General features: G+C 44.5%; 1 protein-coding gene across 1 annotated transcript; it reads right to left on the minus strand.

Annotated features, from left to right (window-relative positions):
* Positions 1–22462: 22462 nt before the first annotated feature.
* Positions 22463–99633, minus strand: LOC137320639 (F-box/LRR-repeat protein 20-like). The gene is made up of 8 exons (XM_067982320.1): positions 99517–99633; positions 90916–91070; positions 87396–87473; positions 52246–52435; positions 49060–49187; positions 43399–43515; positions 23995–24105; positions 22463–23238 (listed from the first exon to the last, which is right to left on the minus strand). The coding sequence occupies exons 1-8, from the start codon at positions 99631–99633 to the stop codon at positions 23112–23114; spliced, it is 1023 nt and encodes a 340-aa protein (XP_067838421.1). The 3' UTR covers positions 22463–23111.
* Between the last annotated feature and the right edge of the window lie 15358 nt (positions 99634–114991).

The following is a 114991-nucleotide window of genomic DNA, read 5'->3' on the forward strand; positions in this document are numbered from 1 at the left end:
CACCCACCCCAGTTCTCAGTTTACTCTCCTATTTTTATCCTCTGTTTTCCTTCCCTGTCCCTCATGGCTTTCCTGGGACTTTTGTTCTTCCCCCACCTACTTCCCTCAATCCTCTCTGACTGGCTTTTCCCTTTCTTGCTCCTGGCTTTTTTTTTAACCTTTTAACCCCTCTCTTATTTCCATCATCATGATCTCACTTCTGTCCCCTCTTTCAGACATACTGAAACCCTAATTTTTTGAGATGTTGAAACCAAATTAGCATAAACCAGTCTCATTCTGCTGTACGATACTGAGGATGGCTTGGAAAATAAGACTAATTGATTTCTTATGAAAGCAAGTACTTACATATTTCACTTCATGTATGCATCTGTTTGCATTTTGAAAAAATCAGATCACACTGTAACTGCAATATTCCTGTCAATGCTGATGTACATTTTGAAAATATAAGCATGTGTTAAGATGTCGAGAACTGTGCTGACATATAGGGGTATAATTCTATCTTGGTGGTAGTGCAAAATGGACGGTAGTGAATTGACTGCTCGTTTTGCACTCAACCCAATTTTGTTTTCCATTGACATCAATGGAATCACCCATTTTGTGCTACCACCCAAACTAATTTCACCCCTGTAGTGTTCTCATTAAAAATCGCTGATTGATGGGTTGTCCACTCAACAGAAATTAGAATGGGAGAAGCTCGCACTTGTTTCAACAATTAGATTGAGTGAGAAATTGGACACCTTTATGGTTGTTTTTCAGGGGGCAAAAATGACCAATTTCGCTGGGCTACATCTTTCGTTTTTATCGCCCAACTTTAAAAAAATGTCATTATTTCTATCACCCATCTTTCTTTTTTCAGTTCTGAAGAAGTGCCCTGTGCAAAAAGTTAACTTGTCAGTTCTCTCCGCAGATGTGGACTGACCTGTTCTGTGCTTCCAGCATTTTCTATTTTTGTTTAAGATTTCCAGCATTTGCAGATTGTTGTTTTTTATTTCTACAAGGAATTTGAGCCTGCAAACTGTCTCAATGTAACACTTTAAGCTCCTGCAAGCTTTTCTCCAATCTTTCTTCCATATTAAGTTCCCAAGTCTTATCTTTTCAAGTTCTGATTTTGTTTAAGGCAACTGTAGGCATAAACCCTGAACAGAGCACGTGTTGCTTTAACTGCAATAATGTTTGAGCTCTTTAGATTGTTAACCTCTTTCTAACTGCAGAACTAAAAGGATGAAAAATATAGGCAAATTTACTGAGAAGCATTCAGTGGATAAATTCAATGTGTGATGTAGCCTTAGCCATACAGGCCAGGATGGTCCCAGGCTTGAAGCTGGTCTAGTCTAATTTAGCCATTCTTACCTGGGAGGTAGAGCAATGAAGGCACTACATTTGCCCTCAGTTCTCCAGACTAGGGAGAGGAGAAATCATCCAGGATTTCAAGCAGGAAGATATTAAGGAACAGGAGGATGAAGGTGCATCAAGCTATCAGTAGGAAACCAGGCATTGCAGTCTGGGAGAGAGATGCATGTGTGTTATAATCTGGTACTTTCAATGAGCTCCACAATTGACAATATACCTGCATTATGGTCATCTTAAAATCTTTGCACTGCTCCTTATTTTACCTTTCTTTTGCTGCTAAGCAATACATGGTGTGGAAATTCCTGGGTCCCCGATATAACAGCGTTAGTGTGGCAGGGCTGGTCTTATGCCATCCTGGGGTTAGCTAATTTAAATAAAGCTAGTGGGACAAGGGCAAGAATCCTGCCAGCAGAGGGCCAGATAACACGGTGGGAGAAGCAATTTGGGAAGGGAATAAAGGGCATAAATTCTGTATTTAAAGTGCGGTATGCAATTAAAGGGCTGAGCAGGCGCTTGGAAGATAGACTGAAATGAATGGTCCAACAGAAGGAAAAAGTTGAGCATTTAACTTCTCTGAAGCTAATATAGAAGTGTCACTGACCCAAATTGGAGGAAGGAGGGATGCAATAATAGGAGTACCAGGGAAGAAGCCATCACATGCAACAGCATGGGCCAATTTGTAAGGAGGTGGGTGTGACTGTTGAGTGAGACCTCCATAATCCTAAGGACCCCCTTGCAGTGTCAAAAGAAGTTTTAATGATCTCACTAGGTCAGCAAAGATAAGATGATTTTCAGATGAATAACAGGGCAAATAACTGAGTCACAGAGAAGTACACGGGGAGTAGAATAGCCAGGCATTGCCCTTTGGAGTATCACATGGCACCATGTCCCTCCTCCCAGAAGCAAAGTCACTTGGCAGCACTCACGTCAGGTGTCTCACATCCTGGCATTTGGGGAGGGAGACGTGGGAGTCTCTGTGGCTTCTGTGGGTTTGTGAGAATGTACACCTTTTCTTATTTAACAGTTAAGTATTCTTCAATCTCTTCCTGTAATGCATGCTGCACATGGAAGTCTCATATCCTAGGTCCTTGCTCCCTTACACCTACCATTACTACCACAGGATCTGGAGACTGTAGCATCCAATTAGCACTATCCATTCCTCCTGTAGGAGAAGACAGCACACAATGCCAGGGCACTGGAGGCAAACGTGCCAACATCTGCCATTTTACAGAACACAAAGAGGAAGTAATGGCAATAATAGGCTTCAACTCTGGCCTGGCAGTTGCAGATGGAGATGTAGGCTTCTCTGTGCCTTCAATGGCTTTGTGAGAATATATACATTTTCTTATTTAATGTTTATATGTATTCTTAAATCTCTTCACCACCTCCATTTCCTCATAAAGTAGCTGATTAAGATTGAATGCTGCTGAAGCAGACCAAAGTTAACAGTACTGTTTTATCCTCAGGAGGATACAGCTGAAAGATTGTTACAGAGCAAAACCTTGCAGTGCCCCATACTTCTGGTAACATTGACAACCACTCAACCATCCTGTCATTCACCTTCTCCCTTTTACTCAGTAGCTTAGAGACATCCACTCAAGGGGGTACAGATAGTGTGAGACACAGAACACACGGAAGCCAGAGGATGCAGATGTGGATCTGGCGCCTCATGTAAAAGAAAGAACTTGCATTTATATAGCACCTTTCACAACTTCAGGATGTCCCAAAACACCTCACACTCCATGAACTACTTCTGAAGTTCAGTCACTGTTGTAATGTAGGGAAATACAGCAGCCAATTTGCAATTAGAAAGTATGGTACAGCCAGCCTGTGCCATAAGCAGATTGCCTTTCATCGTCTTCCCCAACTCCCACGAAGGGCAACATTCTATCTTCAGTATTTGTGTCTTCTGTGTGGAGGGTCCACCACCTGTTGCAATTGTGTGCCACTTTAGTCCATTAACATGTTAGTGTGCATTAACACAGTGATTTGAACCATGTTAATGTCTCCCTTGTCTTTACTATCGTGCAGTTAGCATAAGCCTGCTGTTTTCAATAGTTGTACTTCTTATATCATTCTCGGGCACTATGACCTGGAGTTTCGTCCGCACTTGTGCCCAGATACACTCATAATTTAGCTGCAAACAAATTACGTGGCTTTAAAGGTCGTGGAATTTTGGACGTGAGTGAGTTACACGCGTAACTACAATACGCCCAAATCTCCTCGATCTTTTAGGTCCATCCATCAAACCCTCCATCCGAAAGAATCTCTGCCCACAAAACTGGCCACGGCCCCAACGCTTAAATACAAGTATCCTCCAATTGTGCTTGTTTGGGGGTCTCTCAACATTACATCCAGATTTTCAGGCGCAGCAGGAAACAGTCATTTTTATGGTCTTTTAATTGCAATTTTTTGAGTGTTTTTAAAAAAATTATCAACACTGAGACCTGCTCTGTATTTTCTGTTTCTTTAGATGCATTTTTATGGCATAAGTATAAGTCACATTAAAAATTGAAAAGCTTCCCTGATTGCAGGTTCTTAAACAGCTGTGCCTGATGTGCATGATTGAAGGTTACATGAGTTGAAACTTAAATTTTAAGACTTCAAGAAGAAATATACTGGTGTGGGTTCAGCATTTCCTTGGGCTCTGATTGTTTATGCTGATTTCCACTGACTTCTGCCCATTTAAAGTTCAGGCATATTCTAATGAGATTGGGAGGACACCTGGGCATAATTTAACATCAGGAAAATGGACGCAGTTTCGGGTGCAACTTCCTGGTTGCGCCCACCGAGGAAACTCCAGGCCTATAACTTTGTATCCATAAGTAATAAATGGCTTAGTTTTCATATCAGTACATATCCTTTCAGATTATATTCGGCTGTATTGTGAGTAAGATTCACCCCGACCTTCTCCAAGTCTTGGAACTTATTTTGAATATCCTTCCACAACTTTTAAATAATTGACCCAGAGTTGAACCTGTCATTAACAACATTACATGCAGTGTGATTCCTGCGTTTATTAGTTGGCTGCTCTCTTATGGCAAAATGGTCATCCTGATTTTCAAAGAGGCTGTCTACAAGGACATCCAGACGATAATTGGTATAAAAAAGATTTATGTTTGTTGCATCTACCCTTTGCTCCATTTTTCTCACTGAACAACTCCATTATTAACTGTTCCTTCTTTTATATCATGTTGCTGCTTGCAAAGTGTGAAAATTAGCATTATTTCAGATGTATACTGATTGATTGGCTGGTCTCTGACCCTCATGACTGAAGAATTTGTGTGGCATAAAATGCCAGGAGGAAACCTGGGAGCACTGCTATTTTAATTGCAAGCCATGAGACAAGACCAGACCTATAGTTTACTAAAGCAGTTTTAGGAAAAGAAGAAATATCCACCATATTCATAATCTGTCCCAATTCTCTACTGTCCTTCTTTTAAATTAAAATGGCAATTTTTTGGATCATTCTCCCATGTGTAATGTAGTGATGCTTTTTCTTTGCTTAATGTCTGTGGCATCTTGCCAGATTTTTCCTTAACCTGATTATCACCACATCATACATTACCTATTTCCAAAGCATTGCATTTACTATAAAATTGTCTATGAACAACCAACCATAAAATTTATTCTCCGCACCCATGTTAAGGCTTGACGGTTCACCTTAGAATGTCGCCAGATCATCTGTGATCAACCATAGAAGCTACGAAACTAGTGCTGAATTTCAAAGTCAATGGCATCAAGGAATTAACAGGATACCGATCAGTGATCACTCAATGGAGCTGTTCGCTCAATGGGGCTGTTCGCTGACGCAGTTCTGTTGTTGACATCAACTGAGTGACCCTCGGGCACGTTCCCAATCTGAAATGTTTCCAGAAGACTGCAAGAAAGGTATTAGAGTTAAGAATTTTCTAACCAAAACTTTGATATGGAACACCTAAAAGAGGGAATACTTTGCATTGAAAGTACTCCCTCCCCCAGTAAAGTTTATGCTTAATCTTACAAAACTACCATATTCATTAAAAATGTTGACATTTATAATGAAATTCCATCTGATTACTAATTTGCAGTATTATTATCATTAAAACAGCATACAATCCAGTACAAGCAACATTAAATCAAAAGTTGAAAAGCAACAAAATCTTTAATCCATTAAATAAAAATTTCTACATTTTTAATTGTGATCTACAGGAATTGAATGGGAATTGGTTGTCATTATACATCCAATACTTTTAATGCAGCATCACCACCAATAAATAACTGTGGAGCAAATGGAATCTATTGACAGCATAAACCTCATTCATACAATAAAACTCTATAATCCTGCAATGCAAGTGTTGATTTAGGGTGTGAAGGAATGGGGCATAAGGATTTTTCCCCTTTCTCTCATATTGTCATCACTACTCCTGACAGACATTGCACCGTAGGCAAGGTTACATTCTTCCCTTTCTCTGTTGCTTATGTGCCTATCACTGAGCTAGGGAACACAACTGTGATTATAATCTTGAATGATGGCAGGGCTACAGGTCAGTTGTATTCTGCTGTAACAATTCTTCTTGTTCTATTCATAATGTTCCTTTAGTTGGGTACAAACAAGGCTTGCTACATTCAACAATGTATTTGTTACATAACATTCAGTGACTGAGTTTCTGGGGAGCCTGCCTGACGCTTTTCAGAATGTACTCAGTATTTTCTGTGGCTGCTGTGCAAGGATGGTATGTGGTAACACTTATATAATTGGACAAATAGTGGAAAGGGTGCAATCCTTTATGTTAATTAGCTCAGTAGTTTGGCTTAATAAAAGCTAAGTATATGAACCATTAGTGTTTCTAGAAATCTTGTCTATCAGTGTATGGAGTTTATTCTACATTTGATGACATTTCTTAGGTGAAACATTTTCTGTATTTCATGAAGATGATAACGCAATGAAATTCAAATGGCACAGTGAGAGTGACATCACCACAACCAGACCACAATCCATGCAGATTTATACTTGACAATGGGCATGATTTTATTGTGGGTGCGGCGCAGGGGCGGGGGGGGGTGGGATTTCCTGTTGGGAAACCCGGAGGAATGGGTTTTATTTTTTTTGACTGTTTCCCACCCGACAGACTGGCTTAATGGAAAGGCTGGTCTCAGTCAAACGGGAGAAAAAGGAGGAAGAGGACTTGTTGAGGTAAGTGTTAGATGGGGAGGTGGTCATCGGGCAGGGGTTGGGGGTCACCGGGGGGTATCAGTCATCAGGGGTCACCAGGGGGGTCGGGGGTCAGTCACTGTGGGAGGGGGTCAGTCATCGGGGTCACGGGGGGGTCAATCATCGGGAGGGGGGGGTCAGTCATCAGAGGGAGGGTTCAGTCATCGGGGGTCACCGGTGAGGGGGGTCAGTTCAGGGATCACCGGATGGGGGGGTCATCACAGGGGTCGGAGATCGCGGTCTGGGGTCGGAGATCATAGGGGTTGGAGTCAGCGATCATGGCGGGTGGGGTCAATTGCATTTGTAGGGTCGCTGCAGGTAGGCTTCTTGGGCCTGGGGGAAACATTCCTGCTCCTCCGGGCCCACAAGCTGTGCTATAAAGGCACTTACCTGCAGTTTCGGGCCTTCTCTCACGTGGCGTGAAGAAGAAAGCCCAGGAATCCTGGCCCCCAGGGGCTAAAAACAAAAATCCTGTCAAAATGGAGGCCCACTGCCTCCTTGGAAGCTTTCACTCACCGACCTGCCTCCTAAGAGCGGGATGGTCGCCCACCCCTCATCCCGCCTCCGTGAAAACCGAAGATGGGTGGGTTGGGGCTGGGTTTTAGATTTTTAAAATTTTTACTGCCCCCCCCCCACCCAACCCACCCATTTTTCCCATTTAAAATCATGCCCTATATTTCCATTTAATTCTGATAATCTTAATTCCTTACCTAACATGTCCCTGGGCCAACCATATCAACACAGTGACTATAAGATGACAGAGGCTGCCTGCTCTACAATGTATGGCTCCTCTCCTGACTCCTCAAAGTCTGTTTACCATCTATAAGGCTTGAGTGTGATGGAATACTCACTACTCACCTGTATGTGTGCAGCTGCAGCAATACCAAAGAAGCTTGACATTATCCAGGACAGAGCAGCTCGCTATATTGGTATTCCTGTCATCAGGTTCAATATCCACCCCTTCCATCACCTGTGCACTATGGCTGGAGTATGTACAATCTACAGGATGCACCATACCAAGAATTTGACAGCATCTCTCTTCCCTGTGACCCTTACCACTGAGGTCAAGAGCAGCAATGTTGCAGGAATACCATCACCTTCAAATTCTCCACCAAGTCACACACCATCCTAACCTGGCCATATATTACAGTTCCTTCATCATCACTGGGTCAGTATCCAGAAATTTCCAACCTAACATCATTATGGGAGCACCATCATAATAAGGACAGCAGCAATTCACAGCGACTAGGGTTGGGCATTAAATGTGGCCTGCTTTAAACCTCCAGAGTGTCATCTTTTGCTCAATGCCTCCAATACCGTATTACGCTTCAAAAGTAATTGAGTGTGCAACACTTTAGAATTTTCCGAGGACATGAAAGGCACTATATAAATGCTAGTTCTTTCTTTCTTAATATTCCCCTCATCAGGAGATCCTCTTCCCTCCATGAATTTAGTGCTCTCATCCCATCCCAGATCCATGTAATTCTCTCAGTTTCTCCATCTCCGTCGCATCTGTTCTGACGATGCCACCTTCCACACCAGTGCATCTGATATGTCTTCCTTTCTCCTCAACCGAGAATTCCCCACCACTGTAGTTGACAGGGCCCTCAACCATGTCCGTCCCATTTCCTACACTTCTGCCCTCACCCCTGTCCCTCCCTCCCAGAACCACAATAGGGTCCCCTTGGTCCTCACCTTCCACCCCACCAGCTTCCACATTCAACGGATCATCCTCCGCCATTCCCGCCACCTCCAGCGCAATGCCATCACCAAACACATCTTCCACTCCCCTTTCAGCATTCCGAAGGGACCATTCCCTCTGCGACACTGGTCCACTCTTTCATCACCCCAAACACCCGCTCTCCTTCCCACGGCACTGTCTCATGCAAACGCAGATGATGCAACACCTGCCCTTTCACCTCCTCCCTTCCCACCGTCCAGGATTCCAAACATTCCCTCCAGATGAAACAGCGATTTACTTTGCCTTCTTTCAATTTAGTATACTGTATGCGCGGTACAAGATGCGGTCTCCTCTATATTGGGGAGACCCAATGCAGATTGGACGATCACTTTGCTGAATGCCTCCAATTAGTCTGCTAGTGTGACCCTGACTTCCGGTCACTTGCCATTTTAATTCTCTGTCCCACTCCCACTCTGACCTCTCTGTCCTCGGCCTCCTCCACTGTTCGAATTAAGCTCAACGGAAGCTCGAGGAACGGCACCTCACCTTTCGATTAGGCACTTTACAACCTTCTGGACTCAACACTGATTTCAATAACTTCAGATCATAACCACTGCTCCCATTTTTTCGGACAGCAGGTGCTGGTAATGGTTCTGCTGTTGCCATTTACAGCTCTTCTAGACCCATCTTTTCTTTCTTCACTTGTCCCATTACCACCCTCCTTGCCTTGCACCATCATCCCTTTTGTCACTTATTCACTCCTGCCCTCCACCCTATCACAGACCTTCCCTTTTGTTCTTTGCTCCCTTCCCCTCCCCTCCCCCCACCCTCCATTCCCTTGCTCTGTACTTGCTTAAAAGCTGTTAAATCTTTAACCTCTTCCAGTTCTGACGAAAGGTCCTGAAATATTGTGTTTCTTTCTCCACAGATGTTGCCTGACTTGCTGAGTATTTCCAGCATTTTCTGTTTTTAATTCTCAAGATCTTTCCCAACAAAGAATGCTTCCACCTCCAATATCCCTAATATGTTACCACCTCAGATTCCTCTTCTCATACTTATGGTCCATGTCTACTTAGAACCATAGAGGTTTACAGCACAGAAGAAGGCCATTTGATCCATCATGTCTGTGCCGGCTCCTTGCTGGAACAACACAAAACCAATCCCTCTGACTTGCACTCTCCCCATAGTCCTGTGTCTTCTTCTGCTTTGAATATTTATCCAGTTTTCCAGTAAGAAATGCAATGGTCTCTGCCTCAAACACTTCCTGTGACAAAACATTTCATGCTCCAACAATCGTCTGTGTAAAGGAATTCCTCCTAATCTCTCTCAACAACAACTTGCATTTTCATAGCACCTCTAACGTAGTAAAATGTCCCAAGGCGCTTCACAGGAGAGTTATCAAATAAAATTTTACACAGAGATATTAGGACAGGTGACCAAAAACTTGGACAAGCAGGGAGGTTTTAAGGACCGCCTTAAAGGAGGAGAGAGAGGTAGAGAGGCAGAAAGGTTTAAGGAGGGAATTCCAAAGTTTAGGGCCTAGGCAGCTGAAGGCACGCCGCCACTCTCGGTGGCTATTTTAAATTTGGAACCCCCTATCACCATCTCCCCAACCAGAGCAAATAATCTTCCCCTATTCTCAACTATGCTTTGGTTGTATTTCCCCAATTAGTCTCCTACTCTCATATCAGTCATTTGCCCTACTTCATTTCTCAGAACTAAATCAAGCAATAATAATATTTTTTAAAAAACAAAGCTAAGGAAAAAGAGAAAAAAAACAAGTTCTGAATACTATAAAACTCTTCACTGAGATTATAATTTTGCTGCTGTTGTGCATTTAAAACAATCCATGAAAATTATATCAACTGAAAATGCATGTAAGCCAGATTTTATAGCATACAATGTTTGTTAATTTTTAAAAATGTAATATTTAAACCTTTGTCCACTCATTTCAGAAGACTGTTCAAGGCTATAGCAGAATTCTGTTGCTAAGAGAAACAGCCCAACACTGAGCAACAAACAGTGGTGTGAGTGGACACAACTTGTTGGGCTCTGACTGTACAGAGTGTACACTAATATTTGTGTTTGCCACTCAAATAAATTAAAGAACAAGTATACTCGTCGTTTCTTTTCTACAAAGGAAAAGAAAGATTTCACAAAAAAGCTGCACTGGAATGGAAACTATATGATAATAATATCAAATAGTTTTCAACACAGTGTGACAATCTGAAGATGTAAGTGTAAACCAGCTATTTATTTAATTTAACAATCTTTCTACACTGGAGAGTTATTGAGAAAGGTTTGTAAAACCAGGCATTTCTATCTGTGTGCATCATCTGTCCAGAACTTTAAAGGCTTTTTTGATCTGATGTTTCAAAAGTATCAGGCTGTGTGTTTTATTAACTTTTTAAATTCACAATTGTAGTAAAACACTTGCTTTTCTTACTGTGTGCCAATTCGCATGACGTATTGGTTGAGCACACAAATGTGGTTTACTGTTTAAAGTTAATATTAATAATGCCTACAGCTTCTTTGGTTTTTAAAGGGCAGAAGCTTCATGAAAAGGTGTTTGGCAAATACTTTTTTGTCTGTTTACTAAAATACAACACACTGAAATAAATTTTGCTGGATTGTATCATCACGTCACTTGCATATGACATTACCATATCAAAACAACACAAAACTCTTCTGGCTGTTTTCTCTCCCTAGATAACAAAAAGAATTCCCCAAACACCTTTCATGAAGACAGCATCGGTTTAAATTTTTTAAAAACTCTGCATTTTGTAAAGCATTAAATCAAAACTTTGTTTGAAGGTGAAGCCTGTGTTAGCCTTGCGCTGACACTTTAAAGACCTGGAATGTTTTGAATCAGTTTCAGTGCGTGACAATGTACAGGACATGCTCTTCTGTCTCAGATCTCCAGGATGTGGCTTTTGCTTTCTGTTACTATGGTTTCACTAGCTTGTTATACAGCCATTGCCATGGTACTAATGTCTTAGATACTGGGCTAGCTATAATTATTTGAATTCCATGCGATCAGAATTTTGTTAAAATTTGCTATGTGCTTTTAAAAATATCAATTTATAACTAATGTTATTACCCCTTTGCAAGTCATCAATGGAAATTAGCATAATTTTCCAATTTATTTATACATATCCTTCTCACTTTCACATTCCACTTCCCAATAGAATTTGTGTTTGCTTCTTGAAAACTGCAACGGGAACTCCACACAGAATGAGTTAAAATAAAGTGTGAGAACCAGAATATGCTAAAGTTGATGGCTATTATGAAGGCAATTCCTGTAGTTTATGACAGACATTTTTATTTTAAACGGTACAACTTATTTATTACTTATTCATGGCAATAAATACAGTTGTGAATGTCTGGCAGTGGGATGCAAGGCAGTAATTGAATCGGGATTCTGATGAAATCATTATTTTGGTGGTTCATTATATCACACACGGTTGAGTGTTTCCAACTGGCTAAAGTTGGTTCCTGTTCAAGTCACTGGTTCAAGTTATTGTGGGAAAAAGGAAATGATGTTTGTGAAGGATTTAAAGATAAGAATGACGATAGTTCTGAAGTTACAAAACATTGTGTGAAGTAAATGCCAGTCTTCTTAAGGAGAATCATGGGAAACTATAGTATGTGGAATGTATTACAAATTTAACAGGGAATTCTTTGAGGTTATAGCGTCTGTGGAACTTTTTTTTGAGTGTAAGTTAGTCTCCAGTGAGGGCATGGAATTACATGGAATTTACAACACAGAAGCAGGCTGTTCGGCCCAGCCAGTCCATATTGGCGTTTATTCTCCATACGAGCAGTAGTCCTAATCCCATGTGCCTACCATGTTCTCGTTTGCTTTATCCCCTTTTCCTTCGACCACCTATCTAATCTATTCTTATATATTGAAATGGCCTCTGCTTTAATCACTAACTTTGGTAGTGCATTCCACAGCCTCACAACCTTCCGTGTATAAAAAATCCTCCTGCTCTCTGTCCTAAATTTCTTACATTTAAACTTATACCTACATTCCCTTGTTTTAGATTCCTCAATCATTGGAAACAATCTATTTCGATCTAATCTGTCCCATCCTTTCCTAATTTTAAACATCTTTATCAAATTATTCCTTAATCTCCTCTGTTCTATCAAAACAATCCCAATTTTTCAAGTCTTTGTTTGTATTTGTATTTCCTCATACCAGATCCTAGTGAATCAGCGCTGTAATCTTTCTATTGCCTTAACATCTTTCCTAAAGTGTGAAGCCTGAAATGGCATACGTTGCGTTCCGTATCCCTTTCTTAACCTTTTTCCTTGTTAGCATTTTGATCATACCTATATGCCCTATATGCCCTTTACTTCAATTTTTTGACCTCTATTTATCCAAGGCATTCTAAAACTTAAGCAGTTGTATATATTTATTCTGGAACATTGCACCCTCCTTTTTAAAAGTTTTCCATTGTTGATCTATCCTCCTGTGTGCTGATTTCTCTTTCCACCTTACTTCCATCAACTCACTCCTTGGGCTCAATTTTAAAAGTGAAAAACGGGTGGGTCGGGGGGAGCATTGAAAATTGCCACCAATTCAGACCTGCCCCCATTCCAACTCCAAACTGCCCAGTTCCAGGGGTGGGAAGAGGGGCGGGCGACCAACCCGCTCCCAGGAGGCCGGTCAGGCCTTAAAACCTTTCAAGGAGGCTTTGGGCCTTCATTTTTCTGGACTTCCTGATTTCAACCCGGGGGGCCAGGATTCCCAGGCCTTCTGTTTTACGTGAAAGGAGGCAAGAAGGCCCGAGACTAACAGGTAGGTGCCTAGAAGGGCACAGCTTGTGGGCCTGGAGGAGCAAGAATGCTTCCCCAGGCCCAACAGGCCCACCTGCAGCGACCCCCCAACGATCGCGGACACCCGACCCCCAATTGCGGACCCCCCCCCACCGATCGCGGACCACCAATCCTTGACCCCAATCCTCCCCCCCACTCCAATCCTCCCACCCTCGACCCCCGATCCTCCCCCTCAACGGTCGTGGACCCCCCCCCCCACCCCGTGACTGACCCCCGATCCCTCCCCATGACTCATGACCCCTGTGTCAACCTATGCCCACCCATGCCAACCCATGCCCCGTGGCCCACCCTCCCCATCCATACAAACAAGGACTTACCTGAACACGTCCCCTCCCTGGCTGCTCTCCTGTCCGATTGAGACCAGCCTATCAATCAGCCAGTCAGTCGGACGGGAAACCGACAAAAAAAATAAAAGATGTCCTTACGTCAAAATCGTAAGGACATTCCCGTCCTCAATTTGACCCCCCCCCCCCCTCTCGCCCCCTTCCTGGCTCAGTTTTAAAATTGAGCCCCTTATCTTTCTAAAATCTGCCCTATTCCAATCTGGTGCCCTTGTTATTGTATTAACTTTTCCCTTTATTATTTGGATCTTAAACCTCATTTTATTTTGGTCACTATTCCTGATGTACTCACACACATTCTACTTGATCTATTTCATTACCCATAACTAGATTGAGCAATGCTTCTCCCTTATAGGCATGCATACATAATGCACGAGTGTTACATATTTCCATTTCTTGCATTGTACTCTGAGCGACAGTCAAATTTGTGCTGTAGGTGCAGGCCCATTAGGAACTGTGTTGAGACTGCCCAATCTCATTTCATGTATCATTATAACCAGCAGATAGAGGAGATGCTCATCCCATCAGTTTGGGCTGGATTCAATCCCAGCTTCCAGACATGATCACTGTCCAACCCATTATCCCACTCAGTCCCATTTTAATAAATGAAACCAGCTTTGCATATCGACCATGTGCGGCATTGGCAGTCTAAATCTTTTGCATATTGTCTCTGAGAGAGAAGATTATAAAGTGCAATTAACTACTCAAAACAAAGGGGGAGAAAATCAAAGAAAGGACGTGAGGTGGGTGGGGCAACCACAGGGAGCATAGCGCCCAGGACTTGGCTGCAATGCACAAAAAATTAAATGATCTGACCAGAGCTCCTAAGATAAGACTCCCACTCACATGTCTCTTACTCTCTGCTTAGCCCTACACCACCTGTAGCCCCAGAACTCACAAGCCTTCCCTCCCTTCCGATCTCTCTCCACCAATCACAGCAGCACACGTCATTGAATGTCCTTCTGCTGCTACCTGCTACCGTCCTCACAATTACTCCCCTCACTTCCTCACACCTGTGGCATCTCTCACGCACCATCCATACTATTCTACCCTGACACATACATCTTCACAACCTTTCAGCAGGTCATTCACTAACACACTCCCTTTCTTCTTTCAGGACAAGCTGGCACACAATACCAAGGAGCAGGCAAGGACAGGAGAAGGGCCGTCATCCCTTCAATGGAAGAGGCCACAATTGAAGTAGTGGGCAGAGAGCGGGTCAGCAGGGCAAAGTTATGGAGCGTGCAACAAAGAACGCATCTGGAGACTCTCTCAGAGCTATATGACAGGATGCCTGCAGGCCTATCCAGGAAGCAGAACCTCTAATTCAAGATGCTGATGGTTTGCCCAATCAGAGTACTGGTAGAGGCACGGCTCTAATTGTATCACTCCTCTGTGTCTGTGCTCAGGTTTCTGACAGGTGTCATGAGCCACATGCTCAGGGGATACCCCTTGTCCCCAAGCAGCCAGCCTGACACACGATGGTCTGAGTGGAAGAGACGGGGGGATTGAGGACTGGCGCAGGATAAAGGCATCACGGCAACGGCCAGGAAACCAGGCAAAGGCATGCGATTTCTGTCATCACACACTAGCTGCACATTGAGTGAGTGGAAGCCCTTCTTTATGAATATTCCGAGGTCAGGATGTGGAGCGCACAAAGCTATGTGGGTGTAGCCAATGTTGTCCTACAGCAGAGAGAAGTTGTTATCATGGTGAAGTCCCGAGCTCTGTCTTCCTGCTTTGTTGCCTCCATAGGGCAAGTGATGAATTTGTTAGCCTTAGTGAAGAGCACATTCATGACCTCCTTGATTCAGAAATGCACTGCAAACTGACTAATGTTGCTAATGTCACCTGTTTTAGCCTGAAATGACCCTGAGGTGTAGAAATTCAGGGTTACAGTCACCTTCAGAGCAAAAGGCAATGAAGTGTCTGACCTGGTGCTGAGCTTCAGTTGGTGCTGCAACAGGTGACATAGCTCTGTAACTCTCCCTGGTGAAGCAAGGCCCTGGACACACTGCTCCTCAGTTAACTGGAAGATGTTCTGTTCCTGTACACATGCATGATGTAAGGCCTCCTGCATCCTCATTTTCTTCACCTTCTCCCAGAAGCTGCAGGTTTCTCCACTGTTACTTGCTGCTCTTCCTCATCCTCCAGCCCCAAAGGCAGACCGAGCAGCACACCCATGTTGGCAGATTAACTTTGAGCAGACGTCTCTGGGAGAGACTGTCCTGCAGCCCCAAAAAATAACTTTCCATAATTTTTCTAGTCAACTACAGCAGCCAACACAGCCAGAAATAGGTATTGAAAGTTCACTAGCAGTCTAAAACAACTAACCAGATACTTACCTGAATGCAGCTGAGTATCGCTTTAAATAACGCTGATGCAGCCTCTTTCCTGATTGTTGCCTCCAAGGAGTTGTGGACGGGTTTTAGAACTTACAAATCCAGCACTCCCAAAGTTCAATTTGCAGAAGGGTCCTTAACCAGATGCAGGACGCTCATTTTCCCATATTAGGCTTTCAGGCGACCACCTTGGATGACTAAGAGCCGCCTGAGTCAATATGGCATTCCGTTAAGATCGGGGGTGGTAGATCCCAACGTGACATTCAGAGGCTTATCGCCCATTTTATGTGGGAAAAATAGGCGGCTATGTGTTGAATTTCTCTCTCAAAGTGCCTACAAATAAAACAGTGAGTGTCAGTATAAATTATCTGAACTAGCAATCTGTTAATACATCCTTCTTTAACTGAATGTACAGAGCACAGGTTTGAGCAAATTAAAAGTAATTAGATATAAAATCAAGTATCTATATCACTGAGGTTTGGTCATTATAATTAAAAGCAACACAAAGAACATTCATTTTGGTGATCCTAAATACTGAAGAGTTCATATTTGTATTTAGGAAACATTACATAACAATTTTGGAAAAACAGAAATCACCATCTTAGATAGTGCTATTGAAGAACATTAATAAAATACAATCTTAATTAAATGCTTAAGTCCTGTTACGATATTGAGACCTAAACCTGGAAACACAATTTATCAGGTTCCTAAGCCCTGAATTGAAAGAGTCGCATTGAGTGTCAAACTACACCACTAGGGCACTCCATCCGACTTAAAGGGGGGGAATTTTAACTCCCCCCCAAGATGGGCCGGACAGTGGCGGGGGGAGGAGAGTTAAATTGTTAAAAATCTGAAATCCGACCCCAACCCACCGCGAAAACGCTTACTTCTGGTTTAATCGTGGCAGGTTACAGGATGGGTGAGTAACCTGCTCTCAAGAGGTGGGTCGGTAATTATAATATGTTAATAAGGCTGTGTGCCTCAGATTTCGTCAGCCATTTGGATTTAACGGTTGCGGGCTGGGTTTCTCAGGCCTCAGGAAACCCGGCATCTAAAGGGAGGCGAGAGCTGCCGTATCCAGCAGGTAAGTGCTTTTCCAGTGCTGCTTGTGGACCGGGAGGAGCAGGAGTGCTATCTCCCAGCCCTCCAAGCTATTCTGCCGCGATCTACCGACCCCCCTCCCTGCGATCTGCCTCCCTCCCCCTCCCCCACCCACTGTGATCTCTCCTTCTCTCCCTCCAGTCTGGTCCCCGGCTGCGGCCTTGTACAGCAGGCGTTCCTGCCTGGCAGCCAGCCAGCCTCTCAATCTGGCTGGCTGCTGGGCGGGAAACTGAATTAAAAAAATTCTAATGAAGTCCTGCCGTTAAATTCGGCAGGACCTCCGCTTTTCCCATATTTCCGGGTGCTGACAAGTGCCCTCATTCCCTCCCCGCCTTCCCATAAACATCGGGGCCAAAGGCCCCAAAATTCTAATTCAGGATTCCTCCCCATGCAAGAAGCCCAGAAAACTCTGCTGGACTGGATTAACTTTAAGGACCTAAATGAATTCTTAACTTTTATCATAGATTCCTGCGAAGCGCTAAACTGTCTATAGAGCAGATTCAGGCAGTTTATGTTGCCACACCAGTGAACTAACAGATAGCTGTGTAAAGTGATAGGATGTAGATTGTCACTCATGATTCCCCAGTGAATTCACAACCTTGGTTCTGCTGTTGCAGGGAGGGCACCCGGTTTACACCCCATCTGCTTTGAAAGTAAATCGGGTGAGGTGTAAAACGGGCTGTGATTTGCTATCGCCCATTTTGCGCTACAGACAAAGATAAATTTCACCCCCATAGATCCTGAAGCTTCATTTACATCACCAATTCATCTGTACCACTTGCAGAGTACAGGGCTAACCTTATTGATGAAGGGTTATTTTAACCCATCTTTCTCTTCCAGACGCAAGTTGACCTGATTGAATGTTGTGCATTTCCAGCACTTTCTGTTTTTATTCGTGAACATAGTACATTTAGAAACACAAAAATAGGTCTAATTCATTTTGTTTGTATTTATTCAGTGGGATTAAAAAAATGTCACTCAGCTCTGTCTCAACATAATATAAAGAGTTTAAATACTGGAAGAGAAATCTGTGGCTAGCACAGTTCCTTTCAAATAGAGTCAATTTAGAATCTCTTCAGGGTTGGCATGGTGACATGTGTGGGAGTGCCTGAGCCATGGAGCGATAGGCCATAGCTTTGAATTTGTGATCCTCCACATGCTGAATTACCAATCTCAGCTGTGTGAACATGAGGAGGCAAGATACAGTCTCCTGAGGGCAAATTGGAGAAAGGGTCACTTTTGCACATTTCTTGGTGTCTGTTTCTACTGGCAGAGAGTCAAACATAGGTCATCCACTCTGGCAGCCACAAGCACAAGGAGGAAAGGAAAAAACACCTTAAAAATATTTTCATCTTTCAAAAATAATACAATCTCTTCAGATCACTTTTTTTTAATTCCACAGATTCACACCAGTGGAAAACAGTGGCTGCAGAATTGATTTTGAAACAACTCCAATGTGTTAATAAGTCATTAACTTATCCATAGCCTTTGATTTATTTTTATCAAGAACAGCTTATAGCAGGCGCATTGATGTTAACGCAGTTTCTTTGCTATAAGCGGTGGAGGGTAAAACCATAATAGGTTGTTGAAATGAAACAGCATGAAACATATCAGCACCTGATGAGTGTATCTTGTATTTCAGTTCCCAGCTTCTTTGAAACCTAACAGTGCAATTGTCGCTTCTCATTTGTTGCAGTTTATGTGGTGCACTCTGTTGCAAAACGTGATCTAAACTGTCCATTTTCAACTGGAACATTCACCACTAATGCTTTCCAAAATGAGGAAAAATAACTCAGAAACATTGCCCATATAGGTGATTACTGTGCTTTTATTGATGCTCAAATGTCATCTCTTTTATTCCAAATGAGCCATGCATAATCATTAATAGGAATCCATCAGCGCAAGCTAGTCAGTGTAAAGTTTATACAGTCCCCAGCGGTCATGAAGATTAAATTACCAGCCGAGGTAAGTGGCTGAACGCACCACTTGCGTTTGAATGTCACCGATGTAGGACTGCTTTGCTGTGATATAAAGAAAAACAGGAAATTCATTATTACATCGGTAAATACAGGGGATTAATGAGTTGCGAAGAACCTATTGAATGGCCTGAAATAGCCGGTGCACTCAATACGTTATAAGCACCGCCTTTGTAATTGGCTTCTGTGTTACTGGCAATTGGTTAATGCTATTTGCCCGATATAGGCAGCTGCCAGTGATAAGCGTGGACAGTGTAAGTGGTAGGGACTGTATCCATCTTGTGTAATATCAACAACTTACATTCATATAGCACCTTTAACATAGAAAATACCCCAACCTTCTTTATAGATGGGGGAGCAAAATAATAGATAAAAGAGTTATGATAAGCGACTCAAATCCTGGTCAAAAAAATGGTTTTAAAACTGGAGAGACAAGTGGAGAGGTGGAAGGGTTTAGGGAGGGAATTCCAGACTGTAGGACCAAGGTCGCTGAAGGTTCTCCCGCTCATGGTACAGCGAAGAAAGGGGGGGATCCACAAATGACCAGAGTCGGAAGACTAAAGAGTGTGGGAGTGAAGGGACGCAAGGATGGAGAAGGTTGCAGAAATAGGGAAGGTTGAAGCGATTTTAAGATGACGATGAGAATTTTAAATTCAATGGGGTAGATTTTGACTTTGTATGATAGTGTAAAAAAGGGTGAATTGAAGTGGAAGAAGGACAAGAATGCCAGCATGAATTGGGAAGGTTGGAGGGAAAGCACATATCTGTGATCTGGATCTGGAGAATATAGAGTGCCTCTTTGAATTGGGTGCAGTCGTAGAAGGTAGAGTCTCTGTGAACTGTTGTGGGCAAATTAAAGAGGAAGAATGCTTCTGTGAAGGCAAGAGCTTTTGTGGAAGCTGCATCTGGTTATTTTTTCAAATCGAAACCCAAACTTTATGTTCCCTAACTTTTTTACACATCAATTGTGATGTATAAAAAAGTGTTTAAAATTGTCCAGAATGCACCCCTTATAGTATAAAAACTCTAAAATTTCCAATGAAGCACATTCTCAATCCACCTAGAATCGGCATCTTTCCCAATGGTCATTTTGATTTTTGATACTTTATTTGGTGCATTTCCCAGTATTATGGACTCTACAATAAACATAGCCATTGCATTTTTTTGTCTAAAAAAAGACGGGCATTTACTTAATTTTGTTGAAAGCTACTTTCTATTTGTCATTTGCGAACTAATTATTTTCTCTATATTTTAAACGTTCTTTCTCCCTATAGCAGCAGATAACCTTTTACTGAATGAAAACAATTTTTTTTCAATAAGTTGCCTGATAGCAAACAGGAGATTTGTACTTGGTCTATTGGCTATGGGATCATTCTGGTCAGGAATGTAGGCAGCGAATTTAGAACTGTAAATACACTTCCCTAATGCTGCCCTGCCCCATCTCCTTGCAGAAAATGGTGGTACATTTCTAGGAGGATTGAGAATATGCTTCATTAATGGTGGCACTCTTCTTCCTTCCTATTCCCTTGTAGTATTGCTTTTCCCCCTTCAGTACCCCTCTGGGGCTCCTACTCCTGTTTTTGCTGCTGTAAATTATTCAAATCACTGTGCACTGTGGGTGAGAACTCCTGATCTTGCAAGGATTCCCACCTATAGTGTGCAGCGGTGGTCGACCACTTACAAAAGGATGTAGGAGCACTGGAGCAATGCAAGGAAGCAGGAGCCAAATTCTATTGATTTTTGTCTGCAAATGCAGACACATCGGGCTCGATTTTCGCACCCCCGTGCGGGTGCGTTCGTGGCGGGGGGGCTGCAAAAATCGGGGATTCCCAGGGCGGGTCTGGAGCCCGGCTCCAAACCGCCCACTTCCGGGTTCCCCAGTGACGCGCTGACATGCGCGCACAGCCCCCGCGTGTGGGACTCCCGCTGGCAATTAAAGCTGGCTGGGTGCCACTTAAGGAAATCATTAAGGTATTTCAGGTCGTTTAGAGACCTGATTAACATGACATTTTAGGAGGGGTGGGATTTTGCAAACAACTAGGACTGTTTCCCGTACTGGGGGAATCACTCTCAGTTCAAATGGACGTGTTGCAGCCATCAGCCTGTGACAGCTGCAAAGGTCCATTTGACAGGTTGCGGGGGGGGGGGGGGGGGGGAGACCCTCACTCACTGCAGGAAGCCGCTCTGTCACTTTGGACAAAGTTTGGCCTCCACCACCCTCCTCCTAACAATAAAATTCACCAACTTGCACACTTACCCCACTGTCCAAACACATTTACCTACCTTGTGGACCCCCTCAATGGATGGGGGCCGCCGTAGCTGCAGTCATGACCTCCTCAGAGGACGAACAGCATTACCAGCCTCGCCGTCCACCTCTGACACGTGGAGCCCCACAAAACAGTGCTGTGACACATCCACCTGCACAGCAGGAGGGAGGGCAACGGCAGAGAGAGATGCGTCGCAGAGGGCACTACCCTCGCCACAGCGTCTACAGACCGAGGCTCAGCTTCCTGGACCTCTCTGAGCAGCAGTGCACACGGAGGCTCAGAGTCACTCGACATGTAGTCGTGGACATCTGCAGCCTCCTTCATGCCGAGCTGCTCCCGGCTGGCCCGAGCACCATCTTCTTACCTGTCGCTGTCAAAGTCACCACTGCCCTCAACAACTTCTCCTCCGGATCCTTCCAGGGTGCCACCGGGGACATCGCCAACGTCTCTCAGTCGTCTGCACAAAAGAGCCCTGCAAATACACCCACACCCACTCTGCAGTGACACAATGGGTGGCATCAGTTGTGGGTCTTCGTAGTGATCCTCAGGAAAGGGCATTATTGCACAAACCAGACAAGATTCGCAAAGACGTGACAGTATTGGTGACAATATAATATGTTATTTGAGTTGATCGGAATTTAAATATAAGTAAAAACCATGACAAACCCTCAAACACCCTTGTGCATCCCCTTCATGCTCACGACACGTTTGCCTTACGCTTCCTACTGCACATATGTGATGCATGCCCTGTGGCTGCAGCACAGGTAGTGGCAGGTTGAGTGAGGCTGACCGTGAAAGAGATGCATGAGAGGGTGAGTATGAGATTGTATGAGGATTGGGTTGAGTGGTAGTGGCGGGATGAGTACTGGCGAGGTGAGTAAGTGCAGGTAAGTTGAGGATGAGCTTTGAGTGGGTGTGAGGAGTGATGGGATAGAGTAGTGTTGGCATTACAGAAGGAGATGTGGGGTGGGGGCGGTGATGTGGCAGACGGAGTGTAGGGGAATGAGTAAGTGTACTCACTTCGGCTGACCTACTTCGGTCATTGCAGCGCCTCCTGCATTGTATGCAGGTGCGCGATATGTTGGTGATGCAGGTGACCTCCTCTGCCACCTCGAGCCAGGCCTTTTTGGTGGCAGAGGCAGGCCGCTTCCTCCCGCCCGCCAGGGGAAGATCTCTGTCCGCCCCCTCCTCCTCACCCCATCCAATAATACCTGGAGTGAGGCATCATTAAACCTGGGAGCAGCCTTCCCCCTGGGCTGCTCGATGCTGTAATTTTTCCTATTTTCTGCAGCATCAGTCAGTGGAGGACTGCCCCTTTAAATAGGGCTCCTCCAGCTGACAGTCTATGCTGCGCAGCTTTCCAGTGCGAAACCCGGAAGCACAGGTAAGTGGCTCCAATTAGCCTGCGATTGCGTGCGGAGCACCCTGATTTCACTGGGCGCGTTACCCACGCGCCCAGTCGACACCCTGCTGCGAACCCCGCTGCCCTCCTAATATCGGGCCCATAGACATTGCCCCGAAAACACTGATGTCCTTGTCAAATGTGAATACAAAAGAAAAAATATCTCCAGTCCTAGAGCTGTAATGTCCATAGTTGAATGAAAATGAGTTATTATATATCTACAATCTAACAGTCATTAAATGCAGTTTAGTTTTTCAATATTGCTGGCAAATGGCTTATATCCAAGGAACTAAGGGGGGTAATTGGTCTTTGGCGGTAGTGCAAAACGGGTGATAGTGAATCAATCAGCAGCCTGTTTTACACCCCACCTGATTTTCAGATAAGAATCATCCACCGACATTGGTATCTCTTCAAAATGAGATTATAATAGGTCATGTTATTATAGACTGAAAGTACTTGTAAAAAGTCAAGTCAGTTTTCCTAAGTCACATGGACACAAACAATATGATGAAAAGGCTAAATGTAGCTCCCACTTTTACAAGATGAAAATGCAGTGGTAATTTCACAAACCGCAGCAAGTTAGGCACTACAACTGACAAAGGAATCACAAAGTTTTCAGCATCCTTGGTTTTTGACAGTGTTAAGTGGATGGTCATGGTGCAGCTTCACTTGCTTGTTCACATCTTGAATAGCCTTCAGATCGTGGATAGAGTGGCACCCATACAGATGAAGTAACTTTAATCTAAAAACAAATGAAAAAGCAAGTGAATAATGTAACATTAAATACATGTGTATGAACTAAGGTTTATAGTCATAAAACATAGATGGAAAGAGCGGACGTCAAGTGAATGAAAACCTGTTTTTTGTTGAGAACACTTTAGAGTTGAAATGCCCTGCGCAATATTTTAACATTCTGTTTAATGCATGTGCAATAAATTCCTGTCTCCAGGCCTGGGAGGCAGCCTGGACCCCCAAAGAGAAAGATTTGAAATTTAAAATTTTTCTTTTACATTCAACTCCATTTACAAAGGGGGTCGATGGGGCGTTCCTTCTGAGCAGGAAAATTAAAGCAATTTACCCCAAAAACAATAAACTAAATTGAGAGGTGAAACAAAGTACTATAATTTCCTTAAATTTTTAAGTTAAAGTATTGTATTTTGTCTGTCACTTTTAGGTCTCTAGATGCCACTTTCCATCCAAAAGGTTGGCAGGTGACCTAATCAGGTGAATAGGAAGTGCATGACAGCAGCCCAGGATGATTTTCCATGTGTCCCTCTGGGAAAGTTACTGACCTCTGCTAAGCACCTCCTCCTAAGGGCACAGATGATATTGGTGACTTGCCACAAAAACCTTGGCTGCAAACCTGAATTCTAGCACTCTGTAGCATTGGAACACTTATGCCCTGCACTGCCCTTATCTTGTATGAGATATTTAAATACCAACTTTATTGGACCATGAATTCAGAACAAACACATTTAATTAAAATTCCCAAACTTACCGTTTGCAGTTTTTACACAACTCTTTAATGGCATCTTCAGTCAGTTCTTTGCAGAAACTGAGTTTCACACATTCTAGGTTTTGGTTGCAGTAGACGGCTAGTAAACAAATCCTAGTTTGGGGAAAAAGGATGAAACTATAAAAGTGCAATAATTTCAATTGTCCTGCACTTACTCTTGTGCAGCAAGAATTGTGTAGAGGACAGCAGGCAGCTGGTGGGGAGATAGGAGCCAGTAACCGAACTGAAGGTTCTGACATCACAAACCACAGCAGCAATGCTCAAGCAGTTTATAATGTCCTGATTAAAACACTGTTTATTGCTGATAATATACACTATTGGTAGCACTACCTGCTTAGGTGGGTCAGGTTGAGTTTCAGTAAATGGTTGAAGTCAACCCAATAACATTTTGATAATTGAAAATATTAATAGTGTTTTTTTTATTCGTTCATGGGATGTGGCCGGCATTTATTGCCCATCCCTAATTGCCCTTGAGAAGGTGGTGGTGAGCCGCCTTCTTGAACCACTGCAGTCCGTGTGGTGAAGGTTCTCCCACAGTGCTGTTAGGAAGGGAGTTCCAAGATTTTGAACCAGCGACGATGAAGGAACGGCATTATATTTCCAAGTCGGGATGGTGTGTGACTTGGAGAGGAACGTGCAGGTGGTGTTGTTCCCATGTGCCTACTGCACATGAGTGTATATGCAATCAAAATAAAAATCTAGTATTGATACATTGTGATGTTGGAGCTAAAATTATATATTATCATGTGACATGGTATAAATTAAGAATTTATGTCACTGTCATCAATGTCACCCTTACCATCCTGAATATGCCTGCTATTGCTTAGAAAGAAATGTTAACTATTTCAAAATAAACAATTAATCGTATGATGCAAAGAATAATAAGTGTCTTGTCATAAGTTCAAGGCAGCAGTCCAGTTTCATGATTCTGTTTGTGTTCATAACCTGCTTGATCTCGAGGGCTAAATTTTCCTTGTAGTGGTGGGATAGCGATGAGGTGAGATATCCACCCATCCCTCTGATCTCAATGCAACCCTTGCCCATTTTCCTGGGTTGGGGGTCATTATGGATGCAGGATGGGCTCCCAGCAAGATCCCTCCCACCAAGCAGGAGACTGCTGCTGCAAAGCCAAGAAATTCTAGTGATGCTGCAGTGGGCCCACTGCTGCAGCACCTGAGGAGGTGGAAGTGAGTTAAAGGAGGTGGAAAACACCTGGAGAGGAAAGGTGAAAATTTGTCAAGACTTAGGCCTAAAAAGGTAAGTTGTTTGGATCTGAATGGATGGAGAGGAGCCTAATGCTGAGCCTTCTTCCTCCATCCATAAACATCGGAGTCATTACCGCCACCACCCTGCGCTTACCACAACCTTCAATGAGGCAGTCCCGGGGAGTGGCAGTAGCAGAGGCGGGCTATGACCCTCCCCCTTGCAGACATTTACATGTGGCTAGTGGTGGTCCCAGTAGGGGTTGGAAGGGAAATCGAGGTCAGGGTAGGGAGGCAGCAGTAGGTTGCCCGCCCCATTTTACTGCCATTTCTGCTGTTATGCTGCCCAATTTCAGGTGGGCTGGTGGAGGAGAATTCAGCCCCAGTCTGATGTCGTAACCTTATGAACCTCCTCATTCAATTCATTTATAAGGGTATGGTAGCATAGTGGTTATGTTACTGGACGAGTAATCCAGCGAACTGAATTAATAAGTTCAAACGAGTTCAAATCCCACCACGGCAGCTGGGGAATTTAAATTCAATTAATTAAATAAAATCTGGAATTAAAATACTAGTATCAGTAATGATGGCCATGAAACTACCGGATTGTTGTAAAAATCCATCTGGTTCACTAATGTCCTTTAGGGAAAGAAACCTGTCATCCTTACCCGGTCTAGCCTATATGTGACTCCAGACCCACAGCAATGTGGTTGATTCTTATTTGCCCTCTGAAATGGCCTAGCAAGCCACTCAGTTGTAAAATCTCGCTAAAGAAAGTCATAATAAGAATAAAACTGGACGGACCACCCGGCATCAGACACGACAAAGGCAAACCAAGCCCAGTCGACCCTGCAAAGTCCTCCTCACTAACATCTGTGGACTTGTGCCAAAATTGGGAGAGCTGTCCCAAAGACTAGTTGAGCAACAGCCTGACATAGCCATACTCACAGAATCATACCTTTCAGCCAATGTCCCAGACTCTTCCATCACCATCCCTGGGTATGTCCTGCCCCACCGGCAGGACAGACCGACCAGAGGTGGCGATACAGTGATATACAGTCAGGAGGGAGTGGCCCTGGGAGTCCTCAACATTGACTCTGGACCGCATGAAATCTCATGGCATCAGGTCAAACATGGGCAAGGAAACCTCCTGCTGATTACCACCTACCACCCTCCCTCAGCTGATGAATCAGTCCTCCTCCATGTTGAACACCACTTGGAGGAAACACTGAGAGTAGCAACTTCCATGTACAATCTGGGTGGGGGGACTTCAATGTCCATCACCAAGAGTGGCTCGGTAGCACCACTACTGATCGAGCTGGCCCGAGTCCTGAAGGACATAGCTGCCAGACTGGGCCTGCGGCAGGTGGTGAGGGAAAAATTTACTTGACCTCGTCCTCACCAATCTACCTGTTGCAAATGCATCTGTCCATGACAGTATTGGTAGGAGTGACCACCGCACAGTCCTCGTGGAGACGAAGACCCGTCTTCGCACTGAGGACACCATCCAACGTCTTGGGTGGCACTACCACTATGCTAAATGGGATAGATTCAGAACAGATCTAGCAGCTCAAAACTGGGCATTCATGAGGCGCTGTGGGCCATCAGAGGCAGCAGAATTATATTCCAGCACAATCTGTAACCTCATGGCCCGGCATATTCCTTGCTCTACCATTTCCAACAAGCCAGGGGATCAACCCTGGTTCAATGAGGAGTGTAGACGAGCATGCCAGGAGCAGCACCAGGCGTACCTAAAAATGCGTTGCCAACCTGGTGAAGCTACAACTCAGGACTGCATGCTAAACAGCGGAAGCAACATGCTATAGACAGTGCTAAGCGATTCCACAACCAACGGATCAGATCAAAGCTCTGCAGTCCTAGTACACCCAATCGTGAATGGTGGTGGACAATGAAACAACTAACGGGGGGAGGAGGCTCTGCAAACATCCCCATCCGCAATGAAGTGGAGTCCAGCAAGTGATTGCAAAAGACAAGGCTGAAGCGTTTGCAACCATCTTCAGCCAGAAGTGCCGAGTGGATGATACATCTCGGCCTCCTCCTGATATCCTCACCATCACAGAAGCCAGTCTTCAGCCAATTCGATTCACTCCACGTGATATCAAGAAATGACTGAGTGCACTGGATACAGCAAAGGCTATCGGCCCCAACAACATCCTGGCTGTAGTGCTGAAGACTTGTGCCCCAGAACTAGATGCGCCTCTAGCCAAGCTGTTCCAGTACAGCTACAACACTGGCATCCACCCGACAATGTGGAAAATTGCCCAGGTATGTCCTGTCCACAATAAGCAGCACAAATCCAATCGGGCCAATTACCGCCCCATCAGTCTATTCTCAATCATCAGCAAAGTGATAGAAGGTGTCGTCGACAGTGCTATCAAGCGACACTTACTCACCAAGAACCTGCTCACCGATGCTCAGTTTGGGTTCCGCCAGGACCACCTGGCTCCAGACCTCATTACAGCCTTGGTCCAAAGATGGACAAAACAGCTGAATTCCAGAGGTGAGGTGAGAGTGACTGCCCTTGACATCAAGGCAGCATTTGACCGAGTGTGGCACCAAGGAGCCCTAGTAAAATTGAAGTCAATGGGAATCAGGGGGAAAACTCTCCAGTGGCTGGAGTCATACCTAGCACAAAGGAAGATGGTAGTGGTTGTTGGAGGCCAATCATCTCAGCCCCAGGGCATTGCTGCAGGAGTTCCTCAGGGCAGTGTCCAAGGCCTTCCCTCCATCATAAGGTCAGAAATGGGGATGTTCGCTGATGATTGCACAGTGTTCAGTTCCATTTGCAACCCCTCAAATAATGAAGCAGTCCGAGCCCGCATGCAGCAAGACCTGGACAACATTAAGGCTTGGGCTGATAAGTGGCAAGTAACATTCGCGCCAGACAAGAGCCAGGCAATGACCATCTCCAACAAGAGAGTGTCTAACCACCTCCCCTTGACATTCAACAGCATTACCATCGCCGAATCCCCCACCATCAACATCCTGGGGGTCACCATTGACCAGAAACTTAACTGGACCAGCCATATAAATACTGTGGCTACAAAAGCAGGTCAGAGGCTGGGTATTCTGTGGCGAGTGACTCACCTCCTGACTCCCCAGAGCCTTCCCACCATCTACAAGGCACAAGTCAGGAGTGTGATGGAATACTCTCCACTTGCCTGGATGAGTGCAGCTCCAACAACACTCAAGAAGCTCGACACCATCCAGGACAAAGCAGCCCGCTTGATTGGCACCCCATCCACCACCCTAAACATTCACTCCCTTCACCACCGGCGCACAGTGGCTGCAGTGTGTACCATCCACAGGATGCACTGCAGCAACTCGCCAAGGCTTCTTCGACAGCACCTCCCAAATCCATGACCTCTACCACCTAGAAGGACAAGAGCAGCAGGTATATGGGAACAACACCACCTGCACGTTCCCCTCCAAGTCACACACCATCCCGACTTGGAAATATATCGCCGTTCCTTCATCGTCACTGGGTTAAAATCCTGAAACTCCCTTCCTAACAGCACTGTGGGAGAACCTTCACCACATGGACTGCAGTGGTTCAAGAAGGCGGCTCACCACCACCTTCTCAAGGGCAATTAGGGATGGGGAATAAATGCCGACCTCGCCAGCGACGCCCATATCCCATGAATGAATTTTTTAAAAATCCAATTCATGCAGCACTATCGAAAGAGTCAAAGGAATTTTCATCCTTTCAATGTTGTTACCTGCAACCTTTACTGCAGCAGTAATTGGCCAAACTTCAGGAAAGTGTGTCTTAGTAAATTGAAGGCTTCGATAATAAGGTAAAATGTGGAAGGGTACGAAAAACTACATATGATGTTCAATGTGCAAGTGGAGAAATGCTCACTGTTAAAACTTCTGTATTTAGTAACACATTAGGAATCTTACTTTAAGAGACACTGCAAAGCAGGCAGGGCATGTTTCCCTATCATATGACCATTACTTATAGGCAAAGCAGACAATGAGGTGGAGCTTCACCCAAACTTGTGAAATTCAGTGCGAGATCCAGTTTCCATTATTATTTTATTTAAATGAAGCTCGTACATGTCTGCAATACAACGTCCTACTGGGCACAAAAATTATGCCAAGGAAACCTCAACACATTGTGATTTGGTGCAGAAGGTTGTGGCTTGAAATTTAGTATGGAGCCGTGGAAAACTGAGGTTAATGTACCATAATAATGAATAAGCTTCTACAAAAAATATTAAATATTTATCTAAATCTAAAAAATGCCTCAAATTGGCCTAAGGAAGGCACAGAAAAATACCTTCCAATTGACTTTAGGAGTCGCAATTTTAAAAAAATAAAGCAAGTTTGACTTTTCATTGGTCTAAGGATCTGCTAAGAGCAATCGGCTTCTAATTGGCTTGAGAAAGACAATTATACCATGCGGCATTAAATGGACACACCAAGTTACTTATAGCTTTACTTAGCAGCAGAATAATATATTGTTTGTGACGTGGCATAATGCTCTTGTCCTTTTATGATGTGGAGATGCCGGTGATGGACTGGGGTTGACAATTGTAAACAATTTTACAACACCAAGTTATAGTCCAGCAATTTTATTTTAAATTCACAAGCTTTCGGAGGCTTCCCCCTTCGTCAGGTGAATGATGTGAAATGAAATCCTCGAAATGAAATCGCATTTATAATTCACAGAACAATGCTTGGTGAGTACAGACAGTTTTTTCAACTGCCCGTTGCCAAGGCAATCAGTGTGCAGACAGACAGGTGTTACCTGCCGGGTCTCACAGAATATACAAATCACCAAAAAAAAACAACAAACAAAAAAAAACAGAGATAGAGAGGTAGAAACATAGAAAAGACAGCAACTGACCCGTCCTTTTAAACAACATAGCCTTTGACCTACTGTGAACAGAGCCATGGTAGATCAACTAGTATTATTTACCGCTTTGTTAATGTATGATTGCTTAACTTGCTGATTGGTCGATGTTAATTACATGGTTAGCAGGGACCAATCAGATCGGCAACTATAAAAACAAAGTAGACACATTTGATCCTGTATAGGTTCCTTGCTTCGACCCAACTGTGCAGCTGAGCTTTCCTCTGCCCATTCCCAGCGTGACTTTGCAGTTGTGCTCCCGCTTCCTGCTCTTCGACTGACTCTGCAGCAGCTTCTCAATCACCAACCCCACATCTGGTTGCAGCTGACCCACAACCTCAATTCCTCAGCAAGTAAGTAAGCAACGCCAAAAGAGATATACAAAATGTGTGCTAGGAAAAGCATACTTGAAAGAAATCTGTGGGATATAGGCAATGGTGCAGGCAGGATCTCAGCTACATAACCAACTTACATCAATGTCAGCTAATCATGGAACATCTTGTGTATTCCAGTCTCCCATTAAAAATCCCAAACTACATAACTGAAACACCAAAATTGTATTACCAATACACTGGAGCCTCATTAAACGTACCTCACTCAATTAGACAATGGACATGTATTTAATTAACATAAAAATGAAAGAATATTTTCCTCTGGTTGCTAATGCGAGTAAAGAAAATCAGTATGAACATAAAACAAGTTCCTCTGTTTTGCATTTGCACCAACCTTTGAGCTCACATTAGTGACTACCAGAAAATGAGGTGATCAGAATTACTCCAATTTTGGAAGAGACACAGATACTTGTACTGAGGTGATCAAAATAGATTTTGCATTCTTCATTTTTTTTCCAGATGCAGTAATGTATTTATTCAAATGACCTTTGCATGCTAATATTTTCAAAAAAGAAAGTGTGTATGTGTCAATTAATAGACAAGGCCACACTATGCATTTAAAGGGTCAATGACTTCATGAAAAGGTGTTATCAACTGCAGGTGACATAGGCCTAGAATTTGCTGAAAAATTAATGTGGGAGAAAACAAAAATATTGTCTGCCATAACTTTGGTGCAAGATCTGCAGAAAAGCCCAGAGAACCCCCATGGTTATTCAAGCCCATAGTTCTTATACCTGTAACCTACTGAAAACATTAGAGCGTGTCTGCAGGGGAAAATATCTTGTTCCAATAATTGGACAGTGATTAAACTTAATGGGCTAGATTTTGTTGAAAAAATAACGGCAGTTGAACAACACATGCCGTTATTAAAGTACAAATCGGCTAGCAACTTGTAGCGAAGAAGAGATACCCCGTGAATTGCGAATCGCCACAAGTTGCTGGATGATTTGCGCCGCTCTGCCGTTAGCTTCGCGAAAACGGCATCTCGCCCTTAACCTCCCAGTGATTTTCATTAAGTTGCTGCATTTGCCCATTAATTGCTCATTAAACTCACCACAGAAAGTTAAAGAACAGATTTTTCTGCAGCAGGGCATCTCGCGGCATGCCGTTAGACATTTTCGTGCATGTTTAGGTTTCAAAATTTTTTGCCCACAATGTTGCTGGAAGTGGGAGCTGATAACAGCGCGGTGAGGGCAGCAGGGCATCTGGGACTTTGGTGAACAATGGGATAAACAATGTGGGCTCTAAATTGGGCCACGTAGCGCCATTATGTAGGTGCGATGCAGACTCCTAAGGACCCAAAATGGCATCTGGAATGCGCTCGCAAACCTCTAACTTGACATGCGCCGGATGCCATATTGGTAAAGGCATTTGTGCACGCGCAGATAACGAACGTCATAAGGAGAATATGCGTTAGTTCAGTGTGCATCGCTGATTTAAAAGGACAGATGTGATTTTGGAACTCAACGCTCCAGCCAACGAACTGTTTTAACCTCGCACAGCTGAACAGGTATTAAACAGCATGCAGGGATGCTGTTGGTAGGAGATGCCACTTGACAGTTGACTTCACTCAGCTTGACCACTCGTGTCAAAGCATTGAACTTCTTCCAGCACTGCATCCATGTTTGTAGTGCTATGCTCCTGGCATTGACTTCGTCCCCTACTGCCTCCCACTGACTCGGCAGCAAATGTCTGGAGGGCCTCTTGCTCACCCTGTGGATATAGGATGCCCCTCCTTCTATCCACCTCTTGCACCAAGGCCTTTAGCGCATCATCAGAGAACCTTGGTCCACGCACTCTCACAGGTCTGGTACAAACTCAGATCGGCAGATTGGTGGGATCTGCTGTGCAGATTGGAGGATGTGGGAGTTAGTGGTGCGCAACCTTTATTCAATGTTTTAAAATAACTCAACAGTTTGTAAACATAGGGACGGGACCTGCATCTGTGTTTTACATGTGTGATGTCTGATCTCCGTTCAGACTCCATGCGGACCCATATCTTCTATTTTGCAAATATCAGAGTCCCGCAAACATTGAGCAGCCCAGTTGTTTCTTATTAAAAATTCCAGAGGTTCCATCATCAGCATGTTACACAATATTGCAGCACAGATTCACTTCCCAATTGACTTCCACCAATTCCTGCAGCCACACTGCACCTCCCCTTTAAGAGGTGCAGGCTGCCTTTAAGTGGTGCTAGCCACTCGCAATATCTGAGCCCCCTGCTGGTGAGCAGCCACTCAACAACGCTGATTACTGAGTCCAGCCAGTGCTATCAGGTAAATGACCAGGCAGCATGAATGTTACATGTTGCCTGCATCTCAACGACCGGACACGGGAAAGGTCCCAGCAGATTGGAAAACCACAATCGTAACACCCCTATTCAAGAAAGGAGTGAGTCAGAAAGCAGGTAACTATAGACCAGTTAGCCTAACATCTGTCATTGGGAAATGCTAGAATCCATTATTAAAGAAGTAGTAGCAGGACATTTGGAGACTCATAATAAAATCAAGGAGAGTCAACATGGTTTTATGAAGGGAAAATCGTGTCTGACAAATTTATTAGAGTTCTTTGAGGAAGTAACGGGCAGGGTGGATAAAGGGGAACCAATGGATGCAGTATATTTGGATTTCCAAAAGGCATTCGATAAGATGCCACATAAAAGATTACTGCACAAGATAAGAGCTCATGGTGGTGGGGATAATATACTGGCATAGATAGAGGATTGGCTAACTAACAGAAAACAAAGAGTCGGGATAAAAGGGTCATTTTCAAAATGGCAATCTGTAACTAGTGGGGTGCTGCAGGGATCAGTGCTGGGGCCTCAACTAATTACAATATATATCAATGACTTGGATGAAGGAACAGAGTGGCCAAATTTACTGATGATACAAAGACAGGTGGAAAAGCAAGTTGCGATGAGGACACAAAGTGTCTGCAAAGGGATATTGACAGGTTAAGCGAATGGGCAAAAATTTGGCAGATGGAATATAATGTGGGAAAATGTGAAGTCATCCACTTTGGGAGGAAAAATAAAAAAGCAAAATATTATTTGAATGGAGAAATACTACAAAATGCTGCGGTACAGAGGCATCTGGGTGTCCTCATACATGAAACACAAAAAGTCAACATACAGGTGCAGCAGATAATCCGGAAGGCAAACGGAATATTGGCCTTTATTTCTAGAGGGATGGAGTATAAAAGCAGGGAGGTATTGCTGCAGTTATATAAGGTATTGGTGAGACCGCACCTGGAATACTGCATACAGTTTTGGTCTCCATACTTAAGAAAAGACATACTTGCTCTCGAGGCAGTACAAAGAAGGTTCACTCGGTTAATCCCGGGGATGAGGGGGCGGACATATGAGGAGAGGTTGCGTAGATTGGGACTCTACTCATTGGAGTTCAGAAGAATGAGAGGCGATCTTATTGAAACATATAAGATTGTGAAGGGGCTTGATCGGGTGGATGCAGTAAGGATGTTCCCAAGGATGGGTGAAACTAGAACTAGGGGGCATAACCTTAGAATAAGGGGCTGCTCTTTCAAAACTGAGATGAGGAGAAACTTCTTCACTCATAGGGTAGTAGGTCTGTGGAATTTGCTGCCCCAGGAAGCTGTGGAAGCTACATCATTAAATAAATTTAAAACAGAAATAGACAGTTTCCTAGAAGTAAAGGGAATTAGGGGTTACGGGGAGCGGGCAGGAAATTGGACATGAATTTAGATTTGAGGTTAGGATCAGATCAGCCATGATCTTATTGAATGGCGGAGCAGGCTCGAGGGGCCGATTGGCCTACTCCTGCTCCTATTTCTTATGTTTTTATGTTCTTAACTGTACAGGGTGCTGGTGAGACCACACCTGGAGTACTGCATACAGTTCCGGTGCCCTTATTTAAAGAAGGACATACTTGCATTGGAGGCAGTTCAGAGAAGGTTCACTAGGTTGATTCCGGGTATGGAAGGGTTGTCTTATGAGGAAAGATTGAACAGGTTGGGTCTATACTCATTGGAGTTTCGAAGAATGAAAGGAGATCTTATTGAAACATACAAGATTCTGAGGGGACTCGATAGGGTAGATGCTGAGAGGATGTTACCCCTCATGGGGGAATCTAAAACTAGGGGGCATAGTCTCAGAATAAGGGGTCGCCCGTTTAAGATGGAAATGAGGAGGAATTTCTTCTCCGAGGGTCGTGAATCTTTGGAATTCTTTACCCAAAAAGCTGTGGAGGCTGAGTCATTGAATACATTCAAGGCTGAGTTAAACAAATTTTTGATCAGCAAGGGAGTCAAATGATATGGAGGAAAGGCGGGAAAGTGGAGTTGAGGTAAAAATCAGATCAGCCATGATCTCATTAAATGGCGGAGCAGGGTCGAGGGGCCGAATGGCCTACTCCTGCTCCTATCTCTTATGGTCTTATGGTTAATCGCGCACCGCGACTCCCGCGCCTGGTTTCAGGGGTTATCCAATATAACCCCCATATCTCCTTAACCAATGAGATTAAAGGATTGAGAAATAAACAGAGGAAGGACTGAGAAGGAGGGTGAATTAGAGGGGGTGAATTCAATGTCAAATCAGGTACAGAAAGAGAAATAAAGAGAGGGAAAGAAAGATTGGATTAAGAGAGAGAGAAAAACTAGACAGAAAGGAAAAGAAAGAAAAAAAAATTTTAAATTTTAAATTTGACATTTTTAAACTCTCCAACGACGATTCACAACCTGAAGGAATGAGATTCCACACTTTCTGGGCAAGAGAGGTTGATTGACAGTCATTAACAATTATCACGTTGTTAAAAAGGCACTTACGCTGTTAATTATTAGACTTAACTTTCTGTGGCGAGTCTAATGGACAATTAATGTGCAAATGCAGCAACTTCATGAAAATCATGGGGAGGTCAAGGTCGAGATGCCATTTTCGTGAAGCTAACGGCAGAGCAGCACAAATCAGCCAGCAACTTGTGACAATTCGCAATTCACGGGGTATCTCTTCCTCAACACAAATTGCCGGCCGATTTGTGCATTATTAACGGCGTGCGTCCTTCACACGCCATTATTTGTTCACCAAAATCTAGGCCTAAATCTAGTAATTAATAGCGTATATACCCTTTTAACAATGTGATAACTGTTAATGACTGTCAATTAACCTCTCTTGCCCAGAAAGTGAACAATTATAAGTGTGGAGTCTCATTCCTTCAGGTTGTGAATCGTTGGAGATTTTAAAAATGTCAAATTTTTAATTTTTAATTTTTTTTTCTTACGTTTCCTTTCGGTCTCTTTTTTCTCTCTCTCTTAATCCAATCTTTCTTTACCTCTCTTTATTTTTCTTTCTGTACCTGATTTGGCACTGAATTCACCCACTCTAATTTATACTTCCTTCTCAGTCCTTCCTCTGTTTATTTCTCAATGCTTTAATCTCATTGGTTAAGGAATTACACTGTTTGTCCCGTTGTTCACCAAGGTCCCAGATGCCCTGTTGCTGTTATCAGCCCATGCTTACAGCAACTTTGTGGGCAAAAAGTTTGTATGTTGAAGGATGCAGGAACAAGACTAACTAACAGGGCATGCCCCACTCCAGCAAATTCTGGGCTAAAGTGATAGATTGTCATATAATTTGCACCATTGCATTATATGTTTGTAAGCATATATAATAAGGCCATTCAGGCTCCACTAAACCAAATCATTCCACTAAGCTATACTGAGATTGAAATAAACTAATTGAGCAAATGAGTGATGCTGCATTAGGATTATTTTCTTCCACAGTTTCAGTCACTAAACTAAAGAACAAGCTCACAATTTAATGGAAGACTTGCGTGTTCTTCACAAAATCAGAGATTATAGTAAACATTGCTGAGAGATGCTAATCAGATGCTTCTTCTATGGAGGACAAAAAGGGAGCAGTTGCCATGACAACACTGAAAATTCAGTTTCAAATTCTAATGCACTGCAATTGAGGAATAGAAAATGAAAATGGACAGAAATAGCTCTCAGGTTCTTTAGTTGTTCCCATCTGTGTATTTTAATTAGCAGGCTCTTCAGAGATTGAACAAGGACTGAATAGATGCAGTGGTGATGAAAAGAGTGCTCCCTTATTACACCCGGTAATAGTGGTGCTAGCATGTGTGATATGATGCAAATCCATTTTTTGAAAGATGCTTTCTTGTTTTAAAATACACAGAATCTACTGAATAATGAGAAACCCCCATTTTATTCCTATTCATTAGCATATATGGGTAACATTGGCAACAAATAATGGCATTTGCTACAATGTAATGAACTATGAGATTAGATTCATAGCAACAAAAGGTAAAATTGTTCTTTTCTCTTTCAGCTTCAAATACAATATACAGATTGTACAAAGTATTGGCAATAATGACATATTCCATCTTGATGTTCAATAAATCGCTGGGTCAAAATCCTGGAACTCCCTTCCTAACAGCACTATGGGAGAACCTTCACCAAACGGACTGCAGCGGTTCAAGAAGGTGGCTCACCACCACCTTCTCAAGGGCAATTAGGGATGAGCAATAAATGCTGGCCTCGCCAGGGACGCCCACATCCCATGAACGAATAAAAAAAATATACTAAAAAGTTGTTAAGCTTGAAGTTGTACACTTCTTACGTACATACACACACACACACACACACACACAAACTATTATTCATTCAATTTCTAGAGATGTTCAAGAGAAACCAACTAGAACCATACCAAATCAAACAAAACCATTCTAGTGGAGGAACCAGAGGTTTCTGTGAAAGCCACTTTCCTTAGGGTCAAGTAGCGCTTAAGCTTTAGACTGTAACAGATGCTTGTGGGAGTTCAGTCTAAGTCTGGATATAGTGATACTAGTAACATTATTACACTGAAATCAGTTCTTAGAGTGACCGATGGACAAATATTTCTGTTATAATTTCTGATACAAGATGTGAGCCCTGAATTTCCAGCACATACTTGGCATTGGAATGGCGTTACGACATTTCAAGGGCTCAAAATTGGAGCAGGACCCATTTATGTCAGGTTTCTGCCCCGTAATAGCAGCAGTGTCATTTTTAGTCGAACCTGGGGCTGCCTCGTGATTCCCTCCGCCAATTCTGCAGTCACCTAACTTAAATAAATTAAAGTAAGGGGCAATGGTGTGGGTGCCGAAATCCCATAATTTTTGCTCCCATTTCACCAAGGATGAGATGCTTCTGTTGCCAGAATCATCTGCTTCTAGATAAAGTGCTTCTGGTTTGTAGCCTGGTAAAGCCTTAAAGAATGATTTCTGGAATTTGAAATGACAGTTTGGAGCAGTTTGTTTTTTGCAGTACAGAGGTGGACTTGCCTTTCACAGCCTGACAAGAAATTTTTGCTCCTACCAAAAGTAAGAGGTTCTGAGTCAGCAACATGGGATTCCCAATAGGCATTCCCTTGTTCGTCATTTTAATGGAGGGGGAGGAAGTGGGGGAAAGGAGAGTGAGGCCGCATATAAGGAGTATGTGCCCCACAACATTTGATACTAGCTCAATTGCTAAATTTAAATCTGAGATAGATAGCTTTTTGGCAATCAAAGGTATTAAAGGATATGGGCCAAAGGCAGGTATATGGAGTTAGATCACAGATTAGCCATGATCTTATCAAATGGTGGAGCAGGCATGAGGGGCTGAATGGCCTACTCCTGTTCCTATGTTCCTATGTTCCTAGAAACCCAGGAGAAATGGCGTAAATGGCTAGGGTTTCCACTGATCTTTTGCCAAAGTTGCAGCAGGATATCGAAAGAATCCCCGCAGAAATTCCAGTCAATGATCCACCCACAAAGAGTTTATAGGCCATGCAGGTGTTATGAAGACCTCAGTAAGGAGCTCTGTATAAGAAGAGTGCAATTCATGAAAGAGGCAATAAGGAAACTGTGCCAGCTTCTGCAAGAAGACCTGCAGCCAAGATCATCTGTCTGAACAGCTCTGCCTGTGGCTGTAAAAGTAACCACTACACTCAATATTCTCCTTTCAAGCAGTCAAGGGGGATCTGTGTAACACCACCCAGTACATGCATTTGCCAATCACTGACGCCATTTTCAGCAGACCTGGGCAATTCATCTAGTCCGGCTTGACAACAAGGCTGCAGCACGATAGAGCAATACAGTTTTATCCCATTGCTAGTTTCCCTAAAGTTCCTGGTGCAATAGATGGCACACATTACATAGAAACATAGAAAATTTACGGTACAGAGGGAGGCCGTTCGGTCCATCATGTCTATTCCGGTTGAAATAGAGCTACCCAGCTGAATCCCACTTTCCAGCACTTGGCCCTTGGCCTTGTAGGTCATGGCACTTCAAGTGCATATCCAAGTAGAAGCTCCTACAGTTAACCCTTTGAATATTCTCAATAGAAAGAGCGTTTCACTCGCTGAATGTTCAACTGGTGTGTATGGTGAGCTCAAAGGAATCTACAAGTTAAAGCCAAATATTCAAGGAGTTGCCATGATATCTTTGTGCTCAGGAATTCTAACCTCCCTGATCTGTTAAAGGAACAGAGTCAAGTATCTGGATGGCTTTTGGTCAATAAAGCTCACCCCTTGCTTCCATGGATAATGATCCCTCTGTCAGTAGCAAGATCAGAAGTTGAGGAGTGCTACAACAAAACCTATGCCTCTCCTAGAGTGGTCATGGAAAAAATTATAGGGGTTTTGAAAGCTAGGTTTCACTGCTTGGACAGTTCAGGAGGTGTACCGCAATACGCTCCCTAGTGCGACCTCTGCAAAAGAAATAAAGAAAGAACTTGCACTTACATAATGAAGTACTTTTTGAAATATATTTACTGTTGAAATGTAGGCAAACATGGCAGCCAGTTTGCACACAAGGTACCACAAACATCAATGAGATAGGTGACCAGATAATGGGTTAGAATTTCTGCGGGGATTCTCCTGATCTCTGTAACTTCAGGATAAATGTTGGCCAGGATACCAGGAGAACACCCCTACCCTTCTTCAAATACTGTCATGGGATCATTTACAAATATCTGAAATTTCCTCCCTTCTCTTCCTCCTTATCATCTTCCTTCAGTTCATCTGTCGATGACTCTTGTTTCTGTAATGGGTCTGCAGGAAAAGAGGGCATGAGCTTAGAGTGGTTGAACAGAACAGATCAGTTGGAGTGCTGAGCTGCAGCCCAACAGCAGGGGCAGTCATGCAATGGGAGTAGAGCATGTTTGCCTCTCTCAGGATCTCAGCATGTCTAGACCCTCGCCATCTTCTTAACCAATGTCTGTCCTTCTTAACCAGTGCCAGAAAGCCAGCTGGGCTAGACTGCCCTGGCAACCACCAAGTTGCTGCAGTCTGTAGCCAGGCACTCTCAGGCCCAGGCTCCTAGAAGTCATTGATCATGAGCATCTCAAGAGCCTTCATCTGAATCACAGCAGCCTTCCATCTCCTGTGCTGAAGTTACCGGGGGACCAACTTAAAGGAGCACTATGGGTTCAGACATTGGTGATAATTAGTGTGTAAGTATTTCTGTAAGCCAGTAAAATGATAATCCTTTTTGAAATCTTTGGTGTGCAGAGTGTAGTAGCTGTTGACCCTGCAATATCAAGTGACATGAATATCAATATTGTTTTTGGGCAGATATAACTTGGGTCAGCCTCAAGTCTCCCGGTTTGCGCATGTGGTGTCTGCGCGCCAAAGATTATACGCCTGAAAATGGGCTATAACCAATTTCTAGGCTTTCAAATCCACTACACAATAATCCAGTATTCCTGAATACATATCATGCCAAAAATTATTAGCCTCTTTGCACATCAGCACTGATCCAACCCATCTAACTCATGCCCAAGCCTCTATTCTCATAACTGGATCTAACATCTGTTTTAGGCACCTGCCCGGGACACCCAAAAAATGGGGTTCACAAATTTAGCATTGGGACTAAAGCCTCCCCAGATTGGGCACTGGCTGTCCCACTGCTAAATTGGTGTGATTTGAGCCTGTTTTACGCCCAAAAATTGGGTAATATACATACGAATTTCTACCCCAATGCGCCACCTGGGCATATTAGGAGATGTGCTTCTAAGACTGGAGTTAAAGAACATTATAGAGGCAGAGTAGAGTGAGATTTGCTCTGCCTCTAGTACAAGCTATACCGATGAAGTCAGAGGCAGCTCACATGACTTATTGAGGTGTAGCCACATAATTAATAGCCCTCATTAGAAAGAGACTTTAAAATATCTCAATTGTTGGAGGGGGGAAAGACTAGGACAGATGTTGGACATGCAGGAGAACAGGGATTGTTCAGCTGAAGAGCTCTTCAATGAACTGCTACCAAAGAGCTCTGTCTTCAGGCAGGTGTTGGAGCTCTCCCGCTTCTTCGCCATCCTCTATGTTTTCACTGTCATCACCCTCACCTTGCTGACGGTCCTCATTGAATGGTGGCTCCATGTATTGTTCCCATTGCAGAGCAAAGTTATGCAGCTTACAACAAACCATTATCATACGGGACACTCTTTCTGGGTTGCATTGGAGGAAGCCACTAGACCTATCTAGACAGTGGAGTTATTGCCTAAGAACCTCAATGGTCTGCTCAGTGAGGGCTCTAGCTGATCCTTGCATGGAGGATTGCCATATCGCCATAGGGTCATGGCAGCTGCCAGGGAAGTGGGCACGGACCTGCATGATGCGTTGCTGGTGATCACACAACAGTTGCACATTAATAGAGTGGAAACCTTTGCAATTGATGAAAACAGTGGGCTTCTCACAGGGTGACATGGGTGCAGTCAATGATGCGCTGGACTTGGAGAAGCTTGTGTTCCGCACAAACCTCAGGTCCCTATTCCTGCTGCTGAAAGTGTTTGCTTTATCAAACATGGCATCAGTGACCTGCTTAATGAACTGTAAACTGGCTGATGTTACCGATATCCCCTTTTGCAGCCCGGAAGAAACTGCAGGCAAAGAAGTTCAGGACTGCAGCAATTTTGACTACAACAGGGAATGTAGTGCTAGCGTGGCAGTGGGTTGAAGATCTTGTTGCAATAGATGGCACAACTCTGCAACAGCCTCCCTACAGAAGTGAAGCCTCCTTATGCACTGCACCTCAGATAAGTGCAGGTATGTTCTCCTGGGCCTATACACTTTGTTAGAAGGGTAAGGATTCCTGTGAGCACATAAGAACATAAGAAATAGGAGCAGGAGTAGGCTATATGGACCCTCGAGGCTGTTCCGCCATTCAATAAGATCATGACTGATCTTCTACCTCAACTCCACCTTCCCGCCCTATCCCCATATCCCTTGATTCCCTTAGTGTCCAAATATCCATCTCCTTCTATCTGGACATCCTGTAGCTGCAGTTCTATTTGGTCCTTCCTCCTGTTGCTGTTTATTCCTCTTCCTCTAGCCAGAGTGGAATTTCCAGAAGGATTCCCATGTAAAAGAAAGTGCGCTGCCAGAAGCTGCTTAAGATTTTAGAAAGTTGTACAGCCACCTCAACCATTTTAAAATCATATAAGTAGCCAAAAACCATTATAAACTACCAGCAGAATGTCTCCCAAACCTTTGCAGTGTTTTAAATGAGAGGAAAGAAAGAAAAGAAAGACCTGCATTTATCTAGTACCTTTCATAACCTCAGGACGTCCCAAAGCATTTTCCAGCGGATTAAGTACTTTTGGAGTGCTGTAATGCATGAGGTGAGCATCCCCTTAAATAACGCTGTAAAGGCTGCCTGTATTGCCCATGGTTTATGGGATGGTTGCGGAAGTTGTGGCGGCAGTGCTGATTGACACGAAAATGGCATTCCGGAGCCTGACAATGCCAGTTGACCCAATTAGCATATTCTTATGAAGTTTCTGACTTTTTCTGATTAGGGCACTGGCCACCTAAAGTGAGGTAAGGCCAAGAATGGGCGGATTTCCAGCAGTAAGTCAGTTTACATGTACAATGGGGCAGTAGCATGATGAAAATTGGTCTCCTGAGCTCTCGTGATAGTTTAATAGCTGGTTTGGTCTTGAGCCAAACAAATCAGGAAAGTCCCAGGTAGATGAAGTGAGAGGCTGCAGTTGTCATCTTGATAAATAGTGATATCCAAGTGCCAGCATGCAACTCACAGCGTATGTGATGACATGCACATGCAACTACATTAGACGGATGATTACTGTACGCTGAATGCATGCAAAGATGTGGTATGTTGATAATGGCATTCATGTTAGTTAGTGATTGCTGCTATTTTTGTTGCCTGGGGGGTTCTGTAGCATTCAATCCTGAAGAGAGCCCCTTATGTGCTTCACTTTGTCCATTGGAGAAACAGAGAAATCTCTGCCCAATTGAACTGCTTGCAGGCATGTCTGAAATAAGGGCTTTAATTTATTACTAATGCTTCCTCGATCCCCAAAATATAATGTCCCACCCAGTAGACAAACACAGCACTGATAAGTATCAAAGGACAAAGTCTTCGTGCTCTCTAGCACCTGATATTACAGGATTATAAAACATACTGACCATCGCATTTCCTGTTTGTAATTCCTGTGCTTGAGAGTAAAGGATCACCTGGATGGAGATTAGGTACACTGCATTGCATGTGCGATCCTCCCTGCCTAATTTTCCTCTAAACACTGCACCCAAACGCAATAAGGGGAAAATCTGCCTTGTGATGTCCCAATTGATAATTCTGCAGTGTGAATATTATAAGTGTTATACACCATAACCCTGGATAAAATAGTATACACGCTTAATGTGTTTGTATGAAATTCCTTTGTTTTCTATTTTAATGCAGATGTTAACCCATTTAAAATGAACCAGTCAATGTTTCTGTTAAAATAGCAGACATGGGAATTTCATACGTATGTGTTAAGCATAATATCACACTGTAATTTCCAGGCTACTGTATTTACAGAGAAATATTTAAGGAAAACAGAGGGAGAAACATATAGCACACAGCAAAAGTCTGATCATGACCTGAGCACTTACCCCCATTTACCAGCTGCTGTGGAGCTGAGGTCGAGATATTGTAGTTTGTGGCAGCTCATGGCTAAAGCCTGCACCCCTGTATCTGTCACTTTCTTACAGCCACTGACATCAAGGTGTCTGTTGACAGGAAACAAAAGAACCTCTTAGGGAGATGAAACTGAATGTACACAGCAGAGTGACCACACAGTTTTCTAACCAGGGTCTTTTATCTCACTAAAAAATATATTGATTACTGCCCTAAGGCAGCAGGAGCTTTTTCTTCTTTTCTTTTTTAGTCAGGAATCAGACTTCAAAGTGCATTAATCAATTCTTTCCTTCATCTGCAACAATTGTGGATTTGTGACTTCAATTATTCCTGACACCTATGTATTATTACTCAGCCTTTACTTCCAAGACCCTGCAACTATAAACCGATCAAAAGTAAGTGAGTGATATAAACCCTGATCTTCAAAAAAATGACAATGATGGTGTTAAGGTGGCTCTGGAGCTAAAGCTATGTTCAATTTTCCAAAGGGAGTCTTGTCCCCTAATTTGAATAGGCTACTGACACAAGAAAAGCTTTTCCAGAGAGTTTGATCTGCAGCACACTTGAGTGAAGGGCCAATTAAGCCACTTAGGTCCCTCGTACTAGGCTCCAAACGAAGAAAACCTTTGCTGGTATCAGGATGAAGGTGCAGATAACTGTAATCTTCAACTTTGCTCACATTTCTTGTGAGGCCACACAATTCCTGATTTTGTAACTGCCGCACTCTCTATGAGGTACTGTTTGAAGCCATGTACACAACAATTGCACTTTACGCATACTCTTTTGTTGTGCATATGCTGCATGATACATTTGCCTTGAGGGTGGAGATGGAAGCCCAGGTTTAGCAAACAGATTCTGAGGCATCTAGGCTGAGCTGCTCCTTTGCCGTTTGGAGGATTCTCGGGTGGCTAAGCAGCCATGATTGCAGTAGATAACCTAGAAGATTAACTCTTCTTAGAGCTATCCATTCACTCTACCTAACAATTGTGCAACATTAATGTAGTTTTAAGAAACCTTTTTAAACAGCCCAGGCCCCAGGATCCCCGATGAACCCATTTTATATGCACCAGGTACACGCTGCAGGCAAAGCCTCCCCATAAGTTACAAAATTCTGCACGGGATCTAATTTAAAAGAAAGTGCATCCTTTAACTAGGATTGTACTTGCTACAACAACAACAATTAGCATTTACATATTGCCAGTAACATTGTAAAACGTCCCAAAGTACTTTACAGAGGCATAATCAAAATAAATAGACACCAAGCCAAAGAAGGAGATATTGTTGCAATCTCATTTTCTCCCTCCAAATTGTGCCTTGAAAAATTTGGCGAAATTTGCTTCAAGCAGGTGATGTCAGACGATCCTCGCCCACCTCAATGACACTCTGCACCCCTGCGATTGCCTTGGAAAATACTGCTTTAGGGAAATCTAAACAGCAATTCTAATATTCAGCAATAATTCAGGTCGTGCAAGTCACTTGGGATTTTTCATCAAGTTCCTTGTGGGTTTTTTTCTGTTTACTCTTAGGTTTAGTTTAAACTATATTCATATTAGTTTCCATGGCACCCACATTGTGTGTACATAACATTATCTTATGGCATTTTCAGCATTGCACAGGTATACACAGTCATTCTGTGAGTTATAGGAATTAAAAATATAGCCTAACAATAGTGCACAAAAAGCAGGAAATTTTAAATATGAGCAGAGGAAGATGACTAACAAATGCTGTGTATATATTTGCTTTTACTGTTTCAAATTTGTTGGCTTTATGTAAATAGAATCAATGGTCCAGAATTTCCTCGGAGCTGCTCCCACTCTGTCATCATGGCCCCGATATTAGCGTGGAAGCGGGATGGCAGCAGGGCGGGGGGCGATTTGGCACATGGGTAACCCGCCCAATAAAAAATTCCCATTTTGCAAGCGATCGCGAGTCAATTGGAGCCACTTAACGTGGCTTCCAGGTTTGCTGTCCGAAAGCTGCACAGCGGGCGGGCTGTGCACCCGCATCACAGGCTGTCAGCTGGAGGAGCTCTACTTAAAGGGGCAGTCCTCCAATGGCTGCTCCTGGAACAAACACCCACACACTACAATGAAGCAGAACAGGGGAAAGGCTGCTTCAAGATTCAGCGATGCCACACTCCAGGTGCTACTGGATGGGGTGAGGAGGAGGAGGGATGTGTTCTACCCGGCGGACGGGAGGAAGTGGTCTGCCTCTGCCACCAAGAAGGCCTGGCTCGAGGTAGCAGAGGATGTCACCAGCAGCAGCAACATCTCCTGCACCAGGATCCAGTGCAGGAAGCGCTTCAATAACCTAACTAGGTCAGCCAAAGTGAGTACACTTACTGATTCTCCTACATTCCATCTTCCATATCACCACCCCCACCCCCCAACTCATTCTGCACTGCCAACACTTCTCTATCACATCAGTCCCCACACCCACTTAAGGCTTATCCCCAACTTACCTGCACTTCCTACCTCCCCATTACTCACCCCACCACTACCACTCAACCCAATCCTTATACAATGTCATGGCTCTGTCTCATACTCACCTTCTGATGCATCTCTTTCACGGTCAGCCGCACCCAAACCAATGCATTCATAGGTTGGCCACGTCACCATCACTCACTCACGCTTCTGTACTTTCCCCCCTTATAGGAGAAGAGAGCCCAGAATGCATGGGAGAGGGCGAGGACCAGAGGGGGGCCGCAACAAATCGTCGTCCTCACAGACGTGGAGCAGGAGGCACTGGAGCTCAGCCAAACCCTTGAATGCCAGTCCATCGGGGACGCCGAGACTGGCATCCGACAAACATCTGGTGACATAACTTCAGCACACACAATGTGAATTCATGTTAACATGCCCCGCCATCTTCAGCACCTCAGTATGCTCATCGCAACATGACACATCTGTGATCACGCTTAATATTGCCTTCTGTTCTCTTACAGGGTCTTCAGCGACCAGTGACGGGAGAGGGCGATTCCTCAGAGGACACAGTCACATCTGAGTGAGCCATCCATCAGCGCAGATACTCACACCTCGGTGGGTCCTAGTCCTCAGTTAGTTAGGTTGGCACCTGGTGAGTTACCGCACACATGTGAGCACGAGCAGATACTGGTGGCAGAGGCAGCTGTGGAGAGTCCGCGTTGGTGGGAGCACTCCCCTCCAGGCTCTGCTCAGCTGGACGCAGATGCTGAACCCTGGGGGCCATCCTTTAAAAGGAGAATGATCAAGGGACAGCAGCGCATTTGCGAAGTGCTGGAACAGGTGCCACGCGCACTCTCCACATTAGCGCAGAGGATGGAGGAGTCCAACTCCTGCAGGAGTGGAATGGTGGCAAGGTACGGGAGGGAATCTCTGAGACAGTGTCACAGAGATATGAGCAACTCCCTGAGATACTGTCACAGGGGCTTGAGGGCATCTCTGAGATAGTGTCACAGGGATGTGAGCAACTCTCTGAGATACTGTCACAGGTAAGTGCGGGAATGTCTGCGATGGAGAGAAGGCTAGCCTCTATTGAGCGTCAAGTATAGCTCACAAATGAGTCCATTCAGGCCTCATTTGTGAGCCGTGCTTGAAGCTCATTCTGGCGTCTTTAATAGGGCCCTTTCATGAGATTCACCATGAATGGCGACACTTGATGCAACCGATTGGGTCATTCTACAGTGGGTGTATGTGTAGTTGCAGGCCTGTTTTGTGCAGGGAGGGGTGGTTGGGGTGTTGGAGTGGGCACTGCTCTATCCAGGTGGTGTGAAATGTTAGGAGAACCGTTCACATATCAGTGACTGCCTGACCTCACGAGCAGCCAGGTGACCTGCTGCTCTTGGTCCTGCTCCTCCTCCTCCTCCTCCTCTTCCTCCTCCCCATTGTGGGTGGCAGATGTCAATGGGGCCTCCTCAAGTGGTGCTCCTCTCTTTTGTTGCCCTCCGTGCTTTTGTGCAGGTGCCTGTGGTGCAGCACTGTGTTGTGGAGTTCCACGTGGTGGAGGTGGACACCGTGCCTGGCGAGGATGGTGATGTTGCTCATCCTCAGATGAAGTGGTGAATGCAGCCATGGCGCCCCCCCAATCCTGACAATGTAAGTTTGAGGGGGTCCACAAAGTAGTTAAATATGTTTGAACAGCACAATTTTGGGTGGAAAGTAAGAATTTTCAGTGCAAACACAAAGAACATGCAGCCAAAACTTTGTCTGAAATAACAGAGAGCCCTGCTGCAATAAGTGACCTTTTCTCCCCATCTGTTAAATAAGCATTTGAATCTCCCACTGGCTGCTGGCTGAAACACGTCTGTTGCAACATGGAGTGTTTCCCACAACACAGGAAACACGTTGAGGGTGCTTCAAAATCGCACCCCTACCAATATGTGGAGAATATTAAGTATTTCAAGTACTTAAACTACCTCAACAACTGTGTAAATGATTATCCCGCCGGCTTTAATTGCTGGTTGGATTTCCACATTCGGAACACTGAGGAACCCGGAAGTCTGCGGGTTGGAGCTAGGCTCCGAACCCGAACTGGATTTCCCTGTTTTTTGGAGCCCCCCCCCCCCCCCCCGCCCCCAATGCACCCGCTACTTCTATGGAAAATCGAGCCCCATAACTTCATTGGAAGTGCGGCAGAAACCCCATTTACACATGTATATTTATTGCAGCAGAGTGGGAGCAGCTCCGGGAAATTCCATGCCAATTACTCTATTTACATAAAGTCAGCTATTCTCATGAAGTTAACTTGTTTAAATCTAGTTGGCAAAATAGAAAAAGACATTAATCTAGATCATTTATATTTAATTCTCCGGCATCTGTTGGAAAAAACAAACAAGAGGATAAGAATATACAAAAGTTTAGTGACGCTTATGTAAGTCCAGAAACTACATTTGGTGATATTAGTTGATGAACCCTTACATGTTTGTACAACATTTCTTTGTCCACAATTTTATTAACCCGTTTATTTTAAATGCATTTAAAAAGTGGGCAAAGGAGCAGGCAACTTAGTAAGATCACTTCTAAGTCATTTCTAAGCTATAGCTTTTAGAAGGGAAATTGCTGAGGTATTATAAAGCAATTGATTTTTGTTAAAATTACCAATATTTTTAAAATCACTGCATGTGAGGTTGGATACATGTAAAGACATTGGGATAGTTAAGCAGTTCATTGTAGTAACAGCACAAAAAGATATGTTAACATTTCAGGTAGGATCCTTATTGAAACAGATGCTGGGTTTTGTTTTGGTTTGGCTTCCCAATTGAAGAATGGTTATTGTACATTTGCTTTTATACCAGGAAAACATATAGAAAAATGCCAACATAGTTTTTTTGTAAATTCTTTCCCAATTCTTTCTTCCCTCCCCCACCTTGCAGTATGCACCTTTCCTAGTCAAGAGTATGGGAAAACATATGATCCCACATAGTGGCCTCTAGGACATGATCAAGAGAGGTCTGTAGTCAGTGAACCTCTGATTTTCCTTCATTCCCTTTGGGCAAACATTTGGCCTCTGCTTGATATCTTCTTATGGCTGAGATCAGTAAGATGCTCAATGGAAAATCACAGTTGTGAAGCCATATCCTGCCTATCTAAGGTAAGGCGCACAAGAGCTCCAGTGGATCATAACTATTGATTATCAATAGCTTTTCTTTGGCTTCTTACCTTATGGTGGGCAAGTAGGTGCCTATTTCAAATAGGCTGACATCCGTCAGCTGAGGGCAGGAGCTGAGAGTGAGGCGGTCCATTTTTGGGCACTGTCTAACAATGTGATGCACCACACGATCATGAACCTACAAAAACAACAAAATGGCATCCCATTCAGGCCCTTATTTCCACTCATTTGGTTTGCAGGGTGTAGTGAGTACCTTACCGTGGTATTTCAAACAGCTTCAAAATAATTTTTGAAATACACATTCCAAGAATCAATGCACTAACAGTGTTTAGTACTCTTCGACGGACAACCAGTATCAAATCAAAACAGACATGTGCAGCATCATTTCAGCACAAATCTCTCTGTAAAATGGATAATTTTCAATTTTGCCCTCCTGGAACAGAGCATTCCTGCCATGAGCGCATATTGGAATATGGGGTGCAGTGGATAGTGTTGGCCAGGGGCTAAAGTAACCTGAGATTCCCAGCTGCTGACACACAGGCAAAAGCAACTTTTGAACTGAAGTAACCTGAGTTCAGTCGCTGGCCTGAGCTGGCTGGAACCGGTTTGAATTAGCTAAGTTTTGTGAAAGACAAAGGAGATGTGATAAGACACAAATCCTTATTTAGAAAAGGAGTAATGAGGTAATGCTACCTAAGTCCTTGGGACAGAGCCAATGAGGAGAAGACACAGACTAGGCAAGCAAGCCTAAACCAACGGGAGAGAGAGACAGCACAGCTTGAAGAGATAAGATTCGGAATAAGAATGAAGAATCTGGGGCGTGGAGCCAGAGCGAAGACTCCGGAGACCAACCATCGCGGAAGTGGAAGAACCTACATCAGGGACGTAGAGACGACGTCGAGAGAGAGAGAGAACGGAACGCCTGGCCAGCGTCAGCTCTCCTTTTCAGGTATTATCCTTTATATTCTGTGACCACTCAGGGAGTGTCAGAGAAACCTAGTGGGTGTGCATTTAGATCCTAGTTTGGGTATAAAACTGTATAACCTGGTGCAAACTGCATGTCTATATCTAACCAGACATACAGCATTTAGATCCTAGTTTGGGTACAAAACTGTATAACCTGGTGCAAACTGCATGTCTATATCTAACCAGACATATAAGCTATATGTATATGATCTAATGGCGTGAATAAAGCGAATTGAGAGTTAAGAGAGAATTGAATCTTCTCCTCTTTGTACTAAGCCAATAACCGTAACTGGTAGTATGCCTGATATGCAGCCCCACTTTATTTTCCATCCACAAAAACGTCCATAAGCTCCTCACACTTGGTGTTGGAAGTGAAAATGGAGGGAGGCAGGTACTCATTGTGAAGAACTGATGTGTGGGACCATTCCAACCCTCCTGGAGGACTCAGCTGTGGAGAGGAAGGCACTGTATTGCTCAAGATGGTCAAGCCAGATTTGGCTGTGGACAACCAGTCATGTGCCAGATGCACTCGAAACATACTGGCACAGATGTTAGGAAATACAAGGAGGGAAATTCGACTTCCACCTGAAATGGGCACGAAGTCGGTGGAGTGGCCGCACCTTCCGTCCAATGCCAACGTTGAGAGGCCCAGGAAATCATCCGGCTCCCACCCTGGGCCCTTTTTTGAGCGACCTCCAGCAGGCCCTTTAAGGACCATTGGTTGGTCCATTCAACACCTAGTACAACTTGGAGGAATGTGCATGCTCTGCCCATTTGCAACTGAAATTTGTAATTGGACTCCTACAATCGGCATATGGCCCTTATTTACATATCTACGCAGCCGTACGCCTGTTTCAGGTGTGTGGCTTCCTCGTCCATTTACAGGCTCACCTGAAAATTGCATCAGGCAGGCCTTGGGCCTCAATGGGGTGGCCGAGGCACCCCACCCACCCCAATTTTCAACTGCTGCCTGCCTGTTTATTAGGCAAGAAGTGGGCAGCCATGAGTTGAAAATCTCCCCCATAATGTGCTCTTGGACTCTGTCAGTCACTGCTGAAATGGAGGATGGACGGCATTCTAGAGGAGCTCTGTAAATGTGACTGCTTCAAAAAAATAATACCCAGGACTTCTATAGGGGATAAACTTACTATACATACAGAAGTACTGCAACTTTAGAGAAAAAGATGGGAGTGGGGTTTCTGATCAAAATGAGTGTCACCTATTGGAAATTCATTTATATATAACAAAATGATTATTGTATAATGCATTATGCTGAAACATCTAAATACATTTCACACAATGAATTACTTTTTTTGAAGTGCAGTCACTGTTCCTATGTAAGAAAACATATATGTTTATTTTTCAGAATGACACACATCAAAGTAGCTAAGTCAACATTGACCAGGGATTGAACCTAGTACCTTCCTAGTCTGTATGAATCAGCAGCAAATTAACCAACTATGACATGGGAAGAGCCCTGGGCATGGAAATTCAAGCACACAGGGACACAAGATTCAGTCCCTCTGACTGAATGGTGAGGCCTGAGGTGCCCCCGATATTGGGCCTTGGACCTCATTTCCATGGAGCCGGCGAGTTGCGCCTAGCTGCCAGCGAAGCATAATTGAAGTACAGGTCGTTGCAACGCTAGCAGCAGCCCTCAGGTAAGTGCAGAAAGGTGGGTGATCAGGTCTGGAAGGGTAGGCAATTGAGTCGGGGAGGGTGGGCGGTCGGGGAGTGGTGTCTGGGGGGGGAGGCAGCAGTGGCTGGGGTTGGGGGTGGAGGGGGAGTGGTGTGTGATCGGTGGTGGTGTGAGAGATGCCCGCGTTCTTTTAATGTGGGATCGGGAGGAGCACTCCTGCTCCTTCTGGCTCCACATTCAGGTAAGTATACTTAAACACTTACCTTGTTGGTTTGGCCTAACAGGCGGTCGTTTAAAGGGCTACCTGTTAGGCCGCATGTCGACCTAGTTTGCCTCAGGGCAAACCAATCTTGCTGTGAGGGCTTCAAACAGGCGTTAGGCCCCTTATTTGCATATGCAAATGCCCAACACCTGCTTCAGGCGTGGGTACTGCATGCCAATTTATTGGCCTTTACCAATGTGGCAGGTGGCACACTTCCAGCTCGTAATGAGTGTGTGCTTCCTGCCCATCATATTGGAGGCTTAGGAGGCCCTTTAGCACCCAAAAAACGGGCGCTGCGTGGCCGAATTTCTAGGCCCTGATGTCTCAATTTTCAACTTGTCTATGCACCAGATTTTTTTCTAGTCTTACCGCATTCAGTCCTGATAAGTTCAAAACAGTTAGATTTTTCAAGCAGGTCACCATCTGTATCAGACAAGCGGTTGTAATCTTCGGAAGTCTGCCAATGTTCAGGTTCTGCAGGTTTGGGCACTCCCGTGCCATGTAGCTCAAACAGTGTGCGCTTAGTGCATGACATCCAAATACTTCCAGCTCTCTCAGACTGAGTGAGAAAACAAAGATAATAATTAGGTCTTGTAGCGATAAAGGGCTTTTAATGAAAGTGATGCGAGTTTGGCCCTTCCTGCTCTTCTATAATAGCTAAGTGCTACATGCACAAAAAGGCCGAAGTCAGTGACCGGCTAACATTATTTGCGTAATATTTAAAACATGAGGAAAAGCAATCAAGAGCTGATTTTATAAAATCATGCTCCAGCAGAGAGGCTTGCCTGCCAGGAGCGCATATCTGGAAATTGCAAGTGCACTCTCCACTATTTTCCATTCATTCATTTCATAAATCTACCTTTAAATGTCAGTAGTCACGACTTTTAGTCTCTGCTGGAACTGAATTTCTAAAAGCCTTTGAGATCGATTGTTAACTTGTGGGGTAAACATGTCTTTTGTTTTGGGATTTTGTCTTCATCATAGACCTTTCCACTTAGTGTCATATTTGAAAGACGTCTTACTGTGTATCCGGTTAACTCTATCTTCTAGTCAATAGGTGACTGTCAAAGAGTGGGAATTGTCTTCTTTTCCATACTCTTAGGAACTTGTGGCACTCTGCCACCATTTTAAGTAAGACGGATCCCAACATCTATAGGATATGGAGCGGATCATAAAACTCATTTTGTTCTGAAAAAGCTAGATTATGCAGCTTTTGCAGTTATTTAAATCACTGGTGGTAGTGAAAATGATGGGGAAGGTTTGCCATGGTGCATTATTATACCTTCAGATGAAAATTAATTTTTCATAAACTTTCAGAAAAGGTGTTGGAAATTCCTAATTTTCAAGATCATATTCACCAAGGTATTACATCAATGCAACTTCTGTTGCTGAATGCAGCCATTTCTTTTTGAACCTAGAAGGCTGGCAGGCCTAGTACATAATGAAGCCTTTCTAAATTATGGGAGAGATTGAAGTAGAATTGAGAACTTTTAATATATCATGAAAGGCACTTTGAGAATTGACCTTCCATTGCAGAATTTTGTTCTATCCCCAAAATGCAAGTGTTGACAGGTCCTAGCTGCCTTTTTCAAAAATGAGGATGATACACATAACTTGGACATCTTGATTCATTTTGGGCTACAAATTATGGACCTGGTCTAAAAGGAATGAATGTCAGGGCTAGCTGATGTTTCACCAGATATACCATAAACAAAGATATTCCACATCTAGTTTAATTTGTGTACTGCAGAACAATATTTCCAAAATCATCTGATCGATTTCTCGTGATTATTTTCTCAGAACTTGAAAAATCTTCCAATTTTTCAAGAGTTAAGAGTTTATTTAACTCTAAACACAGATTGATAGGTAGCAGGCTCATTTTCTTTTGTAACAAATATTCCTACTTTTGAGTGTTTTCACAACAATGAGACTGTAATAAGACAACTTCAAAAAAATTGGAAGTAACCTATCACAAAATGTGCTACTTTTAAATATTTCAATAGCCAAACTAAATCTCCTTTGGAGTCTGGTGCACAGTTACAAATACTGGTACTTCAGATACACATTTACAATCAGCAAGTCCATTATAAAACGCATGAAGACTTCACAGAAGCATCTTGTAAAAGATATGTAACAAGACAAGAGAACACAGAAAAAGCAATACATGTGCTGGGAGATCACAAATGGTGGGAGACTACGTATAATGCCGGGGAATCACCTTGGACCCGCTTGACTTCACATGCATTTTAATTCATAGTATCATAGTAGGTACAGCACAGGAGGAGGTCATTTGGCCCATTGTGCCTGTGCCGGCTCTTTAAAAGAGCTATCCAATTATTCCCCTGCTCTTTCCCCATAACCCTGTAAATTTTTTCCCTTCAAGTATTTATCCAATTCCCTTTGGAAAGTTACGATTGAATCTGCTTCCAACACTCTTTCAGGCAATGCATTCCAGATCATTACAACTCGCTGCGTAGAAAAATGTTTCCTCATGTTGCTGCTGGCTCTTTTGCAGATCACCTTAAATCTGTGTCCTCTGGTTACTGACCCTTCCGCCACTGGAAACAGTTTCTCCTTGTTTACTCTATCAATTTACTCTATCTATTCGTGACTTTGAACACCTCTATTAAATCGTCCCTTAACCTTCTCTGTTCTAAGTAGACCAACACCAACTTCTCCAGTCTTTCCACATAACTGAAGTCCCTCATCCCTGGTACCATTCTAGTAAATCTCTTCTGCACCCTCTCTAAGGCCTTGATATCCTTCCTAAAGTGCGGTGCCCAGAATTGAACACAATACTCCAACTGAGGCCTAACCAGTGTTTTATATAGGTTTAGCATAACTTCCGTGCTTTTATATTCTATGCCTCAATTTATAAAGTCAAGGATTCCATATGCCTTTTTAACAGCCTTTTCAACTTGTCCTGCCACTTTCAAAGACTCGTGTACGTACATCCCCAGGTATCCCTGTTCCTGCACCCCCTTTAAAATTGTACCATTTAGTTTATATTGCCTCTCCTCATTTTTCCTACCAAAATGCATCACTTCGCACTTCTCTGCATTAAATTTCATCTGCTATGTGTCTGCCCATTTCACCAGTCTGTCTTTGTCCTCCTGAAGTCTGTTACTACCCTCCACATTGTTTACTACATTTCCAAGTTTTGTTTCATCTGCAAACTTTTAAATTATATCCTGTATACCTAAGTCTAATATATATCAAAGAGATATATATCCTAATACTGATGCCTGGGGAACATCACTTTATACTTCCCTCCAGTTTGAAAAACAACCATTCATCATAGATAGCTTTTTGGCAACCAAAGGTATTAAGGGATATGGGCCAAAGGCCGGTATATGGAGTTAGATCACAGATCAGCCATGATCTTATCAAATGGCGGAGCAGGCACGAGGGGCTGAATGGCCTACTCCTGTTCCTATGTTCATATCACTATTCTCTGCTTTCTGTCCCCTAGCCAATCTTGTATCCACACTTCCTCTGTCCCTTTAATCCCATGGGCTTCAATTTTGCGAACAAGTCTATTATGTGGTACTTTATCAAATGCCTTTTGAAAGTTCATATACACAACATCAACCGCACTACCCTCATCCAGCCTCTCTGTTACTTCATTAAAGAACTCAATCAAGTTAGTCAAGCACACTTTTTCTTTAACAAATCTGTGCTGATTTTCATTTATTAGCCCAAACTTTTCCAAGTGCCAATTAATTTTGGCCCAGATTATTGTCTCTAAAAGTTTCCCCACCACCAACGTTAGGCTGACGGGCCTGTAATTGCCAGGTTCATCACTCTCCCCTTTTTTGAACAGGTGTGTAACATTTGCGAACCTCCAGTCCTCTGGCACCATCCCCACATTTAAGGAGGATTGGAAGATTGTGGCCAGAGCCTCCGCAATTTCCACCTTTACTTCCCCCAATAACCTAGGATGCATCCCATCTGGACCGGGTGACTTTTCTACTTTGATTACTGCCAATCTTTTAAGTACTTCCTCTTTATCTATTTTTATCCTATCCAATAACACTACTACCTCCTCCTTAACTGCTACAATGGCACCATCCTCTTTTTTAGTGATGACGGATGCGAAGTATTCATTTAGTGCCTCAGCCATGCCCTCTGTCTCCACAAGATGATCTTTTTTGTCCCTAATCGGTCACCCTTCCTTTGACTACCCTTTCACTATTTATATGTTTATAAAAGAATTTTGAGTTCCTTTTTATGTTAGCCGCTATTCTCATGCTCTCTCTTTGCCCCTCTTATTTCCCCTTTTAGATCTCCTCTGTACTTTTTGTATTCAGTCTGGTTCTCTACTGTATCATGAACCTTACATTTGTCATAAGCCTCCTTTTTCTGTTTCATTTTAATCTCAATCTTTAGTTATCCAGGGAGCTCTAGCTTTGGATGCCCTCCCTTTCCCCCTCGTAGGGAAGTGTCTACTCTGTACACGAACCAACTCCTCCTTGAAGGCCTCCCATTGTTCAATTACTGTTTTGCCTTCCAATTTTTGATTCCAATCCACCTGGGCAAGATCCCCTTTTAACGCTCTGAAATTTGCCCTCCTCCAGTTAAGCATTTTCACATTTGATTGTTCCTTGTCCTTTTCCATAACTATTCTAAACTTAATTGTAATTAAAAAAATTAATGAAATTTAAAGCAGAGAAGTGTGAAGTGATGCATTTTGGTAGGAAGAATGAGGAGAGACAATATAAACTAAATGGTACAACTTTAAGGGGGGTGCAGGAACAGAGAGACCTGGGGGTGCACATTCACAAATCTTTGAGGGTGGCAGGACAAGTTGAGAAGGCTGTTAAAAAAGCATATGGGATCCTGGACTTTATTAATAGAGGGATAGGGTACAAAAGCAAGGAAGTTATGCTAAACCTTAATAAAACACTGGTTAGGCCTCAGCTGGAGTATTGTGTTCAATTCTGGGCACCACACTTTAGGAAGGATGTCAAGGCCTTAGCGAGGGTGCAGAGAGATTTACTAGAATGGTACCAGGGATGAGGGACTTCAGTTATGTGGAGAGACTGGAGAGGCTGGGGTTGTTCTCCTAAGAACAGTGAAGGTTAAGGGGAGATTTGATAGAGGTGTTCAAAATCATAAATGACAGAGTAAACAAGGAGAAACTGTTTCCAGCGGCAGATGGGTCGGTAACCAGAGGCAACAGATTTAAGGTGATCGGCACAAGAGCCAGAGGCGACATGAGGAATCATCTTTATCATGCAGCGAGTTGTAATGGCCTGGACTGCATTGCCTGAAAGGGTGGTGGAAGCAGATTCAATAGTAACTTTCAAAAGGGAATTGGATGAATACTTGAAGGGAAAAAAATTTACAGGGCTATGGGGAAAGAGCAGGGGAATGGGACTAATTGGATAGCTCTGTCAAAGAGCCGGCACAGGCATGATAGGCCAAATGGCCTCCTCCTGTGATGTACCTACCATGTTAATGATATTATGTTCACTGTTCCCCAAATGCTCCCCCACTGAAACATGCTCCACCTGCCCCATTTCATTCCCCAGATCTAGATCCAGCACTGTTTCCTTCCTGGTTGGGCTAGAAACACACTATTCCAGAAAGTTCTCTTTAACGCATTCAGGAATTCCTCCCCTCTTTGCCCTTTACACTTTTACTGTCCTAGTCTATATTAGGATAATTGAAGTACCCCATTATCACTACTCTACATCTTTCTGTAATTTGCCAGCAAATTTGATCCTCTATCTCCTTCCCACTATTTGGTGGCCTATAGTATACACCCAGTGGCGTAATAGCTCCTCCATTATTCCTTAATTCTAACCAAATATATTCTGTCTTTGACCTCTCACCTACATCATCCCTTTCCAGTGCTATAATAGTTTCTTTGATCAATACCGCCACCCTCCCCCCACCTTTCTTTCCTTCCCTTTCTTTCCTGAATATCTTGTAGCCAGGAATATTAAGTTCCCAATCCCCACCTTCTTTGAGCCAAGTCTCTGTTATTGCCACTATATCATAGTCCCATGTGGCGACTTGAGCCTGCAGCTCACCAACTTTATTTACCACACTACATGTGTTTACGCACATGCACTACAAACTCATTTTAGATTGCCTCACATTTATTTGCCCCCTGTCTGATCCCTCCTATTTCTGAACTGTTCTTTACTCTCGTGCTACTTGTCCCTCCCAGTCCTCTGTCCACCTTGTTTCTCCTCTCTAATGTTTCATCATGGTGTCCATTATCCAAGTATTATTAAGGTATGTGGTGTATGTTTTGGAAAATACAGAAACTGGTGAAGAAATTAACCCAGAAGGTGAAGGATAAGGAATCAATAAGTTTAATGAAAGAGGGATTTTAAATCCAAATAGAACATGAAGACCCTGAAAATGCCACAGTAAACCTGTTTTGAACAGGAATGTGATCAAACCCAGGGGAGAGTGTGGGAACAAACAAAGGCTGAAGAAAGGTGCCACGTTAGGTAGTATTAATGGGTGAACATGGGTACTAATCATTTCCCTGTGAACGCTATCGAACAAGACATGATTAAGCCACTAGCAAACTGTGATTGAAGTATATTGTGCATATCATCATTGTAACTCTGTATGTTCAAACAGTATATGCATTATGTAAGAAACGCAGGTGGAGAATGGTCAAATCAACGCAGAATTACATCGATCGAAGAATTCATCAATGCACTTGAGGAGGAAATGTGAGAATTGAGAGCCTTTGTGCACCATGGGGTTGGACATTCTTGCATGTTTGTACACTGAAGACACTGTAAGACAAGGGTTAAGACCCTTTTTGATATTGTGAATTCGTAACGTTAGACATTCGGGGAAAGGGTCAACTTTGTCCCTTAAACCTGCAGAACAAGCTTTTGGCTTGTAAAAACATTGAAACTTAGCCAGTACAATGAAGGCAGACAACTTGGCCCTAATCCACGTAGTGTCTAGAAGGGATCCAATTTTCTTCTGAGATGTGTTAATACTAGAGACTAGCCGGAACAATGGAGGGGCAGAAACTGGTAGATAGCTTTTCAAGGCTACATTTGAACATTTGGACAATCAATTTAAAAACTGCAAACAGAAACTACCAGAAGTCCGCTAACAGGTTTTTGACGTGTAAAAAACATTGATGAGATAAAGGGGCCACAGACCATAAGACTATAACATCACACCAGGCCATCAAGAGACTATGAAGGTAGTCAAGTCTCCAACACAGAATGATTAGACAATAGAACTGTGAAGCACCAACATGACACATTGAAGACCAATTGTCTGCCATATGAGATCATGGCATCTCGTTTTAATTGACTTAACTGTCAATCATCGAGGTACGCTATTGATCAAAGCCTAAACTGTCAATCATTGAGGTCTGCAGGTGGTCGAAGCCTAACAAGAGAGGCATTTGGACGAATGATACCTTCCCCTATTCTACATCACCTTGTTCTGAAACAACATAAAAAGAGACTTCACGGCAAAAGCTCAGACTCTTACTATGACTGCAATCAAAGAGTTACAACATCAAAGAAGAAGCAACAGCTTTGAGCGCAGCAGATTGATCACCCGGTAAACTCAATGACCACTCTCTACTGTGAAAAGGTTATACGAACCTGTACCAATCATTTAAATAAAATTGTGTTTAGTCTTAAAGCGATTTGTACGTGTATTTCTTTTCCAAAATTTACCGTTTACAGTTCAACAACCCTTTGACACCGGTAGAGACCGGTGTTTGGACTGTGTAGTGACAAACCCTACAGAAATCTTCAGGTGGCTGCTCCTCAATTTTTGTCTTCACTTTAGCCCGACACACCTGATCTTTGATCACCTGGTGCGAAGTGGGGCAGGCAAGTCGGAGGACCTTCATAAGGGTCTGTTCCTAGACCTGGCCAAGGTCCAGGATGGACACGGCCCATGGGGGTGGGGTTGCTCTGGCTGCCTGCCTCTCTTCTGCGGTCTTATCCATGCCCGGGTGGCCCTGGAGTGGGAGCATGAGGTGTCCACCGATAGGCTTGAGGCCTTTCACGATCGGTGGGCACTGCAAGGAATGGAGTGTCTTATCGACAGAAGCAATAAAAATGATTTAGCTTTATAAGTTTCCTTTTGTTTTGTTTCTAGTACATTTATATTAAAGTTCCTTTATTAGTTGTATCCCTTAAAAAGGGAGGCATGTGTAAATTTGTTTTTTTTGTTGACACTGGGGCAACCCAGCATCATCCTTATGGATTGTTTAAAAAAAGGCATCTGCACAAACAGTTTTTAAAAACCATTGTTGTTTGCATACTCGATTTTCTAGCTTACATCCCAAAAATTCTTGATATCAATGCCCCTTGCCTGGACTAGTGCATCAACACTCAAGAAGCTCAATAGGACAGAGCAGTTCACTTGATCTGCGCCCCTGCCACTTGACTCAAAATGCACCATCACTAATGTACTGTGGCTGCTGTTTGTATGATCTACAGCAGCAATACAGCAACTTGCTAAGATTACTTCTACAGTACATCTTTCCCTGCGACATCTACCACCAAGAAGGACAAAAGCAGCAATGTTTTGGGAACACCATCACCATCACCTCCAACTTCTCTTCCGAGTCACATACCATCTTTATTTGGACATATATTGCTGTTCTTTCATTGTAGTTTGATCAATATCCTGGAATTCCCTACTTAAAGACTGTTGTAAACAATTTTACAACACCAAGTTATAGTCCAGCAATTTTATTTTAAATTCACAAGCTTTCGGAGCCTCCGAAAGCTTGTGAATTTAAAATAAAATTGCTGGACTATAACTTGGTGTTGTAAAATTGTTTACAATTAAAGAAAGACTTGCATTTCTATAGCACCTTTCATGACCTCAGGACATCCCAAAGCGCTTCACAGACAATAAAGTACAATCACTGTTGTAATGTAGGAAACGCAGCAGCCAATATGCGTACAGCAAGCTCCCACAAACAGCAATGTGATAATGACCAGATAATCTGTTTTTTAGTGATGTTGGTTGAGGGGTAAATATTGGCCAGGACACTGGAGAGAACGCCCCTGCTCTTCTTTGAGATAGTGTTATGGGATCTTTAACATCCAGCTGAGAGGGCAGACGGGGCCTCAGTTTAACATCTCATGCACCTCTGACAGTACAGCACTCGCTCAGTACTACACTGGAGCGTCAGCCTAGACTTTGTGCTCAAGTCTCTGGAGTTGTATTTGAACCCACACTCTCGAGAGTGCTACCTACTGAGCCACAGCTGACAAGCATGGGAGTACCATCACTACAAGGACTGCAGTGGTTTAAGAAGAAGGTCTGCCAACTCCTTCTCAGAGCATGAAGGATGGAGAAAACATGTGACTTTGCTTCACCCACATCCTGAGAATTTTTTTTTAAATGCTGCTGTAACCGCCCACTCATGCCACCTTTATATTATAGCCCTGCTGCCAACAGCAGTCTATCCATGGAAAGTAGCCCTGCAATATAAATAATGCAGCACTTCTGCCTTCATCGGAGGGAAGATACACCGCAGGATGTGGCTTTCCAAGGCTCCCTGGAGGCAACATTGCTGTCAGAAACAAATGTAAATAGCTGTCACAGGTGGTGCTGCCAATGGGCAGACTAACTCCTCAGCCCAGTAATGTTTATATTTTTGATTTATATAGACCATTCCCTCCAAAACATAAAGGGGTCGATTTTCGGGTGAAGGAGCAGGTGCATTGGGGGCCGGGGAGGCAGGGGGGGGGCTCCGAAAATCACTGAACTCCTGAGCAGGTTCGGAGCCCGGCTCCAACCCACCGGCTTCCGGGGTCCCCAGTGACGCATCCTTGTGCGCGCGCCTCCCGAATGCGGCTGGGATCATTTGCATAGTTTCTCCGATAGTTAAGGTACTTGAACTACTTGATTGGCTCGACATTTTGGCAGGGGTGTGATTTTGAAACATCCTCAGCATGTTTCCCATGCTGTTGCAACAGACGTGTTTCAGCCAGCAGCCGGTGGGAGATGCAAATGCTGATTTGAGAGGTGGAGAGAATTTGAGAGGTGGCTCTGCAGTCCTGCCACATCCAGTCGTGAATGGTGGTGGACAATTAAACAATTAACGGGAGGAGGAGGCTCTGTAAACATCCCCATCCTCAATGATGGCAGAGTCCAGCACGTGAGTGCAAAAGACAAGGCTGAAGTGTTTGCAACAATCTTCAGCCAGAAGTGCCGAGTGGATGATCCATCTCAGCCTCCTCCCGATATCCCCACCATCACAGAAGCCAGTCTTCAGCCAATTCGATTCACTCCACGTGATATCAAGAAATGGCTGAGTGCACTGGATACAGTAAAGGTTATGGGCCCCAAAAACATCCCAGCTGATGTGCTGAAGACTTGTGCTCCAGAACTAGCCACACCTCTAGACAAACTGTGCCAGTACAGCTACAACACTGGCATCTACCTGACAATGTGCAAAAATTGCCCAGGTATGTCCTGTCCACAAAAAGCAGGTCAAATCCAATCCGGCCAATTATCACCCCATCAGTCTACTCTCGATCATTAGCAAAGTGATGGAAGGTGTTGTCGACAATGCTATCAAGTGGCACTTACTCACCAATAACTTGCTCACCGATGCTCAGTTTGGGTTCCGCCAGGACCACTCGGCTCCAGACCTCATTACAGCCTTGGTCCAAAGATGGACAAAAGAGCTGAATTCCAGAGGTGAGGTGAGAGTGACTGCCCTTGACATCAAGGCAGCATTTGATCGATTGTGGCACCAAGAAGCCCTAGTAAAATTGAAGTCAATGGGAATCAGGGGGTCATACCTGGCACAAAGGAAGATGGTAGTGGTTGTTAAAGGCCAATCATCTCAGCCCCAGGACATTGCTGCAGGAGTTTTTCAGGGCTGTGTCCTAGGCCCAACCATCTTAAGATGCTTCATCAATGACCTTCCCTCCATCATAAGGTCAGAAATGGGGATGTTCGCTGATGATTGCACAGTGTTTAGTTCCGTTCGCAACCCCTCAGATAATGAAGCAGTCTGTGCCTGCATGCAGCAAGACCTGGACAACATTAAGGCTTGGGCTGATACATGGCAAGTAACATTCGCGCCAGACAAATGCCAGGCAATGAACATCTCCAACAAGAGAGAGTCTAACCACCTCCCCTTGACATTTAACAGCATTACCATCGCCGAATCCCCCACCATCAACATCCTGGGGGTCACCATTGACCAGAAACTTAACTGGACCAGCCATATAAATACTGTGGCTACAAGAGCAGGTCAGACGCTGGGTAGTCTGTGGCGAGTAACTCATCTCCTGACTCCCCAAAGCCTTTCCACCATCTACAAGGCACAGGTCAGGAATGTAATGGAATACTCTCCACTTGCCTGGATGAGTGCAGATCCAACAACACTCAAAAAGCTCCACACCATCCAGGACAAAGCAGCCCACTTGATTGGCACCCTATCCACCACCCTAAGTATTCACTCCCTTCACCACCAGCGCACCGTGGCTGCAGTGTGTACCATCCACAGGATGCACTGCAGCAACTCACCAAGGCTTCTTCGACAGCACCTCCCAAACCCGCGACCTCTACCACCCAGAAGGACAAAGGCAGCATGCACATGGGAATGACACCACCTGCACATTCCCCTCCAAGTCACACACCATCCCGACTTGGAAATATATCGCCGTTCCTTCATCGCACTGGGTCAAAATCCTAGAACTCCCTACCCAACACCACTGTGGGAGAACCGTCACCACACAGACTGCAGCGGTTCAAGAAGGCGGCTCACCACCATCTTCTCAAGGGCAATTATTGATGGGCAATAAATGTTGGCCTTACCAGCGATGCCCACATCCCATGAACGAATAAAAAAAAGTCATTTATTGCAGCAGGGCACTCTGTCACTTCAGACAAATTTTTGGCTGCAAGACTATTGTGTTTTCACTCAAAATTCTCACTTTCCACCCAAAACTCTGCTATTCAAAATATTTAACTACTTTGCGGACCCCCTCAAACTCTCACCATCAGGATGGGGGGGCGCCATTAATGCATTCACCACTACATCCAAGGATGAGCAACATCACCAGCCTCGCCAGGCATGGCGTCCACCTCCACGACATGGAGCTCCACAACACAGTGCTGCACCACAGGCACCTGCACAAGAGCACAGAGGGCAACAACAGAGACAGCGACGTTGCAGGAGGCACTACCCTCGCAACAGGGTCTACAGGCCGAGGCTCAGCTTCCTGCACCTCTCTGAGGAGCAGTGCATACAGAGGCTCAGAGTCAGTTGCAAGGTAGTCGCAGACATCTGCAGCCTCCTTCATGCCGAGCTGCTCCTGGCTGGGCCGAGCAGCATTTCCTTACCTGTCACTGTCAAAGTCACCACTGCCCTCAACTTCTTCGCTTCTTAATCATTCCAGGGTGCTACCGGGGACATCGCCAAGGTCTCTCAGTGGTCTGCGAACAAGTGCATAAGGCACGTTGCCAACGGCTTGTTTCACAGGACCTCGCACTACGTCAACTTCCCCATGGACGACCTCATCCAGACGGAGAGGGCAGTGTGATTCCATGCTATGGCTGGCTTCCCATGGGTGCAGGGTGTAATCAATTGCACCCATATAGCAATATGAGCACCTCCACATGAGCCAGGACTGTTCTTCAACAGGAAAGGCTATCACTCCATCAACACTCAGCTCGTTTGTGACCACCGCAAGAGATTTCTTCACGTGTGCGCCAGATACCCTGGCAGTTGCCATGATTAAGGGGTGATCTTATAGAAGTCTATAAAATAATGAGGGGCATAGATAAGGTCGATAGTCAAAATCTTTTCCCAAAGGTAGGGGAGTCTATAACGAGGGGGCACAGATTTAAGGTGAGAGGGGAGAGATACAAAAGGATCCAGAGGGGCAATTTTTTCACTCAAAGGGTGGTGAGTGTCTGGAACGAGCTGCCAGAGGCAGTAGTAGAGGCGGGTACAATTTTGTCTTTTAAAAAGCATTTGGACAGTTACATGGGGAAGATGGGTATAGAGGGATATGGGCCAAGTGCAGGCAATTGGGACTAGCTTAGTGGTATAAACTGGGCGACATGGACATGTTGGGCCGAAGGGCCTGTTTCCATGTTGTAACTTCTATGATTCTATGATTCCTTCATCCTCTGGGAATCCAACGCATCAAACACCCGTAAGGGCTGGCTCCTCGGGGACAACATGGCACAACAGAGAGGGGTGCCGCTTGAGAAGCCCCATTCATATTTGCCACCCACATTGAGGAGGAGGAGGAGGAGCAGGAGCAACGCACGGGCAGAACAGCAGCTCATCTGGCTGCTCCTGAGGCCAGCGAGTCACTGATATGTGAATGGTTCTCCTAACATCAGTGAAGAGTCCAGTCCTCACCACCTGGATAGAGCAGTGCCCACAATAGCCCCTCCACCCCTCCCTGCACAAAACAGCAACTACACATACACCCACTGTAGAGTGACCAAATGGGTGGGATCAAGTGTCAACGTTCATGGTGAACCTCATGAAAGGGCCTTATTACAGAAGCCAGTCAAGAATGGCCAGTAGTGGTGACAATAATAATATTTAATGTGAGTTTAACAGAAAGCAAACATAAATAAAAAAACATGACCAACTGTCAAACACCCTTGTGCATCCCCTTTGTGCTTACAAAACCTTCGCCTTTCATTTCCGACTACTCCTACGTGGTGCATCCCCTGTGGCTGCAGCAGAGGTAGTGGCAGTTTGCTCTTGTTCATGCCCTGACCGATTAGATACTTTGGGCCTACGCCCTCTGGGTTTTGGTGCCCCTGAGGGCCCCTCCAAAGACTGCTCCACTTGTACCTGTGCAGGGGCAGACTCGGCCACCTGGAGAGGAGGCAGCATTGCGGGTACTGGTTGAGAGGGGGGGCAACAGGTGAGACGTGGAAGCGCTTTGAGTGGTGTCCCCACACCACTCCTACCACTCTGCTGGACGACAGTTTGGAGGACATGTGTGAAGCCTTGTAAGGCCAGTGCTAGAGTATCTGCCTGCCTGTTTAAGGCGGCAGAATGTTGTTCACCCTGAGTCCGAAAGACCGTTGTCAGGGCCTGAATGGACTCATTTGTGAGCCGTGCTTGAAGCTCCTTGAAGCTCAATGGAGGCTAGCCTTCCCTCCATAGCAGACATTCCTGCACTTACCCGCGACACTATCTCAGAGATGCTCTCAAGTCCCTGTGACACTATCTCAGAGATGCTCTCATGCCCCGGTGACAGTAATTCAGAGATTCTCTCCTGTACCTGTGCCACCATTCCACTCATGCAGGAGTTGGACTCTTCCATCCTCTGCGCGATTGTGGAGAGTGCGCGTGGCACCTGTTCCAGCACCTCGCAAATGTGTTGCTGCCTCTCGATCATTCTCCTTTTAAGGGATGACCCCCAGGGTTCAGCATCTGTGTCCAGCTGAGCAGAGCCTGGAGAGGAGTGCTCACACCGATGCGGACTCTCCACAGCTGCCCCTGCCACCAGTGTCTGCTCGTGCTCACACGTGTGTGTTAACTCACCACGTGCGACCCCAACTAACTGCGGATTGGGACCCACCGAGGTGTGTGTATCTGCGCTGGTGGATGGTTCACTCAGTTTTTATGGTGCACCCTCGTAGGCCGGCAGGTTCCTCTGAGGAATTGCCTTCTGCCGTCACAGCGGTCGCTGAAGGCCCTGTAAGAGAAGGCAATATTAAGCATCGACACAGATGTGTCATGTTGCGATGAGCATACTGAGGTGCTGAAGATGGCGGGGCATGTTAACATGAATTCATATTGTGTGTGCTGAATGTTAAAGTTCTGTCACCAGACAGGCACTCAAGAGTGCAGCTCAGCTCCAGCGCCTCTTGTTCCGCGTCTGAGAGGACGGCGATCTGTTGCGGCCCTCTCCCGTGCATTCTGGGCTCTCTTCTCCTGTAGGGGGAGAAAGTACAGACATGTGAGTGAGTGATGGTGACATGGCCAACCGATGAATGCATTGGTTTATGTGCGGCTGACCATGAAAGAGATGCATCAGAGAGTGAGTATGAGACAGAGTCATGACATTGTATGAAGATTGGGTTGAGTGGTAGTGGTGGGATGACTAATGGGGAGGTGAGGCAGTGCTGAGGAAGTGCAGGTAAGTTAAGGATGAGCGTTAAATGGGTGTGAGGAGTAATGTGCAATAGATTTGAGATTCTTGCAATCCTTGTGGACAAGTGCAGGGACTGCGAGGAGGATGAGCAAACTGACCACGGCACCATAGTACAGGACATCGTTCAAGTGGGGGGAGTAAAAAGGAAGGTGGTTGTAGTGGGCGACAGTATAGTTAGGGGGATAGACACTGTTCTCTGCAGCCAGGAGCATGTGTCCTGAAGGCTATGTTGCCTACCCGGTGCCAGGCTTAAGGACATCTCCTCCAGGCTGGAGAAGAATTTGGAGTGGAAGGGGGAGGATCCAGTTGTCATGGTCCACGTAGGTACCAACGACATAGGTAGGACTAAGAAAAAGGTTCTGCTGAGCGAGTTTGAGCATCTAGGGACTAAATTAAAAAGCAGAACCACAAAGGTAATAATTTCTGCATTATTACCTGAGCCACAAGCAAATTGGCATAGGGTAAAATAGGATCAGGGAGATGAATGCATGGCTTAAAGATTGGTGTGGGAGAAGTGGGTTTCGATTCATGGGGCACTGGCACCAGTACTGGGGAAAGAGAAAGCTGTTCCGTTGGGACGGGCCACACCTGAACCATGCTGGGACTAGAGTTCTAGCGAATCGAATAACTAGGGAGATAGATAGGGCTTTAAACTAAATAAGGGAGGGAGTGTCCTGGTGGAGAGAAATTTAGAATGCGAAAGAGAAAAGGCTAGGAAACAGTGCAGGAAAGTGATTGGGGTAAGGATAACCAGATTGTGTCAGGAAGGGACAGAGCATACAAACAAAATAGTGCACTAACAAATAGGGTCCGGGTAAGAAAAAATGGTAATAAGACAAATAGGGTCATAGCACAAAAAATGTTAAGATGTCTAAAAATGTTAAAAAGACAAATCTAAAGGCACTGTATCTGAATACACGAATAATTCGTAATAAGGTAGATGAACTAACAGCACAAATAGATGTAAACGGATATGATATAATTGCAATTTTAAAAAATTCGTTCATGGGATGTAGGCGTCGCTGGCGAGGCTGGCATTTATTGCCCATCCCTAATTGCTCTTGAGAAGGTGGTGGTGAGCCGCCTTCTTGAACCACTGCAGTCCGTGTGGTGAAGGTTCTCCCACAGTGCTGTTAGCAAGGGAGTTCCAGGATTTCGACCCAGCGACGATGAAGGAACGGCGATATATTTCCAATTCGTGATGGCGTGTGACTTGGGGGGGAACGTGCAGGTGGTGTTGTTCCCATATGCCTGCTACTCTTGTCCTTCTAGGTGGTACAGGTCACGGGTTTGGGAGGTGCTGTTGAAGAAGCCTTGGCGAGTTGCTGTAGTGCATCCTACGGATGGTACACACTGCAGCCACTGAGACATGGCTGCAGGGTGACCAAGGCTGGGAGCTGAATATCCAAGGGTATTTGATATTTAGGAAGGACAGGCAAAAAGGGGTGGCGTTGTTAGGAAGGGATGAAATCAGAGCAATAGTGAGAAAGGATATTGGCTCAGAAAACCAAGATATAGAATCAGTCTGGGTGGAGTTAAGAAGCACCAAGGGGCAGAAAACACTGGTGGGAGTTGTCTATAGGCCTCCAAACAGTGGTAATGTAGGGGGTGGGATCAAACAGGAAATTAGAGATGCATGTAACAAGGGTACTACAGTAATCATGGGTGACTTTAATCTACATATAGACTGGCCAAACCAAATTAGCAATAATACTGTGGAGGATGAATTCCTGGAGTGTGTACGAGATGTTTTTTTAGACCAGTACGTTGAGAAGCCAACTAGGGAACAGGCTATCCTAGATTGGGTATTGTGCAATGAGAAGGGGTTAATTAATAATTTTGTTGTGCGGGGTCCTTTAGGGATTGTGACCATAACATGATAGAATTCTTCATTAAGATGGAAAGTGAAGTAGTCCAATCCGAAACTAGGGTCCTAAATCTCAACAAAGGAAACTACAATGATATGAGGAGTGAGTTGACTATGATAGATTGAGAAGCTTCATTAAAAGGCATGACGGTGGATAGGCAATGGCTAACATTTAAGGAACGAATGCATGAATTGCAACAATTATACATTCCGTTCTGGCGCAAAAACACAAAAGGAAATGCAGCCCAACCATGGCTAACAAAAGAAATTAAGGATAGTATTAGATCCAAAGAGGAGTCATATAAAGTTGTCAGAAAAAGTCGCAAGTCTGAGGATTGGGAGCAGTTTAGAATTCAGCAAAAAAGGAACAAGAGATTGATTAAGAGGGAAAAATAGAGTATGAGAGTAAACTTGCAAGGAACATAAAAGTGGACTGTAAAAGCTTCTACAAGTATGTAAAAAGAAAAAGATTAATGAAGACAAATGTAGGTCCCTTACAGTCAGAAACGGGAGAATTTATAATGGGGAACAGGGAAATGGCAGAACAATTAAACAAATACTTTGGTTCTGTCTTCACGGAAGAGGACACAAATAACTTCCCAGAAATGCTAGGGAACCAAGGGACTAGTGAGAAGGAGGAATTAAAAGAAATTAGTATTAGTAAAAAATTAGCGCTGGAGAAATTAATGGGACTGAAAGCCGATAAATCCCCAGGACCTGATAATCTGCATCCCAGAGTACTAAAAGAGGTAGCCATGGAAATAATGGATGCATTGGTTGTCATCTTCCAAAATTCTATAAATTATGGAACAGTTCCTGTAGATTGGAGGGTGGCAAATGTAACCCCACTATTTAAAAAGGAGGGAGAGAGAAAACAGAGAACTACAGACCGGTTAGCCTAACATCAGTAGTAGGGAAAATGCTAGAGTCTATTATAAAGGATGTCATAACAGGACACTTAGAAAATATCAACAGCATTAGACAAAGTCAACATGTATTTATGAAAGGGAAATCATGTTTGACAAACCTACTGGAGTTTTTTGAGGATGTAACTGGTAGAATAGATAAGGGAGAACCAGTGGCTGTGGTTTATTTGGATTTTCAGAAGGCCTTTGATAAAGTCCCACATAAGAGGTTAGTGTACAAAATTAAAGCACATGGGATTGGGGGGAATATACTGGCATGGATTGAAAATTGGTTAACAGACAGGAAACAGAGAGTAGGAATAAATGGTTGTCTTTCGGGGTGGCAGGCAGTAACTAGTGGGGTACCGCAGGGATCAGTGCTTGGGCCCCAGCTATTCCAGAAACTTAACTGGACCAGCCATATAAATACTGTGGCTACGAGAGCAGGTCAGAGGCTGGGTATTCTGCGGCGAGTGACTCACCTCCTGACTCCCCAAAGCCTTTCCACCATCTACAAGGCACAAGTCAGGAGTGTGATGGAATACTCTCCACTTGCTTGGATGAGTGCAGCTCCAACAACACTCAAGAAGCTCGACACCATCCAAGATAAAGCAGCCCGCTTGATTGGCACCCCATCCACCACCCGAAACATTCACTCCCTTCACCACCAGTGCACTGTGGCTGCAGTGTGTACCATCCACAGGATGCACTGCAGCAACTCGCCAAGGCTTCTTCGACAGCACCTCCCAAACCCGCGACCTCTACCACCTAGAAGGACAAGAGCAGCAGGCACATGGGAACAACACCACCTGCACGTTCCCCTCCAAGTCACACACCATCCCGACTTGGAAATATATCGCCGTTCCTTCATTGTCGCTGGGTCAAAATCCTGGAACTCCCTTCCTAACAGCACTGTGGGAGAACCGTCACCACACGAACTGCAGCGGTTCAAGAAGGCGGCTCACCACCACCTTCTCGAGGGCAAATAGGGATGGGCAATAAATGCTGGCCTCGCCAGCAACGCCCACATCCCGTGAACGAATAAAAAAATATATATCAATGATTTAGATGAGGGAACCAAATGTAATATTTCCAAGTTTCCTGACGATGCAAAACTAGGTGGGATTGTGAGTCGTAAGGAGGATGCAAAGAGGCTTCAAGGCAATTTTGACAAGTTGAGAGAGTGGGCAAATACATGGCAGATGCAGTATAATGTGGATAAATGTGAAGTTATCCACTTCGGAAGGAAAAACAGGAAGGTAGAGTATTTAAATGGTGATAGATTGGGGAATGTTGATGTACAAAGGGACCTGGGTGTCCTTGTACACCAGTCACTGAAAGTAAACATGCAGGTGCAGCAAGCAGTTAGGAAGGCAAATGGTATGTCGTCCTTCATTGCAAGAGGATTTGAGTATGGGAGCAAGGATGTCTTACTGCAGTTATACAGGGCCTTGGTGAGACCACATCTGGAGTATTGTGTGCAGTTTTGGTCTCCTTACCTAAGAAAGGATATACTTGCCATAGAGAGAGTGCAGCGAAGGTTCACCAGACTGATCCCTGGGATGGCAGGACTGTCATATGAGGAGAGGTTGGGTCGACTCGGTCTGTATTCACTCGAGTTTAGAAGAATGAGAGGGGATCTCATTGAAACATATAAAATTCTGACAGGGCTAGACAGTATGGATGCAGGGAGGATGTTTCCCCTGGCTGGGGTTGTCGAGAACGAGGGGTCACAGTCTCAGGATATGAGGTAGGACATTTAGGACTGAGATGAGGAGAAATTTCTTCACTCAGAGGGTGGTGAACCTGTGGAATTCTCTACCACAGAAGGCTGTGGAGGCCAAGTCACTGAATATATTTAAGATGGAGCTAGATAGATTTCTAGACACAAAAGGCATCAAGGGGTATGGGGAGAGAGCGGGAATATGGTATTGAGATAAAGGATCAGCCATGATCATATTGAATGGCGGAGCAGGCTCGAAGGGTCGAATGGCCTACTCCTGCTCCTATTTTCTATGTTTCTATGTTAATAGTGTTAGCAGTGCAGAATGAGTTGGGGGGTGGGAGCGGTGATGTGGAAGACGGAATGTAGGAGAATGAGTAAGTGTACTCACTTTGACTGACCTAGTTAGGTCATTGAAGCACTTCCTGCACTGGATCCAGGAGCAGGAGATGTTGCTGCTGCTGGTAATTTCCTCTGCCACCTTGAGCCAGGCTTTTTTGGTGGCAGAGGCAGGCCACTTCCTCCTGCCTCTGCTGCTCCATTGTGCTGTGTGGGTGTTTGCTCCAGGAGCAGCCATTGGAAGACCTCCCCTTTAAATAGAGCTCCTCCAGCTGACAGCCTGTGATATGGGTGCGCAGTCCGCCCGCTGCGCAGCTTTCGGAGGGCAAACCCGGAAGCCACGTTAAGTGGCTCCAATTGACCCGCGATCGCGTGGGAAATGGACAAACTTTATTCAGCGGGTTACCCACACGCCCAATCGCCTCTCCCCCCCCCCCACCCCCACTCCCCGCTGCCATCCTGCCTCCCCGCTAATATCAGGGCCAAAGTTAGGACTACAGCGTTTAAACTACAGCTTTTGGCAGCCAAAGTAAGTTCACACTGCAGCAGGCAGCCATATATAAATAAAAAAAGTGAAAATATTGCAGGAAAGTACTATACAATACACAACTTAATTTTAAAAATACATTTTTATATTAATTTACATTACAATAAAAGCTAATATTTAAAACTTTTGTAGCACCAGATGCATTCAAAAGAAAGTGTATTTTGCAAGTCTTTTTATCTGAACAATTTAGTCCCTGAAACATTCTTTTTATGAACTGACAGGCACAATCAATTAACAGGACCTGAAGGGTGAGGAAAAATATCCAATTCACAGCGCTTGCCGTGAGATGTGCCGCTCCTGCAATTTCTAGGCCAATATATCCGACCAAACAGCGGGAAAGAAATGTAAGCTTCTTTAATCACTTTGTTGCGTGTGTAAAAGAAAATTGCAGTGCCAGATCTGGTTCTGGGTAATGAAGCATGACAAGTAAGCAACCTGAAGCTAGAAGAACACTTGGGAAATAGTGACCATAATCTAACGAGATTCACATTCAAAATGGATAAAGAAAAAGAGAACTCAAAGAAAAAACTCAAAGAAATTAGCTAACTTCAGTATATCTTTTTTTTGCCAATTGTTAGTGGATGGCGAATTTAGCCCATTCCTGAATCTTACACTCTTATTCTTTTTGTTTTTTTAAGTTGGTTGTTGTAACAATAGAGAGTAGATTAAACGAATTAGCATAATGGACGGAAGATCGTACAGGGTGTGCTGACCCCTGACCCAATTTATGATATGCACTCCCGTTGCTTGAACCTCTATGCTGAGACTGTTCATTTGTAAAATCTACTCATAGAAGACTGTAAATTAATCATTGCGCTACACTTCCTGTGTCCAATCTAAATTCACCAACAGCTGAGCTTTGAACAGACTTGCTTTACAAAAAGTACCGTACAAACAGTACAGCTAAAACAGTACATGGTTCATTGTTCATGTTCATTCAGCATGACGGCTGTTTTGCATGCTCCAAGTTTCTAGGAAATAAATATTTTCTTCCATTTTGCAACAGAGAAAACATTGTTTTAATGTGATTCGTTATATCTGATCCGTCACAGCTGAAGTATATATTTTTAATTTTCCCTATTTTGAAGTTTACCCTATCTTGTTCTGTATTTTTTTTAAGTCCCTTTACTGAGAGACCATTAGGATCCAGGACTTTACAGATAGTGGTCTTCAACAGCCATTTATAGACATGCGCAAGAGTAGATCTGCCTTACACTTGTCATGTAGGCTACAGGGAATGCACAAATGGTATTAATACATTCTGCTTCTGTCATTCTTTTCTTCTTTCTCTCTTTCTTTCTTCACGGTCCACCTGCCTCTGCGATTTATGAATGTTTTCTCTTACTGTCTATAATTTTAGTTGGGGACATTCCTGACCACTGATATAGTCCCATTCCAAAGAACTTGCTTGCTTTCTCTCAATCTGAAGCAAGAGAAACCAAGAGAAATGGCAAAATTTACCAGCACTATCAAAACCGGTGGGAGATTGCTATACCCAGGAAGGAGACTGCATTGTCTCATGTGAGTTTCAAGCAGGAGAGTTGGTTAGGTTGCCGATAGCATAGCCAAGGTTGGGAGTTAGTTAGTGGGGAACTGCAGGAGTAAGCCCACTTCTTACCGCTGAGCAGTGGAGCACCAACTCAAATCACCGCTATCATCCCTGTCAATGGATTTCTGTACCAAAGATTTCTGTTTCTGAGATGAAAACTATCACCTATTGTTACTAATAATAAAAAAAACAGGAATGCCTAAAAATCTGAAATTAAAAAAAGAGTATACTGGAAATTGAGTAAGTGAGTCAGCATCTGAAAGAAAAAGGCAGATTAATGTTTCAGGTGGCACCTGAACTCAAGGGTTCCTACCTGAAATGTTAACCTGTTATTCTCTTTCATTGTGTGTTTCCAGTATTTTCTATTTTTATTACCTCATCTATTAATTCAGATGTATGAATTGAATAGTATTCAATACTTCTCCTTAATTCCTTTGATGCTAACATCATTGATTGACTGGAGGAACGGTTCCCGGCACTCAGGTAAGTTACAGAGGACGGGTTTCAGGATGTGACAGTCCTTAACCAGCAAAGCAAACTGTCTGAATTAACCTTTGAGAAAGATAATCAGATCAATATCTACCCAAGATCAATGTAAATTCCAAACTACAGACTGAGGTTGTTGAAGAATGAAAGAACTTATCTCTCTGGAAGCCCTAAAGTGCTTTACGTACAATTCATTACTTTGAAGTGAAGTCGCTGTTGCCATGTTGGCAAACTTAACAATTATTAAAACAGTGTGCAAATGGTAGCAATTGAATATGAAAAATATTCATATTTGTGTCGAAAATGGAAGTTTCTGTTCTATGATTTGCATTTTTAAATCAACATTGTAATACTCAGAGAAAAGTGTTTTTTTCAACAGGTCATCCTCTTTGTTCTGCTATAATTTGCTGTCAGTCATGTTTTGTATGCAAACTCTAGAAAGAAGGTGAGTCGTTATTTGTTGCAATGTGCTTTCAAGCACTGTAGTCTGTGGCAACTCCTATAGACTCACTTACACTACCATGGTAAATAGCATACAGCACAGGATGATGGCCTGGAGTTTCCACTAGGGACACAATCGGGAAAACGCGCCCGGAAAGCACCGGACACTGCACCAGTTTTGCCGAGGTGAAGTTACTCCCAAGTTTCTACTCAAATTCATTTGCTTAAGCCCGAATGTAAAATCTCTCATGAATCAACGCAATCAATCAATAATCAATTGTAATCGATTATTGATTGGAACAAGGCCAATGGGGTCTCAAGATTACTAAATTTCGTCAGAACTGGAAGAAGTAAAGATTTAACAGTGTTTAAGCAGCTAGAGAGCCAGGGAAAGAGAGGGAGGAAAGAACAAAAGGGAAGGCCTGTGTTGGGAGGAGGGCAGGAGTGATTAAATGACAAAAGTGATGATAGTGCAAGGCACTTTTCCCATTACCACCCCCTTTGCCTTGCACCATCATCCCTTTTGTCAGTTAATCACTCCTGCCCTCCACCTTTTTGTTCTTTCCTCCCTTCCCCTCCCTGGCTTTGTACTTGCTTAAAAACTGTAAAGTCTTTACTTCTTCCAGTTCTGACAAAAGGTCATCGACCTGAAACGTTAACACTGTTTCTCTCTCCACAGATGCTGCCTGACCCACTGAGTAGGTCCAGCATTTTCTGTTTTTATTTCAGATTTCCAGAATCCGCAGTATTTTGCTTTTATTTTAGTGGTTTCAATTGACTACTGGTCACAAGTCTTATGTACCAAGGGCAGATCAATTGACTGAATTTGAATTAATTTAAACTGAATTTAAGGTAATTTAAAGAACTGTAATTGTAGCACCAGTGCAAGAAACAGACCTGAGTAAGGCTTCAATTGACTGCTGGCCACTGCAGGTCATTAACAATGGATTAATGTGACTACAGGTGCCTGTGCACCTGAAATTCTCGGCGCAAGTGATGAAAACCTCTGAACTGGCACAATCAGCATAAACTCGCCAAGTCAACCTGCGACCTGGGACCATGGCCAGTTTTGTGAGCAGGCATTGCTTCTATAGAGTGGGGGAAGGGGATTAACTGGATTGCTCTTACAAAGAGGCTCGATGGCCGAATGGCCTCCTTCTGTGCTGTAACGATTCTTTGAGTTGTCTTTTGAACCAACATAAAAGATTGTGGAAACTAGCGTAAGTGGTTATGGGAGTAATTACTTACATAAGAACATAAGAAATAGGAGCAGGAATAGGCCATATGGCCCCTCAAGCCTACTCTGCCATTCAATAAGATCATGGCTGATCTTCTACCTCAACTCCATTTTCCTGTAACCCTTGATTCACTTACGTTTTAAATTCCTCAATCTTTTGCACTATTTCAGTCCATTCTGCCAAGATTGCACTGATATCTGGGCGGAAAACATGCGTAAACTCCGGGCAAATGTGTTTAAGCAGCAGGGACAGACAGCAGATGGAACTGTAAAGAAACACTAAGGGGATGAATTTCCTTGCCATTTCTGGCGTACGTACGGTGTTGGAATGGCATTGGATTGATTTCAAACAAGGAATCTCGGGTGGAAGTCATTTCCACTGCCTGTACACCTTTAAGTTGCTTCCTCTGAGTTTACTTGATCTATTTGGCCCATCCCAAGACCCGCCCGCCAAACCCCCATGGATCTCATTTGCATACCAGTGACTGTCAGCCAGTGGCATAGCAGATGCGAGTTTCCTATGAGACAGAGGGAGAGAGAGAGAGAGAGACAAGAGAAAGACACAAACAGATAGAAAGGCAGACAGGCGGTTTCTTTCCGCATTCGAAGTTGCTTTTTTTTTAAAAAGTTGAATTTCAAAAGCAAACAAAGCCTCTTTGAGGGAAACGGATAGGAAAGGTTAGGGGGGGAGGTAGGAAAATGGTTGAGGGTGAGGGGGCCTCTAGCCTCGTACCAACCACACAAGTTGGAGTGCAGGAGTGGATGGAGAGTTAAGGGTGAGCTGAATGACAGTGAAAAAAGGGGGGTGGGGGAGATGGTTAGGACAGACTGGTTAAATAAGTAGTTCAAAGGTGAAAAGGTAGAGCAAGTGATGGGAATGAGGTAGTTGCAGGAAGGGAAATGGGTAGAAGTACGAGTGATTGGGGGAGGGGATGGAAAGGGAGCCACTCACGGCATCATCCAAGAAAACAACGTCAGGTTCCACATGTACGCCGACGACACCCAGCTCTACCTCACCACCACCTTTCTTGACCACTCCACAGCGTCTGATTTGTCACGCTGCTTGTCTGACATCCAGTATTGGATGAGTAGAAATTTCACCCAATTAAATATTTGGAAGACCAAAGCCATTGTCTTCAGTCCTTGCGACAAACTCCGTTCATTAGCCACCGACTCCATCCCTCTCCCTGGCCACTGTCTGAAGCTGAACCAGATCATTCGCAACCTTGGAATCCTTTTGGACCCTGAGCTGAGCTTCCGACCACATATCCGCTCCATCACCAAGACCACCTACCTCCACCTCCGTAACATCGCCCATCTCCACCCCTGCCTCAGCTCATCTGCTGCTGAAACTCTCATTGACACCTTTGTTACCTTTGGAGATAGGGCGGTAATTTGCAGAGGGGTCAAGCATGAGTTTATTGAGGTGGGCGGGGCTGGTGATGGCAGATTTGAGGGGGAGGCGCACAACTGGTTTAGCCATTCATCGCCAGATCTGGCTAGACCACATAAAACACTATTAGGTCCTTCTCTCCTCTGCCAAAACTGCTCACTATTCCAGGATAATCCTGGAATGCAAAGATAACTCCTGGCTTCTCTTCTCCACTACAAACCGTCTTCTTAAACCCCTCTCCCCTGTCCCCTCCACCCTCACTTCCAACAAGTGCGAGGAGCTCATGGACTTCTTTGTCACTAAGGTTGAAACCATCTATTCAGCTGCCTCTGCCGCTTCCCTCCTTTCCCCTAGCCCACCAAGACAAACTTCTTCTGCGATTCCCTCCTGCCCTTGCCATGAACTCGCATCTTTCTCTAGTTACTCTCCTATCTCCCCTCATGCCCTCTCCAAGCTCATCTTGACCATGAGACCCATCTCCTGCTCCCTTGACCCTATTCCCACCAAACTGCTGACCACGCAACGCCCCTTCCTGGCCCCAATGTTAGCTGATATTGTTAAGATTTCTTTCTCCTCAGGTACAGTACCCCTCCCCCTCAAATCTGCCATCACCAGCCCCGCCCACCTCAATAAACTCATGCTTGATCCCTCTGCAAATTACCGCCCTATCTCCAACCCCACTTTCCTCGGCGCAGTTCTTGAACATGTTGTCGACTCCAAAATCTGTGCCCATCTTTCCCGCAAACCATGTTTGGATCCCTCAATCAGGTTTCCGCCCTTGCCACTGTACTGAAATGGCCCTTATCAAAGTCACAAATTAAATCTTATGTGACTGTTACCATGGTAAACTATCCCCCCATATCCTTCTTGACCTGTCTGCAGCCTTTGACATGCACCATCCTCCTCCAACGCCTCTCCTCTGTCATCCAGCTGCATGGGACGGCCCTCGCCTGGTTCCATTTCTATCTATCCAGTCATAGCAAGAGAATCACCTGCAATGGTTTCTCTTCCTGCTCTCACATTGTTACCTCTGGAGTCCCCCAAGATCTATCCTTGGACCCCTCCTACTTCTCATCTACACGCTGCCACTCACGGCATCATCCAAGAAAACAACGTCAGGTTCCACATGTACGCTGACGACACCCAGCTCTACCTCACCACCACCTTTCTTGACCACTCCACAGCGTCTGATTTGTCACGATGCTTGTCTGACATCCAGTATTGGATGAGTAGAAATTTCACCCAATTAAATATTTGGAAGACCAAAGCCATTGTCTTCAGTCCTTGCGACAAACTCCGTTCATTAGCCACCGACTCCATCCCTCTCCCTGGCCACTGTCTGAAGCTGAACCAGATCATTCGCAACCTTGGAATCCTTTTGGACCCTGAGCTGAGCTTCCGACCACATATCCGCTCCATCACCAAGACCACCTACCTCCACCTCCGTAACATCGCCCATCTCCACCCCTGCCTCAGCTCATCTGCTGCTGAAACTCTCATTGACACCTTTGTTACCTCCAGGCTTGACTATTCCAATGCTCTCCTGGCTGGCCTCCCCTCTTCCACTCTCCATAAGCTTGAGCTCATCCAAAACTCTGCTGTCTTTTTCCTGGCTCGCACCAAGTCCCGTTCACTCTCCCACCCCTGTGCTAACTGACTTACATTGGCTCCCGGTCTGGCAACACCTAGATTTTAAAATTATCATCCTAGATTTCAAATCCCTCCATGGCCTCTTCCCTCCCTATCTCTGTAACCTCCTTCAGCCCTACAACCCTCCAAGATCTCTGTGCTACTCCAATTCTGGCCTCTTGTGCATCCCCGATTTTAATCACTACACCATTGGCGGCCATTCCTTCAGCTGCCTAGGCCCTAAGCTCTGGAATTCCCTCCGTAAACCTCTATGCCTCTCTACCTCTCTCTCCTCCTTTAAGACGCTCCTTAAAACCTACCTCTTTGACCACCTGTCCTAATATCTCCTTATGTGGTTCGGTGTCAAATTTTGTTTGATAACGCTCCTGTGAAGCGGCTTGGGACATTTTACTACGTTAAAGGTGCTATATAAATGCAAGTTGTTGTTGTTGTCTCATCATCAGGGTCTTTGGCATCCTCTGGGTCACCTATCATCTGTCCTTTCCTGATTGCAAAGTTGTGAAGCACCCAACACGCTTCCACAATTAGCTGGGTGCATTCTGCAAGGTACCGCTGGACATATCCAGACACTGGAACCCTCCTCTAAGCATCCCAATGACTTGCTCAATTTTCAATCTTATTATCATGTGTGCTTCATTAAAGCGCTCCTCTGCAACACTGATGGTCCTATAAAGAGGTGCCATGAGCCATGGAAGTAACCAATAGCCACCCTGCCCCTTGCCCCCATTGTTGAAATAAAGTTGAGACACTAGACTAATGAAATATAAAAGCATCATATCAGTTCCCAGCATGATGTGAATTCACATGCAAGAAGGTGTACCAGGCATCACAAACCAGCTGCACATTTAGGAAATGGAAGGCTTTGCGGTTTGGATAAATATGGAGGTATCCATTTGGAGTATATGATGCTGCACAGGTACAATCAATAGCCCCAACAATCTGGAGAATCCAGCAATTCTGAAAAATGTGATAGCCTTCTGAGTCATCTGTGTGGGAGAACTGTTAAATTGTCCAAATTGAGCTGCCTGTTGAAGGGGGCATTAGTGACTTACCTTATAGAGGGCTGTACAGCAAATTGGCTGATCTGGCGAAAATCTCTTGTAGCTCTCTGCAATGAGTCTATGACACATAAATTGTGTGGTGTGGTCACTTTCTCAGCCACATTCAGAGCTGTCCATGTTGTAGACCTTGGTTGCAGATTTGACTGGAGCAACAAACTTCTCCAAAGTTTCCTGACTGAAGCACAACCTCCTGAGACAGAGCTCCTGGAAACGGTCTTGGAAAAGGTAGTGCTGGGATGGTCTGGCTCTTCTCTGGTGCTGCCTGATTAATCTGTCTTCCCTTACAGCTTCCTGCTGCTCCTCTTTTTCCAGCATATGGATCATGTAAAGTGGTATTCCCATTGGGAAGCCCACGATGCAGCCCTCAGGTCCTAGCTCAGTAATTGTTTGTAAATACAATGCTTTTTAAGGGCAATGCAGAATGTAGGGGGAGTTTTCTTGAGTATAAGAGTAAACATTTTTTGGAATATCTGCAGCGAGTCCCAACATATGGCCAAAATCTCCATAAGCAATCTCAGTTCAACAGTGACTCTTTAAGAAAGTACTTACACCTTGATGAAAGGGTACTGACAAACTGTGCCTTTTAAATAGTGATGCATATTATCAAGGGTGGGAGGGTGACATCATTCTGTCCTAACTGTCATTTGCATGTGGCTGCAACTGGGAGAGTTTGCACTGGCCCCATCAGAGGTTCCTGACCCCACCAAGGCATAATTGGCAACTTCCCCAAACCTAGGAATTTTGGGTACCCTACATTTAATGCAACAAGTATAGACATTATGACATTTATAAATGGAAAAACTGTGAGCCTTGTCTCCTTCTAGGTGCAAGTGGCACATCAAGGCACTAAAAGTTAATTTACAACAGCTGATTATCTGATCGGGCATTTCCTGTGTTCACAGAAAGTGCTAGTTGGGAAATTGCGGACCCGCAGCTCCTAATTTTCCATCCATTTCAATGAATGGACAGAAATCAGGGACTGCAGACCCATGACTTCCCAACGAGTGCCCCGAGAGTGCTGTTCTTCACCAGGAACACCTGAGTGGGGCGTCACTCCAACAGTTTAATGCAAGTGGGAGCTCTGAGCGCTACTCAGCTCTTCAACAATGCTACTCGCTGGCAATCTAAACATCTGACCAGGGCTCTGCTTAAAGTGTTGGCCTTTGGTCGGAACAGCTGCTCCATAGGACATCATGGGATTGCCACTTTAGGATAATGATCATTCGGGCACCTGTCCAACTCAATCATTGTAACTGGATGCCTCTGTACATGCAGTCAAATATTCTGCTACTTCTTTCACTATTTGTAGATTTAGTAATAAGTTAAAGTCACAATTGCTCTAGTGGCAATGAGGAGAATGATAATAAGAAATAAAACAAGCTCACAATGGCCAAAACCAAAAAACATGCCAATATCAGGATGCTGTGGAATCAAATGTCGTTTCTTGTGCAGGTGTACTTGTCTCTATTCTGTCCACATATACTGACTCTTAATACTGCAATGCTAATTTATGAAGTGAGAACATAAGAACATGAGTAGGCCATTCAGCCCCTTGAGCCTGTTCCGCCATTCAATGAGATCATGGCTGATCTGTATCCTAACTCCATCCACCCGGCTTGGCTCCATATCCCTTAATATCCTTGGCTAACAAAAAATCTATCGATCTCAGATTTAAAATTATTAATTGAGCTAGCATCTATTGCTTTTTGTGGGAGAGAGTTTCACACCTCTACCACCCTTTGCGTGAAGAAGTGTTTCCCAACTTCTCTATTGAATGGCCTGGTTCTGATTTTAAGGTTATGTCCCCTTGTCCTAGATTCCCCCACCAGCGGAAAAAGTTTCTCTCTATCTACCCTATCAATTCCTTTCAAAATTCTGAAAATCTCAATCAAATCACCCCTTAACCTTCTATATTCCAGGGAATACAAGCCCAGTTTATGTAATCTCTCCTCATAATCTAACCCTTGGAGCCCTGGTAACATTCTGGTGAATCTGTGCTGCACTCCTTCCAAGGCCAATATATCCTTTCTAAGATGTGGTGCCCAGAACTGTACACAGTACTCCAGATGTGGTGCAACCAGGGCTTTTTATAGCTGCAGCAAAACTTTCTCCCCTTTATATTATGGTGGAGTCCAGCAAGTGAGTGCAAAAGACAAGGCTGAAGCGTTTGCAACCATCTTCAGCCAGAAGTGCCGAGTGGATGATCCATCTCGGCCTCCTCCCGATATCCCCACCATCACAGAAGCCAGTCTTCAGCCAATTTGATTCACTCCACGTGATATCAAGAAATGGCTGAGTGCACTGGATACAGCAAAGGCTATGGGCCCAGACAACATCCCAGCTGTAGTGCTGAAGACTTGTGCTCCAGAACTAGCTGCGCCTCGAGCCAACCTGTTCCAGTACAGCTATAATACTGGCATCTACCCGACAATGTGGAAAATTGCCCAGGTATGTCCTGTTCACAATAAGCAGCACAAATCCAATTCGGCCAATTACCGCCCCATCAGTCAACTCTCAATCATCAGCAAAGTGATGGAAGGTGTCGTCGACAGTGCTATCAAGCGGCACTTATTCACCAATAACCTGCTCACCGAAGCTCAGTTTGGGTTTTGCCAGGACCACTCGGCTACAGATCTCATTACAGCCTTGGTCCAGACATGGACAAAAGAGCTGAATTCCAGAGGTGAGGTGAGAGTGACTGCCCTTGACATCAAGACAGCATTTGACTGAGTATGGCACCAAGGAGCCCTAGTAAAATTGAAGTCAATGGGAATCAGGGGGAAAACTCTCCAGTGGCTGGAGTCATACCTTGCACAAAGGAAGATAATGTAATTCAGTTCAGACTTTCTACAAAATTAATTATAGTGCTCCAATGATGTATCCATAGCAATGAAAAACTGCTTTGGTTATGCCAAATATAGCATTCTCATTCATCTATTCAGAAAAGGCAAATGATGAAGTGTCATGATGTGGAACAGATTAGTATCTCTACCTAAAGCACTCAGACACCCCATTTCAACCATCAGGGGTGGGAGTTTGCTAATCCTCAGGCAGTCCATTAAATAAAATATGACGTGATGCCTAAAACTGCACTTTATAGCCTGGCATTGTTGGTAAAATTAACAGTCAAGACTGTCCCACCTTTCTATCTGGAGAAGGATATTTTCTCAGTTACCTGCAGAAGGATAAAAATGGGAAAAGATGTCGAGAAAAAAAATTAAATGATATACTTATAAAGTTCGTATTTTAGCAACATTTCAAAAATCATTGATTTTGTTTCCCTTCATCATGTCTGAAATTTAAAAAGAATTGTAGCAAAGTGCTATTATGAGTCAGAGTTCCATCTTCCAGTTGGTCCTCTATCAGTCAGTCAGACTGAACAATAATGCTGCGTCACATCTTCATACAGCATATTGATTTTGCACCATCTACTAACCGGCACAAGTACACTCTTGTCAGTAAGTAATTAGAATATGTGTGTTGCCAAGTGAAATGAGTAGTATCAGAGTATCATAGTAGGTACAGCACAGGAGGAGGCCATTCAGCCCATCATGCCTGTGCCGGCTCTTCAAAAGAGCTATCCAATTGGTCCCATTCCCCTGCTCTTTCCCCGTAATTTTTTCCCTTCAAGTACTTATCCAATTTCCTTTTGAATGTTACTATTGAATCTGCTTCCAACACCCTTTCAGGCAGTGCATTCCAGATCATTACAACTCGCTGCATAAAAAAATAATTCCTCATGTCTCCTCTGGCTCTTTTTCCAGTCACCTTAAATCTGTGTCCTCTGATTACCGACCTTTCTGCCACTGGAAACAGTTCCTCCTTATTCACTCTATCAAAACCGTTTATGATTTTGAACACTTCTATGAAATCTCCCCTTAACCTTCTCTGTTCTAAGGAGAACAACCCCAGCTTCTCCAGTCTCCCCACAAAACTGAAGTCCCTCATCCCTGGTATCATTCTAGTAAATCTCTTCTGCACCCTCTCTAAGGCCTTGACATCCTTCCTAAAGTGTGGTGTCCAGAATTAAACACAATACTCCAGCTGAGGCCTAGCCAGTGTTTTATAAAGGTTTAGCATAACTTCCTTGCTTTGGTACTCAGTGCCTCTATTAATAAAGCCCAGGATCCCATATGCTTTTTTAGTAGTCTTCTCAACTTGTCCTGCCACCTTCAAAGATTTGTATACATACACCCCCGAGGTCTCCCTGTTCCTGCACCCCCTTTAAAATTGAACCATTTAGTTTATATTGCCTCTCCTCATTCTTCCCACCAAAATGTATCACTTCACACTTCTCTGCATTAAATTTCATCTGCCATGTGTCTGCCCATTTCACCATTTTACCCTCTATACCCAAGTCCAGGTCATTAATATATATCAAAAAGAACAGTGGTCCTAATACTGACCCATAGGAAACACCACTGTATACTTCCCTCCAGTCTGAAAAACTCTCTAACCACTACTCTTTGCTTTCTGTCCCTTAGCCAATTATGTATCCACGCTGCCACTGTCCCTTTCATCCCATGGGCTTTAAGAACATAAGAACATAAGAAATAGGAGCAGGAGTAGGCCATACAGCCCCTCGAGCCTGTTCCGCCATTCAATCAGATCAAGGCTGATCTTCGACCTCAACTCCACTTTCCTGCCTGATCCCCATAGCCCTTGATTCCCCTAGAGTCCAAAAATCTATCTATCTCAGCCTTGACTATATTCAACAACTCAGCATCTACAGCCCTCTGAGATAGGGAATTCCAATGATTCACAGCCCTCTCAGTGAAGAAATTCCTCCTCATTTCAGTCTTAAACGGCCGATCCCTTATCCTGCAACTATGCCGCCTAGATCTAGACTCTCCAGCCAGAGAAACAACCACTCAGCATCTACCCTGTCAAGGCCCCTCAGAATCTTATATGTTTCAATGAGATCATCTCTCATTCTTCTAAACTCCAGAGAGTATAGGCCCATTCTACTCATAGGACAACCCTCTCATCCCAGGAATTAATCTTGTGAACCTTCATTGCACCGCCTCTAAGGCAAGTATATCCTTCCTTAGATAAGGAGACCAAAACTGTACGCAGTACTCCAGGTGAGGTCTCACCAAAGCCCTGTACAATTGTAGTAAGACTTCCTTACTCTTCCTTACTCCAAGCCCCTTACAGTAAAGGCCAACATGCCATTTGCTTTCCTAATTGCTTGCTGTACCTGCATGCTAACTTTTTATGTTTCTTATACAAGGACACCCAAGTCTGTCTGAACACCAACATTTACTAGTTTCTCACCATTTAAAAAATGTTCTGTTTTTCTATTCTTCCTACCAAAGTGAATAACCTCACATTTCCCCACGTTATACTCCATCTGCCATTTTCTTGCCCACTCACTTAACCTGTCCGTATCCCTTTGCAGACTCTTCGTGTCCTCCTCACAGCTTACTTTCCCACCTAGTTTTTTATCATCAGCAAACTTGGATACATTGCACTCGGTCCCTTCATCCAAGTCATTAATACAGATTGTAAATAGCTGAGGACCAAGCACCGATCCTTGCGGCACCCCACTAGTTACAGTCTGCCAACCTGAAAATGACCCGTTTATCCCTGCTCTCTGTTTTCTGTCCGTTAACCAATCCTCTATCAATGCTAATATGTTACCCCCAACCCCATGAGCCCTTATCTTGCGTAACAACCTTCAATGTGGCACCCTATCGAATGCCTTTTGAAAATCCAAATGTACTACATCCATTGGTTCACCTTTATCTACCCTGCTAGTTACATCCTCAAAAAACTCTAATAGATTTGGCAAACTCAATTTCCCTTTTATAAAACCATGTTGCCTGCCTAATCATATTAAAATTTTCCAAGTGCCCTTTTACCACATCCTTAATAATAGATTCCAGCATTTTCCCAACGACTGATGCCAGGCTAACTGGTCTGTATTTTTCTCTCTCCCTCCTTTTTTGAAAAACTGGGTTACATTTTCTACCTTCCAATTCGCTAAGACCATTCTGGAATCTAGGGAATTTTGGAAGATCATAACCAATGCATCCACTATCTCTGCAGCCACCTGTTTTAGAGCCTTAGGATGTAGGCCATCAGGTCCAGGGGATTTATCAGCTTTTAGTCCCATTATTTTTTCCAGTACTTTTTCTCTGCTGATATTAATTACTTTAAGTTCCTCACTCTCATTAGCCCCTTGGTTCCCCACTATTTCTGGTATGCTTTAATTTCGCTAACAAGTCTATTATGTGGTACTTTATCAAATGCCTTTTGAAAGTCCATATACAATATCAACCGCAGTACCCTCATCAACCCTCTCCGTTACTTCATCAAGGAACTCAATCAAGTTAGTCAAACACGATTTTCCTTTATCAAATCCGTGCTGACTTTCATTTATTACCCCTTACTTTTCCAAGTGCCAATTAATTTTGTAGCACATTTTTTTCTTCTGCATCTCTATACACAACTCATGTGCAGTCGTGATGCCATGAATTGTGCATGGGCATTGGGGTTTGGAGCTTTGGAGGCAATCAGGGCATCACTGACTATGGGCAGTATAACTCCATTAACACTGAGAAGTAGCACTTTTTATATGCCTCCTTCACAATAGAGCCCTAAGTATAATGAGGAGATAAGAGAGTAAGAGAGTCAATAGATATAGCACTATTTGGAACATAACATTTTTCTAGACTTCCAACAGACTCTAATACACTCCCAGTATAGTGGGCACTATCAAAATGTAATGTGCATGCATTCACTAGAATGCCAGAATTGATCCAGCCTTGTCTCCTACCCTAATAAATATCTTGTGCTCTTCCCCATGGGGCACATTTTCTGTTACTATGCTTGGGTGCAGTGTATACAGGAGAACTAAGTGAGAAGGATCGCATGCCACCAATGGTGGCCATCTAACTGTCCGTCCATTTTAATTAATATATGAAAAATTGGGCAGGCTCTAATATGGATGTGCAATTCTTCCTGCCCAGTTTTGCTACATATGCTGAGTCCTGGTGATCCAATATGCCCAAGTGCAATAAGAGAAAAATCCTCCCCCATGTCTCAGCTCAATTTTGTCCTTGCACAGGGGATAAACCTGAAGAAGACCTCATGGCCAAACTATTGTTCCTAATCTGTTCTCTATTTATACTCTAGAACCTTACTTTTTTACCAAAGGACATCACCACAGGTTAATATTAGCAGTAAAGAAAAGGCATTACCTTGTTCTGTGCTTTTTAATCAAAATGTTAATGCTTTCATCTGTGAGCTGACATCCATTGACGAGGAGTCTGTAAAGCCTACAACACACACGTTATTTGGATGCTGTATGGTTTTGTGCGTACACAAACACACACACACACACGCGCGCGCAGAAAATGTGTTATTTGTAAACTGTAGGGCAAGTAACAATTATTGGCTTCTTTTAGGTGAACCTGATTTGCTTTGCTTGAGTGGTAGGGGAGGAAGGTAGAGCACATGTTCCAGTACCACTGCGGGGGTGGGAGGGGTGCAGGATTTCTATGGAGGTTCTCCTGATCTCCCACCATAATTTCAATGAAACAGACAGAAAAATCGCATGAACGACTGTTTTCACAAGCCAGATTTTGCTGTAGCAGGGCATCTAACAGTGTCTATCATTAATTAGACTTGCACCTGCACACTTCAGCTCAAAAAAATTTTGCCCACGAAGTTGCTGAATGTGCGAGCTGATAACGTCACAATGAGGGAAACAGGGCATCTGGGACCTTAGTGAACAGAGCAGCCAACAGGGTATCTCCTTACCCAATCAGATTAAAGGATTGAGAAATAAACAGAGGAAGGACTGAGAAGGAGGGTGAATTAGAGGGAGTGAATTCAATGTCAAATCAGGTACAGAAAGAGAAATAAAGAGAGGGAAAGAAAGATTGGATTAAGAGAGAGAGGAAAAGAGACAGAAAGGAAAAGTAAAAAAAAAATGTAAATATTTAAAATTTGACATTTAAAAAATCTTCCAAAACAATTCACAACCTGAAGGAATGGGACTCCACACACATAATTGTTCACTTTCTGGGCAAAAGTGGTTGATAATTTTCCACAGTATTTTGCTTTTGATTTAGTGTTTAATTCATGGCCACTTCTCTTCCAGGAGTGCCCACCTTGAAGAAGTTCTGCTCTTCCCTCCGAGGGGATTTCCATTTTTCTCTTTTACCTTGTTCACCTTCATTGTTTTCTGTTTCCTTCTCGGGTTTGATCAGGTTTCTTCTAAAACTCCTGTCACAGCCATATCGCTTTCCTCAGCAACTATCTCCGGCTCCAACTTATTCTACCTGGTTACCAACTTAAATTCCACCCTTCACGTTCCAGATCCACCCGTGATTACAGATATCTCCATGACTTTCAGCGTTTCTCAAACCACTGCTCTTGCCGCTTCCTGAGATCCACGGTCAATGCCATGCACCACCACATGCACGCTGACAACCTCTCTCTTCAGCAGCACTGACTCACTCTATTTCAAAGTTGTCCTGGTCTGCATTTCCATTTCATCCTCTGCCTCATCCGGCGCTTTAACAAAAAACTTTCTTTCTTCCTTTCAGGTGTCAAGGACCGCAAGCTTCAACAACTCTTAGATACGAATGCTCCTCCTGATCCTTCTTCCCCTTCACTTTGCTCTGACCTGATCCCTCCCTCCAATCTCACCATTTGTCGTGTTTTCACTATCCCCTCTCTGATCCCAAATGATCAGTCTTCAGCAAAGGCCTTCGCTTCATCCCCTTACACCCCCACATCAATAAATTTTGAGCTCCACATGTCGCCTTTGCCTCCATGCCCACTTCTTTGACCAGGAGTTTTCACCCCGCACAGTGTACCCTTTCTCCCATCTTCAGAATTCTCATTCCACCTGGACCTCTCCTTCTAGCCTCTTACCCTCTCTTGATCTCTTCATTGCAAACTGCCAGCGTGACATCGGCCGTCTCAAATTCTCCACTCCCCCCACTCACTCTAACCTACTTCCCTCTAAACTTGTAGCGCTCCATTATCTCAGGTCCAACCCTGACATTGTCATTAAGCCTGCTGACAAGGGCGGTGCTGTTGTTGTGTGGCGAACAGACCTTTTAAAAATCTTCTAAAACAATTCACATCCTGAAGGAATGGGACGCCACACTCATAATTGTTCACTTTCTGGGCAAAAGTGGTTGACAGTTTTCCGCAGTATTTTGCTTTTGATTTAGTGTTTAATTCACGGCCACTTCTCTTCCAGGAGTGCCCACCTTGAAGGAGCTATGTGACCTATTGTGGGATACGTGGAGCATTCCCTGTTCCAGTCCTACTCTCCCCTCCCTCACCTCTCCAGTAACTGCACTATTTTGTTTTTGATTAACAATTATCATGTCATTAAAAGGGTACATACTCTGTTAATTACTGGACATAACTTTCCATGGCGAGTTTAATGGACAATTAATGAACAAATGCAGCTACTTCATAAAAATCACTGGGAGCTTAAGCGTGAGATGCTGTTTTCGTGAAGCTAATGGGAAAACAGCGCAAATCGGCCAGCAACTTGTGGCATTTCGCAATTCACGGGGTATCTCTTCTTCACTGGCCGATTTGCGCATTAATGATGGCGTGCGTTGTTCAGACACCGTTATTTTTTCAGCAAAATCTGGCCCATTAAGTTTAAACTCTGTCCAGTTATTTGAACAAGATATTTTCCCCTGCAGAGATACACTTTAAGTAGGTTACAGATATAAGAACTATGGCCTTGAATAACTGTAGGGATTTCTGGGCTGTTCTGCAGATTTTTCACCAAAGTTAAGGCAGGCAATAGGGAACACCCCTGTGGAAATTCAATCTAGATATGTGGTCATTTGTAAATAAAACATCAAAAAGGTGCAGAAACCTCTGCATTTGAGGTGCACCCTCCCAGACACACTTGGGATTTAAAATTTAGCCTTTAACAACACAGGAAGGTTTTCAAAATTTTCTTTTTCAACCCCCTGCCATCTAATTTCTCCCCACATCTCCTGCCATAAGTCAAACATAAGAATAATGCCAATAATGAGAAAAGGCACTTAGGCCCAATGAAACTTATACCCCAAATCCTAACTCCCCCAGCCTCGTGTCGAGTTGCATCTTAAACGCTCCCAATATTTGTCGGGTAGAAGTTCTGGTTGGGGTGGGGCACATTTTGGGATGGAATCAAAAATACCCATCACAACTTCCTGGCGAATTGCATTTTTTAGCCCACCCCCGTTGAATTAAAAATCAATTTTTGGGGCATATCTGGCTACCCAGGTTACCCAGAAATTCCACTCAGCTTTAAAAAGATAGAATCAAAACAAATTCTAACCATATTTTTAGCTAACATTAAACAATATTCTTACTGTTGAGTATTGTTTTTAAATGTTATTGCCCAATTGGAGCTGCCATTTTATTATGGTTTCCTGCTGAGAGCCAAGGATAAATACCCAAACATGTTTTAGTGCCCCAGCCTAGGAAACATCAAGAGAAAGATAACCCAGATGGAGAGGTCAGCCAACATGTGGCAATATTTTCTTAGAAAACCTACAGGAATATTTTTATTGGGGGTGAGGGAGGGAGGGTTTTTTGTACAACTACTCGCATTTCAATGGTCTTATCTGGAGTATTTCTTTAGGAAAAGAATAGAGTATCTTTAAAATCTGATTGAGAAAATAATTAGAAAAGAAATTCTATTTCCAGCTATCACTAGCAAAGTTAATATAATTCATCTGTGGCACATACCTTGAGGAAGCCTGAGCCAGTGCTATGATGCCTTTGCTGGTGGCTGCTGTCCAACTGACATCCACAGAAGTTATATGGCGGCAAACTGCACTTGCATGGAGTAGAATTGTGTTCCCTGTCAGCTTTGGCCCACTGCAGCTTGTAACATTTAGTTCCTGTGTGTTGGAAAATTTTGCTTTTAAAATAAGAACCAGAGGTAATTTGACATCATAATTCAAAATACGCATGATTCAATTTGTTGACAAAAGATTTTTCTTAGATATATTAGTGGCTTTGCTCATAAGTTAGACGGTACACTGTTTTATAAGGGCAGAAGCATTATACAATGCAATGCACAATGCTTCTGAGGTGAAGCTGTGTTTAACTGGCTTGTCCACAAAGTCTAATTGCTGTCAACGGGCACAATTTGTGTCCCAATAATGGTTAATTGATGTGAAACGTATTCTGAGGTCAAGCATAATCATAGAATGGTTACAACAAAGAAGGAGGCCATTCGGCCTATCGAGCCTGTGCCGGCTCTTTGTAAGTGCAATCCAATTAGTCCCAGTCCCCCACTCTTTCCCCATAGCCCTGCAAATTTTTTCTCTTCAAGTATTTATCCAACACCACAATTGAATCTGCTGCCACCACCCTTTCAGGCAACACATTCCAGATCATAACTACTCGCTACGTAAAGAAGTTTTTCCTCATGTCGCCTTTGGTTCTTTTGCCAATCACCTTAAATCTGTGTCCTCTGGTTCTTGACCCTTCCACCAATGGGAACAGTTTCAAGTAAAGGCTTACTTTCTCTTTTTAGAATGCTGCTTGTTCATTTAGTGTTTGGTTGTGATTTGTTGTTATTTTATACGCTATTTGATCTAATCAAATACAAGTGTGACAAGGACTTTGCACATGTGACACTTCCAAGTGTGACAGACACTAGATGTAAGACTTTTGTGCATGCATCATTGAGTTACATCGAGTCTACAGCACAGAAACAGGCCTTTTAGCCCAACTGGTCTATGCCGGCATTCCACCCGAGTCTCCTCCCACTCCTCTTCATGTAACCGTATCAGCATATCCTCATATTCTTTTCTCCCTCATGTGCTTATCTAGCTTCTCCTTAAATGCATCTATGCTATTTGCCTCAACTACTCCTTGTGGTAGCCCATTCCACACTCTTACCAATCTTTGGGTAAAGAAGTTTGTCCTGAATTCCCTATTGGATTTATTAGTGACTTTCTTATATTTATGACCACTACTTTTGGACTCGCCCACAAATGGAAATATTTTCTCTACATCTACCCTATCGAACCCTATCATTATCTATTATATCTTTGAGTGCAGATTCCATTATCTTTCCTACCACCAATGTTAAGCTAACTGGTCCACAGAACCCTGAAATAAAAACAGAAAATGCTGGAGAAGCTCAGGAGGTCAAGCAGCATCTGTGGAGAAAGAAACAGAGTTAACGTTTCAGGTCGATGATCTTTCATCAGAACTGAAAGATGTTAAAGAGTTAAAGTTTTTAAGCAAGTACAGAGCCAGGCAAAGGGTGGGGTGGCGGGGGGGGGGGTGGGGTGGTGGGAGGGGAGGAGAGGGAAGAACAAAAGGGAAGATCTGTGATAGGGTAGAGGGCAGGAGTGATTAAATGACAAAAGGGATGATGGTGCAAGGCAAGGAGAGTGGTAATGGGACAGGTTAAGAAACAAAAGATTGATCAGGAGTAGCTGTAAATGGCAACAGCAGAACTATCACCAGCACCTGCTGTCTGAAAAAATGGGAGCAGTGGTTATGATCTGAAGTTATTGAAATCAATGTTGAGTCCGGAAGGTTGTAAAGTGCCTCATCGAAAGATGAGGTGCTGTTCCTCGAGCTTACATTGAGCTTCATTGTGTAAGAGACCGAGGACAGAGAGGTCAGAATGGGAGTGGGACAGGGAATTAAAATGGCAAGTGACCAGCAGGTCAGGGTCACGCTTGCAGACTGAGCAGAGGTGTTCAGCAAAGTGATCCTCAATTTGCATTTGGTCTCCCCAATGTGGAGGAGACTGCATTGTGAACAGTGAATACAGTATACTAAATTGAAAGAAGTACAAGTAAACCACTGTTTCAGCTGGAAGGAGTGCTTGGGGCCTGGATACATTACACTAGGTCCCTTCATCCAAGTCATTAATATAGATTGTAAATAGCTGAGGACCAAGCACTGATCCTTGCGGCACCCCACTAGTTACAGCCTGCCAACCTGAGAATGACCCGTTTATCCCTACTCTCTGTTTTCTGTCCTTTAACCAATTCTCTATCCATGCTAATATATTACCCCCAACCCCATGAATCCTTACCTTGTGTTAGAACCTTTTATGTGGCACCTTATCGAATGCCTTTTGAAAATCCAAATATACCACATCCACTGGTGCCCCATTATCTACCCTGCTAGTTACATCCTCAAAAAACTCTAATAAATTTGTCAAATGTGATTTCCCTTTCATAAAATCATGTTGACTCTGCCTAATCATTTTATGATTTTCTAAGAGCCCTGTTACCACTTCCTTAATAATGGATTCCAGCATTTTCCCGACAACCGATGTCAAGCTAACTGGTCAGCAGTTCCCTGTTTTCTCTCTCCCTCCCTTCTTGAATATCGGGGTAACATTTGCTACGTTCCAGTCCACTGGGACCATTCCAGAATCTGGAATAATCTAAAAATAATTTTTTAAAAACAGTTCTCACCATCTTTGGCGATCCTGGCTGGCCGGCACACCTTATCTGGCTGGGCGTATTAGCTCCAGTGTTATACAAGGCAGAGGGAGCCCCTGTCCCCAGCTCCACCCCTTCTGAGGTCTTGAAAGGGATGGGTGAAGTCTCTACCCCTTACAAAGTCAAGCAGAAATCTCCAACTAAAGTTAGGATATGCATATTTGGGTCCCGTCCTTTTTCCAAGCCATTCCGCCGGACTCTTGCCAGAGGTTTTGCCAGGAGGCCGGCTGAACAGCCAAGGAAATTCAGCCCCAGGCAAGTCAGTTACATCTGGCTTCAATGGTCATCCAAAAATTATTTAAGTAAAAGATTTTTCCTTGTGTTTTTAAATCAGTGGGGAGATAAGCTCTATATTTCTTTTGTAATGGTGTGTGAATTTCCTGTCTGATGTACATACACAGTTCCAGCAACACAAAGACTGTAAGTGAGATGTGTAACATTGGGTGGAATGTTCAACTCCAGCGAGGTCATAAAACTGGCAGTGTCGGATCTGCCGCCTGTTATACACCCTGCTCGATTTTCCTTTCTGTTGACTTCAATGAAAATGAAAAAAGGGCAGGCTCTATAACAGGGGAGCCGATCCGTTACTGCCAGTTTTGCGCTCACACCAAAGTTGAAAGTTCTACTCATTAATTTGGTTGTGTGAAACGGTCCAGCAAGTGCTGTATTCAATAACCTCTGACTTTCACAATGCTTTCTCACCTCTGGGATACTGTATTGTTCCCAACATTGCTACCTTTATAGTTTTGGCACTTCCTGAGGGCGTAAACTGGGCAGAAAGTGAAGGATATAACGGGGACTACGAAGCTGTGCCCCTCTGTATTCATCTATATGCGGCGTAGGGCCAAGCTCACGGCAGTCAGATGCGTATTACGATGAGGTCATCCCAGAAATAATAGCAGCTGTTTTTTGGGTTGGGATATCAGTGGGAGGCCTCAATGCTGCATTTCTCTTGCCAGACCATCTCTATACTGTCTGAATCTGGATGGGTTTCTCCAGGAAAATCCAGGTCTGGGTGTGTGATTGCTGAAGGCTTTGCCACCATATTTATATTTACAGTGCCAGGTTGTCATACTGATAGAAATTTGCACTACTGCTAAGATCGATCAGCCTAGATTTTCCGCTTTAGCAGGATTGGAGTGCATCTTTGACATGTCGGGACTTCTGGCCACCACGAAGATGTGCCCTTGACCCCAGCTGATTTTCTGGTCATTTGCATAACTTAGATGGACACCCTGATTTTGTGTGAGGAGCCTGCCAGGAATGGGGCCACAAAATGGCTGCAGCAGACCTTGGAGAGATGTCGGCAGACACAGTGTTACAAATATAAATCACATAAACATTTTTAAATTCTTTTGAATTTGGCACCAAAACCGAACAATCAATTGCACAGGCTTTTGGACCATATAAATTTTGAATGGCCATAGCATCACCCATAGCAACACTGGAGGCAAGGGACAAATGGGCACTCCTTGCCTCCAATGTTGCTGTGGCACAAATGATGGGAAATATATCATAAATATTATGTTCCAGCTCTTTGAAAAAGCTATTCAATTAGTCCCACTCCCCTGCTCTTTCCCCATAGACCTGCAAATATTGCATTACATATCTCTGTCATTTCCATATTATTACAATACACTCATCCATATATGGGTGAGCATATTGTACATCCCCATAACTTCAGGCTTGAAATGCCGGAAGAGGAAAGGTGAGCCCTAATCCGCTTGAATTACACTGTAACTGGAGCTAAAATGCTAGGCCATAAAATGCATTAAGCTTTTTGTATGACCAATACAATATAGCAAAATTTCCAGGCTATACTGATTTTGAAATTTCCGTTTCAAATGAAACAGCTCTGAAGATGGAAAGCAATCCCAGCACCTGCACCTGACTAGACTATGCATGTCAGACTACTCAATAACAATTTTTTCAACAATCTGTATTCCCAAACGAGTGATATACAATAGGTTTCATTAAATGGAAGAAAAATTGGACAGGTTCCTTTATAAGCTTGCGCTCTGACCGGCCCAACTTTCTAATATTCGCTGCACCCAGGCAACGAAGCGAGGATGGGTGCAGACCTAGGAAACCATCCCTATAATCTTTGCCCACTTGCATCTCTTTGGAAGAAGCCACGTGAATTTTATTATTAGCATGGACAAAGCAGCCCGCTTGATTGGCACCCCAACCACCACCCTAAACATTCACTCCCTTCACCACCGGCGCACTGTGGCTGCAGTGTATACCATCCACAGGATGCACTGCAGCAACTCGCCAAGGATTCTTCGACAGCACCTCCCAAACCCGTGACCTCTACCAACTAGAAGGACAAGAGCAGCAGGCACATGGGAACAACACCACCTGCACGTTCCCCTCCAAGTCACACACCATTCCGACTTGGAAATATATCGCCGTTCCTTCATCGTCGCTGGGTCAAAATCCTGGAACTCCCTTCCTAACAGCACTGTGGGAGAACCTTCACCACACGGACTGCAGCGGTTCAAGAAGGCGGCTCACCACCACCTTCTCAAGGGCAATTAGGAATGGGCAATAAATGCCGGCCTTGCCAGTGACGCCCACATCCCATGAAAGAATATTAAAAAAATAACAAAATGTTTTTGTAATGGCAATAATAAAGACAGTTGAGATATTGAAGACAAGCATAATCTTTGTAGAATTATTATTACTGTAACTGCTGTTCTCTGTAAAGAGTAAATAGAAATCACTTTATAGCTCTTTATAATCTGAGGAAGTGGGAGCCATGAAAGTTTAACACATATTCTTTATACCGTGTACATACCTTGCGACTGATTATGGTAGTTTTTGTTCTGTATTAGTTTTTAAACTTCCATTTTGTTGATTATTTATCTTTTATTTGGATTAATTTTGACCGCCCTTTAGGAGAGGAAAACAAGATGGTCTTCCTAAAAATACTCTCCTCAGAAAATTTATGTGACCTTAAAGAAATCAAAGCAAAAAATATGGGACTAGTGTTGAAATTCAACAATCGATTTAACTGTAAAATTGAAATGTTACAAAGGAGCATGGTACAGAATCACATATCGGTCAGCTGTTTATTGTACACTGTCTAAATTTGTTCAAAATCAGTACATTTCCAGTCTCTCCTCATGACTGAAGTCCCTCATCCCTGGCACCATTCTAGTAAATGTTGACATCCTTCCTAAAGTGTGGCACCCAGAATTAGACACAATTCTCCAGCTGGGGCCTAAACAGTGATTTATAAAGGTTTAGCATAACTTCCTTGCTTTCATACTATATGGGGCCGATTTTAACTTGCAATTGCGAGCGCGTTGGAGGTCAGGGGGCTGCGAAAATCGGGAAATCCTGAGCAGGTTCGGAAGCCGGCTCTAACCTGCCGACTTCCAGGGTTGCCACAGACACACCTGTGTGTGCGCACTTCACAAATCTGGAAGTCCCACCGGCAATTAAAGCCGGCGGGATGATAGTTAAACCACTCATTGATATTGTTGATCTTGTTTAAGTCGTTAATTTTGTGGAGATTGAGGCAGGGGTGCGATTTTAATTCAACCTCAGCGTGTTTCCCGTGCTGTGGGAAACACTCCATGTACAAGGAGACGTGTTTCAGACAGCAGCCAGTTGGACATTTAAATGCCTGTTTGACAGATGGGGATAAAAGGTGAGTTATTGCAGCAGGGCACTCAGTTCTCTCAGACAAATTTTTGGCTCCGAGATCTTTGTGTTTAGACTGAAAATTCTTGGTTTACACTCAGAATTCTTCTGTTTACGCATATTTACCAACTTTTTGGACCCCCTCGAACTGACTCCATCAGGGTGGGGGGGCGCAATGGCTGCATTCACCAGTACATCCGAGGACGAGCAACATCACCAGCCTCATCAGGAACGGCGTGCACTTATGCCACTTGGTGCTCCACAATACAGTGCTGCGCCACAGGCACCCGCACAAGAGCACAGAGGGCAACATAAGAGGCATCGACGTCGCAGGAGGCACTACCCTCGCAACAGGGTCTACAGACCAAGGCTCAGCTTCCTGGACCTCTCTGAGGAGCGGTGCATACGGAAGCTGAGAGTGAGTCGCCAGGTGGTCGCAGACATCTGCAGCCTCCTTCACGCCAAGCTGCTTCCGGCTGGGCCTGGCGGTATCTCATTACCCGTCGCTGTTAAAGTCACCACTGCCCTCAACTTCTTCGGCTCCGGATCATTCCAGGGTGCCACCAGTGATATCGCCGGGGTCTCTCAGTTGTCTGCACACAAGTGCATTAGGCAGGTCACCAACAGCTTGTTCCGCTGGGCCTCGCAATATGTCAACTTCCCCATGGACAACCTCAGCCAGATGGGGAGTGCAGCGGGATTCCACTCTGTAGCTGGCTTCCCACAAGTGCAAGGTGCAATCGATTGCACCCATATAGCAATCCGAACACCTCCACACGAGCCAGGACTGTTCATCAACAGAAAGGGTTATCGCTCCATCAACGCTCAGTTCGTTTGTGACTACTGCAAAAGATTCCTTCAGGTGTGCGCCAGATTTCATGGCAGCTGCCACGATTCCTTCATTTGGAGGGAATCCAACATCCTGGGGCTCTTCCACACACCGAACAGCCTTAAGGGCTGGCTCCTTGGGGACAAAGGATACCCCCTGCACACGTGGCTCATGACACCTCTGAGGAACCCCATTACCGAGCAACAGTGTTGGTACAATGACAGCTCCATCGCCACCAGGTCTACAATTGAGCATGCTAAAGGGCTGCTCAAGATGCACTTCAGGTGCCTTGATCATTCTGGGGGAGCGCTTCAATACGCACCAGACAGAGTGGGACGCATTATAGTCATGTGTTGTATCCTGCACAACATGGCACAACAGAGAGGGGTGCCGCTTGAGGAGGCCCCATTCACATCTGCCACCCACATTGAGGAGGAGATGGAGGAGGAGGACGAACCCATGGCCAGAGCAGCAGCTCACCTGGCTGCTCATGAGGCCAGGGAGTCATTGATATGTGAACGGTTCTCCTAACATCAGAAAGTGTGAAGAGTCCAGTCCTCAGACCACCTGGAAAGAGCAGTGCCAACACCAGCCCACACCCCGCTCCCTGCACAAAACAGTCCTGCAACTACACATACATCCACTGTAAAGTGACCCAATTGTGGCATCAAGTCTCGCCGTTCATGATGAATCTCATGAAAGGGCCCGATCACAAAAGCCAGTCAAGAATGGGCAAGACGTGGCAGTAGTGGTGAGAATGATAACATTTAATGTGAATATAACAAAAAACAAATATAAATGAAAAACATGACAGTCTGTCAGACACCCTTGTGCATACCCTTCATCCTTAGCCTTTCTCTTCCTACCACTTCTACGTGGTGCATCCCCTGTGGCTGCAGCGGAGGTAGTGGCAGGTTGCTCATGTCCATGCCCGGACAGCTTAGATGCTTTCGGCCTACGCCCTCTTGGTTCTGGAGCCTGTGAGGGCCCCTCCAACGACTGCTCCACCTGCACCTGTGCAGGGGCAGATTCGGCCACCTGGAGAGGAGGCAGCATTGCGGGTACTGGTTGAGAGGGGGGCAACGGGTGAGATGTGGGAGCGCTTTAAGTGGCGTCCCCACTTCCATGTCCCCTTTCACCATCATCCGTCCCCTGGGCCAGGCCACATCACTCCTACCACTCTGCTCGACAGCGGTTTGGAGGACATGTGTGATGCCTTGTAAGGGGAGGCGCTAGTGTATCTGTCTGCCTGTTTACGGTTGCAGAATGTTGTTCACCCTAAGTCTGAACGGCCACTGTCAGGGCCTAAATGGACTCATTTGTGAGCCGTGCTTGAAGCTTGACGGAGGCTGCCATTCTTTCCATCGCAGACATTCCCGCACTTACCTGTGCCGCCATTCTACTCATGCAGGAGTTGGACTCCACTATCCTCTGCGCTATGGTGGACAGAGTGCGTGGCACCTGTTCCAGTACCTCACAAATCTGCTGCTGTCCCTCGATCATTCTCCTTTTAAAGGATGGCCACTGGGTTTAGCATCTGCGTCCAGCTGAGCAGATCCTGGAAACGAGCGCACACACCGACGTGGACTCTCCGCAGCTGCCCCTGCCACCAGTGTCTGCTCGTACGCACTTGTGTGTGGTGACTCACCAGGTGCCAACCCAACTGACTGACTCCTAGGACCCACTGAGGTGTGTGTATCTCCACTGGTGGATGGTTCACTAAGATATGACAGTGCACATTCAGATGCTGGGAGCTCCTCTGAGGAATCGCCCTCTGCCGTCACTGCGGTCATTGAAGGGCCTGTCAGAGAACAGAAGGCAATATTAAGCATCATCACAGATGTGTCATGTTGCGATGAGCATACTGAGGTGTTCAACATGGCAAACATTGTTCACATCAATTCATGTTGTGCGTGACGAATGTTAAAGTTGTGTCACCAGATGTTTTTGGGGTGCCAGTCTCAGCGTCCCCGACAGACAGGCACTCGAGGGTGTGGCTGATCTGCAGGGCCTCCTACTCCGCGTCTGTGAGGACCACTGTTTGTTGTGGCCCCCCTCCAGTCCTCGCCCTCTCGTGTGTATTTTGCACTTTCTTCTCCTACAAGGGGAGAAAGTACAGACGTGAGTGAGTGATGGTGAAGTGGTCGGCCGATGAATGCATTGCTTTGGGTGGGGCTGACCATGAAAGAGATGCATCAGAAGGTGGGTATCAGACAGAACTATCACATTGGATGAGGATTGGGGTGCGTGATGGTGGTGGGGCGACTAATTGGGTGGTGAGGAAGTGCTCAGGAAGTGCAGATAAGTTGAGGATAAGCCTTAAGTGAGTCTGAGGTGTGATGTGATGGAGTAGTGTTGGCAGTGCAGAATATGTTGGGGGGTGGGGGGTGGGGGTTGGTGATGTGGAACACGGAATGTAGGAGAATCAATAAGTGTACTCACTTTTTCTAACCTAGTTAAGTCATTGAAACGCCTCCTGCACTGGACCCAAGTACGAGATATGTTGCTGCTGCTGGTGACCTCCTCTGCCACCTCGAGCCAGGCCTTCTTGGTGGCAGAGGAAGGGCACCTCCTTCCGTCTGCAGGGTAAAATACTTCCCTTCTCCTCCTCACACCAGCCAGTTGCTGCTGGAGTGAAGCATCATTAAACGCTGGAGCAGCCTTACCCCTCTGCTGCTCCACTGTGCCTTTTTGGTGTTTGCTGCAGCAAAAGCCTTTGGAGAAATGGCCCTTTTAACAGAGCTTTTCCAGCTGACAGCCTGTCATGCAGGTACGCAGTCTGCCCACTGTGCAGCTTTCAGACGGCAAACCATGTTAAGGGCCACCAATTAACTCGCGATCGCGTGGGAAAAGGTAAGATTTTATTAGTCGGGTTACCCCCGCACCCATTGCCCCCCCCCCCCCCCACCCCGCTGCTGCCATCCCGCTGCCCTTTGAAAATCGAGCCCAATGAATCTGTTTATAAAGCCAAGGGCCCCGTATCTTTAACAACCTTCGCAACTTGTCCTCCACCTTCAAAGATTTGTGTAATTAACCCCCAGGTCTCTCTGTTCCTGTACCCACTTTAAAATTGTAACATTTAGTTTATATTGTCTCTCATTATTCTGACCAAACTGCATCACTTCACACTTCTCTGCATTAAATGTCATCTGTCATGTGCCTGCCCATTTCACCAGACTGTCTATGTCCACCTGATGTCTGTTACTATCCTCCACATTGTTTACTACATTTCCGAATTTTGTGTCATTTGCAAACTTTGAAATTATGTTCCGTATATCCAAGTGCCAACTACACAGAGACAGTGCTCATCTGTCACTTTAAGAATGAGTGACAAGATCAGCTGGAAATGCCTTTATAATGATTTCTGTGGCGGGGGGGCGGGTGAGTGCGGGCAGTATCCTTATTCTGATCATTAATGGCGATCTCCATTTTCCAGCGGTCCTTGCACTTGTGAATCCGTTCTCTGTGGTGCTGGGCCCCAGGATCTTATGTTTCTGTCCATTTGATTTATTCCCGCGCCGTCTCCATCCCGTCTGTCAAATCAAAATCTACTTGTTTCAAAGAATTCCTCTGGATGGAGAATATTAAACAATAGATTTTATTATTTTGTGCTCCAGGGGTACAGCTTTCCCTAATGGGAGCACATTTCTGTAATTTAGGTGCGGAGGTCATCAGGTGTGAATAACGTCCAAAAAATCCCATGGGGCCTGTTGACCTCCGTGTCCAAATTTTTCGATGTGCATTCCTGGGGGCTGAAGCTCTGCACCAGAAGTGTAAATTCATAAAATCTACCCTTAAGTGTTTCTACCCAATGATCAAAGAGACTGAGGCATGAATTCCTGATGTGTGGGCTGGATTTACTAAGCATCTGCAGCATTATTCCAAATTCCAGCCATCATTAAACCATACCTATTTCAGGACTCATCATACGAGATAGAATTTATGGAAAAAGTAGTAGGTTAAAAGTAAGGCAAGATCAAAAACTCAAAATGCAACAGATTCATTGGGCTAGATTTATAATCAAAAATAGCACTGAAACCGCACTTCTGCCCGCCAATTTAATTCTGCCAAGAATCAATCCAATTTTCATTCATTATACATTCATGTAAAATTCCCACTACTATTAGTACCCTCTATAGGCAGTTCACCTCTTGTGGGGAGGAAAATGCAGTACTACTGCAGCAGCTGAAGGGCCGAAGCAGTGATTTTGGGCCCGATATTAGGAGGGAGGCGGGTTGGCAGCGGGGGGTCGACTGGGTGCGCGGGTAATGCACCCAGTGAAATCGGGGTGCTCCGCAGTCGATTGCAGCCTAATTGAAGGTACTTACGCGTGCTTCCGGGTTTCCCATTGCAGACCTGCGCAGCGGGCGCACTGCGCACCCGTATCACAGGCTGTCAGCAAGAGGAGCCCTATTTAAAGGGGCAGTCCTCCAATGCTCCACCTGCAGCAAAGAACCAAAATAATAGAATGGAGCAGGCCAGAGGCAAGGCTGCTCCAAGGTTTTCTGGCTGCTCACTCCAGATGCTGCTCGATGGGGTGAGGAGTAGGAGGGAAACGTTTTTCCCATCAGATTGGAGGAGGTGGCCTGCCTCTGCCACCAAGAAGGTCTGGCTCGAGGTGGCAGAGGAGGTCAGCAGCAGCAGCAAAGTCGGCTGAACCTGGGTCCAGTGCAGGAAGCGCTTTAATGACCTAACCAGGTCAGCCAAAGTGAGTATACTTACGCATTCTCCCACACTCCATCATCTACATCACCTCCACCACCACACAACTCCTTCTACTCTGCCACCACAACGCTCTCGCATCACTCCTCACATCCACTCAACCATCATCCTCACCTTACCTGCACGTACTCACCGCCCCAGTTCCCACTCGAACACTACCACACAACCCAATCCTCATACAATCTCATGGCTATGTCTCAAATGCACCCTCCCATGCATCTCCCTCACGCTCACCCCCACCCACACCAATGCATGCAGTGGGTCACCATGCAACCATCACTCAATCATGCCTCTCTGTGTTTTACCTTGATAGGAGAAGAGATGCCAGAATGCCCGGGAGAGGGCAAGGACCGGAGGGGGCCCGCCACACCAGGTGGTCCTAATGGACGCGGAGCAGCAGGCAATCGAAATAAGCCGCACGCTGGAGCACCTGTCCGTGGCGGACGCCGAGACTGGGATTGCACAAGCGGCTGGTGACAGAAATCTAACACTCAGCACTCATGATAGCGAATGATCTTAACATCACTTGGCATCTGCAGCACCTCAACATCTGTCCACATGCTTAATATTGCCTTCTGTTCTCTTGCAGGGCCATCTGCGAGCGCCGTGACTGCAGAGGGCGATTCCTCAGAGGACCTGCCGGCCTCTGAGGGGGCATCATCACATCTGAGCCAGCTATCCACCAGCGCAGATACACACATCTCAGTGGGTCCCCATCCTCAGTTAGTTGGGCTTGCACATGGTAAGTCACCACGCACATGAATGCACAAGCAGACCCTGGTGGCAGGGGCAGCCGTGGAGAATCCGTATCGGTGGGAGCACTCTTCTCCAGGCTCTGCTCAGCTGGAACCAGATGCTGAACCCTGGGGGCCAGCCATGAAAAGGAGGGTCATCGAGAGCCAGCAGCACATTGCCGAGGTACTGGAACAGTTGCCACGCGCACTCTCCACAATCGCGCAGAGGATGGAGGAGTCCAACTCCTGCATGAGTGGAATACTGTCACAGGGACGTGAAGGCATCTCTGAGATAGTGTCGTGGGTAGGTGCGGGAATGTCTGCGATGGAGGGCAGGCTAGCCTCCATCGAGCTTCAAGCGCAGCTCAACAATGAGTCTATTCAAGCCCTGACAACGGCCGTTTGGATTCAGGGTGAGCAACATTCTGCCGCATTAAACAGGCTGACAGATACATTACACTGGCCTTCCAAGGCTTCACACAAGTCCTTCAAACTGTCATCCAGCAGGGTGGAAGGAGTGATGTGGGCCTGGCCCAGGAGAGTGATGATGGCGAAAGGGGACATGGAAGTGGGGACGCCACTCAAAGCGCTTCCACGTCTCACCTGTTGCCCCCATCTCAAACAGTACCTGCAATGCTGCCTCCTCTCCAGGTGGCCGAGTCTGCCCCTGCACAGGTGCAGGTGCAGCAGTCTTTGGAGGGGCCCTCACGGGCTCCAAAACCCAGAGGGCATCCGCACAAAGCATCTCATCGGTCAGGGCATGGACAAGAGCAACCTGCCACTACCTCTGCTGAAGCCACAGGGGTAGCACCATGTAGGGGTTCCCGTAAATGTAAGGCTAAGGTTTTGTGAGCACAAATTGGATGCACAAGGGTGTGCGGCAGGATGTCATGTTTTTCATTTAGTTTTGTTTGTTTTGCCAAGCACATTAAAATTTGTTATCACCACTTCTGCCACGTCTTTGCAAATCTTGTCTGGTTTGTGCAATAATGCCCTTTCCTGAGGATCACCATGAAGACCCACACCTAATGCCACCCATTGTGTCACTGCAGAGTGGGTGTGGTTTATTTGCAGGGTTCTTTTGTGCAGACGACTGAGAGACGCTGGCGATGTCCCTGGTGGCACCCTGGAAGGATCCGGAGGAGAAGTTGTTGAGGGCAGTGGTGATTTTGGCAGCGACAGGTAAGATGGTGGTGCTCGGGCCAGCCGGGAGCAGCTCAGCATCAAGGAGGCTGCAGATGTCCACGACTACATGTCGAGTGACTCTGAGCCTCCTTTTGCACTGCTCCTCAGAGAGGTCCAGGTAGCTGAGCCTTGGTCTGTAGACCCTGTGGCGAGGGTAGTGCCTTCTGCGACGCATCTCTCTTTGCAGTTGCCCTCCCTCCTGCTGTGCAGGTGGATGTGTCACAGCACAGTGTTGTGGAGCTCCACGTGTCAGAGGTGGCCGGCGAGGCTGGTTATGCCGTTCGTCCTCCGATGAGCTCATGACTGCAGCTATGGCGGCCCCCATTCGCAAGATGTACGTTTGAGGGGGTCCGCAAGATAGGTAAATGTGTCTGCACACAATCAGGTCTGCAAATGACCTGAACTATCTAATTAATTGGTTTAAGTGGGATCCCGCCAGCTTTAATTGCCAGTGGGAGTCCCGCATGCGGGGGCTGCGCGCGCATCATTGGGGAACCCGGAAGTGGGCGGGTTGGAGCCGGGCTCCAGACCTGCCCCAGGAATCCCAAATTTTAGCAGCCCCCCCGCCACGAATGCACCCGCTCGGCCATCCGAAAATCGAGCCCTTTGTGTCTGTAAAAATGTGGCTCACTGCAATGTCCGATGCTGTTGCTTCTTCAGGACACTGAGCCCACAAATTTAAAGGTGGTGAAATTGACTACGTCAATAGTGCAAAACAAGCTCATAGCAAATCAGCAGCCTGTATAATGGCGTAGGCCAACTTCAACCCAGAGATTTTTTAGTGGGGGTATTATTATCTGTACTCAGACAAGGGAGAACCCAATTTTTTGGCCCCGTGGAAGGAGGTCCACAAAGGGTAAGAAATGGAAAGTAATGGCCTTGGTGTGATTGTCACCTCCAGCAACCCCCACATGTTACTCAGTGCTGGGAGAAATTTACTGACCTCTCCCGGGCAGACAAAGTAACAGGAGGCAGTCATACCTCATAACAATGCACTGTAATAAGCATTATTTCCAATTGCAGCCACCTTGTTCTCATCACATCAAACACCATCTGCAACTTAATACCTATGTGCAAAAGGTACAACAATACCATTCACACGCCTTCTTTTTCATGCAAGTGTTTCTTTACTCACAGCTGGACATATAGGAAAACAGAATTTCAGTGCCAGCATCTGTTCCCACCCCCATTAATGTGGAGATGCCGCTGATGGACTGGGGTTGACAATTGTAAACAATTTTACAACACCAAGTTATAGTCCAACAAATTTATTTTAAATTCCACAAGCTTTCGGAGGCTTCCTCCTTCGTCAGGTGAACTTGTGCATGAAAATGTTGGCGTATTGGGGTGCGAATTTGGTCCCCATGGCTGTTCCGTGTGTTTGGGTAAAGAACTGGTTATTGAAGGTGAAGACATTGTGAACCAGGATGAAGCGGATGAGTTGTAGGATGGCGTCTGGAGATTGGCTGTTGTTGGTGTTGAGTATTGATGCTGTCGCAGCGATGCCGTCATCGTGGGGGATACTGGTGTAGAGTGCCGAGACGTCCATCGAGGTGATGGACGTCTCGGCCATCCAAACACACGGAACAGCCATGGGAACCAAATTCGCACCCCAATACGCCAACATTTTCATGCACAAGTTCGAGCAGGACTTCTTCACTGCACAGGACCTCCAACCAACACTATACACCAGATACATCGACGACATTTTCTTTCTATGGACCCACGGTGAGGAATCACTAAAGAGACTACACGATAACATCAACAAGTTCCATCCCACCATCAAGCTCACCATGGACTACTCCTCAGAATCAGTTTCTTTCTTGGACACACGAATCTCCATCAAAGACGGGCACTTCAGCACCTCACTCTACCGCAAGCCCACGGACAACCTCACGATGCTCCACTTTTCCAGCTTCCACCCTAACCACGTCAAAGAGGCCATCCCCTATGGACAGGCCCTGCGAATACACAGGGTCTGCTCAGACGAGGAGGAACGCGATGGACACCTACAGATGCTGAAAGACGCCCTAGTAAGAACGGGATATGATGCTCGACTCATCGATCGACAGTTCCGACGGGCCACAGCGAAAAATCGCGTAGACCTCCTCAGAAGACTAACACGGGACGCAACCAACAGAGTACCCTTCGTCGTCCAGTACTTCCCCGGAGCGGAGAAACTACGCCATGTTCTCCGCAGCCTTCAACATGTCATCAATGAGGACAAACACCTCGCTATGGCCATCCCCACACCTCCACTACTCACCTTTAAACAGCCACCCAACCTCAAACAAACCATCGTTCGCAGCAAATTACCCAGCTTTCAGGAGAACAGCGTCCACGACACCACACAACCCTGCCACGGTAACCTCTGCAAGACATGCCAGATCATCGACACAGATACCACCATCACACGAGAGGACACCACCCACCAGGTGCACGGTTCATACTCCTGTGACTCGGCCAACGTTGTCTACCTCATACGTTGCAGGAAAGGATGCCCCAGAGCATGGTACATTGGCGAGACCATGCAGACGCTGCGACAACGGATGAACGGACACCGCGCAACAATCGCCAAACAGGAGGGTTCTCTCCCTGTCGGGGAACACTTCAGCAGTCATGGACATTCAGCCACCGACCTTCGGGTAAGCATACTCCAAGGCGGCCTTCGAGACACACGACAACGCAAAATCGTCGAGCAGAAATTGATAGCCAAGTTCCGCACCCATGAGGACGGCCTCAACCGGGATCTTGGGTTCATGTCACGCTACACGTAACCCCACCAGCGAACAAATGTTATCTGTTTTTAATATAACGGGTCATTGACTGTCTTCCTTCTCTCTCTCTCTCTCTTTTTTTGGGGGGTTTGTATATTCGGTGGCCTTTTAGGTGACACCTTTCTGTCTGCTCACTGTGATTGCCTTGGCAATGGGCAGTAATCACCAGGCATTGTTCTGTGATTTTCAAATGCGAAGGATTCGAAAATTTCATTTCCACACCATTCACCTGAGGAAGGAGGAAGCCTCTGGAAGCTTGTGGAATTTAAAATAAATTTGTTGGACTATAACTTGGTGTTGTAAAATTGTTTACAATCCTTCTGAAAGGGGAAACGTCCCAGAACCAAAGACAAGGATGTAGCATATCAAACCGCCAAGGGTCCTGCTGTAAATCATCAGCCAGCCACCTCAAGAATCTCCTCCCACTGCAGGAGAAGTAGTAGGCTAAGATTGAAAGGGCACACAAGAGTTGGTACCAAAGGGAGGCACGGTGGTCTTAAATAATAGGAAGGTTATCAGATTTGCCAGTGCGATACTTTTGTCACTGAGGGATTATGTGCAGAATGATTCGGGGCAAGTTGTGGGAATGCCTGCAAGAAGAAGCAGATTGATCTCCAAATGGGAGTCTTGGTATTTGTGGAGGAGAGCTGCATATTAACAAGTGACTGTTGCCAAAAGGGGACCATGATAATGGGACTAATTTGTTGTTGAAGGTATTCCTTGCGAGCTGTACCACAGCATCTGACAGTGAGCACAACTCAGTTACTGCTTTATGAAGGAAGAATTGCCAATAGGTCATGGTGAAGTACCCCACGTGGATTTGCAGACAGTGAAGTCTGGGTACCATAAGGGCAGGGGCCAGAGACCACCTACGTTGCATGTGCAGCTTGGCATCCCTGTGATGGTCCTCATTATCCTCCTCAAAGCAGAGGAAAAGGGAAATGCTAAAAACAAACCCAGTGGTTTCTGAAACCCAGTCTGCAAGATAAAAACAAATTATAAGTGTAAAAAAACTTTAAAAATTCTTAGTTCTTCTTTGAAAATATTGAAACAACCTTTTAAAAAACATACAATTTTTAAAAAAATTAAGACCATAAGAGATAGGAGCAGGAGTAGGCCATTCGGCCCCTCGAGCCTGCTCTGTCATTCAATGAGATCATGGCTGATCTGATTTTTACCTCAATTCCACTTTCCCGCCTTTTCCCATATCCTTTGACTCCCTTGCTGATCAAAAATTTGTCTAATTCAGCCTTGAATGTATTCAATGACTCAGCCTCCACTGCTTTTTGGGGTAAAGAATTCCAAAGATTCACGACGCTCTGGGAGAAGAAATTCCTCCTCATTTCTGTCTGAAACGGGCGACCCCTTATTCTGAGACTATGCCCCCTAGTTTTAGATTCCCCCATGATGGGTAACATCCTCTCAGCATCTACCCAATCGAGAAAACATAAAAAACTTTACAGCAAAGCTTTTGAAAAATCTTTAAAAACTTAAGTACACACAGGTGTATTATCAGGGGGCAGAACTGAGGAAAACCTAGTCCAACAAAACAATCACTGTGGAGCAACAATCAACAAAGCAAAAAGAATACTGAATTATATTGCTAAATCAGTAACAGTATAAGTCAGAAGATGCCACACTGAAATGTACAATACTTTAGTCAGGCTGCACCTTGAATACAGTGTCTAGTTTCAATCACTGAGTCACAAAGGAGACATTCAAAGAATAGCCATGAGGCTGGTCCCTAGAGTTAAAGGATTGAATTATAAGTGAAAACTGGAAAAACCTCTTTAGCCTTGTATGCAGATGATTGAGATGTTAACTGACTGACTTCTAGTTATTAAAAGTTTGACTTAGGACATCAAAGACTACAGGCTCATAAGTTCAAAATTTATTAAAAGAAGTACTTATAATGAGGCAAACCCAGTTGGGGACATAATGAGTAACGAATTACAGCCTTGAGCTCAATCCTGGGTCGAATCCAAAATTGTGTTATAATGCACTTTTATACTTTAGTTGTTTACCAGTTTGTAAGTCTCATAGCAGAGCAGCTATCTCGCTGAGATCTACTGAAAGTCAGCCCTTGGTAAGGGTATGACAAAGCACCTATTACTGAGGCTTGGTTACAAGCTGGACATAGAATCATAGAAAGTTATGGCACAGAAGGAGGCCATTCGGCCCATCGTGTCTGTGCCAGCCGAAAAAGGGCTATCCAGCTTAATCCCACTTTCCAGCACTTGGTCCGTAGCCCTGTAGGTTACGGCACTTCAAGTGCACATCCAAGTACTTTCTAAATGAGTTGAGGGCTTCTGCCTCTACCTCACTTTCAGGCAGTGAGTTCCAGACCCCCACCGCCCTCTGGGTGAAAAACATTCTCCTCAGCTCCCCTCTAATCCTTCTACCAATTACTTTAAATCTATGCCCTCTGGTCACTGACCCCTCTGCTAAGGGAAATAGGTCCTCCCTATCCACTCTATCTAGTCCAGTCATAATTTTATATACCTCAATTAAATCTCCCCTCAGCCTCTTTTGTTCCAACGAAAACAACCCCAGCCGATCAAACCTTTTCTCATAGCTAAAATTCTCCAGTCCTGGCAACATCCTTGTACATCTCCTCTGTACCCTCTCTAGTGCAATCACATCTTTCCTGTAATGTGGTGACCAGAACTGTATGCAGTACTCAAGCTGTGGCCTAACCAATGTTTTATACAGTTCTAGCATAACCTCCCTGCTAATAAAGGAAAGTATCCCGTATGCCTTCTTAACCACCTTATCTACCTGTCCTGCCACCTTCAGGGATCTGTGGACATGCACTCCAACATCCCTCTGTTCATCTACACCTTTCAGTATCCTCCCATTTATTGTGTACTCCCTTGCCTTGTTTGCCCTCCCCAAATGCATTACCTCACACTTCTCTGGATTGAACTGCATTTGCCAGTTTTCTGCCCACCTGATCAGTCCACTGATAACTTTCTGCAGTCTACAGCTTTCCTCCTCATTAGCAACCACACGGCCAATTTTTGTATCATCTGCAAGCTTCTTGATCAAGCCCCCCACATTCAAGTCCAAATCATTAATATATACCACAAAAAGCAAGGGACCTCGTACTGAGCCTTGCGGAACCCCACCGGTCTCAAAAACACCTGTCAACCATTGCCCTTTGCTTCCTGCCACTGAGCCAATTTTGGATCCAACTAGCCACTTTCCCTTGGATTCCATGGGCTTTTACTTTTTTGACCAGTCTGCCATGTGGGACCTTGTCAAAAGCCTTGCTAAAATTCATGTCACTACATCAAATGCATTACCCTCATTGAACCTTCTTGTTACCTCCACAAAAAATTCAATTAAGTTAGTCAGACACGACCTTCCCTTAACAAATCCATGCTGACTGTCCTTGATTAACCCATGCCTTTCTAAATGACGATTTATGCTGTTCCTCAGGATTGATTCCAATAATGTGCCCACCACCGAGTTTAGACTGACTGGCCTATAATTACTCATTCTACCTATTTCTCCCTTTTCAAACAACGGTACAACATTAGCAGTCCTACAATCCTCTGGGAGAAGCTGAACAGCACAAGTTGTAAAGGCAGCAAATTTCTAGAGTGTATTCAGGGCAGTTTTCTGGAACAATTAGTCATAATTTGCCATAGCAGGGCATCAAATGGCATCTACCCTTAGTTAGACTTGCACGTTTAGGATTTAAAATTTTTCGTGTGGCAAGTTGCTGAAAGTGCGAGCTGATAACGTCGCAGGGAGGGACACAGGGGCCTTGGTGAACAGGGCAAACAACAGGGTATCTCCTTAACCAATCAGATTGAAGGATTGAGAAATAAACAGCACAAGGACTGAGAAGGAAGTGTCAATTAAAGGGGGTGAATTCAATGTCAAATCAGGTACAGAAAGAGAAATGAAATAAAGAGAGGGAAAGAAAGATTGGATTAACAGGGAGAAAAAAGAGACAGAAAGGGTAAGTAATAATAAAAAATAAAATTTAAATTTTTTAAATCTCCAACAATTAATAACCAAAGGAATGAGACTCCATGCTTGTAATAGTTAATTTTCAGTGCTAGAAAGATTGATTGGCAGTAATTAACCTTTATCACATTGTTAAAAGGGTACTCAGACTGGAATGGACAAGGCTTAACTTTCTGTGGTGAGTTTAGTTCATATCTGCCGCGCAAATACAGCAATTTCACGCCGTTCAATGCATTTCAATCGTGAGGCAGACAACGAGATGCTGTTTTCGCAAAGCTAATGGCGGAGTGGTGCAACTTGGACAGCAACTTTTCGATATTTGAGTTCAACCGTGTATCTGCCCCTCGCCTGAAGTTGCCATACTATTTGTGCATAAATAAAAGCGAGCGCTATTAGCCTCACCGTTATTTTGACAGCAAAATCTGGGCCAATATGTTTTAGAACTGACAAGGGAACAGGCCATACTAGATTTAATGATGAGTAACGAGCCAGAATTAGTGAACAGTCTGATAATAAGGGAACATCTTGTGAACAGTGACCTTAACATGATCAAATGTGATGTTATGTTTGAGAGACAGAAGGGAGAGTCACAAGCCAAGTTTTTAAACATAAGTAAGGCTGAATTCGTGGGAGTGAGGCATAAGGGATATCAGGCCTAACAGTGAAAGGTTTTGTACATTTAAGAGAAAGAGAATGACTAAGGGAAATGTGGGCCCATTAAAAACAGACACAGATGATACTGTAATCGACAATAAGGAAATGGAAGACTTACATTGAAGTTGCATTGAAACTACAGCACAGAAACAGGCCATTAGGCCCAATTGGACTATGCCAGCGTTTAAGTTCCACACGGGCCTCCTCCCTCCCTACCTCATCTAATCAGATCAGCATACCCTTCTATTCCTTTCTCCCTCTTGTGCTTATCTAGTTTCCCCTTACATGCATCTATGCTATTTGCCTCAACTACTCCTTGTGGTAGCACATTCTTACTACTCTTCGGGTAAAGAAATTTCTCTTGAATTCTATTGGATTTATTAGCGACTATTTTATATTTATGACCTCTAGTTTTGGACACCCCACAAGTAGAAACATTTTCTCTATGTCTACCCTATCGAACCCTATCTTTATCTTAAAGATCTCTATCAGGTCACTCCTCAGCCTTCTCTTTTCTAGAGTAAAGAACCCCAGTCTGTTCCTGATAAGGATATCCTCTCAGTTCTGGTATACTTGTGAATCTTTTTTGCACCCTCTCCAATGCCTCTATATCCTTTCTATAATCTGGAGACCAGAACTGTGCACAGTACTCCAAGTATGGTCTAACAAATGTTCTCTACAAGTTTAACATAACTTCTCTGCTTTTCAATTCTAGCCCTCTAGAAATGAACCCCAGTGCTTGATTTGGCTTTTTTATGGCTTTATTAACCAGTGTCGCTACTTTTAGTGATTTGTGTATCTGTACCCTGAGATCCCTTTGCTTCTCTATCTTATTTAGACTTGTAGTATGTGGCTTCCTTATTCTTAGCATCATGGATTCATAGAATGGTTACAACACAGAAGGAGGCCATTTGGCTCATTAAGCCAGTGCCAGCTCTTTGTAAGAGCAATCCAGTTCGGCCCATTCCCCTGCTCTTTCCCCGTAGCCCTGCAAATTCTTTCCCTTCAAGTATTTATCCAATTCCTTTTTGAAAGCCACAATCGAATCTGATTCCACCACTCTTTCAGGCAGCACATTCCAGATCACAACTAATCGCTGCGTAAAAGAGTTTTTCCTCATGCCGCCTTTGGGGTTCTTTTGCCAATTACCTTAAATCTGTGTCCTCTGATTCTTGGCCCTTCCACCAATGGGAACAGTTTCTCTTTATTTACTTTATCTAAACCCTTCATGATTTTGAACACGTCTATCAATCTTCTCTGCTCTAAGGAGAACAACACCAGCTTCTCCAGTCTATTCATGTAACTGAAATCCTACATCCCTGGAACCATTCCAGTAAATCTTTTCTGCACACTCTCTAAGACTTTCACATCCTTCCTAAAGCGCGGTGCCCAGAACTGGACACAATACTCCAGTTGTGGTCGAACCAGTGTTTTATAAAGGTTCAACATAACCTCCTTGCTTTTGTACTCTATGCCTCTAATTCTAAAGCCCAGGATCCCATACGCTTTTTTAACCACATTCTCAACCTGTTCCTGCCGCCTTCAAAGATTTGTGCACATATAGGCCCAGATCTCTCCGTTCTTGCACACCCTTTAGAATTCTACCATTCTCCTCGTTCTGCCTGCCAAAATGTATCACTTCACACTTCTCTGCATTAAATTTTGTCTGTCATGTGTCCACCCATTCCACCAGCCTGTCTATGTCCTCCTGAAGTCTATTACTATACTCTTCACTGTTTACTACACTTCCAAGTTTTCTGTCATCTACAAATTTTGAAATTGTGCCCTGTACACCCAAGTCCAAGACATTAATAGATATCAAAAAAAGCAGTGGTCCTAGTACCGAACCCTGAGGAACACCACTGTACACCTTCCTCCGGTCGAAAAAACAACTGTTCACCACTACTCTTTGTTTCCTGTCACTTAGCCAATTTCGTATCCATGCTGCCACTGCCCCTTTTATTCCATGGGCTTCAATTTTGCACTTTATCAAACGCCTTTTGAACATAACACAACATACATTAACCACATTGCCCTCCTCAACCTCTCTGTTACCTCATCAAAAAACTCAATCAAGCTAGTTAAAAACAATTTGCCTTTAAAAAATCTATGCCGGCTTTCCTTTATTAATCCACAGCTGTCCAAGTGACTATTAATTTTGTCCCAGATTATCGTTTCTAAAAGCTTCCTACCAAAATCCACCACCTTACACTTAGCTATATTGAAATTCATTTGCCAATTGCACACCCATTGTTCAAGTTTATTAATGTCCTCTTGCATTTTGACACATTCTCCCTTTGTATTAACTGCACCCCCCCATTTGGTGTCGTCCGCAAATTTTGAAATTGTTTTTCCGATTCCCGAATTCAAATCATTAATGTAAAATGTGAACAACAGTGGTCGCAGCACCGATCCCTGTGGAACGCCACTCAGACTTTTGCCAGTCTGAGTAGCTACCCTTGGTTGGTGAAGCGAAACTTTCCCTTCTGAAATGCATGCTGACTATTATTTATTATATTTTCTTTCTCGAGATGTTTTTCTATTACAATTTTGAATAAAGATTCCATTATCTTTCCTACCACCAATTTTAAGCTAACTGGTCTATAGTTCCCTGGAGTTGTCCCATCGCCCTTTTTAAATATAGGAATAACATTAGCTGTCCGCCAGTCTTCCAACACTAATCCTTTTTGTAATGAATTTTTATATTTTTGTAATAGTGCCTCTGCTATCTCCTCCCTAACTTTTTAAAGAGAATTTTAGCTATGAGAAAAGATTGGATAGGCTGGGGTTGTTTTCTTTGGAACAAAGGAG

The sequence above is a fragment of the Heptranchias perlo genome, chromosome 4 (assembly GCF_035084215.1).
Source record: "Heptranchias perlo isolate sHepPer1 chromosome 4, sHepPer1.hap1, whole genome shotgun sequence".
Taxonomy (NCBI): domain Eukaryota; kingdom Metazoa; phylum Chordata; class Chondrichthyes; order Hexanchiformes; family Hexanchidae; genus Heptranchias; species Heptranchias perlo.

What these genes read in the sequence shown, in the direction of transcription:
- LOC137320639 (XM_067982320.1), bottom strand. Translation starts at nt 99,633, where the DNA reads ATGATCGAGGGACAGCAGCAGATTTGTGAGGTACTGGAACAGGTGCCA. An exon ending in ATTAAAAAGCACAGAACAAG is followed by an intron (nt 52,436 to 87,395) that starts GTAATGCCTTTT and finishes TTTCTCACTCAG; the next exon opens with TCTGAGAGAGCTGGAAGTAT. An exon ending in ACTTATCAGGACTGAATGCG is followed by an intron (nt 49,188 to 52,245) that starts GTAAGACTAGAA and finishes TTGTTTTTGTAG; the next exon opens with GTTCATGATCGTGTGGTGCA.